The following is a 144,179-nucleotide window of genomic DNA, read 5'->3' as shown; positions in this document are numbered from 1 at the left end:
TTATTGCTGGAGCTGTATATATAGTGATTGCTGGGGGGATGTGTATACTTATTACTGGGGGCTGTATATAGTGGGTGCTGGGGGCTGTATATAATGATTACTGAGTGATGTATATACTGATTTCTGGGGGAGCTGTATATAGTAATTACTGGGAGCTGTATATATTTATTGCTGGAGCTGTATATAGTGATTGCTGGGGGGCTGTGTATACTTATTACTGGGGGCTGTATACAGTGATTGCTAGAGGGTTGTATATAGTGATTACTGTGGGCTGCATATAGTGGTTGCTGGGAGAGCTGTATATGGTGATTACTGGGGAGGCTGTATATAGTTATTGCTGGGGGCCTGTGTATACTGATTTATGTTCCCTGTCTGGACTACATTCAATGGGGTGTCCCCACCAACCTTTCAATCGTATTTTCATCTTGAAGATAACAATGAAAGGAAAATAAATGATCATTGTATCTTCCCACCAGGGTCCACTCAAACAGGTAGCATTATGGGGCAGGAGCCTTAATTATAATACAGCCCTGTCCACACCTCCTTGCTCCTCATGCAGTCCTAGGAAGAGTTAAAACAGCAATGAAGGTGGCGCAGGAGGACTGCTTGAGTCACACAACTTGTTTGGCAAACTCTTTGCGGGGGAGATAGCCTGTGTGCCCACAGAGATAGCTCTGAGTGGCACCTGTGGCACCTGTTTCATATGTATTTCATATGGCCGTAATCACTGCCATATACTATTGACTTCTAGTGGACTTTTATTACTTTGACAGTTTTTAAAGAAAAAAAGTAAGACAAATTGAAGACACATTCCCATAAATAGTATGTGAAGACATAAATGGTATAGACGATCTTGATGCCATAAGTTACAAAGTACGATTACATTTGTCTCATCAATAAAACCGGAAAAAAGGAAAGAAAAAGAAAAAACATAAAGCTTTTGTGAAAGACACAAATTAAACAAACAAGAGAAGGGAACAATTGGGTCAACACTAGGAAGGCCAGAAATTTAGAAGGTGGTGGAGCATCCAGAGATTATCACAGTCAGGCTGGGAGGGCAAGGGAGAAAATAAGCGCCATGAAACCCAAATCAGATGGAATTTATCCAAAACATTAGTCAAATAAGGATGTCTCCTTAATCCTACAAAGGAGATCCATTTTTGACTGAGGGGATCTGCTTAAATATAAAGCATAGTACTAGCCCACTGTCTCCTGGAACACATCCAATAAATAATACAATGGGTTCAGGGGAACCACATGCTCCAAAATATCAGAAGCCAGGTCCTGCAATTCCTAAAAGGGCAAAATAAGATGTCATTCCCAAAAAAGTTGGATTGAAGAACAAGCATCTCCGACACACTGAAGGATTACTACTGTTAAAGCACATCTACCACTAGGATTAGGGATTGTACACCAAGCTCAGGGCTGCTCATCATTTAGCTTCTTATGCCCTGGTTTTTACAAAAAGAGGATAAAAAAATCATGCAAACAAGCCTGAGGGGCTCCGAGCTCCATAGATGTTAATAGAGCCTGGAGCCCCTCAGGCTCATTTGAATAATTTTGTAGAGCCATTTTTTCTTAAAAACAAGTGCATAAGAAGCTAAAAGAAGAGCAGATGCTGCCGTGGAGAGTGGGCTTGATTTACAATCCTTCATCCTGGTGGTAGATGTCCTTTAAGAGTATGCAAAGATAGCTGTAGATAGGACCTTAGCATAAAGGCATTCCAGCTGCCCTGTCACTTGTCACAGACCAGGCAAGAATCTCCTCTTGTTTCATAAGTCTGTTGTACATAATATCACAAGATAAACTCAGTTTCTGCCAACCAGGAAAGTATGCAAATCCATTTTCTAAGGTGTTAAATGGAAAACAATGCTCCTCTTGTTACTTTGAAAGGCAGCCCCCTTAACACCAAGTATGACATAAAAGAAGTCTAAAAACATGATGTGGGATTAAGCCAAACCAATATATCTATTCCAGAAGGAATACCATGCCTCATGCCCCTGTGACCTAATTTATATAGGTCTGACAACGAGAGAGCTAAAGATAAGGGTCCGTGAACATGTACGGGATATTACAGCAGCAAAAAACCCGGAGTTCTGTACGGACGGACTTCCCGTTGCAAAACACTTTAGAGATAAACACGGATGTAATCCAAAATATCTCCGTGTTTGTGGCATTGACCACATCAAGAATAATATCAGGGGAGGTCCGGTAGCACAAAAATTGGCCCAATGTGAGACCAAATGGATCTGGACCCTCAAATCCCTAAGCCCATTAGGCCTGAATGAGACCCTGAGTTATGCACCCTTCCTCTGATTCCCGACCCGGTTCACCCTGGGTTTTTAAATTGTATATACATATTTTTAAAACTATATGTCTGATGAAATGTTATTAATTTGATTTTATTATCATTTTTTTCTACTAGCAGGTCCATTATATGATCATCTAATGAAACAGGAGCACTTGGACTCAAGAGAAACCAGCTATAGGACTACAAGCATAAGACCTCTTTTATCACCCAGGGATCAATTATTTTTTTGATCTGGGACTAACATGATATATTTTTCCCGGTCCACCTTAGGTTTTTTTCTTTTCTTTTGCTTCCTTTTTCCCTCCCCCTCTCCCCCTCCCCTCCCTCCCCTTTTATATATTTTTATATATATTTTTTTTTTTTTTGGGGCACTGCAGACAATAAATATACACACCATTGCATCACTACATTAGCCCCCTCAACCCCTTCTAGAAGCCCCCCTATTTACATGAACCAGTACCTGGGCATGCTAGAGACATAATCATGGATTCGGTTACCCAGGAAAGACACATACATATCGTCTTGGACCACTCTTGAATCCCAGGGATACTCAAATAGTCATCACAATTTTTTAGATATATTATGACCTGAGCCAATATGCAATATCACCTCACACATACATTTTTTACATTTTTTAGGTTTTTAGGTTGGCAGTTTTCCGTACACTTTTTTGCACATTGTTTTAATGTTTAGATATGTTTTTAAGCAGTATTACTGAATATCACTTGCTTTGAGCACTCCACTATAGATCTACAGTAATCTTATGATGGTTACCCCCAATAATTTTAATAATTCCCTTATCCATAATTCACTCGTTGCACTTTATATGTCACAATTCACTTTATGCACGGTAAAAGCGTTGTGCACATGCATATATTATTATGCATTCTAACAATGGTATGTGGAATGCACGAAAATGTTAGGTAGAATGCGCCTGAGTATTGTTCAAGGTAGAATGCACTTTAATATAGGTTTATATAAAATATATTTTTCTAAAATGATATACACAGTGATTTATTCACTTCTCATGCACTTTAAGAATAATGTCTTGCATATTTAGTTTGTAGTCACCTCTGGATTGAACCCCATGATATATGTGTCTTTTGTTCAAATACGCTGTAAGACTCCTTTTAAACTCTTTCCCTTTGTCCCTCCTCCTCTTCTTCTAATTTTATGTCTAAATAGATAAGTTTCTCATATATGACTCCTTATAGAAAGTGCTCCCATGACAACGGTTTCTAGTGCTCACTCTACCTGTCAGGTCCCGATCAGCAGCGCACACGCTCGGTGGGAGACACGCCCCCCGATCACCTGATCCATTACCCGCATCACGTGCCCCGGCGTGACGTCACCATCACGTGGTGGGTCACGTGTTCCGGGTTGGATACGGGTGAGGGAGTGTCACCCCCGGGGCGGCGTGCGCTCAATAGCGCTGACCGGAAATGATATTTACCACCTGACAGGTATAGAGAGGTTTTCCTCTCCACCATTGGCCACTGCTTATTTAAAAACCCAGGTGTCCTAGTCACACATTACCCCCAGACGAAGGCTAGCGCCGAAACGCGCGTCGGGGCTTCTGTGTCAGACGGCAGGCGAACTCACTACAATGGGTATGTGCAATATGATTACTCTACCGCTATCATGAAAAATATACTTGTTTACCTTTAGAATAGGACATATAGTAGAGCTGTCTTATTTGTCTCATGATAAGCTATAATGAAATGTGTGCTTTTAGATTAAGATATGCCCCCCATTGGGATGCACAGGCACTATGCACCTTAAACATTGTACATCGATTTTAGGACTATTCCCCCCTTTTGGATTTATAGCATATCTCCTCAGGCACACCTCCCTTTAGGAGGGTAGCACCCATCCCCATGTATCACCCTGCAAAATTTGTCTGATATTGTGTAGTGTCTCCGCTTTCCCTTCTATGTGACCAGCCTGTTCTTGTTGTTTTTAAAGTGTTTGTCATTTGGTTTGTAATAAAGATTAATTATACTTCATAATTTTTTGGTTGGAATGGCTTTTTTGTAGATAGGTTTTGTGTCTATTCCAGAAGGAATAGACTCCCAACTGTAGACAGCGCTGTTTTGACCTGGTTAGGTCACCTCAGTACAGCGTAGGGAACTCGTTTTACTGTGTGAGAGACTATTGACTAGGGTCAGAAGGTAAGAGTTCTCCTTATATAGGGTTTTCTATTTAAGGCCCCCTTTAGGTGTGCAGAGACTTAAAGCTATAGATTCTGTCTTTCTGGGAATTCAGGGAAGTATATAACACCTTGGAAAATATATTTGCATACTTCCCAGAATTCCCTAGTGGAGCATCTATGACTTTAAGTCTCCCCATGCCTATAAGGTGACCTTAATTGGCAAACTCTCCTCAGCAACTGGAATCTTGAAGTCAAAGAATGCAACAGTTGGAGACAGAAGTCTGGTTTCTCTTCAAAACGTAAAAATCTTTCGTCTTTTACTAAAGAAGACTGGAGGATTTCAGCAGATTAAGCCCAGTATAGTTCTTTTAAGAACACAGAGCTAGTACTCGCTTGGATCTCGATTCACCCGAAGAGAACCAGAGAAGCTTTTTCGAGGAGAACTCATCTGGGAAGATTTGCATAGCTCTGCCCCTTTTTGGAAGCTGAGCAAGCCTGCTTGGAATTTTTTACACCTCCGGAGGAAGCCTGAAAGAAGCCATGGCCTCTTCAAGCAAAGCCACCGGAACAAAGAAACAGAACAAGACCAAGCATGCCCTGGAAAAGAAGATGGAAGATGGAAGAGGAACCCCAGCCCCAGCAGCTGCTTCAACCCCAGAAGCCTCCTCCTCTGAGCAGCAGGGACCAGCGGCTACACAGACCAGCCCGGAGCCCCCCCAAGCTCCGACCCAACATGAGGGACACGGGGGCGCTGCCTCGGACATTTTCGGAATCCAGGCCATGGTGACCTGGCTCTTCTATGTGACATTCATCTCGGTGAGCGTCTGTAGAAAGCGGCGGCCCCGGACTCTCCATTCTCCATCTCAGGTATTCTGTCACCAGCCCCTAAGGCAATGATGGCAAACCTTTTAGAGACCGAGTGCCCAAACTATAACAAAGACCCAATTATATATCGCAAAGTGCCAACACAGAAATTTAATTTGTGATTTATACTCGCTTCACTGTCACAGTTTTCATTGATACCGGCACCCTGAGGACACCAATAAAGCATATAATAGTCCCAGGTACAGCTGACACTTTAAAATAGCTCTGTGCACATCAAATCGTGGGCTGTCTGGGACTGCAAGAAGATTCCTGGAGTCATCTCTGGTGATGGCCTGAGTGCCCACAGAAAGGGCTCTGTGTGCCACCTCTGGCACCCGTGCCATAGGTTAGCCCTAAGACAACTCTCCCACCCCAATCCATCCCCAACCCCTTCGGAGAGACGGCACTAATGACCTCCTCCCCCGCCGCCTCTCCCCGTGCCGTGACAGAGGCAAACTTCCCCTTCCTCTCCCACACCCCTCTCTCCGTTCTTTTCTCCCCGGAACCAAGGCAAAGGAAGAGGAATCAGAGGGACAGCCCCGTCAGCGACTCCACCAGCTAGAAACTGCTGGAGGAGGCAACAGATCTGTTCCCGGCAGCAGAAAAGGACGAAACTGAGGAGTTCTTTGAGGAGCTGGAAGCCGGTTTCATGGAACACGACCCCCTCTCCAGCTCCATCGACTTGACCGCAGAAGAACAGCAGCTGGACAAGGTGCTGGAAAACCTTAAAAAGCTTCTGGATGTAGCCAAAGACAAGCCGCTCGACTGTACAGGTAGCTAAAGTGGTATCATCCCAACCTAATCCTCTTTTTCTTCCCTCAAGATGGCTAACTTAACCGTTTTCTCCATCATTGTTAGAAGCATTAGAGATAAGTTTCGTTGTCAGACTGCACTAACTTACCTTGCCTCCCAGTCATGCGATGTGTACAAGTAACAGGAATGTGGTATCCCCTCCTCTAGGTCCTACAACCATCTGGCTAGGAGATGGAATCATGGTCCTTCCTACTGGTCTGGTAGGGGCGACTGCAGGTCTGCTGCCATCCTTCTCAGGGGGAGCACTTTCATGCCCGATTCTGTCCAGGAGCTCGTCTGCAGCCGACTTCTGGTCATAGACGGCTCCTGGGCGTGCGAACCCTTGCGGCTAATCACCGTGTACGCTTCCCCTGACAGGGGTGAGCGACTGGAGCTTTTCCAGAACCTCAGGCTGCAACTCGCCACTACGGCAGTGGTGTTGGCCGGCAACTGCATCATAGAGGAAGAGTGGCGCAAGCTGGATGCCACATCTGAACTGCTGGTGGAGATAGTGATGACCCTGAGGAACACCGTTGGGGCCGGGTCCGTGAATCACACCTGAGGCAACCCTGACGGCGCTTCCCTTTCTAGGATTGACTTTGTGTTTACCTCCAAGGCGATCAGGCAGTGCAGGTCCTACACGGCCCCCTGCTTCTTCTCTGACCACAGGGCTGTGCAGGTCCGTTGCGACCTGGGCCATGGTTTCCCATTGGGCCCAGGCTCCTGGAAGCTGAACTGCGCCCTGCTGGCGGATGAGGGAGTTCAGGCAGAGCTGAGAGACATCTACATGGTCCTGAGAAATGACAAATGTTTGTTTGAAACCATAAGCGAGTGGTGGGAATATGCTAAAGTCGAAATCTGTTCTTTCTTTCAGGACAAAGGTAGGCGGCAACACCACAGAGAGGCCTCAGAGACCTCCAGCGCTGCTGCTGGGAAGTCAGAGAGGAGCTGGAAGGACACTAAGAAGGGCCTGAAGAGGCACTCTTTCTTTTCAGGAAAGTCCGCGCCGACCACAAGCCACTTAAGGAACTGGGAGACGAAAGCAGATGCATGCAGAGGGGGAAGAGGGCCGTCATGGGAGTTGTCAGCAACTTCTACAGCCACCTCTACTCCCGGAAGCCCACGGACGACGAAGAGAGGTCCCTGTCAGGTATCACTAACACCCTTGATCCTGCAGGTGCCAAGGCGATGGACGCCCCTCTGATGGTGGCCGCGCTGCTCTCTATTGCTAGATCCTTCAGACCCGGTAGGACTCCAGGCAGTGACCGTCTCCCAGCCGAGCTCTACATAGCGCTGGGGGACCTCATCTGCCCGGACCTGCTGGAGCTCTACAAGGAGATGGTGGTGGAGGGCAGGATGATCACGGTCTTGTACAAACGGAAGGGAGAGAGGTGTGACCTGAAGAACTGGCGTCCCATCTCTGCTCAACATGGACTACAAGATCTTGGCCAAGGTGCTGGCCAACAGGCTGAAGGGAGTCATCGGTGGGATTGTCCACCTGGACCAGTCCTGTGGCGTCCTGGGGCGCAGGATCGCATACAACCTGGCCCTGGCAAGGGACAACCTGCAGTACGTCGGAATCCGCCGCGTCCATGCGTCTCTGGTCAGCCTGGACAAGGTGAAGGCCTTCTACCGTGTCTCACACCGCTTCATGAGCCAGGTCCTGCGTAGGTCCGGGTTGGTTAAGATGTTCTGCACATTTGTTGACCTAATGTACCTTGACATCAATAGCTCAGTGCTGGTGAACGGCTGGAAGACTGACCCCTTCCCAGTGCTATCTGGGGTCAGACAAGGCTGTCCTCTCTCACCTCTTCTTTTTGTTTGCATTATAGAGCTGTTCGTGGAGTCTATCCGGCAGAACGAAGAGATCAGAGGGATCACTGCACCAGGAACTGGACGCAACAATGTCAAGTGCTCACTGTACATGGAGGAAGTGAGGGTCTATTTCACGTGGAGCTCGGTGACGCCGCTGGTCCAGATCTGCAAGGAGTTTGGACAGGCTTCGGGGGCAAGAGTCAACTGCAAGAAGTCGGAGGCCATGCAGCTCACTTCTTCTGCCCTTTTCCCCTTCACCATTCAACAAGACTTCATGAAGGTTATGGGGATGTGGTTCGGGAAGGAAGGCGCATCCCTGAAGACCTGTCAAGAACGTTTGGCCAAAGTCAACACCAGAGTCACCTTGTGGAAATTCTTGTTCTGTGTAATGAGGTGCTGCCTGTACTCCAGTACGCAGCACAGGCGTGGCCACCCCCGGCCCTGTCTGCAAGGCTGTTCCCAGGACCGTTTTCCATTTTGTTTGGGACTCAAAGATGGACCGGGTCAAGCAAGCAGTCATGTTCAAGGAGTCAAGCAAGGGGCCAAAGGTGTCCCAGACATCTCCACTTTGCTCTGGATTTCTTTTGTTTGCGACTGTGTGCGCAGGACCCTGAGGAACTCTGCAAGATTGTGGCAAACACCGGAAAACACCCACTTTTCACATGATTTGGTCTTTTGCAGGGGATTGTGGGTTATGCAATCCTTGTGTGTCTGTAATTCAATAAGGCTTCAGGAAAGTGCTACCCCCACCCTCTCCCCCTTCACCCCACACCCTTTCCCAAATTTACACTTTGTCGTCCTCGTAATTGTAATGCAATGTGTGTTTAGTTAGGTTTATTGACTGAGCAGTGTGCCAGCGTAGTATTTTCATGCCATAGTTGAGGATTATACAGCTGGAGGAGGAACACACCTGACTCTTCCATTGCCAATCACAAGCTCAAGTCCTGAATCAGTATCTAATCAAAGAGGATCTGTCAGGGTGCATTGGGACACTAAACCACCCATAGGTCCTTAGGGACTGGTGGTTTAGTGTCCCAAATCACCCTTTAGGTAGTCCTTCTGTTCTAGCTATTACAAAAAAAACCCTTTAAAGATGTAACTTGCTAATAAATAACACTATGCCACAGAGTGTAAGAATTAGGAATGGCCTACGGCTGTTTTTGTGGAATTGTATCACTGTTGGATGCGACAACAGATGGTCTAAGGATTACAGTACTTCCAAATAACATGAGTATTCCATTGGGGTACTCTGGTACGCTTGATAAGCATAACACCTGTACTCCTATTTATCAGAAATGGTAATGTGGAAGGTTTCCTACAATGTGGTGTATTATTTAAATATTCCCATTTGACCATATATGAGTATGTGTCATATTACAGCTTTAGATTTACAAAGCTTTTTATGACATTTATGAATATACTGTATACAATCATTTTGGTTACTGCGGATCTATGACATATTGGGTATGAAGGACCGGGTACAAAGCCCCTTTCAGGGAAGTTTGGCAGTAAAACTAAAACTCAACTTCCCGTTCAGCTGCCTAAAAATTATTTTTCTTTTGTTTAAAAGATGTTTTTGTGAATATATAGGAGTTATTAAAACCAAACATTGATAACAATGTGCTTCCCTTTATTTCAGAATATCATTGTGAATTCCTCAATGTTCATTATGTAATGTGTGAACCCAGCAGCAGGTTTTGAATCAAAGTCTTTAGTCTAACAATTATTATGTGCAGATTGTCTTAGCTGATCTTCCAGTGGAAATTCCACAGCGTGATTCAGTAGCATTAATGTGAATTTTTATCTTTCAAAAGTAATGTAGACAATGCAGGATTTTTCCACATGGAAATTGCAATGATGATAATAAATGATCATGTTTCGTTTTTGCCACTGATTCTTGTGTGTGCATTTTTACATGGAGGTCTATAGGCTTGTGAAAATCTGCAAGAACTCTGCATGGAATCTGCAAACATCTTTGAATTGAGGCTTATTTCATGTGGATATTTGACAGGAACAACATTAGAACAGATGTGATTACAGAGATTAAATCTGCAGCAAAAACCCTCTACAGGAAGTACAAATCTGCATGAAGTACCCAAACTAGGCAGGGCTACAAGAGTACGGAAATAAAAATTAATACAACCTTTACTGATGTGGATTCAGTAACATTACATGATAGAAAACACATAATTTGATGCAAGGAACATACAAATGGTGCACAGAAAAAAGGCAATCATGCCCGGACATAAAATGGAGGTGTGTAGTAAAAATAATAAGCACAAGGACTGGTTATATAGTAAAACACAAAACACCTAAACCTCCTGGGTTATAGTTGATGCATAGCAATTCGCTTGCCATCAGGTACAGAGGTTGCCATTACAAGCTCCATAACACCACAAACAGCTGTGGGTCAGTTGGGGAACACCATCCTCCATCAATCAGCAATGGAGAAGAATCTACAGCTCCTGCAATCATCATCATGGACTCCACAGTGCCCCCAGCTGCCAAAGGCCAGAGAAGTGCCTGCCTCCCTTTATTGATGAGGAAGAAATGGCTTCTGTACCACCGGTAGCAGATGGCCCCCTGGCTGTCTCTGTCTTGCAAATTACACAGCATTTTGACATTTTTTCCAGATTCCTAATGCACTGAAAAATTGTACAATTTGTTATACAGAAAACATGTGGTTCTGTAAATGGAAAAATAAAAAGGTTCTAGCTAAGATTTTAGGGAGAGAAAAATAAAAAAAATAAATGAAAAGGTTAAAGGGGTTATTCACATGACTTCTCCTTAGGACAGATCATCAATACCTGAACAGAAGGGGGCCAACGGAAAGGTCTAACTTTGTGAACGAAAGGCAGATATTTGCTCATCTCTACTACCGATGATTCCATATCTGGTCAAAAGGGTAGAATGGCTAATTTTAATATGTAATGGATCAATAACCTGGTCAAACAAAACAAAGAATGTCAACAATGACTGCTGTGAGTAAAATATCATATCAGTCAGGACCATTTCACACTATTGTGGTCAGTGTTTTGCATCACTGCCAACAAGCTAAACAAAAAGTAGAACATACTGCGCTCTTTGTTTTATATCTCTGAAATGGTGTAAAAGAAAAAATACCCAAACCTAGAGCAACAATTCCAACATACAGTATGTGCACTGGAAAAACACCCCAATTTAGTGGCTTTTACAAAGTCATACGTCTTCATTTCTATTCCTGTGTGAATTCAGTCTTCAGTGAAATCACAGCCACATGTCTTGGTATTTTTGAAGTGATAAGTATTGTTCAAAGTAGCAAATTATAGTGTTAGTTTGTTGCAATGTATGATGTGAACTTATATTGTTGTGAACTCTACAAAAATGTCAAATTGAAGCAAGCTCATCACACCTGGAGAGCCAACGGGTACATAAATACTTTTTTGTACAATCCATGGATTGAGATGGTTGTTGCTATGGTGAATAAAACTAAATGGATGGAAATGAAGGTTTGCTTGAAGAGGGGTCTGATAACCCAAGATTCTGGCATTGCTTTGATGGAGGTACAGCATAGTTGGATGCGGAAGGGACCAGGGAGGCTATTGGAAGGAGTGAAGACTGATGATCAGGGGTGTTCTGAGAGGAGAAGGGGGGGGGGGGAGGTACAAGGGGATTTTTGGTAAATGCTTTGTAAATATATGTGGCATGCATTACCTTCTGTAAAAGTTTTATTGAGTTTTTGCTTTACTTACTTTTTTTTCTTTCCTAAATATTCCATAAAATACAAAACAGTTGGACACAGAGACAGAACAGAACGACCTATGAGTTCCAGTGAATAATGTTAATCATGGTCAGGCTATTCTATGAAATGTGTAGATTGTCTCTGTGTTCACCTGCATGTTTTGGAGTTTATGAAATAAGTAATAAAAGTTGGATTATACCGAACCCTGCTGGACACTACTACTGCACTGGTACAGTAAATGTAGACTATGGCATTTTGGGTTGTGACAATGCAGAGGTTATATTCCAGACCCTGCTTAATGTTCCAGACATGATTTTGTTTCAGTGGGCTCTACTTTGGTAGTGTGTGTCTTAGGTCACATTCCCACAATAGTATTTTGGAAATGGATTTAAAACAAGAAAAGACGTGCAATCTATCCATTATATTTTCTGTATTCCACTTCTGTTGTGGCTTTTAAATGCTGAATCCTTACCAGAATATCGCCACGTGAAAGTGGCCTTAGTTATATTTTGTTGAAAAGGCTTGTAATTCCAATAATAGTTCTATTTATTAGATTTATGATTTGTGTTTTGTATAATTTAAAAACTGATTTTGTTATGACACTGGGAATATTGTCATCCTTGTTCCATCTCATTAGATTGAGTTAGACATGAAAGGATTTCGGAGACATTGAAATATTCTTTTTTAGATATGCAAATCTGGAAATTTGTCAGAATGCATTAAAATATGCTTTTATTCAAATCGCTCAACACTGCATTAACGTCTGTTTCATTCTTAGGTCTTCATCATAGCCATTATTCAAATTTAAGAGATGTAAATGATGACAATATATTATATATAAATATACGTAACGCTATTTAAACTGAAGACTAGCCACATTTTTGACGTACATAAACCGCGTTATCGGTGAATAATTTATGCACTGCCATCATTTTTAATGACACAAACAATGTATTATTCAAAACAACACACACAACAATGTCAATGTAGGCATGGCTCCTGAGCACTGCTCTCACGAGGAAAGCTGTGGTGGGTCTTTACACTAGAGGGCTACCTGCACCAACATACAACCAAGAGGCCACAAACAGCATTACAGGAGGCCACAAACAGGAGGAGCTGTGGAGCTGCTCCATGGAAAGTGCCTGAAGCAATACACATGAAGGCCCAACCCCATTTTAGTTACTAGCCTGGCACCCTGAGGTCCTAAGTCTGTTTTAACAGCTGCCGTTTTATTAAAACCTCTGCCAAGTGTACATTTCACCTCCAGTCGCTGACCCTTACCTAGCTTTGTCAGTAGTCTTACATGCTTAAAACTGCTGACAGACTCCCTTTAAATCAATATTAAGTAGTTTATAATATGAATTCTGTGTTATATCGTGCATACATAATATCGTTATGAATATATATTGTCTACTTTAGGCCATCTGTCCACATTTTTATGGCAACATCTGCACCTTATATAAATCCCTCATTTTACCTATTAATTTTCACTCTGTTCAATTTCATGTGTAATTTCTCTTTTCCTAAGGAAAGTCCATTAGCTATTAGAAGAGAATGGATTCATGTGCTTATCAATTACATTATTGAAAGTTATATTACATGTGTTGTTTGGCAACTTCTCACATAGTCCAGAATGATAAAATGTTTATAGTGAAATTGGGTCATTCAAAATAAATATAAAAAGCATCTGAATTTTTCAATCCCTTTTTTAATAAAATGTGCATATAAAAAATGACCGCATGTTTCAAAGCATTTTATGAATGGTGTTTTAAAGTCTAACATTTTCCCCATGCTGTCGCTCCGGCATGCATGTCTACAAATAGGTTCCCACATTTAAATAGATTAGATGCAATGTATGCCAGTTTGGACCAAAGACCAAGTCTAAACTGGAGGAGATTTCTGCTGTAGTCTTCACCGGTTATCCAGCTAAGACAATAGCAGATATGAAACCCCCGACATGCCCCTGCACAAAGCCCAGACCCACCCAAAGTGGTATGCAGATGGGGGAAACTTGCGGGGATGGGGGGATTTATGTGCCTTCTGCACAGGAAGCTGGCAGAGACAGCATATTGAATCTCCCCCTTGACCTTAAAAATTTTGGTTACATAAAGAACAATCCTCTAGTTTAATTATACACATACTTTAAGTCCAGAGGATCCCCACACTCACCTCCTTATGTTCATATGGAGGAGCCGACATTCAGCTTCTGTTGTTCATAATAAGTAGCCTTGTACTTGTTACAGACAGCCCTGAATGCTGAGAAGATGTGTAACTAGTGAAAAGCTGGTACTGGACTCCAGGTAAATGGCCATTAACCCATTGCAAAGGTTACTTAGGTGTCCTGTCACAGATTCTCATAAGAAGAATGATTGCCAGGTATATTCCTATTCTCCTTCCATTCCAACTGGCTTGAGCATGGAGAAAAGCTGCCCAGCAGACTCTTCTCCACATGCCCACTGACTCTTCTCCATTTAGTAGTAATGAGGAGGATTGCTGTCAGTTGTAACGGTGCCTTGAATCTTTCAGAACCACATCATTTTCAGTTTTTGAGTTTTTGCACTTGTCACATTCCAAAAGCTATATCTTTTGTATTTTCCATTTACAGATGTACATGAGGCCTTGTTAACAGCAGAGCAAATTGGATTCCCCAGTCTCACCTTTTAATATTTTGTGATTTACACTTGGAAAATGGAAAAAATCCAAATAAATGGAAATGACAAATAAACACAGTTGCTCCATTTACTACACCAGGCCCTAAATGGCATAGAACTGCATATATAACATACACCTGAATGGGCAGAAAACTGGCTAGTTTAGAACAATGATGAGCCCAAGTTATAGCTTTGTTACAGTGGTAGAATAGTTATATAGCCCCTCTACCAACCCAGTACAATGTTGTGTCTCACAGGCACATACACGGAGTAAGGGGGTAGACACATTGGGGCAGATTTATCAAGCTGTCTGAAAGTCAGAATATTTCTAGTTGCCCATGGCAACCAATCACAACTCTCTTTTAAATATTCATGAGCATTGGTAAAATGAAAGCTGAGCTGTGATTGGTTGCCATGGGCAACTAGAAATATTCTGACTTTCAGACAGCTTGATAAATCTGCCCCATTATCCTGATATCTTTATAAAGTTTCACCTCAATAAAACATTAGTAGCTTTACTGGCTGCAGTCAGTAGGGAGCAGCAACACTCTCCAGCTCATTGGAATATAGGCAAGGAATTAAAAGAGGACAAATTTGGTGACATTTTGATTTTTTTTAATTGATTGAGCTAGATTAGGTTTTATTTTTTGCAAAATGAGTTGCAAAATCATTGTGGTGTAAATGTGACATTTTGAGCAGCTTTTTTGTTTGGATGGAAGCACAAAAATGTTTTTTTGGACTGTGCGCCTATTTTGGGGATTACACGGCTTAGAAGGGTTTTTAACAAGTGTCTGCACTGGGATTGTGTCGCACACAATAGTTTTTTGGCGTAGATGCACAGGCTTCCGTAAGACGAGGATTGGGGGCGTGCCATCGGACGATCCAACTGATTCGGATTGAGCGCGGGATTTAACTTGTCGCAAGCCCAAGCACTTACATTTAACCACTAAAAAGATGGTGTACTCTGTCGGATCGGAGCGGGGAAGCAACACATGCAGGATATCAGGCGCACAATCGCGGCACAGTGCATTATCGTCGGACAATGCACTTTCGGTGAACTCCAGTCTTTCGGTGGACAACTAAGCAAATGAGCCCCATAACCTGCAGTATTCACTATTCACAATGGCTTCTTAATTTTAAAATCAATTTTATTGTTCGTATGGTGAAAAGTTATACAATTTTCCAATATACGAGTTCTTTCTATTTCAACTTCTCATAGATATTTAGATCCCAATAGTTTAGTTAGTGGATAGAAATATTTTACACAGGTACAAAGCTCATTAGGCTGCATTTACACATTGCCCTTGACTTGCTGTCAGGATTCGGGATGTGTGAATCCTCTGGACCACTGCGGGTGGTGGTACTAGCCGACACCTGGGACCGGAGTCTAAGTGGCACCTGGTCTTCACCAGAGTCTGCCGCAAAGTGTGTTGGACTTGCTGCGACAGGGTACCACCAGGTCGTTCCACAGGTGCACGGCAACAGGAGCCGGAACAGGCTCCGGCAAGGACCACATGAAGGGGCAGGAACTTATGGCAGGCCAGCGCTAATTATTGGCTGCCACCGCTGGAGCCAAGGGAAGGTAAGTTCTGCCGGGATCTGGGGGCACACGCAGGGACATGGGTGCGCCCACAATCCGAGACAGGGATGGCGGGAGCACCCATGACACTTGCGTTTAAAAACGCATGGCAAACTCCTGTGGGCAGTTCTTGGCCCAACTGCATATTCATTTCCAAAGAAACATGTGATTGTTGTCGAACACCTGCTGTTTTGCATTTCTGAATGCAAGGCAAATGCCACTTGTGAACACAGCCTTAGGCTACCTGCACACAGTCGTTTTTCTATGTCCGCAATCTACAGCTGTAATGGTTGTATTTGTGGGTCATGTGTAATCTGTATTTTACCTGTGCCGCAGCTGTATGTCTGCAAAGATGGTCCGTGTAAAATCCATGTTTCCGTGATTGAGCTGGGGCAGCCCATAAGGTCATATGATTGTTGCCCAGCAACCAACCACAAAATCAGGCAGAAAACCTAGTACAAATCCATGCAATGTTTTTTTTTTTTTTACAGCCCAATGAGTTCTATGGGATTTTCTGAGCCACAAAGTCATGGATAAGAATAGGACATGCTCTGAGATTTTCCTCACGGGCACTAGGCTCAGAAACGGTGCTGAGGAGTCCTCAGTAGACAGCATGAGCCCATAGCAATTCATGGAGACAGCTGCAGAAAATTAGCCAAAGCACTTGAGGAAAAAACGATTGTGATCAAAGCTGTGTGTTAAGGTTTTCACACCTTCAGAGTTCTGCCTCTCTCATACCTGGAGTACCCCGATTTAAGCTCTCTGTGCACCATCTTTCTCTACGGATCAAATAGATTGTCTGATAGCTGTCTCTCTTTGTATATTACTTGTTTTTTGATATTGGCTACGTCCCTGATTATTCTCATGTCTTTTCGATTCTGTACTTTATATGCTACAGAGTTGTGACTTGGATTGTTGACCTCCCCTTTATGTTATTCGTTTTCAGGACAGGAACAACGCCCAGTTATTGGTCATTGTTTACGGTGGACACCTTAAACAGCAGGTGACAGTTTGGGGGCTCAGAATTAGGGTTCACTGTTTAGAAGAGAACATTATTATTTTTAAATCAGTCATTTATTTGGGAATCGATAAATGCAATGAAATATAAACTGATTTTCTGCTTCTTATAAATGAACATTACATTTGTAGTAAATTGTGTTTGGATGTAATATTTAGAAATACTAGCAAATATGTTTCCAATTAAATGTATATATTTTGTGATTAATAATAATAATAATCATCCATCTCACATAGGATTCATTATATATATTGTTTTACTGCTCAGTTTGGATTGTAGAGGTTACTTTCTATGTTTTTCTGGAGTTCACCAGCTGCATTTGTAGCATGATATCCTAGGTTTTTCATGCATATCAGGTATTCACATACACCTGCGCACTATTATCAAAGTGGCACCTCAGACAATGGAGGGTTAACACGTGTGTTATTCATCACAAGGCAGCTGCCCCCCTCCCTGAGCACCTACTATATAAAGTGACTGAGGGTAGGGAAGAGAAATCAGCACACACATCCTTCTGACTCGCACATCTCTACAGAACACAAAGCACAGACATGTCTGCAGTTACTCTCTCAAGAATCCTGCCCATCGGGTTTCTTGCTCACCTGCTCCTCTTCTCTTTTGTCTCATTTACTGTCTGCGTAGAGTTCGCTGAAGAAACTGGCAAACTGGGCAAAATCAACCTAGTTCAGAGAGGAGGCAATCAGTGGACAATAGGTAAGTAGAACTTTTTGAATTTATACATTGTCTGCTTCCAAATCTGAATCTTAGTTAGAGGGTTACACTTACTACCAATCTGCCTATTTTATTACGTTTTACAAACAACTATCTAATAGTAATAAAGCAAAATAAACAATATTTTATCTTAGACATATAGAGATCAAAATATAGTGACACAATTACCTTTTTATGGCAAATATAACGCATATATAATGCATTAATAAAAAGTCATTTTTTGTGTGCACACAAAGGGAAAGGTTGGCACTTGGAATTCAGAGGGGAAGTATTCAGTAGCATCAATGCATCTGAATAACAGGATAATTGGTAGAGTAAAAGGTCAATATCTTCCGAAAGGTGTTAGTGTCAAGTTTTTATAATAATGCAGTAACAAGAGTAAAATTACATGATATGGATAGAAATATAAGTAAAATTAATGTTCTGAGGGAATCCATTTCTATAAAGTCAATTTAGGATATGATATTTGGACATCTACATGTAATGAATTACACCTTATAATGCAAGTGATATTATACATGAATGTAAAATAATAAAAATATTTTATTTTCTGTAAATATGTACAGTATATCTAAATTTATAGACTAATTCAGTTTTGTCTTCTGTGAGCAGACAAGAAGTTGCTGAGGCATGAATTGAAGTTAGAATTAAGACAATGCCTTATAATTATTAATGCTGTGACTATAATGAATCATCATTTAAGATAATCAGTCATTAAGTAAATGGTAATGCAATTTCTGGTCATCTTGTGAGAAGACAAACAGATCTTGTTTCATAATCTTTCTTTGAAGCTAATAAGAACATCAGCCATTTAAAGGACATCTTCCACCAGGATCAAGGGTTGTAAACCAAGCACACTGACATGCAGGTGTGTGCCGTTTCTGGAAAGGTCTTCTTTTCTTTAAGCTTATTATTCCACTTCTTTTTAAGAAAGAAAAGATGTTAAGAATTATGCAAATGAGCCTGAGGGGCTCCAGGTTCCATTAACATCTAACATTAAAAAATGCTACCAAACCCATCCCTAGTAGTCAGAGGCATGCAAATATAAGTCACAGCACATTTATAAAACAATCAAGACATTAAATAATTCAGATTAACCGGAAATAACTATCTAGTCATGTGTCATCTATATTTAAATACTTTAGTTGCTTAAAATCCCTTATTTTACTACTAAAAAGCAGGATAGTATGGAAGGGAAGGAAGGGGGGCTACAAAGTAATGTTAGTCATGCAACTAGTCATGCTGAATATTGTAATACTAGAGTTAATTAAATACATTTCAATATGTAATTTATTTTTATTTACTTTGCATTTAACTTAACAAAGAACATTGAACCAGACATTCTAAGTTATTCCTGATTTACCAGACATATGTTTGATTGAAAGGTGTCCCAGTAGAGGGACCACAGCAATCATAGGATTGGGGGTCACTTATATTCCCAAATGAACGGAGAGGCTGGTTGCACAGAAGAGTGTGCAACCAGCCTCTCCATTCATTTGGGAATATAATAACACCAGAGAATAGTGCACAAGATTCTGAAGATTTTGATGTTTGTAGACTGTTATAGTATTTTCTTGAGGAAGTATTATATAAGATGTTAACTCTTATTTTATTAGTGCAGATTTTTCTTCAGGAATTCAAGCCTCAATATCATAAAAAATTAAGGCCACTTGATGGGGAGGGGGGGGGGGGTTTACTGATCATAGATTCTTATAGGGCAGTGTAGGGATATATGATCAAAATATAGGTTGCCTAAAGAACTAAGCCCTCACATAATGCAAATTATACTGTATATATTTAAAGCGGTTGTCCACTTTCAGCAAATAAATGATATTGTTTGTGTAAGGAAAACTTATACAATTTTCCAATATACTTTCTGTATCAATTCCTCTATGTTTTCTAGATCTAGGTTTGCTGTTCTTCTATAGAAAACTGTTATGCCTACTACCACTTGATAGAAATCTGTCCATGGTCTTGTGATGGACACACAAGTGCATGAGCTGTTAGGATCTCTGATTACTTTATTTTATAATAATAACGGCTTGTGTACCTGCGTGTCCATCACATGACCATGGACAGTGAAGCTTTCTATAGAAGGAACGCAAGCAGAGATCTAGAAAATCATTAAGAATTGATACATAGAGTATATTGGAAAACTGTATAACTTCTCACTACACAAACAATATCAATTATTTGCTAAAAGTGGACAACCCCCTTTAATGATTCCACAACTGTTCCAGCCTGTTGCCTCTTAGTTGCAGTGAACTTTCTTATTTTGCTTTTTTTATAATCAATACATAGCCTCGAGTTGTTGTGCTCATTTTGAAGCTTGCTTTGTCTAGCCTTTGAAATTCTTATGTATCTTATCTACCTTCCCCCATCATTCTACTCTGCCGCTTCAGAAACAGGAGACTAATTTTGACATCCCTTCTAGGAGGTATAGAAACTAGGTATATGCAGTCCCCAGGTTATTTACAAGATATATTCTTTAAGTTTATTCTTATGTTGAAATTGTCGGAACAGGTATATTTTATATTTGTAACTCCAGACAACTCCCAATGACAATTGGAGATTCGAAACTTTGTGCCATTATCAATAAAGCTTCATTACAGACACCTTACAGCTGATCATTGCAGTCTGGGACTATAGTAAAGCATCCAGAGAGCTTCACCAGCGGTCACAGTGGACAGAGAGGTCCGTAACTAGGGGTTGTCTGTAAGTCAGGTGTCCTTAAGTAGGGGACTGCCTGTACTTGCTCTCTTTCCTGATTTCTGCTGGTGATGACAGTTGCATTTTGGTACAGGGACCACTAAATTGAGGCAATACCAAGTCATCCATTAATCTCTAGGATGCTATAATTATCTTCATTAGTATCCTGTACTTACTCTCTCTGAACAGAAGTCTGCCAAATGGATGTTACTTTCTTATAGTAGGTCTTACAGAAGAAATTCCTAGACTCTGTAGACCCTTTTTGTTTTGCTGTGTATCTTAATTTGCTTACCTACCTACTTATGGGTACAAAGGAGATAGTCATGTGAAATTCATCCCTCTTTATGTTACAGTGAATACTCAGTTGATCCCAATTTTCCTCCCATTTCCTACAATGTGCTATATTTTCATATTGTCATATAAATTCCCCTTCTATTCTTGTGTTAGGTATTGCCAGCTATGTTGGGCATGGGGCACAAAGAAGAAACAGCCTGTATGCCGCAAAAAGAAAAAACACTTTAAATTGTCTATACTGCTCTCCAATATGTAGTATATTGTCAGCTCAATGGGGTTGTCCACTTTCAACAAATAATTAATATGGTTTGTGCAAGGAAAAGTTATACAATTTCCCAATATACTTTCTGTATCAATTCCTTAACATATTCAAGATTTCTCCTTGCTGTCCTTCTATAGAAAAATTCTATGTTTACATCTGGTGGATAGAAATCTGTCATTATCACAGAGACTAATGATACTAACAGCTCATGCACCTGCCTGTCCATCATGGACAGATTTCTATCCACTAGATCTAAACAGAGAAGCTTTCTATAGAAGGGCAGAAAGCAGATATCTTGAACACGGTGAGGAGTTGCTACAGAAAGTATATTGGAAAATTGTATAACCTTTCCTTACACAAACCATATGAATCATCTGCAAAAATTGGACATTCCCTTTAAATAAGAATGATGGCTTCAACAAATGTTGCATTAATCAATAGTACCAGTTAAAAAGAAATACCGGTATGTGTTTCTCCACATATCAGCCATTTTTGTGTGCTGTGCACCCTCCCTGGAGTCTATACAGGGGGTCTACAGAGTGGTGAGATGCAGATAATTAATCCAGTTTGAAGAACCTATGGTGAGGCAGAACACTGACCTATATTTCTAACAAATGCTTTAAACTGTACCAGTGTCCACAGGAGGTTAAAGTTTATAGGGACATTGTCACCAGATTTTACCCCATGTCAAATCACGTCAAAATGATCAGAGAAGAGAAGTATCTCTGATTCTGTAGCTCACAGATCCACAAGCCTGATGCAATCTGAAAGATGCAATTCTTATATATAATATGATACCGAAATTGTTTTTTAAGTACTACAAAACCAAAGCCTGGAGCCTCAAACCTTCACTCATTTCTGACAAATTTGCAATCTCAGGCATTTTCACATGACTTTAAAGGATTTTTTATAGGCAAAGGGGCAAGATTTCATATTAAAGAGTGGACTCTGGAACAGATATTTCTTATCCTACCTGAGAAAGGTAGTAATGTGCCTAATTACACTATATCCAGATTACAGATATTTATAAAGAACTATGCTAACATAACAATTTTAAAATATAACTTTTAATAATGCTTAGCTAAAAATATATAGTATCTGCTAACACTATATCCATAAGCACATCCATAGCACATGTCATTGCTGTTCATAATTGCCCCCTTTGTTGTTTTGTAGGGTTTAAGGGATAGTAGGGTTTAAAGGGATTCTGCAATGTCCTAAGGTCACTCATAACTCTGTTCAAAAAGACATCCACTGGTGAGACATCCATGTTAGGTGGAAGTTGTGTTCTCTAGTCTTATTCTTTTTTGTTTATTGGTGGAGTCAGAGACCTACTTCTCTGTTGCAGTTGATGAAACTTCTGTCTCAAAATTTTGTCTACCCGAGAGTATACTATAGGCTTTATTCTCTTTAAAGTCTTGCAAATTTTGTATGAATTGTTTATGATTACGTTCTTTTATATGATACTGAAACTTTTTAACGGTTGCCTGGAGGGAGCTCTCTTTGTTTTTGAATTAAGGCTCAGAAGAAAACTTTCTGGTTATTTTCGATCTGTTTCTGAATTTTCACTTAAAGACTATTCAGGGTTGTTTGTTCTTCATCCAATAGTAATTGCATTAAAGGACACCTGTCATCAGGTCTCTGTCACTATTTCTGTCACTTCTACCTGTTGGAGCAGCTCACAGCCTTTATCTAGTTATTTCATACATGAATCATTCTAAAATCATCTATTCTTTATGATATAAACGAGGCTGGTCACATGGTCAGAGGCAGTGATGTCACCCCTGTTACCCCTCCCCTCTCCCCCCCTGCTCATGTCTGTGTGTAATGTATAGTAAAGCATTGCTAGTGTGTGTGCTATTACCTGCTGACATGCTGCATCCTCCTAATACACCGACATCAGCTACATGAGTACTTGACATATTCTGCTGTAACATGGCTGCATCCTGGAGCTGTTGTGCCTTTCACATACACACACAGGCTGCAGGAGACTTGGCCACCAGCAAGCACATGGAGCAGCCATTACACCATTATACAGGCTGTCAGTCAAGCACTGGGGGTGTGGCTGTGCCTCCCACTCATGAATAAGCTGGACAGCTTGAATATGATAATGACTCATTGGACATTTCACAGGTCATTTGCATACAGATTTAGGACCTCATTGCCAAGGTTTACAGGCAGGTAGAGGGACAATGAAGGGATAGAGGCAATGCTTTCTAATGGCAGTTTATGAAAATATATTTAGATTACGGGGTTATTTTTCATGACGGGTTCTCTTTAAATGTAAAGAGCTATTGGTTGCTTCTCTTTCCCAGTTATACATGAGTGCCGTAGCAGGGAGCTAATGAAGTGGGGCATAGGATCTCTCCATTATATTTAGGGAAAGTGGCTGATAGGACTCGTGGCTGATAGAGGCCACGCCCCCCCCCCCCCCCCCCCGTTTCCGGACAGATACATCAGGAGGCTTTGGCCTCTTGATGCACCCGGGAAGCGACGAGGCCGGCAGGCAAAACTACGCCAGGTCTGACCTGGTGTAGTTTTGCATGAAAACCAGCGAAAATTGCTGGTTTCTGTAAAGAACGCAGTTATAGGGCAGGCACGCCCTGTGCCCCTCCCCTCCACAAGCTGCTGCGCCCCTCTACGCCCACATGATGTGGAGGTGGTGCATTCACAATTTTAATCACAACTACTCTACTGGCGTAGAAGCAGTGATAAATCTCCCCCATTAAGTGTATTATAACGGAGCTCCTTGGACCTTACTTGTTGATTCAGCTGCATACTGATGAGCCCTACCCTTTTCTTACTACACAGTTGCGTTTCCCAGCACATATATATATATATATGTGTGTGTATATATATATATATATATATATATATATATATATATATACATTGCCGTGATTATTGCTAGTATTGTAAATTGCCATATCCACAGTCAATCCGTCTCCTTTTTTGTCTGCGCGTGATGTAACGATGAGTAAAGGCAATTTTAAGGATACTTATGTATCTTGTACATTCTAGTACTTATGGATATACTGTAAGCAGATACTATATATCCTTATATAAATAAATATATATAAAGTTACCGTATATTTAAAAATTGTTATGTTAGCATCCTGCTTTATAACTTATCCTACCTGAGGGAGATAGTAGTTTAATGGGATAAAGTCCCTTTAAGTTTAAAGCTATGGTACAGAAAGGAAATATGGACTCCTGACTTTTCAGAGTGGAGCTGTGCATTAAGCAGTCACTCAGACATAACTTGACTTGGAACTCAGGAAATATCTATATCCAGCCCTGCAAATAAGACACCAGAGAATTTTCAGTCTCCATCTCACTTTCACTTGTAGCAAACCAATAATGAAATAATAAACAATAACATTTAATCAGATTTAAAATAAGATGAATCAGAAGTACCAGTAATCTAGTGTAGGTGATGTGTTATTAACACTCATAGCACCATGCACAACACCAAAAACGTAGTTTCTTGCAAAACACGACAAATGTGTCAGTACACCTAAATTATATTGGACATTTGTACTTCACAAAAATCATTTGTCATTATCACAATTATTGTTCAGTACAATAGAATTACAAATGTCAATACACTTTTTGGTAACTAGACACATTATTTAGTGAATTAAAAACCATTCAGAATGTGTTTATTTCACAAAATAAATCCAGAAAAACTATAACAAACCCCCCCATCTCAAAGCCACTGTCAGCACCCCTCTCCTGATCACATCTTTATCCATAGCAACTCTGGAGATACCAATCCTGGGTAATCCATCCGAATGCCCCTTACCTTTTTAACTTTTCAAGCTGTCCCATACATATTTGCAAATGTTCAACCAGAAATGGTCCTGTTGAAAGCAGCCACAATCTCCCCTGCATCCAGTGGATCCCTGATCAAACAATGACAAGCAAAGGTCTTTTGAGGATGATACAGAACAATGTCCCCAACCAAATCAAGTGCCATACACCCTCCTATTTAAAATATATTTTATATATATATATATATATATATATATATATATATATATATATGTATATATATATATATACCTCTCCCCACAGACTCAAAACATATGTAGCATATCTGCACAATCCTGCTTATACATGCTAAGTCCCATCCTCCAGAGGTTATGTGCTAAATGTATAGAAAACACGTAAAGAGATGCTTGCACCTGAAGCCATACCACCTTCGAAAAATGGCTTATGTCCGGTTACCGCTTTTCCATGTATATGAGCCAATAGAAATTAATTTGTCTATTTGATATCCAATGAATCAATAGATGGCAAATGGACAAAAGCAACATATGTTTGCATAAGGGCTAAAATAGTTTTTTCTAATCAGATTGTTTAAAAAATGGCAGTCCTAACCAGGCCTATTGGACAGGTACCAAGATACCAACAAGAAAAAAATAGAACCACCCGCCCCACCCACATTGATCCAGAGGCCATACTACAAGAGACATACATTTTGCACATCAGGGGATTGCATAATATTCTGAATACATACCGCCAAATTAGACATAGGCTACAGATCTGCATGTGCCAACGGGGCCTGACCACAATGTGGGGCCAGCTGCATTCCCTGGTACAAGAGTGGCTGGCTAGTAGTGTAACCTAGCACCAGAGTTATGTCATGAGTGGCTTGGTATAGGAGAACAGGCCTCATCCACACCCGTCAGGGCCAGCAAGTGGATGCAACAAGAGAGGGAGGCCGTAATATAGTAGGGGGTTACACCTGGGGTAATCCCGGTGTACAAAGCAGCAGGTAAAAGACTGTAAAGGTTCCTCCCTGCAGACGTCCACGAGGTAGTGGATTGGTTGGATCTGTTGCTTGGCTTGGGAGAGTACCTCTGCCATGGTCTGGTAGATAGGGGCTTGCTGGTAGCTTAGTCTGCTGCAGTCTCTGTGGAATTAGGCACACAGAGCCGCTACTCTGGCAATAGGGTATCCCTCTGAAGGGAGACCGCAGCTGCAGGCTGACTGTCTCAGCAGACTCATTAATGCAAAAAGATAGAAATACAGACTGGACCCAGCGCCTTGCAATAATCTTCAGTGTACAAACTTTTGTACATCTCACTGCAAGGCAGTCTAGGTTTACCAACCAATGACTGGCCTCGGGCTGCAGAAAAGAATTACATTTAATAGAAAGGTGTAAACAATAACCCTTCTAACACTCATGCATGCATATGGCAGATGTTTTACCACATAATGATACTAGGTGATAGTATAATATAAGAAATAAAGGAAGGTGTCCACTGGAAAGAGATACATTTCGTTGGATCATGGGTGTCAATTGAATCAATTGACTCAACTGATTCAATTGATTCAAATGCAGTTGGACCAGCCTGAAATTAAAAACAGTCTTTTATTTGTTTTGAGTATCATTCTAAATACAGACATCCATGGAATATTAATTCTGATTTTTATTCATCATTTTTATTGTTCTCAACACATTACACTATGTAATAAAAAAAAAGAATTGCAACTGGAATATTTAATTCATTTAGATCTAGGATGTTTAATTGTTTATATATCAGCCATTGTGTATAGGAGGAAAAGTGCAATATCTGACGTTGACAAAAGAAAGACCATGAAGCCAATGGTAGCAATAAGGGTGGTTGTAGATATCTGTCCAAAATGACAGTGTAGTAAACCTTGTCACAAATGTGGCTCAGCAATAGAATTTGAACCGAAGAACACAAAATGAACATTTAGAGCTAATGTAAGCATGTTGTTGTGTCAGGGAGAGTTTAGTCTCTGTATAAATATTAATTGGCAAGGGTTTAAAAGTTAGTGGAACACACTGGACTCCCTGAGTTGTCCAGGATCATTGAAACAAAAGTAGCAAAATGACCACTATAAATAGTTTTCTTTAAAAATATCTTTGCTTTATATATTTCTTTTCAAAAAATCAGTTACATAGTTACATCATATAGAAAAAACACTATTCTTGTTGATTCCTTCTGAGGATATACCTCTAGATAAAGTCCTTTGTTATTTAAGCAGGTTGTATAGATACAATTCCCTCACTGAGTTTCACTGTACCGTGGCTTGTAGAGATACTTCACAGGCAGTTTTTGGCAGAAAGTAGGTTTCGTGTCGTCAGTCACTTCTTTAGCAGAGACGGCGCTCACATGTTTTCTATGACGTTTCGGAGGTCACGTCTCCTTCCTCAGACATGCGCATCTCTGTCTCTCCTTCTCTTTTATACACAAATCGCCGGAAGTGTGACTGCATATGGGTATGTATACATTCCTTATTGGTCTATATATACAAAATCTCAATTACAAACAATTTTTTATATCATACATATTAAAACATTCATGTGTGAAAGAAGAGCGTCTTTTCTTTGTACGGAGGGAAGCTTCCCTATTAAATAAAGGATCTACTCCCGGGAATCAAATACATTTATTTTAATTCAAAGAAATACATTAACATTACATTCTTTGTTTATTCCATTAGGACTTAAAGTTTCAAATTTATAAATCCAATGGACATTTTTAAAGAAAACCATTTATAGTGGTCATTTTGTTTCTTTTGTATCAGGGAGGGTCTAGGTCCACTGATAATTCTGAAAGGCACCCTCAACCAATTTGGATATCTATCTAGATCCTTGCAGATCAAGTACACCTATACAGGTTGAGCTAATTGTATTTCCTGGGACATGGTAATGTGTGTTTGAGAATAACAAAGTAATGTCATCATATAAAGAACTAAGTGTACATTGTATTATACTTGAAGTAATGCAAGCATAATCCACCATAAATGTCTGATAGATGTGGGTCCTATCATGTGTATGGTCTGGGGATGTCCCATACGGCCTTAGCCATCTGACATTAGAGAAATGCCGGGGACTATTAAAATCCAAGTTTAACGGAATCAGTGAAGTAGCACTTATTAAGGGATGCAAAGTATTTGGGCTGAAGGTGGTAAAAAGGACTTTTTATTTGTGAAAAACACTAGTGCTATATGTTTCCTGTAATCTGTAAAGTGATACAGAATTTTATGGCGCTATAAAAAGATTGGTATTACTACTGCACTTTTTTTTCTTTATCAAAATGCATTTAATGCTCTATGCCATACCTTGTACTCCTTGTTCCAAAGTCATTGGGGCACATTTACTTATAACAGTGCAGTTTGCCTGTGTAGTGTGCAGAGGGTACCAGATTCAGGATTTGTGGCGCACGTTCTTCATGAATCTGGCACCAACTGCACCATTTTTTTTTGGTGCACCTTTAACATAGGGCGTGCAACACACTTCTGTTGGGCTTTGCATGATAAATGTGGCGCATGGTTCGACTGAGCACCAGAACACCATTTCAGTGTAGTATAGTGCAGTTTGCACGTAAAAGAATGACAGAAAACTGGGTGGGGGCTTAATAAATCTGGGAGATTCTGCATTGATTTGTGTCTATTATGGTACGGTATATAAAAACAATATATATAAAAATTCATTTTAAGGGGCGGATACCTGTTTTGTGAAAAACAAAAAGTAACTTTACTTGGATCACTGATAGACTATATTTAAAATGGACTCCACAAATATGTTAGAAAACAGTTTGTGGATATCTAGCCTAAGACCCTTTTCTAGTGATACTCGGCAGACTGATGTTTCAATCTCTAGCCCTTAACTCAGTTCATAAAAGCATTCATTATAGGCGATTCTCGTTTTTATCAGTAAGATTACAAAACACTATGCACAATATGAGAAATATAATTATAATAAATATAATATAATTATTTAAACTATTAGGAATGAGCAACAGATCTCTGAGCTGCACCCAATGCAATAATAATAATACAAGAGTTGAATCAGTTTTTTGGCTATGCAAACGTCCATTGACATGACTACCCCTGAATGAAATGCTGCCTTTAATATGTCTATTTACATTTATTTACATTTTACACATTTAAAATGAACCTTATACAGGCGGTCCCCTACTTAAGGACACTCGACTTACAGACAACCCATAGTTACAGACAGACACCTCTGGTGAAGCTTTCAGAATGCTTTACTATAGTCCCAGATTGTAATAATCAGCTGTAAGGTGTCTGTAATGAAGCTTTAATCCTTGGTACCATTACAGCAAAAAATGTTTAAACTCCAATTGTCACTGGGGCCAAAAATTTTTTTGTCTGGGTCTACAATTATAAAATATACAGTTTCGACTTACATACAAATTCAATTTAAGAACAAACCTCCAGACCCTATCTTGTACGTAACCCGGGGACTGCCTGTACTCAAAAAGGAACAACTGCACGCCACTAAGTGTCAACTAATGCCTAGTAATTACTGTTAGACATGATATTTCAACCAACTGTGAAAAAAAGTGGAAAAACTACTAATATTGAAAACCAAAAGGTGTATATATTTCACATTGTGTATGGTTAAAGCATTATACAAGCATTGGTAGTGAATCTCACATTCTTTCTTCTAATAGGACACTTCATGGGTAAGAAGAGCCTTGAAGATTCTTATAGATTGAGTGAACAAGATTTGGAGGAATCAGCTTTCTTCCCTCCACGCTCTATTGATAACATGAGAGCTACTCTCTTACAAGAGCAACGCAGAGCACTGTCACCCATTCAAGCTCAGGGAGCACAGGTATGTAAGACATACAGGGCCAGATTAAGGGTGACGGGGGGCTACTTCATTTCTTTTCTCAAATAAAATAATTACTTGCTAAAGTAAAAAAAGTAGTGCTACAGTCTTCACCAGAGAGTATAATAGTATTGCAGTTTTGGAAGCCAAAAGCAGGTGTGATTCATAATGGATGAGAACCAGGGCCGGATTAAAGGAGGGGCTCATGGGGCTCGAGCCCCAGGGCCCCCACCACTTTCACTTTTTAAGGGGCCCCCACCAGTTTCCAACAGTCAGCAACTCAGCTCAGCTGAGTCGCTGACTGTCTCTGTGTGCAATGCGCAGCGGCCCGTGGCCACCCGCAACACACATAGGGGTCTAGGATGACAGCTGTGTCAGTGAGACACAGCTGCCTTCGCTGGGGGAGATTGCCAAAGTCGCCATTTTCTACAGAGGACTGGCGGCTAAAGTTTACAGGGGGCTGGCAGGCTGCATACTACAGTGGGCTGGCAGGCTGCATACTACAGGGGGCTGGCAGGCTGCATACTACAGGGGGCTGGCAGGCTGCATACTACAGGGGGCTGGCAGGCTGCATACTACAGGGGGCTGGCAGGCTATATACCTCCAAAAACATTGTTGGAAGGGCCCCCACCAGTTTGCGCCCAGGGGCCCCCACCACCCTTAATCCAGCCCTGATGAGAACACCTCATCTGCTGCAGAAACTCATAATAAACCTTAGCTGCTGCATAACTTCATTATACACACCTTCTGCTGAATCACATAATCCACGCCTCAGATGCTGTAGAATCTCATAAAACACTCCCGCTGCCTCTGAACCGCATAATACACACCTCAGCTGCTGCTGAACCTTGTCATAAAGGCCTCAGCTGCTGCTGAACCTCGCCATACACACCTTCAGTTAATGCTGAACCTAACTATTACACATCATCCTTAAAGGGAACCTGTTAGGTGGATTTGGGACACTTAACCACCTACAGGTCCTTATGGACTTGTGATTTAGTTTTCCAAATCAGCCCCACATTTGCCCAAGGCTGCTTTAAAAAATAAATGCATTTTATACTCACCTCAGTCTGGACCTCTTGATGCCTGTGCAATGAAGCTGGGGTCTTATGCTGACTTCATTAAAGCATGGTGACAGGAGATGCTGGCTCTTAGTTATCCAGAGGCAAGTCTGATGTGCCTCCAGTGGTGTTATGAATCAAAATCCGAAAGCTTCACCCACGATCACAAGTTGAAGTTACATTGCGTTTCCATCGTGTTTAGTAAATGCAATTGAGGCGCAATGTTTCTTCAATACGTGGTTGTGGGTAAAGCCTTGGATTGGCTGTTCAAAATGCCATGAGGGAAGCAAATACATCACATCTTTGGTCACCTCCAAAACGCAGTGATATGTAACATGATTAATCTGCCTGCCAAACCTAGGCAAAATAAAAAATCACCCTCAAGAACATACCACTGTCTTTTCATACATGTAGCTTTATGCCTGTGCACTCCTGCTTACCTCACCTTACACTGCGGTTATATATTCAGTCGTGACTGTCCATAGTCCTTGGATTGCATCCTGGAAACCCCACATCTGTCCGTTGAGGTTTGGCCCACTCACCTAGGGTGCTAAGGTAGAGACCAGTAGCTAGGGAGTTTCAGATTACCTGTACTGCATAGGATCAACGGTATTATTGTCCCTAGGACTTCAATACTGGAGTCAGGGGAAGGGAAGTGGTGGGCATCCCCTCCTCCTGCTTACTGGTGGGGGCCCTAATCACATACTATAATAATAATTCCTTTATTTATATAGCGCACACAGATTACGCAGAGCTGCACAGAGCTTGCCAAATCAGTCCCTGTCCCCATGGGGCTCACAATCTAATCTAACCTTTCGGAGTGTGGGGGTAAACTGGAGGAAAACCACTCAAATATGGAGAGAACATACAAACTCTTCACAAATTTTGACCTGGATGGGACTTGAACCAAAGATCCCCGCGATGCAAGGCTGTAGTGCATAGTTTATCCTGTGGATTTATAAGTTGCACCTTCACAAATTAGTTGTACCCATTTTATTTGGGGGAGAGGGGCAATTACTAGCTGCTTTATTAGGTGTTTATACTGAATTTACATCAATTATTCAATGTATTGTGGAAGCTCATAAGACAGGTCAAATGTTATATTGTAAAGTAAAGCTGAACTTCTGTCAGCGCCAAATTTCATATTATCCAGCTAAAAGTTGTAAGCGATTCTTGCTAAATCTTTATCTCTTTAAGAATCTAGTAAAGATTCATTACTGTACTACATATTTCATATTCCTCCCAACATTGTTCAATTCTCTTCTTTTTACTTTTTTTTCCAGCGAATACTAAAGAGAATCCTGGAGCAGTATTCTAAAATGTCTGAAAAATAGAGAAGATATTTATTTTGTTGTACATAAAACATATATATATATATTTGTGCCTGAGATCCCAAACTTATTTCAGACATTCCAAAGGCTATTGTTTACAAATAAAGAGAAAATACAAATGAAAATTGGTGTCTTTTCATTCAAAACCTTTATGTTAAGTGATAACAAGTTTATTGCCAATCATATGTCTAGTATATTTTTTTGCCATTTTACACAGTGTTCTAAGCAAATCTATAAATAAAAGGCATTCTTTGCACACAAAGTAGAACATCATTTATGTCTGTACTGTGTGTAAGGATAAAGGGTGGATATAAGACAAATAATAAAACAATAATTATGCATTATATGTCACAACTGCCCATTTTATATCAATTAGATAGTTTTTAGTGTATAAAAAACTACTGAAATGTTTTCAGTACAAGGTCCATCCCAGTTTATTCTGGTTATTACAAGAATGGTACAGTTCTAGGCCAAAAGCAGGGAAGAACATGTCGCCTTTGCATTTATTCAGTTGCTGAATTGCTCACTTATGGCAAAACTGAATATTTCCTTTTCTCAAAAAAAATTTGGATTTAAACTTGGAAACTTTGTTGATGTTTTAGTTTTACAGTCTGCTTTAGGCTACATTCCCACAACCGTATGTGAGACGTATATACGGCCGACGTATATACTCCATATATACGTCCCCCCATAGGTGGCAATCGTCGCACGGCGCTGTACGGGAGCGGTACAGTGGCCCACACGTGCGGCACCGTACCGTAGCGGGTGGCGTAGCTGGGACATGTCCTATCTTTCCCTGGAATATGGCAATGTGTGCCATACGTTGCTAAGGAGAGGGGCGGGGGTGAGCACCACGTGTGCCCACCATGTTACGGTATGACGGGCTCAACTTCGTGTGAATGTAGCCTTAATCAGTGTTCTTTCAAAGTCTTCCAGGGTCTCTCATCTATGACATCTCTGTCAGGCAGTCAGGATTCCATAGACTAAGTCTAGTGATATGTGATATAAAGAGTCTCTACCAGCTGGTAAAAAGCAGCATCAAACTTTAAAAGTATAGTGCTACAATGTACAAGTATATTAGAGGGGTCCCAAGTCCCTTTTAATAATCCTATACCTGCTAAAGACCACCAGGGATTTAACTGTAAACTCCTTCCAAACCCAAGTTCACAAGAGCTCAATGGATGTTCCAGGAACCCTGCTTATTTAATCACGAGAAGATGTTGTTAGCAGTGATGCATACATGAATCTGTCAAAGCAAAAGACGAGAGATCTGCACTCTGCAGAGCGACACATTAAGGAATTTCCCCCATTATATGGTAATACTGAAACAACATTTCAAGACATTAGCCAAGAAGTTAAAGATTGACTGCAAAGGTGTCTTCCAAATGGACAATGCAGTATAATGCCAAAATGGTTGCAAATTGGCTTTAGAATAACACAGTTTTAGATTGGCCATCACAAAGCTCAGATCCCAAAAATATTGAAAATGTATGGACAAAGCTAAAAAGGCAGGTGTGAGCAAGGCAGGTACAAACATGACACAGTTACACCAGTTCTGTCAGAAAGTATGGGCCCAAATTCCTACCAACTATTGTGAGAAGCTTGTGGAAGGTTATCCAAAATGTGTGACCAGAGTCATACCGTTTAAGGGCAATGGTACCAAACACTAATAAACTGTATGTAAAGATTTTTTGCAGAAAGTAATAAAAACACCTTCAAAAAATTTCTCTCTATCTCATTATTCTGGCATTAAGTAAATATAAATAATTTTGGTAATCCTAATAGTAAAGGTTTATTCTGATTTAATATACTGGAGATGTGCACAACCTTTATCAATCTGCACATTAATACTGCTCAACTTCAAGAAGCCACACTAGAAACAAGCTCCGTAGATGCACCAACAGCCAAAGTACAGGACAAATTGCCACCCCAGAAACCAAATACTGCATCTGCACAATAACTGATAGACTTCAGAGCAGACTACAAATACAGTGCTCAACCTCACAATGATAATAATATAAATTGTCCAAAGTAGATAATAATAATGGAGACACCCTCCCCATAGAGTAGACTATAATACTAGAGACCCCCATAGCAGATAATAATTCTGGAAAACCAAGGAGAAGAGAAAATAATACTGTAGACCACCAAAACAGGTTAATAATAGTGGAGAACCCAAGAACAGACTATAATCGTAGTGTCCCCCCAGAGAAGATGTATAATACAGGAGATCCCGCCCAGAGCAGACTAGAATACAGGAGATTCCCCTTTTCCCCCAGAAGCATACTATTCAGGACTATTCTGTACTTTAATACAGGAGACCCTCCAGAGCTGACCATAATACAGGAAGACGGAGGAAGGGGGCGACACAGGACACAATAAAGCAGAAAGGGGCATAAGGAGACAAACCATGGGGGAGCATGGCTGCTCTATTCCCCTTCCAAGGTTTCCTCCAGAATTTCACAGGAGGTAGGGGGAGGCTCTGCAGCTGCAGCGGGCCCAGCACACAGGAAGTGTGGATGGGGCTGTTGGAGAAAGCAGCTTCCCTGAAGAGCCCATGCAGCAGGTAATAATTGTGAATAACTATGTGACTGCCAGTGATGGGCAGTCCGGCTCCTGAAGAGTTTCCTTATAAATATATTATATGAAGTCTCTGTTCAAGTGCTATAATCTATCCATACCGCTTTTTTTCAATTCAAGTGGTTTTATTAATCAGGTTACAACAATAAGCAGAGCAATGGCGTGACTGAATGGAATCATTGTCAGTGTGACCTTGTGCTGGAGAATCTCGTACCGTCTGTGGGGGACTGTGCGATGAGCTCCTCCATCCTGTGTGTGGAGGTAATTTCGCTAGCCATTGCGAGATGGTAGGGGGAGTCTAAGCGCCATTTCCTGGGGATAACTGTTTTGGCCGCCTGTAGGAGATGTCGAGTGAGGGATTTCTTGTACTTATGGGCTGGTACGTCAAACATAAATAGAAGGGTAGTTTCTGGGGTGTTCGGGATGATGGCACCGGTGATATTTTTAATGCAGGAGATGACTGTGGACCAGAAGGTTTGGAGTCGGGGGAAGGACCACCATAGATGGGTCATGGTGCCTCCTATTTCACCACATCGCCAACAGACATCAGGGACCTTGGGGTATCATTTATGCAGCAGTGCAGGGACTCTGTACCACTTGGAATGCATTTTGTAACTAGTCTCCTGATGTCTAGTGGCAATCCTGGACCTTTGGGAGAGTGAGAAGCATTTTTTCCACTCTGTTTGAGAGAAAGCCTTGCCCAACTCAGACTCCCAGGCCGTGCAGTATGAGGGAAGGGACGCTGACTTTGTAGAGACTAGCAATTTGTATATAAAGGAAATGGCATGCGTGTGGGAGAGGAGGCTAGGCCAGCCTGTTCGAAGGGGGAAGGAGCACGTGATAGGTCTTTGAGGTTCCTTATGGCATCATAGAAATGTTTAAGTTGATTGTATTGAAGATGGTGTGTTGATGTGGGTGCTTGGTTCTGTACCAGGACGTGTAAGGGTTGGATCGTAGAACCCGCTAGCACCTGGGGAAATCTAAGGGGATTACCACGGGAGCGAGTCAGGAAAGGGCCACTCGCCGTGCCTGGTGAAAATGCGGGATTGTCTATGATTCCATGCCACTTGGTATGGATTCCAATTTAGAGGCAAAGTCGGTAATAAAGGAGTGGGGTAAACTGAGTCATCAGCTCACTGCTGGGAGCCGACTCTCTTTGTGCTGGCTTGGTTGCACATGACCCATCACTACCAGCTGCATGCAGGAGCTCTGATAGACCCCAAACTACAGTGATATAACTGGGTCCTGGTCATATTTAGTTTCCAACAGACTATAACCAAATGGTTACTAGCTGGCATCTTATGGGAGACATCTTGAGTACTGTTCTCCACACACTAGTTCAGGGAGAAGGAAAATAGACCCTGTTGAAAAAAAGTCACACAATAGCCAGAAATCATTAATACATAGCATCTTGATTCTGAAAAATGTTCGGAAAGTTTTGAAACACTTGAAAATGAATACATAAAGAAAAATGTTAAAAAAATATATTTTTGATAAAATATTTTTAGTAATGCACAAACATAATAATCTGTTTTTAATTTTAATTAAATGAAAAAGAAAATGTTATATCCTGTTCGTTTGCTATACTTTGGGGAAAAACAGATGCCACATTAACACTTTTCTCTGACATTTGCTAAATAGCAAATGTTTTTAAATAGCTGCGGAAGACTTACTTTGAGCGAAAGCTTGCTGTGACTCACCTTTATTTTTCTTCTTTTTCACCATCTGTTTTTTCCCTGATTGAGACTTAAAAATGACTTGCAATTTTGACTGTACACCTTCAAGAGTAAAGTACCCTACCATTTGTACGGCTATACCTATTCACTTGTATTGGTCATTCTCCTACGTTTACTGCATACATACATTTGTAATCAAAAATTCACTAACTAATTCTCCCCCTAATAATAAACAACCCCAGAAGACCACACTATGTGACAATGTATCAGTGCCCCATCACTGAGTTCAGCACCAGATAAAGACAATGAAAGGGCTCTAAATTCTGCATAATTAAAGGAGCTCCTGGTGCTACAGTGGAATTATGAAGCCATTTTCATGTACAGTATGTATCAGTAAAAAATGCATTTGCATCAAACAGAGTAACAATGTGTGCAGGAATATGGGAGGGGAGGGGGGTGCAAACAAGTGTCCCATGGACCTATGTTTGCATCCTGTAAGTCATACACCTGTAAAATCCAATCAAGTTCTAATGACCATTGAATATAACTGCCCGGGATAACACAGTAATATAAAGGCACCAAATAATTGGAGGTGCAAATTATGACTAGACAGTCTTAAAATACAACACATTTATCAATCAGCATGAAACTTTAGTAAATATGGTGCATTTAACAAGTCTAAGAAAGCACTTCTAAAAAACTAAGAACGCTCATGTGTCCAGTGTTGTACCAGTTCTCACACAGGAGTGTACCCCCAATGCACCATATCCAGCGATAATTGTGAAACATAAATAGATTTTTCACAGTTCTGCTGCTACTGACAACATAGACAAAGGTATGGTTACACACACAGCACTGCAGAGCCAATACCTCACCCTGTCTACACCTTAGTATGGAAAACTGCTGGTAGAGTTGGTTATGGGCCTTTACCACTTTCACTAGCTGGAGTGGACATACCTTTATGTTGTATTTCCACATTCAGGAAATTTTTTCAATCCACTCCTGATTGGCTAGTGAAGTTACATAAAAAGAAATATTGGGGCTTATTTACTAAGGGTCGCAGATCGCACTTTCATCGGTTTGTTTGCTTATTTCGGGATTTGTGCAGCTTTGACAGGTATTTAACAGGGGATTGTGCTGGGATTGTGTTGCAGCTGCGCTGGCTTTCATGCGACAGAAATCGGGGGGCATGCCACAAGAACATACGACAAATTCAGATTGAGTGCAGGATTTAAGTTTCAAATTATGTCGCAAGACAATGCACTTACATACACCAGGTAGAAGAAGGTGAACTCCGTCGGACCTGAGCCGGGAAGCGACAGATGCAGGATATCGCATGCCAACGATCTTAGTGAATCGCAGCACAGTGCATTATCGTCTGACAATGCACTTTCGTTCACTCTGCGGGACCGGGTAAGTAAATGTGCCCCACTGTGTAACACACACTTAGGCCCCAAACACACAACCATGCTGTTTCCCAAAATTATTAACTGATCTACAAATATAGACAGGTGGATGTACCTGGAGACTGGAGGGGCAGAGACACAAACACGGCCAAGGACCTGCTCTCAGTTACACCAGTTGTGTGTATAAGAACAAAGTTTCAAATATTCATCTGAACTATTTATTTACAAAAATGTTGGAAAAACAGTTTAATAGTATGTAAATATTTACAAGCCAGATTTAAAGGGACATATAATTATAGCAATGTTCACAAATTGTGCACATTGAGAAACAAGAAATCATTCACCTCAGCAGCTTTTCTTAACATTAATATAAAAGTGCTGCAGGTTTCCATATTAAGTCGTTTTATTACATTATTATGTTCCGTGGCCTGAAATAAATGGTTCCAGGAAGAGAATATTTTAGAAGTCCTGTAAATGTTTGGTGTTTGCAGATGCCTTACTGCGAAGGTCAATGACATTTAATTGGAAGAAATTACAACAATCTAGCTAAAAAGCCATGATGATCAAAACACAGAATAACAGGTAGCTTTTATCACAGATTTTTACCAAAATTACATATACTGGTATGTAGGTTATTAGATTACTAATGTAGAATTATAGAGGAAAAATCTCTGTGCAGCGGGAAAAAAAGACAAATAATTCCCTGCACGATGTAGAAAAAAAGGTGTATAATACAAATTTTACCTACATACCTACATGAATAAGCTCTTGCATGCAGGTCCGTATTGTATGATTACAGCATAACTAAACTTTTGAAGCCATTTTTCTATCAATAGTGCAGGTGAAAATAGTTCCTTACACACTTGGAGAATATTTCACTTTATAATTCTGCTCTGTTAAGTGATAAGTCATTCAAGTTCTTGAAACTCTGTAAAAAGTTAAATCTATAGAAACTTTAACAGCTTCTCCCTATCTATCTGCTGTATCTGTTCATTTACATAAAGTGATAAGCGTGGGAAGAAAGGGGGAAACAAATGAGTCAAAGAGGCATTTTTCTCTAATAAGTATTTGAATTAAAAATATTATCTGATATTATGATCTGACGTTTAGTGAACAACAACAGTAATAACAACAGAAATAACAGTAATAACAAACAGGGATGCTGGCGCACACTTGTGCGTCCCTGTGCCCCCGGAGCATGACTGCACTCTAGCTTACCTTCCTTGGCTCCAGCAACAGTCTCCGCACTCCGGGGCGCTTGTCCCCGTTGCTTAGGGTGCGCTTGCTAAGATTTAAAAGGCCAGTGCTGGCCAGCCTCCAGCCCTGATAAATTCCCAGTCCCTTCCTGTGTCCCCTGCCGGATCTTTGTGCCTTGTTACTTTGAGAAAGCTTTGTTACTGATGTCCTGTGCTCGTGTTCTGAATTCCTGTTGTGACTCTTGTTCCGTTCATGAATACGCTCCTTTGCTGCCTGCCCTGACCTTCCGCTATGTCCCTGACTCTGATCCTGTGCTGTCTGTCCTGACCTCCTGCCTGTCTCCCCGACTACAATTCTGCTCAACATCTCTGTACCTAGCCTTGGCCGCCACCACAGACAAAGTCGCGCCTGTGGAATGACCTGGTGGTACCACACCGCAACAAGTCCATCCTGCTTTGCGGCAAGCTGTACTAAAAACTTGGGTACTGTGAAGGAAACCGCAACGTTCCGGACCCCTGGAGGGTACGTAAGGTCACTCAGTTATCCTTTTACAGACACTCCCAGAACGCACGGGTTCTGAGAGGCGCAGGAAGTGATTTAAAGTTGTCCACACAATTTCCGGATATGGCACAACCCTAAATCAAATCCCTGAATGGCTATAAGATCCCTCTCACTAGCCGGAGTGAGACAGAATATTATCAGCCTTATGCTGCCACCATTTCTCCTTTAATATAAGCCCGGTCCGTAACGGGATTATATAGGGTGAGGAACCAACCCGGTAGCATGTATATAAGCGAGAAACCCGGACGTAAGATTCGTGATCGAGATAAAAGAGCAACACAGATTAGATTTTATATTTAATTGCCTTAAGGGCACACTAGACAATACAGTACACACAATAGATATATACAGTAAACAGAGTACAAATTACACGGGTAGCACCACAAGTCTAAGCAGTTTAGTTAGTTAGTTAGTTACCTTTGTGTGTGGCCTAATGGGGATGGATAGTCCACACTTTTAGATCTTCCCTGCGCTTAGTTGATGTTAGTTTCCCCCAGGACAAAAGACCCCAGCCCCTTCAAGGGCGCCCGATTATATCAGGTGTGGACACACCTCTGTCCACCCTAAGGGGGGGTCAATGGTCCCTCCTACCTGATATTACATCCAGAGCCCTGGAGAAGCCACAGCTACCCCAGGGAAGGTCCTGGGGTCATGGTTCTGGTATCATTGGATTCGGTTGAATCCCAGGATCGCATTGATACCAAACCTGACCCATTAGCTATAGTCCTATCCAGAGATATTGATATCTCAGGATCTGAGTATCCTAGAGCAATGAACAATGGGTTGTTATGATTTACGGAGAATAACCAATCCAAAAATGTATTTGGTGTTCTGGTGAGACGGACCATAACTTCATAACTTCATCTTCAACCTGGTGATTTGAAAGTTTTAATGGCTCTTTGTTTGAGACTTGGGAGGCGAGGGGGGGGGGTTAGGCCTGGAGTCGGTTTGTCTGTATAGGTCTTTGAAGCCCGGTCACATGCTGGTTTTGTCAACAAACTGGCTCATTTAGGTTAATTTATGGTGGTGAATTACCATCAGGCCTCCCCTCCCCCTGGTCACATCATCACACCTCCCCCCTATAGAGGGCGCTAGGGGGCAACACCCTTCTGTGTTCCCCCGCATGCCCATCAGCTATCTCCCCTTGCCTGGAAAACCCATCTGCATTACTGTGTTCACGGCCCTTTTTGTGTCGAATGGCGAAGTTGTACTGTTGGAGTGAGAGGCTCCAGCGTAACAACCTCCCATTGGTACCGGATACCGTGTGTAACCAGCTGAGGGAATTGTGATCCGTCTCCACCGTGAAGTGGCGCCCGTACAAGTAGGGCTGCAGACGCTGCAGGGCCCAAACAATTGCCAGGCATTCCTTCTCCATGGTGGAGTAGGCTACCTCCCTCGGCAGGAGTTTCCGGCTCAGGTACATAACGGGGTGTTCATGGCCCGTTTGGTCTACCTGGCTGAGTACAGCACCGAGGCCAAACTCGCTGGCGTCGGTTTGTACTATAAATGGCCGGCTAAAGTCAGCTGCTTGTAGCACCGGGAAGGTAGACAAAGCAGTCTTCAGCGCTCGGAAAGCCATCTCGCATTCGTTTGACCAATCGACTGCGGAGGGCAACTTCTTCTTGGTGAGGTCCGTCAGGGGCTTAGCCAGCGTACTATAGTGTTGTACAAATCTCCTATAGTACCCGGCTGTGCCCAGGAAGGACATCACCTGTTTTTTAGTCCTGGGGGTGGGCCAGGACGCAATGGCATCCACTTTCCCTGGCTCTGGCTTCAGCACCCCCCCACCTACCCGGTGTCCCAGGTAGTGGACTTCACTCATGCCCATCTGGCACTTTCCCGGCTTAATGGTCAAGCCTGCCTGGCGGATCCGCCAAAGCACCTGCGTCAGGTGCTCTAGGTGATCCTGCCATGTGGGACTGAAGACGGCAATGTCGTCCAGATAGGCGACCGCATATCCTTCCAGCCCTTTTAGCAATGTGTTGACCATCCGCTGGAAAGTGGCAGGGGCATTCTTCATGCCAAAAGGCATCACGGTGGACTCGTAAAGTCCAAAAGGGGTGATAAAGGCAGAGCGTTCCCGGGCCTCATGAGTCAGAGGAATCTGCCAGTAACCCCGGCTCAGATCCATGATGGTCAGGTACTTTGCCCCGGCCAGCTGGTCGAGCAGGTCATCGATGCGGGGCATTGGGTACGCATCGGTGACCGTAACAGCGTTGAGCCCCCTGTAGTCCACACAGAACCGGGTGGTCCGGTCTTTCTTTGGAACGAGGACTACAGGGGAGACCCACGCGCTATTAGATGCCTGGATGACCCCTAGCTTCAGCATTTCGTCAATCTCCGATCGCATGTGCTGCTGCACCTCCGGGGAGACCCGATACGCTGAACGCCGGATTGGAGAATGATCCCCGGTGTCCACATGATGGACTGCCAACTCAGTCCTTCCCGGTTGGTTGCTAAATAACTCCTGGAAGGGTTGTAGGGTGGCCCACAGCTGGGTTCTCTGTTCCACCAGGAGTTCATGGCTTACCTCCACATCCGCAAGGGATCCCCCTGCCCGGACCTGAGCCAGCATATCTAGGAGGGTCTCTGCCTCCCCTTCCTCTGGCAAGTTACATACTGGGAGGGCGCATGCCTCCCGCTCATGATGTGCCTTCATCATGTTTACGTGATAGGCTTTCCGCCTTCCACGAACTGGGTCCAGGGTGACCAGGTACGTGACGGCGTTAAGCTGCTGATGCACGAGGTATGGGCCTTCCCAGGCGGCCTGAAGCTTGTTTTGTGGTACCGGGACCAGCACCCACACCTTTTGACCCACCTGGTAGGTCCTCTCCCGGGCATTCTGGTCATACCAACGCTTCTGGTCGGCCTGGGCCTGCGCCATATTGTCATGTACCAGCTGCGTTAAGGCTGTCATTTTGTCACGAAAGCGCATGACATACTCAACGACCGACACTTCAGGGGTAGCTAATTCTCCTTCCCAGGCCTCTTTCACCAGGGCCAGAGGTCCCCGTACCCGTCGCCCATACAGGAGCTCAAAGGGGGAGAACCCGGTTGAGGCCTGTGGAACCTCCCGGTAGGCAAATAGCAGGTGTGGGAGGTACCTTTCCCAGTCGCGCCCGTGGGCGTCAGCCAACATACGAAGCATTTGTTTTAAGGTGCCATTGAACCGTTCGCACAGGCCATTGGTCTGTGGGTGGTACGGGCTGGCCACCAAATGTTGCACCTGTATTTGTTTACAGAGGGACTCCATCAATACTGACATAAACTGGGTTCCTCTGTCAGTAAGCATTTCCTGGGGAAAACCCACCCGGAGCTACTGCGGACGGGCATCGGTCCCACTAAATCCACAGCCACCCTCCGGAAAGGTTTATCAATTATCGGCAGAGGCATCAGTGGGGCCTTAGGGCGCAGCCCAGCCTTCCCCACCCTCTGACAAGTGTTGCATGAACGGCAGTAGGCAGCCACATCGGCCCCCAATTTTGGCCAGTAAAAATGTGGGGCTAGTCTAGCCTTTGTTTTTGTAATCCCCAGGTGTCCGGCCATTGGAATCTCATGTGCTATCCGCAATAACTCACTCCTGAACGGATAGGGTACCACTAACTGTCGGTCCCTGGGCCATGCCTCCGGTGCACCCTGCCGGACCGTCACCCGGTACAGCCGTCATTGGTCCCAGACCACCCGCTCAGGGTCCGAGTCTGAAGGAGGCTGTGCCGCTTGCTCCTTAAGAGCTTTCAGGCTGGCGTCAGCTTCTAACGCTACCTGAAACTCCTGGCTGGACATGGCGAGAATAGAAGAGACTGCCATGTCTTGTACCATTTCCCCGGGGTCTGACTCCTGGCCTCCATCTGACCTGGTAGTCACTGGGTCAGAAGGGAGGAAGTCGTTTGGCCCCTGAGGGGTCTCAGCACTCCGACTGCGTGTGACAGCGGCAATGGTCGCTGCAACCGCAGGTAGTGCCCACTTCCTCTCCCCTTCTGATCCAGTTGCCAAGGCAGAGGGACTGGCCCTATCCGGAGACAGCCCAGCTGGGGTTAGATTCTGCACGGAATCCGCTCCTGCAAACCTTTCCCCCACAGCTGTTGGCCCCCTGTCTCTCCCTATACTAGGAGTCTCAGAGGACAACAGGTAACCAGAGGCGGACAGGCCACTCCCTATAGTAGCCTGACCCTCTGCTTGGATGTCCCCTCCCCCACGGGTAAAGTAGGACCCAGGACCCTACCCACCCCCACATTCCTGGCAGTAGGTAGGTCACATACATCAGTATTATCATTGACAATATCAACATCAGTGTCACAACAATCAATCTCAATACCAGCTAAAGCGGCAGGCTGCACATCGCTGGTTATGGGCTCAGTCCTTGCAGATGCTGGGGTCACATACTGTGACACAAGCCGGCCCAAGTCTGTTCCCAGCAGGACACTCACGGGAATATCGGAGGATACCTCCACCTCCCTTATGCCCCTCCCCGCACCCCAATCCAAATAGACCTTGGCAATGGGCAGTGCCGGTTCTGTTCCTCCAATTCCGGAGACAGTGAGGGTTTTCCCAGGTATCAAATCCTGTGGGGACACCAGTTCTGGTCGTACAAGGGTTAGCTCCGCCCCAGTGTCTCTCAGTCCCATGGCCACGGCCTGGCCTATGGTGACGGGCTGCAAGTTATCCTGGGACCTCCCACCACCCCCACCCACACATAAAACAGGGGACGGTTTTAGGGGTGGTACCGGGGCCCTGTGACGCTGGGGACAATTTGCTTTGAAGTGTCCCGGCTGTTTACACAGATGACATACTCGAGGTTCACCAACCGGCATGGAGAGGGAAGGATGGAAATATGCCCCCTTGGGCTTAGGGACAGGGGTAGCAGGGATGGTCTCCCTGACCGGGATGGTGTTGGTCTTACCCCCTCTCCAGCCAGCAGGTCTCCTGGTCTCCAGAGTCCGGTTGTTGCTGTATTCATCTGCCAGGCCAGCTGTTTCCAAAGCATCCTTGGGTTTCCGGTCACGAAGGTGCTGATGTAACTCCTCCGGGCAATTCCACAAAAACTGCTCAATGGCGATTAGCTCCTTCAGCTGCTGGAAGGTGGTAAGTCCCAGTCCTGAGGTCCACTGGTCCACTGCTCGGAGAAGAGCCCTCATGTGATCAGTCCAGCTGTCAGCAGACCCCCGCTGCAAACTCCGGAGCTTCTTCCGGTAATTCTCAGGGGTTAGGTTATACTGATGGACCAGAGCCTGCTTGATATCCTCATAAGTCAGGGTGGTCTCGCTAGACAAATAGCCGAATATTTCCAGGGCCTTCCCTCTGAGACGAGGGGTAAGGTACTGAACCCATTGGTCCACAGGCACATGGTACTGTTGGCAAGTTTTTTCAAAAGCCAGCAAAAAAGTGTCCAAGTCAGTACCCTTATCCAGCAGGGGAAAGTCCTCAGTCCGCAGCTTTGGGACATGGTTCTTCGGCAACACTGGACTAGCAGGAGCAGACTGTTGTAGCTGGAGCATCTGCAGCTGGTGTTCACGCTCCCGTTGCCTTTCTGCAGCTTGGGCTTGCTCTCGTCGCTCTGCCGCCTCTGCTTCCATTCGCTCTCGCCGCTCTGCAGCAGCCATGAGGGTCTCGTATGCAGCATGGTTCCCCGCCTGTAAACTGGACAAGGCAGCTTGAAAGATGGCCGCCGAGCCCATCAGACCATGTGGGTGGGGGGCGGGCAGTGGGCGGTCCAATATGGGACTGACCACTGGCGACTGGCTCCTTGGGGAGTCTGGGCAGAGCTCCCCCTCGCCTTGAACAATAGCGCCCCCCACCTCCTCCTGGTCCAACTGCGGTACTGCATCGTCCTCTGTAATGTCCACAGCACTGGCAGCATTCTTCCTGCCTTTGTTCCTACCGGCCATTATCACAGCTGTTGGTAACTAACAAAGAACTGCAACTTGATGTACCTCACACCTTACTGTAATTGCACTCTGCTTGTGTCTAGTGCTGAGTTGGTCTTAAGATCCCAACACAAACGCTGCTGTTGGCAATCTTTAGTATTTGAGAGTATGGATTACACAATCAAACACTATTATCTCGATTATCCCACCGCTTGCCACCAATGTGAAGGAAACCGCAACGTTCCGGACCCCTGGAGGGTACGTAAGGTCACTCAGTTATCCTTTTACAGACACTCCCAGAACGCACGGGTTCTGAGAGGCGCAGGAAGTGATTTAAAGTTGTCCACACAACTTCCGGATATGGCACAACCCTAAATCAAATCCCTGAATGGCTATAAGATCCCTCTCACTAGCCGGAGTGAGACAGAATATTATCAGCCTTATGCTGCCACCAGTTCTCCTTTAATATAAGCCCGGTCCGTAACGGGATTATATAGGGCAGTGATGGCTAACCTATGGCACTGGTGCCAGAGGTGGCACTTAGAGCCCTTTCTGTGGGCACTCAGGACATCACCATAGATGAGTCCAGGTATCTTCCTGCAGTCCCAGACAGCCCAGGACTTGCTGTGCACAGAGCTATTTTAAAGTGACAGCTCTACCTGGGACTATTTTCTGCTGTATTGGTATCCTCTGATGCTGGTATCAATGAAAACTGTGACAGAGAAGGAAGTATAAATCACAAATTAAATTTCTGTGTTGGCACTTTGCGATAAATAAGTGGGTCTTTGTTGTAGTTTGGGCACTCGGCCTCTAAAAGGTTCGCCATCACTGATATAGGGTGAGGAACCAACCAGGTAGCATGTATATAAGCGAGAAACCCGGACGTAAGATCCGTGATCGAGATAAAAGAGCAACACAGATTAGATTTTATATTTAATTGCCTTAAGGGCACACTAGACAATACAGTACACACAATAGATATATACAGTAAACAGAGTACAAATTACACGGGTAGCACCACAAGTCTAAGCAGTTTAGTTAGTTAGTTAGTTACCTTTGTGTGTGGCCTAATGGGGATGGATAGTCCACACTTTTAGATCTTCCCTGCGCTTAGTTGATGTTAGTTTCCCCCAGGACAAAAGACCCCAGCCCCTTCAAGGGCGCCCGATTATATCAGGTGTGGACACACCTCTGTCCACCCTAAGGGGGGGGGTCAATGGTCCCTCCTACCTGATATTACATCCAGAGCCCTGGAGAAGCCACAGCTACCCCAGGGAAGGTCCTGGGGTCATGGTTCTGGTATCATTGGATCCGGTTGAATCCCAGGATCGCATTGATACCAAACCTGACCCATTAGCTATAGTCCTATCCAGAGATATTGATATCTCAGGATCTGAGTATCCTAGAGCAATGAACAATGGGTTGTTATGATTTACAGAGAATAACCAATCCAAAAAATGTATTTGGTGTTCTGGTGAGACGGACCATAACTTCATAACTTCATCTTCAACCTGGTGATTTGAAAGTTTTAATGGCTCTTTGTTTGAGACTTGGGAGGCGAGGGGGGGGTTAGGCCTGGAGTCGGTTTGTCTGTATAGGTCTTTGAAGCCCGGTCACATGCTGGTTTTGTCAACAAACTGGCTCATTTAGGTTAATTTATGGTGGTGAATTACCATCAGGCCTCCCCTCCCCCTGGTCACATCATCACAGGTACCACTTAGATTCTGGTCCCAGGTGTCGGCTTAGGGGTGCTACCTTGATATGAGAACTAGCAAAAAAAGGAAGCACTCTTTTAAGTAGATGCTAGCAGGTTATTTTTATTCACGTGCCATGGCAAACATAATGGGGCACATTTACTAAGAACAGAGCAAACTAATTGCAGTTTGCCCTGTGTATAGTGCCAGGTGCGTCAGATTAATGATTTCTGGCGCCCGTTCTTCATGAAGCTGGCACTCCCTGCACTGCCCCAACAGAGTGCAACAACTTTTTTGTGCACCTTTAACATAGGGCCTGCGAAACAATTCTGTTGGACTTTGCATGATAAATCTGGTGCACGGTCTGACTAAGAGCCGAAACACCCCCTAATTTGTGTTGTATGATGCCTACTGCAGCTGCCATACAAAAGGGTTGTGTGCATGAAAAGGATTGTGGTGCATGCACTTTGTAAATACCTCTCCAAGCAGTTTGCCCCTCAAAGAATGTGCAAAGTACGCCAGAAAACTGGTGCACAGCCCTTAGTAAATGTTCCCCAATGAGATATTTTGTTACAGGAGCAAGATTTCACATAGATACAGGACCATAAACAGATTGAGACAGACAACTTTACACTTGCACCAGATTTACCAGTGTCTGATGCTGGATGATAAAGCTGATGTGGTATAACACAGTCTCCATGTAACTCCCCCTCATAGGAGAAGATAACAGAGTTACAGCACACTGGAGAGTTACAGCACACTGGAGATGCTGCAGAACTGTGAGCACATAGGTAATACCAGCACCTGCCTGCACCAGCACCTGCCGCATCTGCCATGAGGCGAGATCAGAATCTCGCCTCATACGGCAGATTCCTGAGCCCTGAGGGAGACGACAAAATTCTGCCCAAATTGCCCACATTAAAAATCAATTGCGCATGTATCTTTAAGATATAGGCGTGATTGACGTACAGAGCGGCACAGTCTGCTTTTGGACACAGAGCAGAAGACCCAGGAAGAGGGCGCAAACGGCTGCGTGGGAGTGAGGTGTGTAACTTCTTATTATTTCTAGAAATTAGCATATTATGTAATAAGGGGGGATGGCTGTGATAAAGGGGTGCTGGCTGTGATAAAAGGGGGCTGGCTGTAATAAAAAGGGTGGTGGCTGTGATAAAAGGGGGCTGGCTGTAATAAAGGGGGTGGTGGCTGTGATAAAACGGGGTTGACTGTAATAAAAGTGGTTCTGGCTGTGATTTGAGGTGGGCTGGCTGTGATATGAGGGGGGCAGCCTGTGTTTTGAGGAGGGCAGCCTGTGTTTCGAGGAGGGCAGCCTGTGTTTTGAGGGAGGCTGGCTGTGACCTGGCTATAATGTAATAATGGTCCGTTGTGTCATGAGAGGTGTATACTTGTTGTTTTATCAGTGAGAAATAAGCATTATTGTGGTAAAAATATGAAATATAGCCATAATTTATTGAGTGAAGCCTCCTCCAGCCTTTTAATTACATTTAGAACTTGGAGAGAGAAAAGGGGGATATTTATCAGGGCTTCTGCTCTTATAGCTAGCAATTTTTTACCCCTACCTGCCACCTTCACACCAGGGGAGTGTGGAAAGGCGTGAAGGATGGGCGCTGCTTGATGGGGGTTGGGCTTTCCTGTCCCCATGCCTGTGCACTTGATGCAGCTAGGACCTGGCGTATAGATAAGCTCAGGACTCCGCCAGATACATCATGAGGCTTTGGCCTCATGATGTATTTGGTTGGGGTATCATACACCAGCACACAAGATCAGCATATGATAAATAACCCCCAAGATGTCCGTAATCCATAGCAGGGGGGATCCACCATGCATCCCACATCAAAGAAACACAAGGTCAAGGAATCAGATAGATTTACACCTCACAAATAGTATACATAGATTCAACACTTGAGCAGGGCCAAATATCCCTCTACCCCCCTCTGTTTCCCTTCCCCCATGAATAGCAATAGCAAATGTTTATTTATGCAGACTTTCCGGCATCTTCCCATGTCCCTTAAAAGGGCTTCTTAAAATTATGTCAAAACTATTCTTCAAACCAGCCTTGTCATAATTCATAGATTTAAACTCCTTGGCATTGAGTCTATACCTTAGATAGCTTAGGTGTACCTTAGATACCTTTGGGGTGTCAAGCGGGCAGAGTTAGGAAGCCAGCAAAATAGAGAATTGACCCAACATTTCATAATGGTGTTTGGTATGGTTAGATTTGTAAATTCATGTTGGAAAATGTGCTGGGAACATTTTCTCCTTAGGTGACCCCTGCAAGAAGATATGGAAAAACTAGGAAATATGTCCATAAGAACACACCTTGGTACAGGTTTAGCCACGCTGCTCTCTCTCAGCATGTCACGGGTGCTCCTGCTCCGGATCCCCGGCGATCCACTCACCTTCCCATGATCCAGCAATGATTCTGGCGTGCCCTAGGAGGCGAGGCCGCGCACCGCAGCTTCAAGAAATTTAAAGGGCCAGGGCGCTGATAATTGGCGCTGGCCGGCCAGCCATTTGCTTAAATTTCTAGCCCCTTCCTGTGTCCCCTGCCAGATCTTTGTGCTTCACAGCCTTAGAAAAAGCTCCTTAGTGATTTTCCTGCGTTCCTGTGTGTTCCTGTGTCTCCAGCGGTCCTGTGTATCCTGCGTTCCTGCTCCTGAGTTCCCGTGTCCTGTCTCCCGTGTGCCTGTGTTCCCGTTCCTATCTGCCTGGACCTCCTGTTGCTGACTCCAGATTGGACTTGACCTTGCATCTCTGCCGCCTGCCCTGACCCTGTGCCTGGACCTGACACTGAGACCGTCTCCTGCAAGGGTACCTTAACCTCGGCTGCCACCGCGGGCTGGTCGAACCCGTGGAACGACCAGGTGCCACTTAGACTCCGGTCCAAGGTGTCAGCTAGTACCACCTCCCGCGGTGGTTGAGTGGTTTCACGCATCCTGAATGCTGACATAGCATAAAGGGGGCGGGATTAGGAAGAGATTTTAAAAAGAGCAAGCTAGCATCTACTCTTTTTCAGTCTTATTCAGAGGAAACCTTCCACTGGATAAGTGAAATTTCCGAAGTAAGGTTATTCATTTTGTATCCCTTTTATTTTTATAATTGTTTGTGTGTGTATATTGTTTTGTAACCTTTTTATCTGACAATTGTATGATTTTATGTATGCACTGTGTATTAATATTTAAAACTTAATAAGTCTCTATGTGTAGCCTTAAAGAACATAAGTTCTTTTTAAGATACATTTTTAAGTCAATGTACAGATAATTGTGTAATTTTTAATCCACAGATTTTATCCACATCTGTAACTGCTGTTTTCTATGCACAAATAAAAGATACAAGTTTTGATACAAGCAATCAAGAGTGCGAACCTCGTCTCTTACAATTTTCATTGTATCTGGGTGAGAAGAAAGAGGCGTTCCTGGAGGTTCACGCACCGGGAGTAGAGCAGGTCTGTGAATGTGTGATCATAGATCACTACCACTTGGACTTTATTGGGTTTACTAAATTTGTCAAATAAAACCCCAATGTGGGGAAAAATATATCATTTTTGCATTGCCGTCTTCCAATTAGCATAACATTTTTACTTTTTAGGCTACGGAGCTGGATGATTGCTTGTTTTTTTGCGGGACATGTTGTACTTTGCACCAGTATCATTCTGGAGTACATATGTTTTTTTGATCACTTTTTATTGCATTTTTTGTAAGATTGAATAGGTAAAAATGATAATTTTTGGTGGGTATTTAACAGGTTTTTTTAACGGCGTTCATCATACGGTTTCAATAATGATTTACTTTTATTCTACGGGTTGTTCCGGGCGCGGGGATACTGTGTATGTGGGGTTTTTGTTATGATTTTGAGGTGGGATTTTTTGGGGGTTATATGTCTCTTTATATGTTATTGGCTTATGGGCTTTTTATTGAAAAACATTTTTTTTTACCTTTTTTACTACTTCCACCATGAGAAATGAACAAGCAATCATCTGATTGCTTGTTCATGATAATACTCTGCAATACTGAAGTATTGCAGGGTATTAGCAGTGCACATGCATAGGCTGACACTCTGACTGTAAGATGACGTGCCTGCAGGCATCTCTGGGGTCCCGATGGGGGGGCGATCGTGGGGGAAATACCCCTCAGAGGCATGTTAGATGCTGCGGTTGCGCTGACCGCGGCATTTAACGGTTTGCACACCCGCGATCGGAGCCCACTCTGACCGCGGGTGTTACACTGGGGTGCCGGCTATATGTTAAAGTCGGCATTCCGTGTTAAAGAGCGGGAAGGCGTTAAAGAAATGCTCACAGCAGCCTCCTTAAAGGGGTTTTTTTTTACAAAAGAAAATTCTCAATCCCCCAGTGATGTTTACACAATAAAGATCATTTTAACCCCTTACTTTACAATGCTATTTCGTTTTATTGCTATTTTATCTCCTATCACTCCCTAGGCTGCTCAGTGTAAAATCCCAGAGTGTGGGCAGGAACTCTCTAAGCAGACACTTCATGATCCCTTTTGTCCTGTGAGCTGAAAATGTGGTCAGATTATCAGGGTACTGGTTTACATACACTTTCATTTACCTTCTGAACATTCACAAGTAACTGACACATAGAAAGAGAGATGAGACAGATCAGAGATGAGATCTATAACATGCATATTACACACTGTCAGCTCTATTACGTATCTCTTCTCACACTATGAGATTAGGAAGTCCCTTGCACTTACTACAGACGTAAAGTAAGACAGTTCAACTTCCCTCTAGTCATCGTCTGACAGATCAGGGATGTCAAACATCCAACATTCAAAAGCTTTATTAAAGGGTCTGGTCCTTTGTTCCTGCAGGAGAGTATATACCTGTGTGAGTGGTTTAGGGAAATCCGGAGCGCTCATTAAAGTCTCCAGTTTCGAAAATTCAGCTGACAGGCTGGAGGACCCAAACTGGGCCCTAAAGGCATGACCCAATTGCTTGTCGTGGAAGGTAGCAGTTGTAGGCACAACAATTCTTTCATGTATTAAGCAATTCTGAATTTGTAGACAAATGTTGACCAAGGAACTTCAGCCCACATTGTCTATCCTGGAAGGGTGAGGAAATGAGGGAGCCATGGATTAAGCCACAGTAGAGTCCTAGGAGAGAAAGAGGGAGAGCTGCTATCCGTAACCAGTAACTGTGCCGTGCGCCAGCACACTGCCACGATACGCATAGGGAGTGGAATAGTAGATGGGGATTTGTATCTATAGAGCAAGTTTGTAAGGTCTTCATAGGAACCAACCATGGCTCCCGCCAGCGCAGTAGCGGCATTGCCCCTGTTGATGTTAATCCACCATTGAACTTATACCATCTGGGCACCCAGAAAGTATAAATATAGGTCAGGAGCCGCTAATCCTCCCTGAGACTTAGGCGTTTGGAGCAGAGCCAGACTGAAACGTAGAGAACCTCCCTGCCAATAGAATGATCTAAGGATACTATCTATACGCTTGAAAAGGGTCTTAGGGAGTAGTCCTGGGCAGGCATGAAACAAGTATAGAAATTTGGGGAGGAAGATCAACCTACAAAAGGTTAATATGACCATATAAGGATAGGGGGAGTGTTGACCAGGATTTCAGGCGAGACTAAGTGGCTGAAACTAAGGGTTCAATATTTAACACTGTGTATGTCTTAATTTACGTGACACCTGGATCCCCAAGTATTTGAAGCATGACACTACTTGGACTGGAACTGGGAGGGTGAGAAAGCCAAGACCTTTGTCTGATAGAGGGAAGAGGACTGATTCATCCCAGTTGACTCTAAGGCCCGAGAAGACCCTGTAACAGTCGATTATGGATAATAGGGATACCAGAGAAGGGCCCACATCCCCGAGATATACCAGAGTGTCATCTGTATACATGGATACTTTCTCACTGAGAGCACCTCTGGGTATGCCTTTGATGGTATCGGATTGGCGAATTGCCACCGCAAGGGGTTCAATGGCAAGTGCAAATAGGAGAATGGAAAGCGGGCATCCCTGTCTAGTACCCCTGGCCAAAGGGAAGGGGGAGGAGATGTCAAGGTTGCTCCTAACTCTCGCCTTAGGTGAGCTGTGTAGAAGTTGAACTAGCGCAATGAAGCGAGGACCTATACCCAGTCTAGGCATGAGAGTCCACAGATAGGGCCATTCAAACGAATCAAAGGCCTTACAGTTATCCGGAGACAGTATGAACCCGGGGTCCATTGAGCCCTCTGCCTTTTTTTTAATAACAGTGAATTAGAGAATGTGTTATTTTGTTATCCTGAGTACATTTAAGAAACTTGTCAGCAGACACCCCTTAATGAATTGTCAGCAGACGCTCCCTTAATGAATTGTCACCAGAGGACCCTTAAATGAGATGTCCACAAAGGCCCCCTTAATGAAATGTCCGCAGAGGCTCCCTTAATGAATTGTCAGCAGAGGACCCTTAAATGAGATGTCCGCAAAGGCCCACTTAATGAAATGTCCGCAGAGGCCCCCTTAATGAAATGTCCGCAGAAGCCCCCTTAATAAAATGTCCGCAGAAGCCCCCTTAATAAAATGTCCGCAGAAGCCCCCTTAATAAAATGTCCGCAGAGGCCCCCTTAATGAGATGTCAACAGACGCCCCTTTAATGAAATGTCAGCAGGCTCCCCCTTAAAAAGGACATGTCACCCCCAAAAAGACACCCAACAAATATGCCCCCCAAAATCCTCTCCCCAGCCCCTTTCTATATCTGCCAATTTTTATTTTTTTGTTGGGGAAGTTGGTTGTAACCGTTCCGACCTCTTACCAAATAAGAGGTCGGATCCTTGTATCCCCTGGGCATGAAGTCGGCTTTATTCATGAAGAGGCAGGCCAACATACCCCCACCATGCCCCTGTCACCTGTAGGAGAAGCTGGTAACATTGCATATATTGCATAATCGCTGCCAGCTCTCCCCTGCTTATTGTAAATGCAAATGTTATACATATTCGGACGGCACGGCCGCATCCACTGACAGTGCAGCCTGTGCTGTGAAAAGGAGCCGCTGACGCAGAGAGCCGGCAGCAATTACGCAATATATGCGAAGCTGCCAGCTTCTCCTCCAGGTCCCCGCTGACAGGGGTGTGGTGGGGGATTGTCAGCCTTCATGAACAAAGCCGACTACAAGTACAGGGGATATGAGGATCCGACCTATTATTTGGTAAGAGGTCGGATCAGTTACAACCAACTTCCCCAACATAAATTTTTTTTAAAAAAATGGCAGATATAGAAATGGGCTGGGGAGAGTATTAAGGGGGTCATATTTGTTGGGGGTGACAGGTCCTCTTTAATGAAATGTCAGCAGTCACCCCCTTAATGAAATTTTAGCAGTCGCCGCATTAGCTAAACGAAAACAATAAACTCTGTATTCACCCAGTAATCCCATGGCTTCCTCTTCTCTCTTGCAGCAGTGTAGGCAGATGCACGTCCATCCGTGCACTGTAGCCGCACGCATTTATGACCGGGTCATCATCAGTGCCTGCCTGTGCGGCTATTGTAATCAATTGTATGTATATCTGACACGCAGACAACTGATTCTCTTCACCTCTGACAGGGCCGACAGACTGGCAGACCGCGGGCCAAGGTCCATCGCTTGGCCCGGTCACAGACACAACATGTGCATCATCATTACGCCACTGCTTCTCAAAATTTGTAAGGCAATAGGTATTTTGGGTCTATGTATGTACTGCCATGATTAAAAAGCATTGCAGAATACCTTGCTGCTATATTAATAAAGTTTGTGGTGTGGGTTTAAGGGACTCCCATCCTAAATATACAGTTGGCAGCCCAAAACCAGTTACACGGCATGGAATATTAAATATTATCACTAGAGATGAGCGAACATGCTCGTCCGAGCTTGATGCTCGGTCGAGCATTAGGGTACTCGAAACTGCTCGTTACTCGGACGAATACTTCGCCCGCTCGAGAAAATGGCAGCTCCCGCCGTTTTGCTTTTTGGCGGCCAGAAACAGAGCCAATCACAAGCCAGGAGACTCTGCACTCCACCCAGCATGACGTGGTACCCTTACACGTCGATAGCAGTGGTTGGCTGGCCAGATCAGGTGACCCTGGGATAGACTAGCCGCTGGCCGCGCTGCTCGGATCATTCTGTCTCTGGATGCCGCTAGGGAGAGAGCTGCTGCTGGTCAGGGAAAGCGTTAGGGTGTTCTATTAGCTTACTGTTAGGCAGGAGTGATTCTCAAAGAACCCAACAGCCCTTCTTAGGGCTACAATAACGTTCTACTTTTTTTATTTTAATTTGCATCTTTTACCATTTTGTGAGGAATTAGCAGGGGGACTTGCTACCGTTGTGTTTAGCTCTTAGTGGCACACATATCCATAGCAAAGACCGAAGTGGGAAAATTCAGTAGGGGTTGGATTTCTATTAGGCAATAACTCAGTGTCATCTCATCTGGCATAGTAGTGTGCTTCCTTTGATACTTGGCTAGAAAATAGCCATAGGAGAATACAAACAGCTTCTTGAAGCCTACAGTAGCGTTCTATATATTTGATTTCTGGTTGATCTGCTGGTGGCTGTAGTTTCTGCAGTGCATGTACTTGCCAATTCTGAGCAATTTGTAGTGAGACTTGCGACCGCTGTGTTCTGCGCTTAGTGGCGCACATATCCATAGCAAAGGCCGAAGTGGCAAAATTCAGTAGGGGTTGGATTTCTATTAGGCAATAACTCAGTGTCATCTCATCTGGCATAGTAGTGTGCTTCCTTTGATACTTGGCTAGAAAATAGCCATAGGAGAATACAAACAGCTTCTTGAAGCCTACAGTAGCGTTCTATATATTTGATTTCTGGTTGATCTGCTGGTGGCTGTAGTTTCTGCAGTGCATGTACTTGCCAATTCTGAGCAATTTGTAGTGAGACTTGCGACCGCTGTGTTCTGCGCTTAGTGGCGCACATATCCATAGCAAAGGCCGAAGTGGCAAAATTCAGTAGGGGTTGGATTTCTATTAGGCAATAACTCAGTGTCATCTCATCTGGCATAGTAGTGTGCTTCCTTTGATACTTGGCTAGAAAATAGCCATAGGAGAATACAAACAGCTTCTTGAAGCCTACAGTAGCGTTCTATATATTTGATTTCTGGTTGATCTGCTGGTGGCTGTAGTTTCTGCAGTGCATGTACTTGCCAATTCTGAGCAATTTGTAGTGAGACTTGCGACCGCTGTGTTCTGCGCTTAGTGGCGCACATATCCATAGCAAAGGCCGAAGTGGCAAAATTCAGTAGGGGTTGGATTTCTATTAGGCAATAACTCAGTGTCATCTCATCTGGCATAGTAGTGTGCTTCCTTTGATACTTGGCTAGAAAATAGCCATAGGAGAATACAAACAGCTTCTTGAAGCCTACAGTAGCGTTCTATATATTTGATTTCTGGTTGATCTGCTGGTGGCTGTAGTTTCTGCAGTGCATGTACTTGCCAATTCTGAGCAATTTGTAGTGAGACTTGCGACCGCTGTGTTCTGCGCTTAGTGGCGCACATATCCATAGCAAAGGCCGAAGTGGCAAAATTCAGTAGGGGTTGGATTTCTATTAGGCAATAACTCAGTGTCATCTCATCTGGCATAGTAGTGTGCTTCCTTTGATACTTGGCTAGAAAATAGCCATAGGAGAATACAAACAGCTTCTTGAAGCCTACAGTAGCGTTCTATATATTTGATTTCTGGTTGATCTGCTGGTGGCTGTAGTTTCTGCAGTGCATGTACTTGCCAATTCTGAGCAATTTGTAGTGAGACTTGCGACCGCTGTGTTCTGCGCTTAGTGGCGCACATATCCATAGCAAAGGCCGAAGTGGCAAAATTCAGTAGGGGTTGGATTTCTATTAGGCAATAACTCAGTGTCATCTCATCTGGCATAGTAGTGTGCTTCCTTTGATACTTGGCTAGAAAATAGCCATAGGAGAATACAAACAGCTTCTTGAAGCCTACAGTAGCGTTCTATATATTTGATTTCTGGTTGATCTGCTGGTGGCTGTAGTTTCTGCAGTGCATGTACTTGCCAATTCTGAGCAATTTGTAGTGAGACTTGCGACCGCTGTGTTCTGCGCTTAGTGGCGCACATATCCATAGCAAAGGCCGAAGTGGCAAAATTCAGTAGGGGTTGGATTTCTATTAGGCAATAACTCAGTGTCATCTCATCTGGCATAGTAGTGTGCTTCCTTTGATACTTGGCTAGAAAATAGCCATAGCAATAGGATAGGATTGTTTGGTTTTAAAAACTCAAAAAAAAAACAAAAAACACAAAAAAAAAAAAAAACACACAAAAAAACACCAAAAAAAACAAAAAGAAGTAAAAAAAAAAAAAAAGTTATAACTCTCATTTTAAAAATGTTTAACCCGAGGGCTAGGGGTAGAGGACGAGGGCGGGGACGTGGGCGTCCAACTACTGCAGGGGTCAGAGGCCGTGGTCCTGGGCGGGGTGAGACACCACCTGCTGATGAGGGAGCAGGGGAACGCCGCAGAGCTACACTCCCTAGGTTCATGTCTGAAGTTACTGGGACTCGTGGTAGAGCACTGTTGAGGCCAGAACAGTGCGAACAGGTGATGTCGTGGATTGCTGACAATGCTTCGAGCAATTTGTCCACCACCAGTCAGTCTTCCACGCAGTCCACCCATGTCACCGAAATCCCCACTCCTCCAGCTCCTGCACCTCAGCCTCCTCCCCCCCAGTCTGCCCCCTCCCAGGAAAATTTGGCATTTGAACCGGCATACTCTGAGGAACTGTTTTCTGGACCCTTCCCACAGTCACAAACCACTTGTCCGGTTGCTGCTGAGCAATTTTCCGATGCCCAGGTTTTCCACCAGTCACAGTCTGTGGGTGATGATGACCTTCTTGACGTAGTGGAAGTGTGTAAAGAGGTGTCCGACGATGAGGAGACACGGTTGTCAGACAGTGGGGAAGTTGTTGTCAGGGCAGGAAGTCCGAGGGGGGAGCAGACTGAGGGATCGGAGGATGATGAGGTGACAGACCCAAGCTGGGTTGAGAGGCCGGGTGAACACAGTGCTTCTGAGACGGAGGAGAGTCCTCGACCTGAACAGGTTGGAAGAGGCAGTGGTGGGGCCAGACGGAGAGGCAGGGCCAGAGCTGGTGCATCAGCGCCACTGTCAACTAGTGAAGCTCCCGTGGTGAGGGCTCTTGCGGCGAGGGCTAGATCTTCAGAAGTGTGGAGGTTCTTTAAGGAAACACCGGATGACCGACGGACTGTGGTGTGCAACATTTGCCAAACCAGGCTCAGCAGGGGTTCCACCACTACTAGCTTAACTACCACCAGTATGCGCAGGCATATGAATGCTAAGCACCCCACTCAGTGGCAACAAGCCCGTTCACCTCCGGCCGTGCACACCACTGCTCCTTCCCCTGTGTCAGCTGCTAGTCAGCCCCCTGCCCAGGACCCTGGCACAAAAACCCCATCGTCGCCTCCACGATCCTCCACAGCATCCACCAGCGTTCAGCTCTCCATACCCCAGACGCTGGAGCGGAAACGCAAATATAGTGCAACCCACCCGCACGCCCAAGCCCTTAATGTGCACATCTCCAGATTGCTTAGCCTGGAGATGCTGCCCTATAGGCTAGTAGAGACCGAGGCCTTTCGCAACCTCATGGCGGCGGCCGCCCCTCGGTATTCGGTCCCCAGCCGCCACTACTTTTCCCGATGTGCCGTCCCAGCCCTGCACCAGCACGTGTCAGACAACATCATCCGTGCCCTGACCAACGCCGTTTCTGACAAGGTCCACCTGACCACGGACACGTGGACGAGTGCTGCCGGGCAGGGCCACTATATATCGCTGACGGCACATTGGGTTAACTTGGTGGAGGCTGGGACCGAGTCTGACCCTGGGGCTGCTCATATACTGCCGACGCCGAGGATTGCGGGGCCTACCTCGGTCCAGGTGTTTCAGGCCTACTATGCCTCCTCCTCCTCCCACCCCTCCTCCACCTCCTCCTCCGAACTACCATCCGTGGGCACGGCGCCATCAGTCGGTAGCTCTAGGCACAGCAGCAGTGCCGTCGCTAAGCGACAGCAGGCGGTGCTCAAACTGCTGAGCCTAGGCGACAAAAGGCACACCGCCCAAGAGCTATTACAGGGCATCACGGCGCAGACTGATCTGTGGCTGGCACCGCTGAACCTCAAGCCGGGAATGGTTGTGTGTGACAACGGCCGTAACCTGGTGGCGGCTCTGCAACTCGGCAGACTGACACATGTGCCATGCCTGGCCCATGTGTTAAATCTGATAGTGCAGCGTTGCCTCAAGACATACCCCAATCTGTCTGATTTGCTCACGAAGGTGCGCCGCATCTGTGCGCATTTCAGGAAGTCCAGCCCAGATGCTGCCACTCTCAGGGCAGCGCAGCGCCGCCTCCAACTGCCCGCTCACCGACTGTTGTGCGACGTGTCCACGAGGTGGAATTCAACACTGACCATGTTATCCAGAGTTTACCAGCAGCGCAGAGCGATTGTAGACTGCCAGATGTCAACTTCCACCAGAACTGGTAGTCAGGTCAGTCAGCTTCCTCAAGTCTACAATGAGGAGTGGACGTGGATGTCTGATATCTGTCAGGTGCTGAGTAACTTTGAGGAGTCAACACAGATGGTCAGTGGCGATGCCGCCATCATCAGCCTCACCATCCCGCTGCTTGGCCTGTTGAAAAACTCTCTGGTCAGCATGAAGTCGGAAGCTTTGCGCTCGTCACAAGAGACGGGGGAAGAATATTCCCTTGTTGATAGCCAAAGCACCCTGAGGTCTGTTTCTCAGCGCATATCGGAGGAGGTGGAGGTGGAGGAGGATGAGGAGGAAGAGGAGGAGAATGTTGGCGAGACACAAGAGGGGACCATTGTTGAGTCCTTCACTGTTCAGCGTGTATGGGCAGAAGAAGAGGAGTTGGAGGAGTTGGAGGAGGAGGAAATGGACAGTCAGGCCAGTGAGGGGAGTGAATTCTTACGCGTTGGTACTCTGGCGCATATGGCAGATTTCATGCTAGGCTGCCTATCCCGTGACCCTCGCGTTCAAAGAATTTATTCCAGCACCGATTACTGGGTGTTCACTCTCCTGGACCCACGGTACAAGCAAAATCTTCCCACTCTCATCCCTGGAGAGGAAAGGAGTGTGAGAATGCATGAATACCAGCAGGCCCTGGTGCACAAGCTGAAACAGTATTTCCCTTCTGACAGCGCTAGCGGCAGAGTGCGTAGTTCTGCGGGACAAGTAGCGAGGGAGAGTAGGCGAGCAGGCAGCTTGTCCAGCACTGGCAAGGGTACGCTTTACAAGGCTTTTGCCAGCTTTATGTCACCCCAGCAAGACACTGTCACCTGTCCCCAGTCTCGGCAGAGTAGGGCTGATCTTTACAGAAAGATGGTGAGGGAGTACGTAGCTGACCATACCATCGTCCTAAATGATCACACAGCTCCCTACAACTACTGGGTTTCAAAGCTGGACATGTGGCACGAACTGGCGCTGTACGCCTTGGAGGTTCTTGCCTGCCCTGCCGCTAGCGTCTTGTCCGAGCGGGTTTTCAGTGCAGCTGGTGGCATCATCACCGATAAGCGTACACGCCTGTCGACTGACAGCGCTGACAGGCTGACGCTTATTAAAATGAATAAAGGCTGGATTTCTCAGAATTTCCAATCTCCACCAGGTGAAGGAAGCTCAACCTGAATAATTGATCCACTCCTCCTCCTCCTCCTCATTTTCCTCCTTCTCCTCCTCTTTGTACAGTAAAGCAGAGGAAAATGGCTATTTTTTGACAGGGCCCACTGGCTCTTGCTATAGTACTTCATGCATTTAATTTTTCTGGAGGGCCACCTACCCGGTCCTCTGTTTGAAACAATTTTTGTGAGTGCCACATACAGGCACTCAATCTATTCCATTTTTCTGGAGGGCCACCTACCCGGTCCTCTGTTTTAAAAAATTTTTGGGACTGCCACATACAGGCACTCAATCTATTCCATTTTACTGGAGGGCCACCTACCTGCTCCTCTGGTTTGAAACATTTTTGGGACTGCCACATACAGGCACTCAATCTATTCCATTTTACTGCAGGGCCACCTACCTGCTCCTCTGGTTTGAACAATTTTTGGGACTGCCACATACAGGCACTCAATCTATTCCATTTTACTGGAGGGCCACCTACCTGCTCCTCTGGTTTGAAACATTTTTGGGACTGCCACATACAGGCACTCAATCTATTCCATTTTACTGCAGGGCCACCTACCTGCTCCTCTGGTTTGAACAATTTTTGGGACTGCCACATACAGGCACTCAATCTATTCCATTTTACTGCAGGGCCACCTACCTGCTCCTCTGGTTTGAACAATTTTTGGGACTGCCACATACAGGCACTCAATCTATTCCATTTTACTGGAGGGCCACCTACCTGCTCCTCTGGTTTGAAACATTTTTGGGACTGCCACATACCGGCACTCAATCTATCCCATTTTACTGGAGGGCCACCTACCTGCTCCTCTGGTTTGAAAAATGTTTGGGACTGCCACATACAGGCACTATCCAAATTAAATTGTCTCCATAGCAGCCTCCACACGTTGTCTCCATTGCTACCTCCAAAAGTCGTCCATATAGCTGCCTCCATACATCGTCCCTTTATCAAACGAGGTGTGTCAGGCAGAAATTTGGGTTGTTTTCATGGATTCCACATCAAAGTTGTTAACTTTGTCGCCACCCTGCTGTGTTATCCACAAAATATACTGGCAAACTTTTACCATTTAGGGATATTATTTCAGCGCTTCTTGCGCATCTGTTTACATTCCCCTCACCCGGCATATCCTAAACTTATAAGAACGCTACTACACTTGATCTTATACAAAAGGTTCTTAGAAGTGCTGTTTGGGGAGTAGCCTAGAGACAGGGGCTTGGATTGGCGAAAGCTCGCCTGGCAGCGGAACGCCAGCTCCATGCGCATCATGCGCTTCTTGCGCATCTGTTTACATTCCCCTCACCCGCCATATCCCAAACTTATAAGAACGCTACTACACTTAACTTGGTGCAGGCTGGGACCGAGTCTGACCCTGGGGCTGGTCATATACTGCCGACGCAGAGAATTGCGGGGCCTACCTCGGTCCAGGTCTCAAAGGCCTACTATACCTCCTCCCACCCCTCCTCCACCTCCGAATTACCATCCGTGGGCATGGCGCCATCAGTCGGTAGCTCTAGGCACAGCAGCAGTGCCGTCGCTAAGCGACAGCAGGCGGTGCTGAAACTGCTGAGCCTAGGCGATAAAAGGCACACCGCCCAAGAGCTATTACAGGGCATTCCACATCAAAGTTGTTAACTTTGTCGCCACCCTGCTGTGTAATCCCCAAAATATACTTGCAAACTTTTACCATTTAGGGATATTATTTCAGCGCTTCTTGCGCATCTGTTTACATTCCCCTCACCCGCCATATCCTAAACTTATAAGAACGCTACTACACTTGATCTTATACAAAAGGTTCTTAGAAGTGCTGTTTGGGGAGTAGCCTATAGACAGGGGCTTGGATTGGCGAAAGCTCGCCTGGCAGCGGAGCGCCAGCTCCATGCCAAGATCCAACTAACATAGTTTTAACTGCAGCACCTTTAATCTACTACTAGTTCACTGCCTCCATACATGGTCCCCTTATCAAACGAGCTGTGTCAGGCAGAATTTTGGGTTGTTTTCATGGCTTCCATGTTAACTTTGTCGCCACCCTGCTGTGTAATCCACAAAATATACTGGCAAACTTTTATCATGTACCGATATTATTTGAGCGCTTCTTGCTCACCTCCTTTGGTTCCTCTCTGCCACCCATTGGTTTGAAGCCTGAGTCCATTTAGGGTATGTCGCCATGCCACTCTCTAGCCTGCCGCTGCTGCCGCTGCCTCTGCATGCCGTCCCCTATAGTGTCAGGGTCAATTATTGGATGTTTTAGATGCTATCTAGCTTCATTCTGTCACTCTGTCATGGCCATGCTGTTGGCCATAATTTTGGCATAATGGTGCGATTATGCAGCCTCAGAGGCATCCATGCATGCTGCCCCTGCTGTTTCCTGTCCATTTCCGTGGTGTTTCCATCCTTTTCTGAGGTTCCCAGGTGTTTGGCCAAGCTTCCCTGTGCAGAGCCTTGGTCCCCTTGAAAAATGCTCGAGTCTCCCATTGACTTCAATGGGGTTCGTTATTCGAGACGAGCACTCGAGCATCGGGAAAAGTTCGTCTCGAATAACGAGTACCCGAGCATTTTAGTGTTCGCTCATCTCTAATTATCACTATGAAGTGCAATGTGTTATGCAGAAAACAAGCCATCTCACAGCTCTGTATGTGGAAAAATAAAAAAGTTGCAGATTTTTAAAGGTGACGAAAAATGGAAAAGCAAAAACGAAAACAGGCTTGGTCGTTAAGGGATTAACACTGTCAGGAAGGGCTGGAAAAAACACCATGACAATGTTTTTTTTTATGATAACTATTATCCATTTTTTTACATTCATTTTTCAGCAAGGTTTAAGAGCTAGAATTACTGCAGTGAATGGAGGTGAATGGGATTTTCACATTTCATAGCTCCTCTTAGTCCTCCATGATTCTTGGAGAGCTCCTTGAAGAACTAAAAAAAAATAAGAAAAACTTTAGCAAATAAAACTAAGTCCCCTTTCACACTTGTGAGTGTGATGCGCTGATCTCACACGCACACTGCAAACCGGAACTGGCGTTCGGGCCAGGAGATGCCGGGACTCGCAGGTGTGGGAGGGGCCTAAGTTCGCACACGAAGCCTCCACTAGTTCCCAGTGTGAGGAAGAACCTCGTCTGTCGGTGTTACCAGAGGTTACACGGTGCGTCTCCCCACGTGACCGGAAGCAGGCGCTTGCCGGGAACTGAGCATGGCGCTGCCCTAGTGTGTACGGGTTTCATCGTGTCCAGCGCTGTGAGCAGGTATTATGTTACTAGCGTATCCAATGGGGTTTATAACTGTGCGTAGAGACACATAACAAGATGGCAGCTTACAGTCTCAGCGCCCACTGGCAGTAAATGCAGCTTGTCTATTTTAGGTGTTGTACGTGTTCTGCTCATTTAATAGGACCTTCTGTTTCCTATAGCAATAGTGGCGTTGTTATCCCGATCTTTCTATACTCCAATGAAAACAAGGTCTCTCTTCATAAATGGTGATTATTAAAGAAGAACAGTCAGGTCGATTTGAGACCCTAAAAAAAACTACTGGTCTTTATGGACATATGGCTTAGGGTCCCAGATCGACTGGTTTGAAGACTTTACGTGAAGAAAAGGAAAAAAGAAAACTTTTATACAAGATGCGAGTCTAAAGACGCACATGGGCCTCACATCCGAAGAGGAGTGCCTCCTCTCGCCATGCGTGGAGTAAAACCGGCATAATGGGCCGGCTTTATTGCACATGCGCTGTACCTGCAGTGCTATAGTGCAGCCAGGATGTTTTCTTTTTTTTTTTTTTTTATATGATAGCTTAAAGGGAACCTACCTTATGCGGCTACTACCTTATGCGGCTACTGGGGCGTGGAGTAGCCGGCTACTCCACGCCCCGGTAGCCACATTACTCCTCCTACCCTGTTGTGTCCTCGTCCGATATGATGCGCAGAACGCCGGCTGAGCAGTCCCAGCTCCGAGGCCGGAGCTACTGCGCATGCGCAGTAGCCGGCTTGTCAGACGAGGGCGCGCAGCTACGAGGAGCTGCGCGCCGCACACAACAGGGTAGGAGGAGTAATGTGGCTACCGGGGCGTGGAGTAGCCGCGCTGTGTAACCTCGTGCCGGCTACTCCACGCCCCAGTAGCCGCATAACTAAATTTACATATTAGGTTAATAAAGTTTCCCAAAAGTTAGCAGGGACGTGAGGATTAGCTCTAAAAAGAGCTCTCCTCACGTCCCATACATCCACCTACCACCCGATCTACCTTTATAGGTAGATTCGTGGTGGTAGGTTCTCTTTAAAGGAAACCAACCACTTAAAAACAAAGAAAAAACTATTTATAGTCATCTCTGCTTCACGTTTGAGTTACACGTGTTTCTTGATTTTCGATAAGATGGAAAAAGAGCAGTATTGTTCGGTAATTCGCTTTTTGTTTTTGGATGGGAAAAAATGTGAGGAGATGAAAGCAAAGTTGGATGCCGTTTATGGGGACACTTCGCCATCTATGGCCACAGTTAGATATTGATTCAACGAATTTAAACGTGGTGCGTGAAGTAGCAGAGGCCGTAGGTGAGTTAATATTAATATTTTACATGATAAGTTGGCGATGAAAAAATTGTCGGCCCCATGGGTGCTGCAATTGCTCACAGTGAACAACAAGCGGATGCGGCTTTTAACTTTGAAGCAGTGTTTGGAGCAGTTTAAGCAAGATCCGAAGGAGTTTTTGCGTTGAGTTGTCACCGTAGATGAAACCTGGATTCATCATTAAACACCAGAAACTAAGCAACAATCAAAACAATGGATTTCTCCCAGTGAATATTTTTTGGGATGTGAACGTTGTCATTCTCATGGATTTTTTAGAAAACGGAAGAACGATCATTGGACAATATTAAAGTGAGTTATTGGACCGCTTCGACAAAAAATTTAATGAGACACTACCGCATTTGCAAAAAAAGAAGGTGCTGCTTCATCACGATAATGCACCAGCACATTCATCCGGAGTTGTTGCTGCCAAACTGCATGGATTGCTTTATGAATTGCTGCCGCAATCCCCATTTTCACCCGATCTGACTCCCTGTGACTTTTTCTTGTTCCCTAACATGAAGAAATGGCTCGCGGGAAAAGAATTTTGGCTCAAACGAGGATGTCACCGCTGAGACAGAGTCGTGTTTTGGAGAGTTCGACAAATCCTATTTTTTGGAGGGGTTAAAAAAAATGCCAGGAACGTTGGGAGAAGTGTATCTTTCTAAAAGGGGACTATGTTGAAAAACATAAAAAAAAAAATGTTTGAAAAAAATGGTGTCTTCATTTCTACTCATTGAACTGCCCTCGTGTTGCTAATCTTGACACACCAAGATCACCTAAAAAAGAAAGTTTTATAATTAGCAGCCCAGTGCTCCTGAATTATGCATGCCTCTGCAACCCCCTCTCCAATTTGTGACATCCTGTGAGAGGCATGAATTTACATCTCTTGCGTGATGTCACGTCCCTCTCCCAGCATAGGAGAGGTAGGCGGGGTTGTGCATAATTATATTCAAAATATTTTTATTTATTTATTTTTGATTATAACAACTTAGAAAACATATACAATTATACAGAGGAAAGTAGTCAGCATGTAAAAAAGAAAAAACATAACCCTGAGGCAGGGGTCACGCAGGACCACACAGTATATAGACATTGGAGACATATCCTATTTCGGGCCCGAAGGTCCGTTCTGAGATGTTTGTGGATAATATAATTGTAAATATGAGGTCAAGCAGGACTTCCGACCCAAAGATTAACAAGAGTTTATGAAACATGCCATAGTAGGGAAATAATGTTGTTGTCTAAATTGTGGGTAGCAGCGGAGGAAGCCACATGTAAAATTGTCATAAGGCCCCAGTCATTATGCTGCTCTCTGATATCACCCCATATGGCTTTGATAAGCCAACAAATGTGTAAGAACTATGATAACACAATAAGAACGACTTTGGAAAAGAAAAAAAAAAAAGGGGGAAAGAAGAAAGAGAAGGATAAAGGAGAGGTTTGGGAAAAGGGGAGAAAGAGTGGAGAGGAGGAGGGGGGCAGGGACACACATCCAGGGCTGAGGGTTGACACAGACAAATACCCAGGCGACATAGACTACGAAATGACCCAGTCGTTAAACAAATTATTATACTCCGGGGTATCCTTGAAAATGGGTCGTGCATAATTAGCAGCCAGGAGAGCTGGATATCTTATCCCTGCGCTCGGTGCTGCTTATAATAATTTTTTTTTTCTAGGTGATTCTTCCATTTCTGGTGCAGTAAGATAGCACTTTGTGCCCACAATACAGCCTCTGGCTGCCGCCTGTAGTAAGTGCATGCTGTCATAGTGACAGGTGGCAAAGCATTGTATTGGACTAGTGGGGAGGGGTTAGTGTCAGTCATTTGTGTTCACACTTGGCGTTTGCATTGCGTTTTGAAATGCGATTCAAAGGCTTTAGCCACCATCACATATTGAGTTAACATTGCGTTTCCATTATGTTTAGTAAATGTGCCAAAAGCGCAATTTGTTAATTCTGTTTGATCATGGCTGGAGTCTTTGAATTCTGTTTCTAAATGCATTATAAATGCCACTTGTGAATGCAACCTAAATGACCCCTCATTGGTAAAAGGAGCTGTGTGTAGGGCACTTTATAGGATTTGCGTTTCTTTTTACCATCACAGATGGTAATGTTTTTTTATCGCTATAGTTTTTTTCTGTTTGGTACTGGGCCAGAGGTGCACGAGCAGGTGACAGAAAATAGGAAAAGTCTAAAGTTCGCTACACAATGGCTCCAGGAGCAGGACTGCTACCACCTCCTTTGTGCAAGGAGTAGCAGTGTCAATGCCCACAAAATGACCTCCAGCTGGCCGCTGACTGTCAGAAACAGACTTTATGAGGGTGGTATGAGGGTCCAAAGTTCTTGGTGGTGGGCTGGAGGGTGATTGGCATTTGCTATAGAATTGCTACTGGAATATTTAACTCCTTGAGCTCTAGGATGTGGTATTATAGTGCTCCCTTTAGTTTTTAGGCAGTGTACTTGGCCCAAATCAACTTCCTGTAATGACCTTAGCCAAAGATCCCACTTTTGAAAAATTGTTCTGGGATTCCATCACTGTATGCCATTATTTTTTCTAATATACAGTTGGTATTTACCCTTCTAGACAGTTCATAAAATGTAGGAATATCAGTTTATTTCCATAGGGAAGCTATGAGTGTTAGAGCCATTGTGGAAATGTGAAAGATTATAGTTCTCTCATTAGGGTGGAATTCCAATTCCCAATTACACCAGCTCTGGAGACAGGGGATCGCCCAGGGGTCCTGACAGCATTAACTGAATTTGTTTCCAAAACCCAGAGACATAAGGACATGACCAAAAGAACGTGGGTTATTGTACCTTTTTTCTTTGTGACACATTTGGATAGATTTTGGATAATCTCGAAGGTGTATACTACCACCTATAGAGTATTTTCCTTCTGGTCTCCATATGTGAAGCGCACCTAGAGATTGTCTTCTTAGTTCTGAACCCTGCTTCCCAAGAGTCCTACACTATGGACACTCCTGGACCAGTCTCCCATTTCTGTAGATATGTAGTGATAGGATTTGAGCTCAATGAGATCATGGCTTTGTAGGCCAAGCTGATGCCTTTGGGCAGTTTTGTAGGGTGAAAGAAGGCCATACTGAAGAAAGATTTGCTATCTTCTGTTCTTTGTGGCAGTGCTGAGCTAAAGTGCCTTATGTATAAAAATGATGTTTTGGCACCGAATACTTTGAGCATATTTCAGAGAATTTTCCAATGGAGGAGAGGGTTATCATTAGTAAAACCCCTCCATTTACTCAAACCTGCTTGTACTGTCAACAGTTGATTGTGTGGAAATGATAGACCTCGGGCTATTGTCCATATTTGTACTGCCATGGGAGTTTGTCCCTGGGCTCCATTTTTTATTTGTATCCAGTGTTTAGGGTGAGTATGTTATAAACACTCGCCTGTCTTACCTGTTCTAATAGAGCTGCATCATAATTATTGTTCAGGTATGGTAGACCTAAGCCCCCTTCCAGCTATGGACGATAAAAGATTTTGGCTTCTACCCGTGGCCTACCTTGGAGCCATACGTATTTATTTATCAGTTTTGTCGTTCCTGCAGCAAATTTTTCATAACTTGGATGGGAACATTCCGAAAAATGTACGTAATTTTTGGTAGTACCATCATTTTAATTACTGCTACTCTTCCTACCCAAGAAATATGTGCTGTTGCGTTTAGCTTTAGCTCCTGCTCCACATGGTTTAGAAGAGGAGGGTAATTAAGCTGTAAAAGTTTATATAATGAACATGTGTAACAAATGAAGGTCAGTCAGTCTGAAAAATTGGGGAAAACTTTGAAAGTGTCCCCAAGACCAGATGCAAAAACCATCAAGCGCTCCAAAGAAACTGGCTCACATGAGAACACCTGCAGCGGAGGATAAGTTTATCAGAGTCACCAGCCTCAGAAATCGCAAGTTAAAAGCAGCTCAGATTGGAGACAAGGTCAGAGGACAGAGTTCTGGCAGCAGACACATCTCTACAACAACTATTAAGAAGAGACTGTGTGCAGCAGCCTTCAAGGTAAAATAGCTGCTAGGAAACCACTGCTAAGGACAGGCAACAAGTAGAAGACACTTGTTTGAGCTAAAGAACACAAGGAATGGACATTTTACCAGAAACCTGTGCTTTGGTCTGATGAGCCCAAATCTTTGGTTCCAACCACCGTGTCTTTGTGCAATGCAGAAAAGGTGAACGAATGGACTGTCTTAAGACCATTTCAGGTGACTACCTCTTAAAGTTCAGCAAGAGAATGGCAAGAGGGGGCAAAGCAGTAATCAAAGCAAAAGGTGGCTAGAACATAAAACATACTTTCAGTTGTTTCACACTTTTTTGTTAAGTATATAATTCCACATGTTTTAATTCATAGTTTTGAGGCCCTCAGTGTGAATCTACAATTTTTATGGTCATAAAAATACAGAAAACTCTTTGAATGAGAGTGAAAATGATTAATTCAATAAGTTAAAGGCAACCCATATGAACACCATGAAGAAGTACAACTTGTCTGTCAGAAAACATACTCTCAACAGTAATATATTAACCGTGGAAAAATCTAAAAGTTGCAGCTTTCACAAAATGAAATATCCCTGTGTAACAAAGGCCAAAACTGTCTTCCTCCACCAGGAGGTGGTAAAAAGTTTGAAATAATTTGTCTTGGTTTGATCGTATAACAGGGGTGTTTGGATTGTTTATATTTACTGTGTGTGTATATATATATATATATATCTCACACATTAGTAACCTGTATGGCCTAAATGTTATGTTAAGAGTTTTTGTATTGTCTTTGCTCTGATAGTTTGATGTGTTTATTCCAGCAGGCTGACTCCACAATGCCACTGGTTGTGATGTGTGGATTCCCTTGCAGCGGAAAGAGTCGTAGAGCATTAGAGCTGAAGGAACACCTGGAGCAGAAGGGAAGAAACGTCTATATTGTTGAAGACCATGTTTTAGGAGTGGATAGGAATTCTGTCTATACTGGTAAGCAGAATCTTACAGGTAATCCTTCAGCAAAAATTAACCTAATTAATCACTCCCAGTACCCCATCAAACAGATAAACACCTTCAAGAACATGTTTCTGTGATGGTTCAGCTTGTAGCATCATCCAGAAAATTAACTTGTACAAATTAATTGCATAAAGACAATTTAAAAGTCAAGCCTTAAAGGAACACTCCAGTCAAAGCTTCAAGTATATCAATCACAGAATACGAAGCTGGGAGAGATTGACTTCAACACTGAATTCAATCAATGAACTTCTCTGTGACTTTACTTTTTTGCGTATCGCTTTAACACACAGGAAAAAACATGCTGTGGAAAATTATTCTGCCTCAGAAGGTATTGGTAGTGTGGTTTATTGAGTTCCCTTTAAACATTACAAATAATACCCCTTAGTGCCACCGTATCAACTTTATACAGCGGTCATTAAAGGGAGGAAGGAACTTTATACAGCGGTCATTAAAGAAGGGAAGGAACTTTATACAGGGGTCATTAAAGGAGGGAAGGAACTTTATACAGGGGCCATTAAAGGAGGGAAGGAACTTTATACAGGGGTCATTAAAGGAGGGAAGAAGGAAATTTATACAGGGGTCATTAAAAGAGGGAAGAAGGAACTTTATACAGCGGTCATTAAAGGAGGGAAGAAGGAACTTTATACAGGGGTCATTAAAGGAGGGAAGAAGGAACTTTATACAGGGGTCATTAAAGGAGGGAAGAAGGAACTTTATACAGGGGTCATTAAAGGAGGGAAGAAGGAACTTTATACAGGGGTCATTAAAGGAGGGAAGAAGGAACTTTATACAGGGGTCATTAAAGGAGGGAAGAAGGAACTTTATACAGGGGTCATTAAAGGAGGGAAGAAGGAACTTTATACAGGGGTCATTAAAGGAGGGAAGAAGGAACTTTATACAGGGGTCATTAAAGGAGGGAAGAAGGAACTTTATACAGGGGTCATTAAAGGAGGGAAGAAGGAACTTTATACAGGGGTCATTAAAGGAGGGAAGAAGGAACTTTATACAGGGGTCATTAAAGGAGGGAAGAAGGAACTTTATACAGGGGTCATTAAAGGAGGGAAGAAGGAACTTTATACAGGGGTCATTAAAGGAGGGAAGAAGGAACTTTATACAGGGGTCATTAAAGGAGGGAAGAAGGAACTTTATACAGGGGTCATTAAAGGAGGGAAGAATGAACTTTATACAGCGGTCATTAAAGGAGGGAAGGAACTTTATACAGCGGTCATTAAAGGAGGGAAGAAGGAACTTTATACAGGGGTCATTAAAGGAGGGAAGAAGGAACTTTATACAGGGGTCATTAAAGGAGGGAAGAAGGAACTTTATACAGGGGTCATTAAAGGAGGGAAGAAGGAACTTTATACAGGGGTCATTAAAGGGAGGAAAGAAGGAACTTTATACAGCGGTCATTAAAGGAAAGAAGGATGCAGAGGGAACACACTCCTTTTGTCAACCATCGGCACCGTACAGCAACGATTGCGCAATGCTGATGGTGTTCCACGGCAGCCCACCATCCATTGAAGGACCCCAAGGCTGCTTGGGACAGCTATTTATCAGGCCAGACTGGAGGCCATGAGGTAAAAAGTAATCTAAGAAATGTAAAAAAAAAAAATTAAGTTTTTAAAAAATTATTTAAAAACTCTGCCCATTAATTGTTTGCCCATTAAAAAATAAAGTCGCACACATATTATGACTCCACACCTAAGGCAACCTAGGCTAAAAACTCTAATAGTATTCCTTATGTAAAACAAAAATGCCTAAATTTACATTTTTAATCTTCCATCACACACACAATTATTTTAATTGTAATCAAAAAACATAATGGACCCCAAGGGTGTGCAAATACAAAGACCCCATACAGCTTTAGTGACAGAACATTATAGCTTGTAGAAGGCATTGACAGAGAAATGGCCTGGGCATAAACGTGGAAAACAAGTGTGTAGAAAAGGGGTTAAAGAGTGCCTTTTACCTCATCCATCAACTCCAGCTGTTTGTGTCCTTTAATATGTGCCTATACACTACTGCATGCTTCAGCCAGGACCAGGGACGGACTGGGGTACCTGGGGCCCACCAGTGAAATTGATTTTGGGGGCCCACCTACTACTACATAGAAATATTCTGGGATGAGAGAATTTCTAAGCACAAGCGGGGGCAGTGAAGTAAAGGATAAGCTAATCCCTTTCTCCCTCCCTCTATAGTGCTAGTGCTCAGCTCTTGGTTTGTGTACAGGGGCTGCAGGGGTGACGTTATCTCTGGGCATTAATGCTAGGGATAGTATAAGAGTTACCCCTGGTGTCCCGGGCTTTCTGCTGGTGACTGGGCTGTGGTAAGGGATGTAAGTGTTCGCACTGCACCAACCTTCCAATAAGGAAATGCTGAAAACCTTTACAAGAACTGATGACAATACCCCTACTCTGGCGTCACACCTGGCTCTCTGACCCTATAGATATAACAGTACATAAGCTGAGCGCTGTTTAAGGCTGCATTCACACTGCCGTTGCTCGGGGAGAGGAGGAGGAGGAGGAGGTGAGCGCCGCTCACTCCCACCCCTCTCCATAGGAACATATGGCGGACATGTCCTATCTTTATCCGGGGTACGGAGCGGTGTGGTGCTGCACCGTAACGCTCCCGTTGGGCGTCGTCTATGGGGGACGTATATCGACCGTAAATACGTCCCCCATACAGTAGTGTGAATGTAGCCTTAGAAGGTAAAACTTACAATACAGATGTGTCACAGGAAGAAGTAGCATCTTGTACCTCACAAGTGTTCTCCTTCACGTCCAGAATCGTCGTAAAATCTGGTTGCAGAATTTTCTGGCAGATGTGTTCAGCTCTGAGAAGCAGAACCCCCGCACTGTGCCCCTAGAAATACCACAGTTACTTACAGTATAATGTCACCTGGATAAAACAATGTCATACACCTTGCCCCCCTGCAGATTTTAATATGCCCCCCAATACACACTGCCATCCCCCTCTATATTTTATTAAGGCTCCCAATGAACACTGCCATTCCACGCCCTCCATATTTTATTAAGGACCCCCCTCCATATTTTATTAAGGACCCCCCTCCCCTCCATATTTTATTAAGGGACCCCCCTCCCCTCCATATTTTATTAAGGGACCCCCCTCCCCTCCATAATTTATTAAGGAACCCCCTCACTCCATATTTTATTAAGGCACCCCCACCCCTCCATGTTTAATTAAGGAACCCCCTCCCCTCTATAATTTTTTAAGGGTCTCCCCCCCCCCCCCTCAACTCCATAGTTTATTAAGGGCGCCTCCTCACCTCCATATTTTATTAAGGTGCCCCCCCCCTCCCCTCCATATTTTATTAAGGGTCCCCCCTCCCCTCCATAATATATTGAGGCTTGCCCCCACCCTCCATAATTTATTAAGGCACCCCCTCCCCTCCATATTTTATTAAGGGTCCCCCTCCCCTCCATATTTTATTAAGGGTCCCCCTCCCCTCCATATTTTATTAAGGGTCCCCCTCCCCTCCATATTTTATTAAGGGTCCCCCTCCCCTCCATATTTTATTAAGGGTCCCCCTCCCCTCCATAATTTATTAAGGGCGCCCCTCCCCTCCATAATTTATTAAGGGCGCCCCCTCCCCTCCATAATTTATTAAGTGCTCCCCCTCCCCTCCATATTTAATTAAGGGCCCCCCTCCCGTCCTTCATTTATTAAGGCAAAAAAAAAAAATCACCTCACCTGATCCTGCGGCTCCAGTCCCTGGTGCTGCTGTGAGAGATGAGCGGCCATCTAGGGTCATCTAGGGCCTGAGTGCGGCGTGCGCCGGAAAGTACCCGGCGACGTTCGCACTCAGTGTTTCGACTACAGTCAGTGATAGTACTCGATGCGGCCGTTTCGAGTACTATTGCAGCCACTGGCAGGGGCCTCCGTTGCATCCGATCGGAGGCCCCTGCCATAGTGACAGGAGTCAGGGCCCACGGGCCAGACCGACCCTGGTGACAGGAGTCAGGGCCCACCCCCTTTGATAATCTGCTGTCAGATGTGTGGGTGGTGTTGGTCTGGAGCAGACGGTGCACATCCCCCACAGCTAGTGGGACAGTAGAAAGCGGAAAATGGTGTGGACAAAGGAAAAGGCTCCAGGTAAGCCTAAATAAGAGCACCTATTAAAGAATTATTGATGGCAGTGAAAGGTTCACTGTCAAGGGTATTTATGACCCTAAACCACCCAAAGGCTCTTATTGACCTGTGGTTTAGTGTCCTAAATAGCTCTTTACTATTTCTGCCCAGGTTCTTGCATCAGTTCAGTTCTGCTACTGCCAATGTCTGTGCAGATCAATGACTCCGCATATCGTGGGCATTGGGCACTTGCAGAGTGAAGCCAATGTATATTTTTTTTATTATTATCAAAAGCAATAGACCAGAATTGTAGAGCAGAGAATTCAATTATGACTGTTTGGGACAGCAAACCATCCATTGATGAATATGTGGCTAGTTTAGTCTATCAGGTGCATTCCCATCTTATAAGCTTACAAAATATCAATATGGCATGCCACCACTTATCGGCAGGGTGCTTACATCTGACTAGATGATGAAAATATCTATATATTTTGCTGCGGGGGAGTCATGATTCCAGATAAAAGGAAAGCTTGTATAGATGCTTGCATATTACATCTTACAGCACGTTCCTAGCCCCTTCTACTAAAAGTGGTAAGAGTCGACAACGTTTGCAAATTATATCTCAAGTATGGCATGCGCCATTATATGTTCCTTTTTGTGCACCATAAGTTTTCTATTTTTCCATAATTTCTCTGTTGATCCTAATATAATTTTCTTTCTTTGAACTTGTAATGGAGCATTTTGTATACAACTCTTGAGTTTCGACTTATTATTATTATTATTATTATTATTATTATTATTATTATTATTATTATTATTATTTTTGTGCTGTACTTGCTGGAGGTGGGATTCTGTTGTAGTTAGACTCCCCAATGGCAGATCTAGATATATTTTAGGAATAGAGCTGTCAAGTCAATTCAGGTTCATTGCTCTGTTCATTGGTTCATGTTGCTGGCTGTGATGTCACCAGGGGCTCAGATTTGACAGATAAGTCAGGTTGTTAAGCTCTGCAGCACTATGGAGATCTTGGGACAAGTTGAAGGAACTCCAGGAGACTTCTACTAGTCTGTTCTATGATAATAATCATCTGCTACATCTCTACATTAAAGGGATATTCCCATGAAGACAAGTTTCTTATATGTACTGAGGATAACAAACTAACACATTCTCTAATTCACTGTTATTAACAAGAATACAGCATTTCACAGATATAAGTCCAACCATTCTATGTCAGTTTTCCCTAGACTCCACCCTGTAACTTCTGACTTTAGGGTTGGGCCACCATTTTGGATTTTGCCGTGCTTGCTGAGTTTCTATTTCTCCCTGCTCTGTGCCTGTAGCCACGCCCCCCTGCAGTCCAGCACGGAGCTTACAGACACTCATCACTTACTGCCAGCACATGGTGAGCAAAGAGGAGATAAGTGATCCGTGGGAAGGGAGAGGCAGGCACATATCTGTGAGATGTAGCAGTGCTGATAGTGTGTAATTGCCATCTCATGGATCCCATGCATCTCTGATCTGTCTCTATATGTCGATGTGTTAGCACAATGTCAGAAGCCAGATGAAAGTGTATATACACCTGTACCCTGATAATGTAACCACATTTTCACCCAACAGAACTAGATGGATTATAATGTGTCCCTGCCCACACCCTGGGATTTTGCACTGAGCAGCCTAGGGAGTGATAGGAGCTAAAACAGCAATGAAATGAAGTAACATTGTAATGTGAGGGGTTAAAATGATGTTTTTGTTATTGTGTTAACATCACTAAGGGATTGAAATGTGAGAATTTAATTTCCCCCCCCCTCCCCCTTTAAAGAAGCACTCCATTATTTTCTTTTCCATCTCAGCACCCTTTAGCTGATGCCACATCACAGCATTACACAGAAAGCTAAAAACTATACCATTTCTGCCTGCTGAGAGGATAGTATGTTTATGCTTCTCCCTTAAAATCAAAGAGACCATAAATACTCTTACGCCCTGAAGCAACCAAAACAATGTTTATTATGAGATCACGTGGCAACATGAGAATGATCCCAGATACTGTAGAAGAAGGAATACATATTCTTTAAGTCACTTTTACCTATTGGTATCTAGTATGTATAGATGGATGGATAGATACATTCATTCATTCATCCATTCATTCAAACTTTTCTGTGCTTTGTGTATTTTTAGTTTTTTTTTTTAAATGGAAACATTTTGTAGCGAAAATAATTGACAAAAGGAGCAGTAAAACAAAAGGCAAGAGCTACAGTCTGTGTATGGGATATACTGATACCTTGTATACTGAACCCTTGCTAACTGTATAGGTGCCAGAGCGGACATTGGGTAGCTATAGTTGCTAGGAAACCTGGTGAGTGTGAAATGTTATTAATGCAGGTGAAAAGCTTGGCATGAAAACCTGTCCCCAAACTGCTGTCTGTACAATTACTAATTGCTGCTCCCAGGATGGATTCATTGTGTAAGTGTGGTGTGAATGTACTTTCTATAATAAAATTGAAAGCTTCTGCAGGACTTGCATCAATCTCTAAAATATTACATCAACTAGACAATGACATTAGATTGAAAAACATTTATTAACTGTGTGTTACCTTACTGTGATATTTGCAAATACTTACTTTACATGCAATATTTGATTGGATAATTTGATGGTAAAACATCTTTCCATTACAGATTCCAGAAAAGAGAAGGATCTACGTGGAGCTTTAAGGGCTGAAGTTGAAAGGTTATATATTTATTTAATTTGTGGATTATGTTTGTTATAGTAATTAATTGGGGGTAATTTATCATAAGATGGAATATCTCACAAAAGGGTATGATGTTCCCCTTGCCCCTCCACTGTGCCGGATACATCAGGAGGCTCTGGTCTCCAGTTGTATCCAGTGGGCGTCTGTTTTGGTATACCATGCAATTGTACTATTACCTGTAAGCTATAGCTAGTGTGCAGGTGCGGAGCTAGAACGCTGGTTCACGCAGCTAGCCAGTACACCCTTGGTCTGGGTTAAGAAGGAAATCATTGCAATTCCTTGGGTCATTAGAAGTTGTGATTATTTCAGGGTGTACAAGCCCTGATAAATGTCTCCCATTGTTTCTATTTGTTATCAGCCATTTTTCGATTTGCTTATTTGCCAACGGATGAAACATTTAATTTCATAGTTTATACTACTGTCTTGGCTTCTGTTCTAATAAGATAACTGGCTGATATCAAATGTCAGAAATTGTCAAAAAGGTACAGTAGTAGTAGGTACAGTTTAGTTGCAACACCACTAAAAAGTAGATAACATACAGGTAGATGGACCAGGTAGATGCATAGCAGATTGATAGTTGTGGCAAAAGTTAGAAACCCACCCATATTTACGTTCTGTCCTAACTTTAGTATGCACACCTCTAGTTTGGAAACCTTATGCTTGCAGCCCTACCGATGAACATAAGATACCAACTGAGTCCCTATTTACAAAATGAAATTACACTCTGAAACACACTGCAGGAGGGAGAGGTGTGCTCAGTGGCTCTCCTTAGGCTTCCCCTTTCCACGACCAGCCTCTCTCTATACTGAACCTGTAATATATCTGGGTGAGAATAGGCCAAAGGGGAGGCAACCCAGAGGTCTGTTGGGGATATGTTTAATTAACTGGTTACTCCTGTTTGGGCAAGTGTTTATGGACATTGTAGGTACCTGTTTATCAGAGGTACATAGTTGAGCTAAAGCCAGGGATTTTTTGTGTGTTTAATAGAGATGAGACTATCTGTACTTGGGGTGGATTGATTGTAAATGTGTGGACCCCTGTACTGAAATATATCATGTTTTTTCTGCTATTTTAGGAAACTAAATAAAGATGATGTTGTCATCCTGGATTCGCTTAACTACATTAAAGGTGACTGCTTATTGTCTTTTATATGGGTAACTGAAGCGGTGTTTGATGTTACTGACCCATTAACCAAGTGACAGGTGGTTGGTCTATCCATTTCATCTTGTATAGTCCTGCTTGGGAAATAAACGCTTATCGTATGTCCAAATGTAGTATACCTGCCGCTGATGTTAGGGGAACAGACTGTTAGAAGCTGTCTCTGTTCTACGTTTGTCAGGTGATTTTGAGTATTTCACACTTCTGGTAGGGAGGGAAATTTTTGACATAAACAAATACCACCATTTGCAACATCGACAAGGAATTGCACTTCAAGAAAGTAGTTCTAATCTACTATTTGAATTATTACTACGTCCCTAGCAAAATTCTATTTCCTCGGAGAACACCCATCATAAAACATATAAAAATACGACTGAATAATTACTCTTAATGTCATGTGACATCTTTTCACATCACAGTGTTATTAAGCCTGTAAGTGCACGGTTTTCACACTGAGCTCTCTCCATACAGGGCAGGTTTTTGCTTCAGTCACTGCTGTTATCCTTTTAAGTCTCGCGGTCAAAGCTGAACACCGTCTCCTATGACATGATCAGGGGTGATGTTTATATGTTGCCATGACAGCTGAGGTTTGTCATTCTAAATCCCCTTTGCACCTTCTTTTACCCATTCTTCACTCAGAAAATGCTTGACCTATTGAAATCTAAAATTATCTCAAATTATGAATTTCCTTCATTCTGATACCATATAAATTCGAGCGCAAAGTGAGTGTCTCAAGATGGTTTAATAAATATATCAGCTTCTCTCACACAAATTGACACTTCACACGCCACTGTACACCAAAGTATAAAAGTGACATGTATCAGAATATGATGATAAAAATAAGGGGTTTTTTTTTGTTTTTTACAGAATACAAAGTGTGCTCTGACCCACAGAAAAAGGTCAAATATGCAAATATGTGTCCTATGATGGGATAAGGAATTGCCTCTTTTGGCTAACTTGTAAGGCAGCCCCCTTAACATCAAGCATGACTTTCAAGAAGTCTGCTGACATGATGCCAAAAGATAACCAAAAAAGGCAATGTTTTCCTTATCCTATCATCGAAATCTTATTTGCATGTTTTACAGAATGTCCCAGAACGTCCATGGCTGAACGTCTCCACGTGCCTGCAAGGCCTCCTTAATTGGCATAAGGAAAGGTCTTACTTCCTGACCCTATTCAATAGCTTCTCCCTATGCTGTACTGATGAGATGTAAAGTCAGCAAAACAGTTGTGTCTACAGTTAAGAATGTTTTTGTTTTTTTTGTTTTTGTTTTTTTTCTTTAAAGTAATGTTTGGTGTTAAAGGGGCTGTCTTACAAGGTAGACAAAAGAGGAAATGTTTTATCCCATCTGGGAAAATAAATTTGCGTATTTCAAAGGAGAGCTCCAGACACACACTCTAAACGTGTCCCTAAACTGCTACTGACAGTTTGGGGCCTTCTTTTTTTGCCTCAGTCTGCTCAGTATACCTAACATCTAGTAGGAAATAATGGATTATTAAGAGCAGTAGACTGCACTTAATAATCCTGTTTCCTGCTGGATAGAGCAGTATATTCTTAGTGGAGGCCATTAAAGCCTATGGTGGACGGATGCCATTGTATGACCTCCATCCCTGGCCTCCACTAAGCGTACACTCTCGGAGGTCCGTATACTGATAGAAGAAAAGAAAAAAAATCTAAACAACAGCATACCACTCCATCATGTTCACACCCCTGGTGAAAGGAGACCAGAAGCCTTACGGGGATAAAGTCCTCATGATATATCCTTATTTCGTACTCCTGTTAAGCTAAAAAAATTTAGTGCAACCTCTGCTTAACACAGAATCCTCAGCATATCATGTACTGCCTTTAAGACTCCATACACCTGTGAAGGTGGCGTGTTAAGGAAATCTGCGTAAGGCTTCATGCACAAGCATGAACTTTTTGTCAATGTGCTATCTAGTAATTCAACGGATAGCATGTGGATAAATGCTTTATATGGTTTTCATGCCCCAGTGTGTGCAGAGTGCCCCGGCAGCCAATTTTAGAGCAGGTCCACTCTGATTTTGCGATGCTGTTGACTTGCCACTGCAAACATCGGACCACAATCATGTGCAAATAGGATAGTAATTCATTCATTTTTGACCCATGACCATAGCCTTCCATCTAGCCAACCCAGCTACCTTTACTCCAGGTTTAGCTGTTATATCACACAAGTCATAAGACTTCCTGAATGTCAAGCATTGGTGTGTAGAGAGCACAAGAGACAAGAGTTTCTTTTCCCTTTTCCCACCATTGAAAAGCTTTCCTTATTCCTTTTCCCTCCTCTGTGACACATTTCATAATCTAATCAGTAAATGGTAAGCAGCATATGCTATCAGCAAATGGAGCCAAGCTAAAGATAATATGACAGACAACAGATGGTAACTACATATTCAAGTGTCCAGCTTTAAACAGCCTCTTACAAAAAACATTCTGCCTAAAGTATGTAGAAATGACCTTTGCTCTGGTAAGTGGCTAAGTGATAATGTAATAATCTAATTATTACAGAAGGTTGGGCTATGGATTTTCCTTATCAAGTCCACCTGATCTGTGATCTGTGTCATGATCAGTGACGTTCATATGATAATTACTCTCTTCTAATATGCCAAAATGCTACACCAGTAAGGTAAATGATTTAGAAAGCATAGATTATTTGATTAGATTTTTTGAATATAAAAAAAAAGTTTTCTACTTTTCTTGTTTTTACTTTAAAACGAAATGTTTGAGGCAGACACCACATGTGGCCATGATATTCAATTTCCATTTCACACTAACAAGAGACCACTTTTCTCAGATGGTGGGGGATAATACAAGATGGCAGCCTAATTGTTATGAAGGAGGCCATTCATTCAGCAACCATGGAGTGAACAATCATCTGGTTTAATAGTTGCTACCTATACGTTGTAGTCCATTTTGGCCAATACAACCCTTAATGCTGGCTATTCAATACCAGGTAAAAGATCTACCTGGCACTGTTTTTGGAGTGTTCTTTTTATTAAGGATCATTTGTAAACTAAATATCTTTGCTGAGATAAGCCATGAATACTTGGTACATGAATTAGCTATCCGATGTCTTGGAGCTGGCAGCAGTTGGTTCCACGTCTCTGGTATCAGGCAAAAGCTGTAATAACAGCCGAAGCTCCTAATCACTCTCAGCCGGTCAACTCCTTCAACAGGGTTATCGATTGGTGATGGTTATTCATTACATTTTTTACTGGATAAATATTTACTGAATTCATTCATTTTCGTTAACTCTACTCTGATGTGCATGGACACTTTAATAATAATGACACTGCTCTTTGTATGTAATGGTTAACAAAGCTACCCAGTGTGAGAACCCGCAGAAAGAACCCCAAATCTCAACTTCTGGACCTGTGAATGTAGTACATAGCGTTTGTAGAATTTGGAGTTAAACTGCATATTGAGTTAGAACTCTATGGCATTATATAAAATGGCTATTTTGTCACAAGAAATGTCAGAATAAATCATACATAGACCATTGGTTTTTCTGGCAGCCTGAAGCCAGGAGTTAAATAATTAAAGTGCTACACTGTCATACATGATGATTCTTAGGGAGTTTTGTAAGGATTCTGTAAAATAATGATGTAGCTGAGATCAGTATAGATAAACTTATTCCTGGCTTAACTGTCTGTTCAGAGAATAGAAATAGAAAATCTGATGTGCAGAGACGCCTGTTGTACCCTTCCATGTAATAGAAAATCCAAATAACAGGTAAAGGAAATAAGGGCAAGTTCTAATTTCCAGCTATGACCATAAGGGCTGGAGTGCAAATTGAACACAGTTTGCTAGTAAAAATCAAATAAGCATCATCCTGTCTAATCACAATCTGCAGGTTCATTTCCAATCCATCTATTATTTATGCAGCCACTAGCAGGTCCTGAGATTGATTCCTGTAAGACAAGTGTGTAACATAGTAATTAAAGTGTCTAATGCTAGATTGATAGACACAGTCATGGAATATCTCACTAGTATCTGTAATACCTTCATCTAACAGGAAGGAAATAAAAAGTTTTCCCTTCACCGATGGCTACATAATCACCTTATAGAAAAATTAGCATTTCCATACAGTACGTGCCTTGTGTTCACATTTTGCCCTTGTAAATGTATTCATCTCTATTGGCCTTCTAAGAAGAAGAAAAAGATTAGTGTTTTGCGATCTGGCTTACATTAACGTAAGTGGTGGGACTAATAATGACCTGACCCGAGGTATGATGTTTAAACCGTGATTATGTAATCTTATGTTAAAAAAAGGGAACGCAACAAAAACTATTTTATTTTTTTTCCAGGCTATAGGTATGAATTGTTTTGTCTTATAAAACATGCCCAGACCCCGCACTGCCTGGTAAGACCTAATGCTAATGTTTCTTTGCACATGGCTATACACTAGAGATCAAAATTAGAGAACAATGTTTGATCCCTAGATTTTTTCACAAATAATGTAATCTACACTGATCAACGTTTTATGTCTTTTTTTTTTTTTGGAAAAGATACATCATGCCACCAAAAGTGTTTTACAGAATAACCAAAGTATATCAACATAAAACCTTTATTTAGCAAAAAATATGATAATAATAATAATTGTAGAACTGCAATGAATGGAGCACAGAGAAAGATTATAATTACAACATGTTACAAGAGGTAGGAAGTGTACAGTCTGTTACTTCAGTACATCTGTGGCCACAGGACAATATTAGCCGTCTGACTTCTTATACTAATCAGAGGTTTGGTCACTACTGGGTGGGCTTTCAGTCCATATGCTCTTAATTGGGTCGTCCGAGACTGTAAAAAAAAAAAAAAAAAACATTGACCGGGGGGGGGGGGGGGGGGGGGGGCTTTAAAAAATTAACATGTAGGGCAGCTTTCACGGGGACTGTGGAGGAAAGAACCCAGAGCCCTTCTGGCACATTAGCATAATTTTGAAAGTTACTTTTAAACGGAAGGAGGCCATGTATAACATATGTAAGATTACCACAGTCGGAGCACGTGGATCTATATATAACTGCCCTGGTTTATCGTGCTTGACTTTGATGGTAGATTTACTTTAAGGCAATTGGCGCACCAGGTGCCAGATTAACACCAATAGAAAGGCAGAGAACAAGAAGATGGAACGCTTATAGAGTAGTATTGTTAGTAAAAATGGCATTAAGTAGTCAAGGGCTAGTGGAGAGAGGCTCACCGAGTATGGTAGTGCAAGGCTTATATCTAGCGCACACCAGTGTTCACAGAAGAGTATAAGGATATGGAATCTAACAAATTAGAACATCCCAGAGTCCTAGCTTACTCAAGTGTACCAGACTTAGTTTTGATAAATGGAGACGCAGAGCAACTTGGTAACTTGCAGGTATCTGAAAGTGTTCTCTAATTTTGATTAGTGTTCTTTTGCAATGATCTCATTTACATTGTTATTCTGTCCTTTAGAACATATACAATTTATGAACTAATCTTAAAATACTTCTATTTTACTTATGTAGTCCTGTGTGACTGTATCATTTGTAACATAATGACCTTGACATTAAGGAAATGTTGTGTTCTCCCATTTTGAGCTCCAGTGTCTTTACATTCTCTGTGCATATCACACAATAATGCAACGTGTATGATGCTGTAATCTAAACATGAAAAGTATGAAAAGTACATGAAAAGTATGTAGGTAGTAGGTGTAGGGGAGCCAGACATTTTATTTATACCTCTTCATACCCTTTACGGCTGTCATACAGCTACAGTATATTCATTGTATTTGCACATGCAGATAGCAAATTTATACACATCGAGACCGTTTGCACAGTCATAACTCCTGAACCGTGGCAACACAATACTGGTGTCCTATTTAAAGAGGAGAATCTCCATTTTATCAGGATAGTGTTTTTTTTAGGTGACACAGAACTGGAGATATCCTCGTTAATTGGACAATAGAATTGACCGTTTGAAGTGAGCTCCCCTCCAGTCATCAGCAGTATTTTAGTTAATTGTCTTCTCAAAAAAAAAAAAGTTAGTAATAAAATGATTATCAAGTTAAAGTTTTACATGTCATGAAACAAAATGATATGTAAAGTGGTTCCAAAGAAGAGCAGAACTGCAAAAACTGACCTGGATAATCGGGCACCAATGACTCCCAGTCACGAAGGGGTTACATATTTGAAGTAACTATTAAGTAAGGATCGGGGTGGGAAACTCATTTGAAGCTTGTTCCTGATGGTGTGTGAAAGGACTGACCGTATTACTCCTGTGGTTGTTAATATAATGGATATTCTCACCTGTGGCTTCTATATGCTTGTGTTCTGACATGTCACCTTGTCTTGGTATAGATTCTAGTCCTAATGAGGTTTGCCTCTATGTGTTTCCTAGTCTTAGAGAACCACAATGTGCAATAATGAAATAATGTGCGAGACCAATACTCTTGTGTTCTTTCAGATCCATTGTCTGACCTCTCCAGACATCAGCTCCAGTTGGAACCAGGACAGACTGCAGGATGACCAATACACACAGGCAGTGTAAGTTCTAGAAGCCTAGACTATACCACTTTGTTATGCAGGCCGTCCCCTGAAACCACCTGCAGTCAAAAATGTTCCTACTTTCTCAAGATTATTGGCAGAGAGACAGTATAGTGAGACTGTATATTTACCAGAAGTTATGAAATAGTTCAGAGCTATCCCCATTTCGTTCGCTAGTTCGGACTGCTTTATCTGTTTGTATTTTCAAGATCGATAAAAGAAAAAAAAAATCATAATTTTGCCTTGAAGGCAAACAGAGAATAATTCATTAGAAGCGAGTATAAAATGCGTGTACCGTAAGCTCCTCTCTGGGGGGTTGTACAGATTTCTGAATTGGTTAGTTCAAAGCGGCCATCAGCGGCTGCTGGAAGTCTTGTACGTCTTTTATATCAACATGGAACTCTTTGAATTGCAGATGAGGGAGAAAGATTTTCAGTTGTTCAGGGATTAGTTTGAGGGATTGAGAATATCAAGTTCTTTTCAATTTCAAGCAGCTTGTTCTAAAAACAATTATATCACTTTTCTTTCTTGTTAATATTTAATACATTTATGGTAAGTGCTTTATAACAAGCAGCTGTGTAGAAAACAAGCTAAAAGACATCATTGACTTTATGGTTACAATAATAAACCCAAATTTCTGTTATGACTCTTCTCCATAGATTTTAAGTTGGCATGAAGCCCATTATTTTTTTACTTTGTTTCCAAAAGATGTCTGAGTGCTTAAACAGACATTACATGCAAAGAGCTGCGTCCACTTATCATGGAATTGATTAGTATTTCTGACTCTTCCAGATTGCAGGGGAATGTAATTAACTTTACCCTATGGGACTGTCCTTCCAATAAGTGCAAAGTCCCAAATAATGACAGAAAAACTCATTAAATGTATTATTTCCCCCCATTTACACAAGAATTGATTTTGTGCGCTCTTTGAGGCTTTTGTCAACAGCTTGACTTTCGTCAGAGGATTTTTCATTTGGTTTTGGTAGTCTTATATATGTATGGCCTTAAATCTATTTTGTATGTTACAACTATTGCCATGTATATCATTATATATACACAATAAAAAGCAAAATCTCTAGCATCTTCTTGATTTTCTATTTGCTTCTTTTGATTTTGGTAATATGTTAGCTGATGCTTGTCATCAGGTTTTGACATATTAACTATTAACTTAAAGTCAAGTTATTGTAGCCTACTACACAGATTTGAAACCTGGTTTTCTCAAAGTCATCTGTGCCATTTTGTTCTAAAACAATGTTTGAATATACATATATATACATATATTCCTTGCCAGAGAAGCAACCCAAATCATGGGGGTTGTTCATAGCCCTCTTAGTCATCCTCCTCTTATTTTCTTTCTCACCCCCTCCCTTTTAGAAATGTAGTTTGGTTGCTGTTGAAATCTTGCACATCCGTGATTGAGGTCAGTCTCCTCGTGGCACTTGTGTGTTTAGACAGGGAAGCCGAATTGAAGACACCATTGTTCAATGCTCCTGTACTCCAGGCCTTGGACATTTGCGCTGAGAACTGGAGTCTTTACTTCGGCTTCACTATGTCTTTGCTGCCAGAAGGGGATCGACCTTATGTGTGCATATGCCAGATTTCAGCAATCCACCCAACAATGTGTCTATATGGGAAGGAGCAAGAAAGGAGATAGGTGGATGAGTTTATGACTCTGATGGCTCTAGGAACTTGCCTTCATGACTCTGGGGGTCTTCTCTGGCAAGGATCCAGGTATATTTTCAAACCTTGTTTTAGACTTTTTTTTTTTTTAAAGAAAAGCGTAGATTGCCTGACTCGAAGCGGTAGTGGTTGTTCTCCCCGCGGTCGCGGTCACACGTGCCTCTAGCTTTGTGTTTCATAATGCAATGCTAGCGCATGGGTGGGCTTCGGACACATCACATATGCGTTTCCAGTGAAATGCATGCAATTGTTAACAGGCCCCGGTTACTTGCATTTAAACAATACAAGACAACGGGGTCTGCTGTGACCAGGTAAAGATCTGCTATTGGTGAATTCATATAGGCCTCTTTCTCTTTTCACAGTAGAAATTGCTGGCCACCCAACTCTCTTCTGTTATAACATCTATTATCCACTTGGATCAGGCAGGTTTTATGCCCAATATGTCCACAGCAATAAATATCAGGCATCTTTTCTTTAACTCATTTGGACATTTCTGAACATCCTGTTGGAGTAGGAGTGTATGAAGAGGGCTCACAGGCAGAGTCCTCTTAATTCCCACGTGGTGTTTGAGGTAAAGTCCCAGACCTGTCTCTGGGCATGATTTTGTCTGTGAGTAATATATCAATAGAGATGTACTGCAATACAGTAATTTTGCAGTATACAGTGGGACTGATCAGACCTCTAGAGTTCAAGTCCCCTAGGGATCTAAATATACAGAAAACATTTTTTTGTTAAATTACAAAACAAAATATACAAGTTCAAATGACCCCCTTTCCATAGAAATGTTATAAAACAAGCAAAACATAAACTTGTTGGGTATCAAAATATGAAAACCGTTTTTCCCAGAGATGAACCACCAAACATAATGCCCAAATATCCGAATCTTCACTTTTTTGCCATTTGAATCACATAAAATTTTTAATAAAGCGTAATCAAAAAAATTGTACAGGCCAGGCTCACTTACTGCAGCAATGGCTATTATTGAATCCTTTGGTATGTTTTATTTTTGCTTATCCATGAACAGAGCTAGATCTGTAATCCTCCCACTGTCACCACAAGCTTGTCTGCTGGCGAAGAAAACTGTTTGTCCTTAGTTCCTCCCTTCAAATATCTGTATCTTTGGGGTCTTTGTTGTTATATGTGTATTTTATTGTCTTTATTAAAAACTCAAATAAAAATTATTTGATTAAAAAATAAAACATTGCCGGTGGTTTCAGTGGTTAGTAAGCTACAGGAACCTTTCAGCTGGTTCATATATCAAAACCTGATGGCATTGCACATATACAGCAAGTGACTTATACAGCCCTAGTAACTGACATCCTTCTCTTCGCTAAAAATTTGTACTTACATTCCCATAAATCACATTTTATCTTGTATTACCTGGCAACAAAGGGTGTGTGTCCTTCTCATCCAGCCCTTCCCATCTATTCCTCCCCATGACTTATTCCTCCTTACTTATCCAGCAGTTCATGCCATGCGATAAGGGTGACATCATCTTGGGTGCTTTAGTCTCTTAACAATAGAAAACTGTACCCTATGTATGTATGTGATCACATGAAATCACAGCCATGTTGTTCAGTTTGATATTGTTAGATGGCTAAAGGACCTGTGATAATGTCACTCTGGTCACATAACATGAATGATGAAATTGACACAATATTTCCCATAAGTAAATAGAGGTTTATATGTCTGTAGTAGAATATTAGCAAACACTGCTCTTCCCCCTTGTATTTTGGGACGTTCTTCACTGCAAGCCTGATAAAGAGAAGAGTCAGAGCCAGCAGTCAGGAAAGCTACCATATATACTCGAGTATAAGCCTAGTTTTTCAGCACAAAAAAATGTGCTGAAAACCCAAACTCTGCTTATACTCGAGTATAAAAATATAGGTTTTACCAGGTTTTTGTGATAAAATCAGGGGCCTCAGCATATATCTGGGTCGGCTTATACTCGAGTATATAAGGTAATTTGCATATCAGAAAGACTACGGAAATTGAGGTACAGTATCTCACTGGAAGCTGATCTTGGTTGATATGGGGAGAACTTGTAACTCTTTATAAGAAAGCATTGTTAGTCAGGGTGGTCAAAATCTGGTGACTTCTTTAAATGCGTCTGACTCGTAATGTAAGCTCTCATGACTTGACTACTTAAATTACATTATCTTTGACAGGTTTGATGCTTTGGTGCAGAGGTTTGAGGCTCCAGATTCTCGAAATCGCTGGGATAGCCCTCTTTTTACTATACAAAAGGATGATGTGCTGCCTTTGGACCAGATTAGCAATGCAATCTTTCACAGGAAAGCACCACCACCCAACCAGTCTACACAAACGGTGTGTACCAAAATTGCTTATTTTATTTTGTACGTTGATCATTCAACCACTTGTTTGGTCAGTTCCATCAGTCATAAATAATGATTTGGACCTTCTTAAACGCTATGGGAAGTCATGCAACTTTTTAAATAGTATTATTTACTACTATTTTAATATTGTTGATTATGTTCAAATCCTTTACTTACTTGATTGATAATTTTTTATGTGCAAATTGTGTTCTTTATTTTGCGTTATTATGAGTTCCACCACTTTTCCATTATAGATTTTATTCATTTATTCATCCATTTATTTATTGATCTATTTAAGCTAGCAATAACATTCTTATACATGAAGCAAAGAATTTTCAAATTGTGTTTGATCAACATGGTCAGTTTAAGAAATGCACTCAGTACCGATTTTACATCCATATTTTTGTTTTTATTTTGTTTTATACCTTTTAGTCTCATTTCACTTGATAAAGGAGTTGTGAACTTCAAAACGCCTTGTGAACCGAGATATCAAATAAACATTTCATCCATACTTTATGACGTGACCTGTGTGTGCCTCTTCTGACAGTCTCCAATTTACTCCCACATCCTTTTTTGTAGCTGGCTCTACTGCTGCTCATGACATCGATCCACCACATAGAACAAAGCTATGTTCATGGCTTTTGTCTACATTACTCTACTACAATAGGAGTGAATATACAAGAAAAACAAGGGACTAATATGACAAGCTCTGGGTAACGCTGCGTAATCTGTGTGCTCTATATAAATAAAGGAATTACTATTATTAAGCCATACAATTTTTGAGAGGAAGGTAGCACCCAGAATCTACAAGAAGATCTCTAATTTCACGTGCTGACAACCTCACACTACTTATATTTATGTGATCAAATTGGGGTGTCAGCTGTGTTATACAGCTGTCACCCGCTGTGTATGGAGAGAGCTCAGCTTGTGAGCTCTCTCCATACACCCTCCGCAGCACGAGGACGATATAGTTCGCCCTCGGTCGCAAAGGTGTATGGGAAGAGAGATCTGTCTGTACAGAATAAAGTATTCCTTTACCATAACATAAGATTAGTTTTATCCAGTCATAACTTGGTTAAGAAAAAAAAAGTTGCTAATCACTGCCAACCTTGGCACACGTGTTAAGCTCATAAATGATTTAAGAAAATACCAATTATTTACATGTCTCTATGATCCTGGCACACACTGCTTATTTTATGCAGTGTTTGTTTACATGCTGTGACCACAATTCCCATAAAGGCTTGCATAGCCGGCTGTGTGTTGACACCTCCTCCTCACTCTCAGCTGTTAGCATCTTCCTCCTCTCCTGTTTGCAAATTGAGCATACTCTTCCATATGTGAAGACCATTGTGTAAAAAGGCTGGTACCCTTTTGAGCACATTTATCATAACTATAAGAGCTCGAAGGGAAATAATACCAGATGTGTTATGGGAAGTAACATGGGCCATATGGATTACACGCGGCATGAAAAGGCTCTAATCAAGTGACTGGGCATTTTTAGTGAATATTCGTGAGCAGCAGTTTAATTTTTTTTTTTTTTTGCAGTCTACCCTAAAAATTTTTGCTGTGTCTTTTCGAGACACATAGAGCTAGTTAAAATGTAATAAAAGTTTACACATTTATTTTTGTTTGGCATTAAAAGTGGAAAGTCTTTGTTTTGTAACTTATGATACATATATATTTTTTTAAGTTTTCAATTTAGCTCAAAGTGAACATTATTAATGAATTCTCTATTTTGTTTCGGTCGTTTTGATATATTTTATGTATAGTCTCGAGCAAACGGGGCGGCTATTTTTTAGTGTAGTGGGGGAATTATTTTATTATATGGGGAAATGTCATTGTATTTTTATAAATATTTGTTAATATTTTGTGTGTGTGTGTTTTTACTTTATATGTGCCCTATGAGGTCATAAAAGTTTCCTTGTGGACATTTTTTATTTTACTTTTATTTTTCTTTTAGAAGTTTTCCCCTGTGACTGTGGCATCTATAAGAGCCCCAGATACAGAGGGAAACCACCACCTGTCACGGGATATGCTGATCGGAGCTCTACTGGGTCTAATTAGACCCAGCAGCTCTGATTAACGCTTTAGACCCGGTGGTCAGGTGACCGCCGAGTCAGTAGAAACGACAGCAGCGCCGGCTCTGCTCCTCTATGCATCAGGCTACTTCAGTGCGATGCTGAGCGGAGAACCGATAAGCGACAATAAATAGGTAGAGTGGGAGCAGTAAAAAACTACAGTGATGTCTAAATACATTACTCCGGAACTGTGTCAGATGACGTCTAAAGTCAGCGGGCGGTCCAAGAACAGTTAAGAGCTCATTCAGATCTGCATCTTTTTTTTTTTTTATGTCCGTATGCTATCCATTTTTTTGTGGATACCATATGGATCCATTGATTTTATATAGGTCTGTTCACATGGTTTTTTTTCACAGATGTGTGGACTGTGATAAAAAAAACACATGCACTGAATTTTTTCTCACATACTTCCCATGAACCTCCATAAAAGTCAATGAACAAAGAGCATGCTGATGACATCTGTATTCGGTTCATTATTCTCAAAAATTCCTAGGAAACCAACTGGACAGTGCAGGAAGTATATTTTTTTGCGGATGTGAAAAAAAAAAACCAGATGGATATGCACGGTCTGCACATGGACTGTACACAGATGTCACATGTCTGCATTTCTTGCAGACACTCCCGTCTGAATGAAAGCCAATTCCGGAGACATACAGACCTTCTAGGGACCTTTATAAAACCCTTTTAATATAAAGTGCCATAATCTAATTTGTAAATAAGGTACCTTTTTATTCATTTATAATGATTGTTCTAATGTTCTTACATTCTTTTTCTTTATTTTCAAACAGCAACCGTTGTCCTCTGCAAACTTTCTACATGAGCTGGACAAGGTGACTCAGGAAGTTGTGACTGTGAGTGTTGTCCTCTATTGTAGTCACTGTTGATGGGAAAGATGGAGCATATATCATAAAATTTTAGATTTTTGTAGTTCTGATTGTAACTTTAAGAGTGAATATCTCCGGTTCTGTGAAGCATCCATACACAATCCAGAGATATATCCCATATTAAAGTGGATTCTTCTGTTTAGCCAGAATTGTGTTTTTAGCCAGGGTGCAGGAAATAAAGGTGGTTGAAATGTGCCCCCCTCCAGCCGGCAGGAAAGAATTAGCTTACAGTTTGCATAATTGTAGAAGTACATGCAGCCTCTGCATCTGTAGCTGAACTAAGAGAAAGTGTGCTGGAATAACGCTGTACATATTTATAGCATATTTTTGTAAAAATGTATTCTGTTTTACTACTTATTAAAAAAAAACTTATTAATAGGGAAAAACCGCAAAAAAAAGCTTATTCTTTGACATTTGTAGTCATTTATCGGCTAATTTTATAAAGAATAAAATATGTAATTAGTAAAACTAAGTAAAAATTGTTATGATATCTAAATCTTTTCCAGAGATATCGTCATTTAAAGAAGCGCATAACAGAACTGCAAAAATTGATCTGATCAAAATCAATGACCCTCAGTCACGAAGGGTTTAGGAAAAAATGATATGAAGTATATGTTTTTTTTCCTCACAGGCTATTTTAAGTGCCCAGAAGACCAGTGTTCCTGGAGACGTTATTATGGTGCCGGGGGCTACAGAGAAAATATCCTTTTAAAGAAGTGTATATGTGGAAAGGCTTACTTTCTATTATGCTGCATACTGTCCATAATTTAATGGGGTTGCGAAAACCTAGGAAAGACATTAAGGCTCCTGCTTAACCCAGCCACACACAGCCTTTCCTGCTTTAGGGAATTTGCTCAGCATTTGTTGGAAGTCCTGCTCTAAATCATATAAACCTAAATACAGAGTTCATTTTCTGCAGTCTTCTATTTTACAGTGTCCCTAGGAAAACTTCACATGACCTTTTATCCTGTAAATGGAAATCTGGTGAATACCATTATAGTGAATGGGGTCTTTTGGGATCCCTTGGAGAACATCATTTAAACCATCCAGAATTTCCTATAACAAAGCAGAACAAAAAGAAGGTGTGAAAATTACATAATTGCATATTTTTTGGGATGCAAGACTCTATGCTGACATCTAGTGTCCACACTTAAAATTACTTTGCATTATTATTTGAATTTTATTTGGCTAGACAGGGAAATCTTACATGTAAATCATAAGTGGCCTGATTAACCAAGTGAACCATAGGGGCCTGATTACCACGGTATGTTGTAAATTTGCTGGATTTGCCGACAGCAGGCTCCTTCTATGTCTGTCCTAGCAACCGGCCGACACCCACCGATGACGTAACTGAGGGTGCTGGCCGGATACCAGATGGCGGCACTTAAAGGGTTAACAGACGTGTGTGCTTGCTGCATCTTGCAGCTAAGGAACACTGTATATGGAGCAGGCGCAGCCTGTGAGACCTCTTCTTACAGGTTTAACCAACATATGATGTACAGTTGCGTCACATGTTGTTAAGTTGTTAAATAGCCACTATTTAGAAATGTTTGCTATTCACAATAATACAAATAGAAGAAATGTATGTGAAAAAACAGATTCGGCTTATACTTGAGTCTATGAAAAAAACCTCTGTACTCTCCTTTCCGACACCATCAACCCACCCCGCCCCACCTGACCCCCACCCCGCCCCGCCCCGCCGGTCCTCTGCTGAAGCCCAGTCTTCAGGTCCCTGTGCACTGCCGACATCATGGTGTGTACGCCGTCATCGACACATACTATGATGCCATGTGCGGGGACCCAGAGCCCGGAGGTTCAGAAGAGGACCTGTAAGGGGCGTCGGAGGTTTATTTTTTTTTTTAAATATATAAGGGGGTAGGGGCTGCCTATTATACTAGTGGGCAGGGGCTTACTATTATACTAGCGGGCTGTTGGTTTTATACTGGGGGGCAGGGGCTGGCAGGCTATATGCTGGGGGGCAGGGGCTGGCAGGCTATATGCTGGGGGGCAGGGGCTGGCAGGCTATATGCTGGTGGGCAGGGGCTGGCAGGCTATATGCTGGTGGGCAGGGTCTGGCAGGCTATATGCTGGTGGGCAGGGTCTGGCAGGCTATATGCTGGTGGGCAGGGGCTGGCAGGCTATATGCTGGGGGGCAGGGGCTGGCAGGCTATATGCTGGGGGGCAGGGGCTGGCAGGCTATATGCTGGGGGGCAGGGGCTGGCAGGCTATATGCTGGGGGGCAGGGGCTGGCAGGCTATATGCTGGGGGGCAGGGGCTGGCAGGCTATATGCTGGGTGGAGTCTGATACTCGAGTCAATAGGTTTCCCAGGTTTTTTATGTTAAAATTAGGTGCCCTGGCTTATACAGTAATATGTTTCATCATAGAGAAATGCTTCTTCCTTTCCTGAACAGAAATTCAGAGTACTTAAAATCAGATGTTTGAAAAGTATGAGATGTGAAGGGGGTGAGAAGCACACCCCATGGCATGGACATCTTGTGGCTTCTAATAGTTATGTGCCTTTAACAGAAATTAGGGAAAGAAGTATGCAAATATTTTTTTCCAGGGTGGAATAAGGAAAACTTTGCCTTTTGACCACCTTGTGAGTCAGCCCCCTTTAGAATCAAGCATGCCTTCTCCATGAAGTCTAGTAACATGATATGGGATAATAGCCAAATCGGTATATGTATTCCATAAGGAACAGATTCCAACTATTTACAGTTGCGTTTTAAAGTATTTGCATTTTGTCAGCATATAGTAGCAAACTTGTTTGACTGGATGAGAGGCTGTAGATGCAGCTCAGGGAAGAAAGTCATTTAGACTGACATTTTATACTATTAGACATACAAAAGTAGTGTGTCTTATAGTTCCAGTGCTTGAAGCTGCCTGTGTCAGGAGTACAGAGTGGCAGAGTGAAAGGTCCTGGCAGTGAAGTTACTCAACAGCAATGAACCATGTTGAGTGCACTGTACATATATTATGGGTCCTCTGCTCACTGAGGAGTCACACATTACTCTCAGGTTTGTGTATAGCATGGCTTTCAGTGCGCCAATGATAATGATCAGTATATCTTTGCAGGATATGAGTGCTGCCATGACGTAGCTCTGCCCCATGCATCCAAGATTTTGTCTATACATGATGCTGTGCCAGCCAGCTCAGTACACAGCCTTCAGTCCCGTACTCTCTTCATGAGGGTTAGAGACTTTATGGCAGCTGTTCTCTGCCCACCAGCACCAAGACAAATAAGAATTTAATTTGGAGCCTGCAGATGAATAGTGCAGAATACAAGTAATATAATTGTTAGATAATGTTATTTGGCATGTGCAGACACATGGGAGCTTGTCCTTAAAAGTGATCAGACGGGTTAGGTATGCTCTGTGTGACTGTCTTTATTCCTACTAATAATTTTTACTCCCTTTAATTTAAAGTATGAATAATCTGCTTCCAGTGATAGTACAGACCTAGGCTACAAGTCAAAGAGCCTTGCTTTTACCACTGTATTTTATTAATTTTTTTTACATGTCAAGCCTATTAGGGTTTCATATTTCCAGTGTCTTCCTTAATGATCCCACGTGCAGTTACCACGTATACTGAATATGTCAGAGCTGCGGAGGCTTCGTCAGCAGTTCATCAGTTATACCAAACTTCATCCAAATGAGAACATCTCACAGCTTGCAAATATGTTTGTACAGTACTTGAATCAAAGTATCCGCTAAGGAGAGCCAATCAGGTGCTGCTCATCTCCCACAATCTGCAATTATTTCAGCCTTGAGCGCTTTGGGGCTGTGGACAAATCTAATTGACAAATATGACTTTATATGCTTTTAACAACGCATGGGTGCACATGTGTGTTTCTACAATAAAAATGGCAACTTTTATTTATGAGTACCAAAATCTGGTAGTTTGATTATTTTTGAACATGTATACTGGAGCTGAAAATTAGAGAATAACGTATGATCACTTTTTTTTTTTTTTTTTTTTTTTAGAAATAATGTTATTTTCCTTGATCAACATTTGATGTTTTCTTTGTAAGGGATTCACTATGTCACTGGAACAGTGTTTTATCAAAGTATATTACAAAAAACTCTTATTTTGCAAAAAATGTGGTGATCATAAATTGGGAATAGCAATAGATTATATTTGAAGGTGATCTATCAGTAGAAAGTGTACAGCACATCTACAGCCATGGGACATCACTAGTCTCTCACACTGCTCTGGTGGGTTCACCACAACTCTTTGACTGTTGTTGGTTTCTTTTCTTGCCCGTAACTTTGTCATCAATGATGTTCTAAAGATTTTTTATTGGGTTTAATTCAAGACACTGGGATGGCCATTTTATTGTTTCAATGTTTTCTTTTTGAAGGAACTGCGTTACCTGTTTTGCGGTGTGACAGAGGGCATTGTCCTGCGTGGAAAGTGCTAGCTGATTGAGTGATGAACGCAAAGAAGGAACCACATGTTGTTTTTTAAGAAGGTTCTGATACACATTTGCATTCACTGTGCCATGCATGAGAGAACCAACTCCTGCTGCAGAAAATATTCCTCGACCCATGACACTTCCTCCACCACCTTTCACTGACTTCTTTACACACTTAAGGCACATCATCAAGCTGGGGAAAGACTGAACCCAGTGTTTTCCACTGTATTAAACTGTCTTCATAATTCACCTAGGTCCACCTAGGCTTTTGATTCTTTCTGCCAATGGTAGGTTTGGTCACTGCAGACTCCAAATGCTTTTAAACATTGAGACACTGTAGGGCGAGCAATTCCAGCTGCAGTGTTGAAACAATTACTTGTGGAGATTCTCAGCAGTATCCTGTCCTCTCTTTCATTTGTAGTTTGAGGGTATTAAAACTGACAGCCTGTGCAATAACATAGGCTGATACAGTGCCTGTATGGTCCTGTCTGTGACAGGTGGCAGCTACAGAGACTGAAGAGGAGAGAAGAGTTGTTGGGGAGGTGGTGAGTATTAAATGTTAATTAGTTTTTAATTACACTGCTGAGAGGGTGGATGAGCGGGGGTATTGACATGTTTTTAGCCATGTTAAAACAGAAGGAAAGCATTAGGTTTCTATGCACTGGCATAAGCTCCCCTCCCCTATCGCTTATATCAGCTAGTACCAGTTTTAGACCTTCTGATGTATTCCACTTGGCGTGCAATCATACGTTCAGTTTTTCAAATGCAGTTTTCAGTAGCAAAACCAGGTGTGGAGTGAAAAATAGAGGACCCTTAATGATCCACACCTGCTTTTGGCTTCAAAAACTGCATCTGAAAACTGAACATGTTAACGCACCTCAGCCTGAATGTTCACAGATTATCTGAAGAGCGGCCCACTCTGCCTACGACCACACCCCTGTGTGTCTGCACTGTGTTTAACCCCTTAATGACCGCCCTATCGGGATTCTATGGCAGTCATTAAGGGTACTTCTTCTGACGAAACGCCTTTCTACGGCCGTGTGTCAAAATAAGATTGCTGGACATCGGGTCTCACTGGTGCCACTGTCGGGATGTCACAGCCCAGACCCGGCACTAACACCCGGGATCGGAAAAACTCAGATCCTGGGTTGTGTAAGTATTTCCCCCCGGTGAGCTTACCAGGGGATCCGATCCCACCTGCTGCAGCCCCAGGGTCCGGCGTGTGCCCCGAGGCTGCCGACTCCTCTTCACGCCGGGTTCCACCTCCTGGTAGGACACGGCTGTCAGAAACTACTTACAATGTACACTGCAATACAAGTAAAACGACGAGAAAAAAAAAAAAACTTCCCCTAATATAAAATTTTCATCAGACATACCGTATATACTCGAGTATAAGCCGACCCCAGTATGTATACACCCAACCAACAAAACATTAAATATACAACTTTCAGAATAGTTTTTTCCTGTAAGAATAAGGTGATGAAAAATCAGAGTGGAAGGTTCCAGTTAAAAAAAAAATTAAAAAATAAAATAGTATACAGCTTGCCCCCAGTAGTATACAGCACTGCCCCTAGTAGTATACAGCACTGCCCCCAGTAGTATACAGCCATCCCAGCACGAAGTTAGTGAAGACAGAAGACGGGCGCCGAAGCTAGAAGAGTACCCGCGCGGACATCGGGGGAGCAGCGCTGCAGGTCGGGGCCACCGGAGGGTGAGTATATAAGTTTATTATTTTTTAAAGACTTTTTATGACTGTATGACTCGTGTATAAGCCGAGGGGACGTTTTTCAGCACATTTTTTTGTGCTGAAAAACTCGGCTTATATACGAGTATATACGGTAATCACAAAAATGATCAAAAAAGTGAGAAGAACAACAACTTTTGGCCCTGAAAAGTTGTCGATAGTAAAAGCAATGCGATTTTCTCCAATATCGGTTTTGCTCAGAAAAATTGAGCAAAGATAAGAAAAACGATATAAATGTGATATCACCGTTATCATAGTAAACCAGAGAATAAAGATAAAATATTATTTTTACGTTATGGGAGGGGGGGGGGGCTAAAAATGCCCCCAAAAATTGATGATTTTGTTTGTGCCCCCCTTGAAATAAAATGTCATAAATAAGCTATAGGACCCCAAAATGAACTATCTACACATTGTATCTCATCCCGCAAATAAGCCCTCATGTTCGCATTACCAAGAAAATTTAAATTTATAGCTTGTACAATGTGACAATACAAATCTGCTGTGAATGGCGTTGCTTTCATTCTATGCCCGGCCGTGTGCCCATACAGCAGTTTACTACCACATATGGGGTGTGGCTACACTCGGGAGAAATTAGGCATCAAACTTTGCAGAGCATTTCATAATTTTTTTCATTATGAAACGGTCAGTTTTAGTCTAAATGAATATTTTCTAAAAAAAAATCAAAAGTTTCTAAATCGCAGGTCCATTTTGTTTTAACCCATGTGAAACACTTAAAGGGTTAATAGACTTAAAGGGGTATTCTGGGAATATGAACGTCTGACACAAAAACTCATGATGATCTAAATAAATGAATACAACAATGAATACAACACTCTGTCATTAGTCACAAAACGGAGCTTAGATAGTTTGATTTTATGATTTACAAAATTTATGGCCTCTTTAAAGTCGGTGGAGTTATCACCAAGATGGCCGCCACTGGAAATTACAAGTTCCATGATCCTTTAGTTCTCAGTAACTCCTCCTCTCTCTTATGCTCTGCTCCCAGTGATGATGTAACAGACTTTCTTGCTCTGTTACTATAGTAATGATGTGTAACTGCCATCCCTGCACATCACCACCACACTAGTCACACTGGATGCACTGCAACCAACTGACTACAGCCAAACATAGTGGTGATCACATAACCTGCCCAAGCAGGTGCAGGACATGTGACCAGCGGCCATCTTCTGTTCTGTGTCTGCTCCACAATGGACCGCGCGGAGGAAATTAACGGACTGATTAAAGGGCCAGCAGCATTTTAATTCTTCCTTACAGTCTATGTCACCAGCATTTTCTTCTAAGGGGAGCAAAATTTTAAATAACAACTAATTACATATTAGCTTATATTTTGAGTATCCATTTGTATATGAATTATGCAGATTCCTGGGATACCCCTTTAATAGTTGTTTTACATACGTTGAGGGGTGAAGTTTCTATAGTGGGGTAATTTATAGGGTTTTACTATTATTTAGGCCTTTCAAAGTCACTTGAAAGCTGAGTTCTCCCTCCAAATGTGAGTTCGGGCAATTTTCATGAAAATGAGAAAAATCGCACCTAAAGTTCTGCGCCTCATAACATCCTAGAAAAATGACCGGAAGCATAAAATATCATCCCAACATAAAGCAGACATCCCGTGAATGTTAATTATGAATTGGGTAGTTTTACTTCCTGTCTAGAAAGCAGAACATTTCAAACTTTGAAAATATAGAATTTTCACAAACTTTTGCCAAACTTTCATTTTTTTTCAGAACAAAACGCAAAAGTTATCACTTAAATTTTACAAATAACATGAAGTACAATCTCAAAATCACCTGGATTTCTTAAAACGTTCCAAAGTTATAATCAATTATCGTGAGACATGTCTGATTCAAAGAATCAAGTCTGGTCATTAAAGGGCACCTACCACCACAAATCTACCTATAAAGGTAGATCGGGTGGTAGGTGGATCAATAGGACGTGAGGATAGCCCTTTTAAGGGCTAATCCTCACGTCCCCGCAATGATTTGAAAACTTTTATTGCACCAATATTAAAATTTTCTTATGTGGCTACTGGGGCGTGGAGTAGCCGCATCTGAGGTTACACGAGGCGGCTACTCCACGCCCCGGTAGCCTCTTTTCTCCTCCTACCAAAAATCTTCGGCGCGCAGCTACGAGGAACTGCGCGCCCTCGTCCGGCACATCTGTTGTCTGCGCATGCGCAGAACAGCAGGCCCGCACCTGCGCGGTCACTGCTACGGAGTCGGAGCTGCACAGGCGCGGGCCTGCTGTTCTGCGCATGCGCAGACAGCAGATGTGCCGGACAAGGGCGCGCAGCTCCTCGTAGCTGCGCGCCGAAGATTTTTGGTAGGAGAAAAGAGGCTACCGTGGCGTGGAGTAGCCGCCTCGTGTAACCTCAGATGCGGCTACTCCACGCCCCAGTAGCTGCATAAGAAAATTTTAATATTGGGGCAATAAAAGTTTTCAAATCATTGCGGGGACGTGAGGATTAGCCCTTAAAAGGGCTATCCTCACGTCCTATTGATCCACCTACCACCCGATCTACCTTTATAGGTAGTTTCGTTGTGGTAGGTTCCCTTTAAGCTTAAAACTTGTGTCGGTGATAAGGGGTTAAAAAGCATTGAAAAAAAAAACAGAACTCAAACACATCTGTATTTTTACCATCATTAACCTGTTATTGCTCTGCGTCCGATATATTAGACGCTGAGCACAGTGACTTAGCTCTCAGTGTCCGATATATTGGACGCAGAGCTGATGCTGGTTCGAGCCAAACCAGCCAAACTTAGATTTGAGCCAAACTGGCATCGGGATACACGGGGTGCTGGTTGTAACTAACAGTGGACACCCCAGTGTAACACCCGCGGTCGAAGCCGCCGGTGTTTAACCGGTTGAATGCGGTGGTCTTTCCCCCAAAATCCCCCCCCCCCCCGCACCGTCTTCAGGGGGTGCCGATCGTTGCTATGGCAGTCCTGACACAGCTATTACCCTGCAGTGTATTATCATGAACAAGCAATCAGATGATTGCTTGTTCATGTCCCATGGTGGAAGTGATAAAAAGGTGTAAAAAAAAAAGGTTGTTCAATAAAAATAAATTAATAAATCAATAAAAATGCCCTTAAGCCTATAACATACAAAGAGACGTATAACGCAAAAAAAAGTCTAAATCATAACACAAACCCCACATATATAGTATCACCACATCCGTAACAACCCGCACAATAACAGCGTATAATTATTTAACTGGTACGATGAATGCCGTAAAAAAAACTGTTAAAAACCCGCCAGAAATTATGATTTTACCTATTTAATCCCACAAAAAATGCAATAAAAAGTGATCAAAATGATACAGAATGATACTATTGCAAAGTACAACGAGTCCCACAAAAAGACAAGTCATCAACCAGCTCCGTAGCCAAAAAAGTTATACTACTTGGAAGACGGCGATGCAAAAATGATAGATTTTTCCACATCAGGGTTTCATTTGGCAAATTTAGTAAAGTAAAAAATCTAGTAACGAATTGATGTTTGTCTACTCCTGCCTTCAAAACAAAGTTCATAAATGTTCAACAATAGGAGATACCAACCCCATATGGTAACACTGAAAAAAGCATCTGATCCCGCAAAAAAATGCAGTCACATGGCCTGTGAGAGATATATTTCACTACAGCCGCCATTTGGCCGGGGGTTATGCTGACCACTGTCAGCCATTCAAACTTCATTTTGTATGAACTGTTTAGAAATTACTGTGTCTTTATGTCACGGGTGACCCCTGCGATTCATGTTGCGGATCGCTGGTGCACCCGAGCTCCGCTGTGTGCTGCCGCTGTCCCCGCTCCCGCAGGTCGATACTTACATCTCCCCGTTCCTGGCTCCGGTCCCTGGCTCTGGCCTGTCTGGCAGCGCCCTTGCTGTCGGACGAGCTTGCGCGTGTCCCCGCTCACTATGGCGCACGTGCCCGACTCTCCAAGAATTTAAATTTAAGTTCTTTAAATTTAAAGAACTTATTGGCGCTGGCATTCCCCGCTCTGCTATATAGCCTGGCGACTCCCAGCACCCCCTGCTGGATCTTCAGGTCATTCTGCTGAAGAGAAAGCCACCTGAGCGTTTCCAGAGGCCTCCGTGTTCTTGAGCGTTTCCAGACGGCTCCGAGTTTCCTGAGCATTTCCAGATACCTCCGAAGACCAGGAGTCCACTTAGACTCCTCTCCCGGGTTGCAGCTAGCATCGTTATCCCCCGCGGTGGTCTAGGGAGTCCACAGTCTCTGCCCATAGACTCTCAGATGGTTCGTCCCCACGAACCGTGACACTTCACTGTTGCTACCTTATCTTTCTGAAGTTTCTCTGCTTGAAGGCCATGTTTGGAAGAAACGGTACATAGTTCATCAACATTTTGGAAGAATGTCTTAAAGGGGATGTACTGATATATTAAATATGGCCTATAGCATTGCAGTATTTTATCACCTTTTCACACCCCAATGCAGATGATTTTCTGTGTTTTATATATGTTATATATATTATTATATTGTATATTAATAAATTGTGAGTCTGCATTTTCTAAGAGACTGGTGTGTCTTGGTTCCTTCTCTCCTCTCGGTACCAGTCTAAAAAGAGTTACAGTATTTTTCTGACTATAAGGCGCACCGGAGTATAAGGCGCACCATCAATAAATGCCTGCTAAAACATCTAGGTTCATATATAAGGCTCACTGGACTAAAAGGCGCACCTGATTATAAGGATGAATGACCAGCAGGTGGCAGACCTGTGCACAGTTCAAGGCAGCTGTTGTCTGTAAGTATGGTTCATATATAAGGCGCACTGGACCATAAGGCGCACCTTTGATTTCTGAGAAAATCAAAGGATTTTTTGTGCGCCTTACAGTCCGAAAAATACGGTAATTTGAAAGTCATCTTACAACTGATAAGGACTGTTTTGAGTCCTAGGCAAAAATCCTGGCAGCTGCAGTTTGCTCCTTCCCTCCTCCACCTTGCTGTGCGCCCATTAAACAAGTAATGGCCAAGTGTGGGGGGTCTCTGTACTCAGGAGAAATTGCAGAACAAATTGTAAGATTGGTTTTCTCTTTTTATCTTTTGTAAATGTGTAAATTGTAGGGCTAAATGAACATATAACTGACAAAATTTTATCATTCTAAAATTCACCTCCATTTTGATTTAATTATTATAAAGATCTAAAGGGCTTAACAATCTTCCTAAAAGCTGTTTCTGATAGTTTAAGGGGTGCACATTTGCAAATGGTTTGATTATATAGGGTTTTTTTTAATGCTAAATATTTGAAATTTAATTCAAAACGGTAACTATCCCCGAAATAGTCAATTCTGAAAATACAGAAAATCGATATTTGATTTGTAAGCCACGTGACATCAAAATAAATTATTCAGACATTTTAAAAATGATGAAAATGTAAAGTAGACATTTAGGAAATGTTATTCAGCAACTTATTTAGGTTAAATTTGAAAACGCAATGATTTAGAATTTAAAAAATGGCAAATTTTTCAAAAAATTTATAATTTTTTCTCTTTTTTTTTTGTAAATAAAAGCAAAACTTATTACCTAAAATTTACCACTAAAATTAAGTACAACATGTGGGGAAAAAACAATCTCAGAATCGTTTTGATAAGTAACAGTGTTCAAAAGTTATAACCATATAAAGCGACACAAGTCAGAATCCAAAAAATGGGTGTGAGCCTTAACCCCTTTAGAACGCAGGGGTTTTTTTCGCTCATTTCTCGCTCTCCACCTTCAAAAATCCATAATTTTTTCATTTTTTCTGTGTACAGAGCTCTGTGAGGGCTTATTTTGTGCGTAACAAATTTTACTTTCCCGTGATGTTATTTATTATTCCATGCCATATACTGGGAAGCAGGAAAAAAATTCCAATGGTGGAAAAATTGAAAAAAATGCATGTGCGTAACATTCTTGTGGGCTCAGTTTTTATGACTTTCACTCTGCGCTCCAAATAACACCTCTACGTTATTCTTTGGTTCGGTACGATCGAGGTGTTTATTATATTTTATAAAGGTCCAACCGTTCCTACCATATACTGCAATGCAGTATATGGCGTTTTTGTCTGACGAAGACCCGAGGCTGTTATGGCAATCGATCGCTGCCCCCGATGACGTTCGGGGTAGCGACGATCGGACAAAACATGGCACATGTTTTAAGTTCCCTTTGCCGGCGTCAGAGAAAAGGTTAACACCCGCAATCGGTACTAGCACCGACCGTGGGTGATTGTGGTGGGTTTTTGCTGCAATATGCAACAAAGCCCATCTCTGTATGAAGAGGGCTCAACCTTGGACTCTTTCACACTAGCGTTTTTCACGCAAGAGTTCTGTGTGTTTTTGACAGGAAGAACTGGCATTGCACTTGACTTTGATCCATTATATTCAACAGTTTTTGAAAGACTTACATTTTTTTCACACACATTTTGTTTTTGTAACACGCATGAAAATCTCAGTATGCTCCACTTTTGCGAGTCACACATGTAAAAAACGCCCCCAAAAAAAGCTATGGAGACACATAAAAAATGTGTTGCAATTTTGAAAGGCGTGGAATGCTTTTTTTCACCTATCAATTGCCATAGAAAAGATACCCATAGTCATCAGTCTTTTTTACGTTTTTTTTTTTTTTAAGGCAACACACTAATGAATCAAAACAGATCAAAAACTAATGAAAATCGTGGGCAAAAAAAAAATCCTTTTTTATGTGTAGCACACGGACATGATATGCAACGCAAGTGTGAAAGAGGGCAGCCCGGTCAGACAGTTTCTTCCCTACTATTATTGCCTATTAATAGGTATAAATCTATAATTGGGTATAAGGAGGTCTTCCTGCCTCTTTATTAGTGGCTGTAAGGGCTTCCTGCATGACTGTGTATTAATGGATGTGAGCAGTCTTCCTGCCTCTGTACAGTAGAGTTTTATAGCCGGTGATTACCGCGCAGCTCCTGCCACACACGGAACCATCGGAGTCTGCGCGCACAAGTGCGGAAGTTAATTCCGAAGGACAAGCTCGTATAGGGGGACTAGTTTGCTATCCGGACCAGCCTGCAGGTGGGTGGCCGCAGCTTCTTGTAGCTGCGGACTAGATGAACAAGTGTCTGTCAGCAGCCCAGTCACACAGTGTTTGTCAGAGACGTCAGCTTCCTGCGGGTGGCTCGTTCATTGATGTGTAAATTAGAGGGCCTCATGCAGCCATGAGCTCGTGCTTCGCACTTATATTATATGTATATTATTATAAGTATGTTATTATAAGCATGTGGTGCGGGCTCTGTTACTGCAGTGCTATGGTGCATCTCGTGTATGAGCAGCCAGGATGTTGCCCCGCATTACCAGTGTATATTTATCTCACCTGGCTGCACTTTACGAGACTGTATTTTACTATTCGTAAAATACTGAGCATATATAGTGTGCACAAAATTGGATTATAATGCAGTTCCAGGTAGCTTCATAGGAGTGGTCACCAATAGTTGATGGATGACACCCCCAGCAGTGCCGGAGCATAACTACTCTCTGGGCTGAGCAGGGAGCTGATCACTCTGTCATTATTCTTTTCTAGATGGACCATGTCTACAGTTCTAGCTTACATTTGCTTTCTGTTGCAGCTGGAAACTGATCCAACATGGAAGCAGCTATTACATTTGAGCTACTTTTTTTTTTTTTTTTTAAACTACATTGCAAACAAGCATCTAGCACTTACATTGCGATAGAGTAGTCAAATTTACCAAAATGTAGTTTAAATAAAAAATATAAGCAAAATCAAAGCTACTCTATCTGTACATTGACCATAAAATAAAATAAAAGTTTTTAATACATATCTGCATATAGTTTCCGCAGCGTTTATGGGATTTTCATAAATCTCATACATTACATTGTTACTGTATTTGCTTGCATATAACATCCACAGTGTAAAATATGCTTTGTGTGCAGACGTACTATGTGTTTGTTGTCAATTTTATGGTAGCGACATGAAAAATAAAAGTAAAATGTTATTTAGGCCACATAGTGAATGACTAACTACAGAATATTTATCGCCTATACACTGGATGTCAGTTTGTTTGGGTCCACAAAATTTGGGGCTGGAATTCCCCCTTTGAATGGAGAACCAGTGCCCATGTATGGCCAGCGCTGCACTCGCTTACACAGGGCCACAAAAGATCATCATCTGACAGCCCCACAGAAGGGAATAGGCTGCAGGTCACACATGCACATGCATAGGACATACATTTATTTTGTGGGGCAACCCCTTCACCATTCATTCTTTGCAGTTAGTTGTACTATCATTACATCTATGGCCACCAGCATAGCAGATTTTTTTGCCATGTTTGAAGATCACAATAATGGTTTAATTTTGTATGATTCACTTTAGGTTGTTTTTGTTCTGCCTTCTTCTTTATTACAATGGCTGAAGTTGAAGTGCAAAGTACAGAGCTCCCTGCTGTCCTACAAGAGGTCACTGCTGAAGGTAATGCTGTGACTCAGCAGCCTCGCTTATGCAGGTTTTACTCTCAGGGGCGTTACTGCCAGTTTGGAAGGAGATGCCGGTTTTTACACCAAAGAACAGATGGCAAACGCCCTGAAAAAAGTAATAATTCAGTCTTACCAAATGTTACTGTTACTGAGCAGCTTGAAGTTACAGAACCAATGGTTTCTCAAAGTAAAGTAAAGGTTAACCCTGTCCTATCTGAGCCCCCACACAAGCAGTATCATAACAGGAAGCTATGCCGCTACTTTGCTTCAGGATACTGCTCCATGGATCAATACTGCAGGTTTTGGCATCCTCAAAAGCTTCCACCAGTCCATGATAACATCTCTGGAAATAGGAAACCACCTTGTAGACCTAAGATGGAGAGACCCTCGGTTATTCCGGAAGATATAAGGACTACAAATCTCACTGCAGAGTTGTCTGCCAAGCTTAGAAACACAGAAATTTCTCAACTTTGTAAGCGATTTCCTAAAGATAAACTTATCATTCAAGAGAGAGAAGATGGAAAAGTTACATATTATAGGGTAACTGTGGAGCCTACAGATCCAGACTGGGTGAGTTCCATAAAAGTCCTGTTTATGAGAAACTGATAATATTTTGTCTTATCATTAAAGGGTTTTTAATTAACTCTCCCAGACCAGAAGTGCTGAGGTTCCTGTGACTTCCATCGGTAATGGCCTCAGTTTTCAGGTCATTGGAGTATGAATAGTGGCATTTATTCTTACCCCGTGCCAGTGATTGTCACTTCTGTTCCAGAAGCGTAAACGGACAAACCATGGTTCAAATTCGTTTTTTCACCAATTTTACTCAGTTTAGAATTTTTTTCCCGCTAGCCAGTACACGGCATGGTAAATACCGTCACCATGAAGTGCAATTTGTTACACACAAAACAAGCCCTAAGGCCATATTCACACTGCCGTTGCCCACTGTACCGTAGTACGGCGGGCACACAGTGACGCCGGGGAGAGGAGGAGGGGGTGAACGCCGGTAACCGCCGCCCTTCACCATAGGAATATATGGGGCCATTGCCATGTATGGGGGACGTATATATGTCCCCCATACGTTCATTTGAATATAGCCTTATACAGCTCTTTACATTTGTGAATGTGCGGAGTGAAAAATAAAAAGGCAAAATCAATTTGCATTAAGGGGTTAAAAGTCCTGCACTGCTTTCTTGATATGTAAAGTGAAGCTTCCTGTCTTTTTTGTACATGAACAATCGCTCTGCCATGACCTTATGATAGTATTTATGAATATAAGATCAAGGTTCTGGCAGGGTGATTGTTCGTGGACAGTTAGATATCACATGAGCCTCCATCTGCAGTCATTTTATGTCTGGCTGATGAAAAAAGACAGGAGGCTTTAATTTACATGTATATAGTTAACCATCCCCTTGCCCTCTAGTATATAGCTAGCCAGCCCCTGCCCTCTAGTATATAGCTAGCCAGCCCCTGCCCTCTAGTATATAGCTATCCAGCCCATGCCCTCTAGTATATAGCTATCCAGCCCATGCCCTCTAGTATATAGCTAGCCAGCCCCTGCCCTCTAGTATATAGCTAGCCAGCCCCTGCCCTCTAGTATATAGCTAGCCAGCCCATACCGCCCCAGTATATTGCCAGCAGACCCTGCCCACTAGTATATTGCCAGCATCACATGTCCCCTAGTATATAGCCAGCTAGCAACTAGGCTTATACTGGAGTACATACAGTATCTTTTTGTTTTTCATCTTGAGTTGGCCTGAAATCTGGTCCACATGGAGACACACTGGGACGTTATGCCATCTGCATTCTTCATCCTTACAATCCTTACAATTAGTGAATACTTATGCATTTATGTATGTCTTCCACAGCCATTTGACCTAAAGGAAATCGAGTTGTTGCTGGAGTTCCCAGAAGACTATCCCATGCAGGTATTTGCCGAGGACTGAACCAGTGAAAATGCACTTTTTTTTAACCATGTCACATTCATGTAAAAAGAATGCACTTTAAAGGGTATTTTTGATCTGCTTTAATTCTCTTATTGAGCTGATTTTTTTTTCAGTTTTTTTCTGCCCATGACTATGAGCTCTAGTAACAGTATTTAGTGATATACTTTTCAGCAGCCTTATGGCTATAGACTGCATTAATCTGGAGCCAATTTAGAGTATTGAGGTCTATGGAGGGACACTGTGTGCAGATACACTGGGGATGTCTTCTTTTTAAACTCTTGTGGTTGGGAGCTTTATTTCACCTGTTAGGGGGTTAAACACTCAGAGCCTGACATGAATTCTCCTATCTTGGGAAGGCATCATGATTGTCTGTATTGCGCTTTCATCTTTCTCACACAGAGAACTGGGATCATCCTAACAACTTTTCTTCAGTGCAATTAATTCCACCTCCCTCCACTCTGGGTTTTTTTTTAACAAGATTACATTTCAGAGATTAAAGCTGTCCCAACACTGTCTCCCAAAGAGGATTAAATAAGATCTTTGCTGGCTTTGAGATGACGTTTGATGCATTTTTATCATTTTGTGCGTCTCGGCAGCCGTCTTTGTTGAATTATAAAAACGCAATGATTGACAGTAGATCGGTCTATTTGGTATCACCTTCTCATTGCCCCTTCCCTTATGAAACCTACAAGCCATGTTCCTGTCCTACTCGATATTATTAAGTAGTCTTAGATGTTCATGAATATCATAGTTGTCCCATAGTCCTTTCTGCACATTAAAGGACATCTAGTATCAGATTCCCTGATGGTATATGATTACTACTCACCTCCCCATCCCGTACCCCTCCGCAGTAATCCTTTTTAGGTTTAGATTGGAACGGCTGCATTTAGTAGAAAAAGAGATTTTACAATATTCAAATGTGCCTTCAAATGAGTTGCTTTGCAGAGTACCTCTGGCCTCCGCTGTGATGTAATTTATTAATGCCCCTGGCCTTACTGGCGCCACCTACAGAGCGTTCAGTGAGCTTCTGCAAATCTTGCACAGAAATCTTGCGGCAGCACAGAAAATGTAATGGTGGCCCATGCACTCTGTAGGTGGTGCTGGGGGTGTGAATAAATAAAAATAAATTACACACTCACGGCACACTGCACGGTCACCGAACACTCACTGCACACTGCACGCACTCTACACACTCCCTGCCCACTCGCGGCGCGCGCTCTGCCCACTCGCGGCGCGCGCTCTGCCCGCGCGCGGCGCGCGCTCTGCCCGCTCGCGGCGCGCGCTCTGCCCGCTCGCGGCGCGCGCTCTGCCCACTCGCGGCACACGGCACACTTTTCAGTTGTTTCATACTTATTTGTTAAGTATATAATTCCACATGTGTTTGATGCCTCAGTGTGAATCTACAATTTTTATAGTCATGAAAATACAGAAAACTCTTTGAATGAGAAGGCGTGTCCAAACATTTGGTCTGTACTGTATGTACGGCCGCAAGCTTGCAGCCGTACATACGTCCCCCATGCGGTCATGTGAATTCAGTGTTTTGGTAAGGGAAAGGCTCAATTTCATGGTTTCTGTCTCTTCATGAATTCATTATGCGGTGTCAGATCATTTGTAAAACCAATCTTAGTGTTGACTTACTGACTCCATTGATGTATAATAAGCTCTCCCCAGGCTCCATTAATTATTTAAAGCGCAAAACTAAAATTTTCAGGACCACCAATGAAAGGTGCAAGGTCCTGGTGCAAGTGCATAAAACAGTAACCAGGAGCATGCAGTCCAGTTCTTGATATCGTATCATCTTGCTTGTCATTGTTTTTACATTTATTTTACTGAAAATTGAAGGGTAATTTTGTGTAAGTCAAAGACTGTTATGGGTCTCCATGGCGTCTCCAGAATCTGTCACATGCTTTAAATGTGAACACGCTCTCATCTGTAAAGAGCATAGGGTGCCAATGTCGAATTTACCTATCTTTGTGTTCTCTGCCAAATCCCAACCACCCTGCACATGTGGACTTTGGGTCCTCACACCACCTTGTAAACTGTTCCTGACAGTTTGAGCAGGCACATTAATATTAGTGGCCTGCTGGAAAGCTCCAGGACGTCTCCACCTGTTCCTCTTTTCACGAAGGAGGAAGGAACAGTCTTAATGCTGTAATGGCCTCCAACAACCCTCTTGTATACTGGCCTGTCACCTGGTAGCTCCTTCATGCTCTGGACATTGTGCAGACAGACACCGCTAACTTTTCTTCCACAGCTCGCACTGATGTGCCATCCTGGATGAGCTGTTTTACCTGAGCAGCTCCTGTGGGTTGTAGACCACCCGGATTAGAACCCGGAGTGAGAGGCTTTTATTTAGGGTTGGGGAGAGCTATCCTTGCAGAAACGTTGCCAATTAACCCCTAGGCGCACATGGACGTTATAGTACATCCCCGTTGGTAGATACTTCCCGCATGGGGACGTGCTATAACGTCCTGTATCTGGCACCGGGTTACGAATGGAGCCGGCACTAGAAGCAGCGGCTGTCATTTGTTTATCACAGCTGACACCGCTCACCAACACCCGCGATCGGAGCTGACTCAGATCATGCTTGTTAACACCTTACACTCCACGGTCAAGCATGACCGCGGCGTGTAAGGGTCTTCCCCCTATGGATCGAATCCGATCCTCTTCTGGGCAGCCCCGAGGTCTGCAAAGTGCCCTGGAGCTGCCCGATCCCCAACATAAAGCAGACATTTGGAAAAATGTAAGTTATAAATTTATTTGGGTGCAATGACTATCTGCTTCAAAAGTAGAGAATTTAGAAAAATGTAGTTTTTTTTCATAACTAAACACAAAAGGTATCATCCAAATTTTTTAACTAATTTGAAGTACAATGTGTCACGAGCAACACTCTCAAAATCCCCTGGATATCTCATAGTGTTCCAAAGCTATAAGCACTTATAAGCACAGGGCAGATCTGAAAAATGGGACCGCGTCCTAAAGGCCAATATAGGTTGAGTCCCGCAGGGTCCTGAAAGCCACGCTTAGTGTTAAAGGGGTATTCCCATCTGGGCATTTACATTTAATTTTATTCATTTGCCATATGTAAACATTTCTTCAATTGGATGTTATTAAAAAAAAATTTCCTGTGTGAAGATAATTTCTCATAAATGTAGACATACTGTCCCTTAGAAACGAGATAGCTTCCTCAGAAACGACCACCTCACATTTTGGCAGAGGAGGCCAAACATGCGCTATTGAGCCCTGCCTGACCACCATTAAAATTAAATGCAAATACCAAGATGGGAATACCCCTTTAAGAGGGATCTGTTTTACAAGGTAGCAATAGAAGCATGGTTTTTGTTTTCCCATCCTGGAAAACTTATTTGCATATTTTTCCAGAATCCCCCAGTGGAACATCTATGGCTATAAGTTTCTACCGACAGAAAACATCAGCCAAAAATATGAGAACAGAGAAATGGTTTGTGGTCACCACCTACAGAACAGTTATTTTTATAGAGGTTGTCTTGCTAATTGCTAATCTTTTTTACCTGTTGTCTGTTCCATTAACGCAACAGCAGGAGAAATTGATTCACAATCTGTGTTTTATTCATAACTGGACAAGATGATTCACCAATTAAGGGGATATTTCTCTACCCATATTCCCGTTTGCATCATTTACCATTACTTATTAGACATTTTTGTCTTTATACCACTAATTACTTATAGGTTTTGGGGTGTCTGCAGGGGCTTATGTTTTCCGTGGCTGCCCCATTTACCATCAGGGGCCACTTGTTTCCCCTTATTGTCTTTCCCTATTATGTGATAGAATTTCTTTTTGTATATTGTGCATTATTTTCATAATAAAATTCATTATTTATTTTACTTTTGATGATTCTTGTGGCTCTCCTTTTTGGGTCAATGATTTCAGAGAAGTCTGATTGACATGAAGTTACATTGTGTTGTGTTGCTTTTATTTTCTTGATTGGCGTATTATACTTTTTTTTAAAAGTTTTTAAGGAATACCTGTTATATTATTTGTAGGTTTTCACAGTTCAGATTCCTGAAGATCAAGATTTACCCTCCGTTATGGGCAGGTAATGTCAAACCGCTTTTACGGAATATTTATCATGTTTGGCATATTGTGGGCTACAATGAACACGTTACAAGTAATAGGAGGTACGGACACCATGTAAACAGATTGTTCCCAAAATCAATTAGCACCACATATAAAGGGAGACAAAACCAAAATGTAGAAAGCATAAAATAACACTTTATTAGATCAATAAAACAAATCCAATTAAAAAGAAAACATATACAGAAAACTGACTTTTTTTTTAAATTGATTTGTTTTAATTCATCTAATAAAGTGTTATTTTATGCTTTGTTTTTGTTTCCCTTTTTGTGGTGCTATTGTGGGTTAGATAAGAAACCTCCCAGAGATGGAGATACTTAGATGAACATACAGGGCAGGAGAGTATAAGATAAAAAGCAAAGGGAGTTCTACAAAACTATAGATTTTACACTTGTAATATTTATGCCCATAGCCCTAGTATAGAAAGACACAACTGGGTGTATCAAGTGAATAGCAATTCCTGTACCAATAAATGTTTTTTGAAATGTTTCACAGAGGACCCATTTTTTTCAAACCATGAACAATCATAATAAATGCACAATTTATTTATTATGGAGTTCTTTTTAGGTCTCTTGCAGGGTTTCTGTATACTTGGAAGCAAAAGCGTGGGGAATGATGCAGAGCCTAAACCTATGGATAATATATATATATATTTTTTTTTTACAGACATGTATGTGACGTCTCAAAGGCATGGCTGGAAGCAAAGCATGCAACCAATCAGTTGGTTGGAAAAGTGGAGCTGCTGTTCAGGCCCTTTTTACACTGGTTAGATCGGAACTTGGAGCGCCTATTTACAGAAGGAGCACGTCTGGTAACATGCCTTATTTTTCACAAGTTTATGTAAAAGGTGTATCACATAAAATATAACTTTTATTTAATCCTTTTTTAAAATAACCAAGACTCGTGTGCGTCTATAAAAATCATGAGGTGCTAGTGTGGCACGGCGAACCACACTCAATGTCACAGAGGCTATATACTGTAAGCCTGGGACAGTAGTGCAAGAGGAAGTCCCCTTTGTTAGACCAGTCCTCTTGTAATATGGTATCACATCCTCTTAATAATTTTATAAGGGGATTAGAGGAGACAGTGATGTGTCATTTATATGATTCAGCGGCAGGTACCAGTATTCTGCATGTCGCTAAAGAGCACAGTGATCTTGCGTATAGATCGAGATACAGTAGAGCACTGTATCAGATTCCTGGCTGGGATCAATGCCCCGCGCCGAGGAGTTATCAGCAGCTGGTATACTAACACTGTCCCTCGATTAGATGTCCCTATCCTGTGATCATTGATTGTGAGTTAGTGTCCCGACATGTGTTTCGCCGGGTCACCACGGCTTCTTCTAGGGGCCTTAAAAAATCATTTCAAAAAAGGATTTAAAAAAAGTTATATTTTATGTGATACACTCACAACTTTTCCCTCTTCCCCAAACTTCCCTTTACATAAACTTAAACCTTTTTTGGTGGTGTACATCGTGGGTGTTTGCTCTGTATAGTGTGAACGGGCTCCTACTCATTGCTTATTTTTCAAAAGGACACATGCTTATCAGGGCTTATCATTTAAATTGGCGTGCTTTGCTGAACAGTATGTGGAGGAGTAAAAATCAGTACTGAGATAATTCCTGCCCCATTTAGCTGTTGTGATCATTGGCAGAACATCCTTATTTCCGCAGGGTTATGTGCAACCAATAATCTTTTATTCTGTAAATGCTTGTATGTCAGCTGATTCTCAATTCAATCCCATAAGACCGTTAGGAATGAGCGTTGCTATGAACACTTGTCCATGTAATAGTCCTTGATCTATAAAATGTGAATAGATATGGCTTTATATGTTCACAGTTATTTTGTATTTATTGCTTGTTCAATAGTTAAAGAGAGACATTGAAGCTGAAAAGGCTGGATTAGAGTTTGTTCCATACCAGCAGTTGCAAGCAGCAATCACAATTACATCAAGCAAGGAAGATAATGCAGAGGATGGACAACACAAGAGTGACCAAGAAAATTTTGAGGATGATGACTCGGACAGCTGGATAAGCTGTAATGAAGATGATGAAGATGACCTAGAGCCTGGTACAGGAGATGCCATCAATGATGGATTGAAAAGCGTGGAAGGCGGAACTGCAGAGGGCCCAAGAAAGGGCACAGAAATACGGTTCCTTGGATTAAAATTGGGAGGTGGCGTGGGAACTTTAACTGCACAGTACATTGTAGTGTCCTCAGAGTGCAGCAGGTGAGAAATAGGAGTTGCCTAGGACTTATCCTAGTGGGATAATCTACCATAGAATGACATGACTAAGATCATAGTATTGTCATTCTGCACATGGATCTCAAAGCACTATTGTAATTTTTATATCGGTCATTCAAAGTCTTTTTTTTTTTTTTGAGACCGTCCATGAAGACTTTCTCCTGATATTAATAATGTACAAATACTGTAAAATAATATATCTAACACTTTGAGTATGGACTGATGAAAGTTGTTAAGCCCCCACATTTCCCCACACATAATAGCTAAGAATTGTGTGAAGCACTTTAGCAACTTTTTCACTTAGGATATATCTGTTTTTACTTTACTGTGCTTAGTGTACCAGGAGCATGACTGCACTTTGTGGGATAACTATTTTCTTCTCCACCTTCTTTTCCAATGTCCATGATTCTGTGAAGAGGAAGAGCTGGGTGCTGCTGGGCAGTTAAGAAAGTAGTCTTTTCATGAGCCAGAGCGCTACAATTAGATGCTTCTGTATATAAATATAAAAATTATATTTCCTCTAACAAATAGCAAAAATGAAGTGTATTTCTGGAAAGCTTATAAAGTGTCCCACACAATTGTATACTTGTGGCTGTATCTGGCTGTATATGCCCAGTGGTGAATTTGTCTTTGGCAAAGACAAATGAAGCTCTTCATTCCAGAGTGAAAGAAAACCTGACACTGTGAAAATGCAGTTTCATCTACATGCATCATGTTATAGAGCAGGAGGAGCTGAGCAGTTTTATATTCAATTTTCATTTAATATCTGTTATTATTCACTTGAATTCATGGAAGTCCTCCTTAGCCCACAGTAGTACATTGGTTTACTTTTCTGTAACAAATTGATCCTTATATAAGGGTGAATAATGCAGCCCCTCCAACTTATTGTAGTTGTCACTAAAGGCCTTTTCTATTTCCACTATTGTAGCAACTGAATAGTTTCTTTGTTCTGATTTAGTTTTGTTCCTTCAGGTGTAAAGTGACAGCAGACTTGTCAATGACTGGGAAGCAATCGTGTACAGCACAGTGTGAAAAATGTAACAGTCGTATTACTGGCACCTTCTACCCAAGTGTCATGCACCAATACTCAGCGGTGCTGGGTTATGTGGATATACAAGGAGCATCTGCCAGAGACCTTGTATTGCTGGAGTGTATGTTCATTATCAGCTGCTTGAATTGTTCTCATGAAGAACCAGTAAAGGTATGGAAAATTCAGAACTGAAGTTATAATAAAAACATCAGATATGTCTTTTTTACTTTAAATGTTTTCGGTCATCTCTTAATCTCTTTTTGTCCCGCAGAGTCTCTCATATGGCACCACTAAAGACTTGAATTGTGTTGAGTGCCACAGCAAACTCAGCATTTTTATTGAAGCCACCAGATTTCAAAAGATTCAACGTTACCCTGGGAAAAATAGTGGTATGATACAGATTTTTTGTCCTTCTTTTATTAATCAAAGGTAATTAATAGTTAATAAATTGGGAACTAAAGTATGATGAAACATCAGTCCTGGAACAGTGTTTTATATTCTAGCGGTGTTCACACTGCAACTTTTCACTATATCAATAAAGGCATTTTCATGCTTCCGCCAAAGTGCTTTGCTTGATTGAATAATTTAGTAATTAAATAAAAGGAGATGTTTTGAGCAATATACTTTTCAGAAATAAAACAGGCTGCAAATATCCCCCCTATTAACATAGTAATAAAGTATTGGCGAGGACTTAAATGGCTTAGGTTTGCCCAACAGAAATATATTTTGGCATGCAAGTGTACAGTCATTTTACATTTATAAGTACTGTTAATTCTGTTACAGGTATCAAAGATCTTAGTTCTCTCAGAAAAAAAGCAATCAGGGATCCATCTATACAACCTGGAAAACCTCTCCCAGACCGAGGCACCTGCAGGCATTATAGGAAGAGCTGCCGTTGGCTAAGGTGAGCTTTATTACCATATGTTTGGACTATAAGACGCACCCTAGATTTAGTACAGGCGGTCCCCTACTTAAGAACACTCGACTTACATACGACCCCTAGTTACAAACGGACCTCTGGATGTTGGTAATTTATTCTACTTTAGTCCTAGGCTACAATAAACAGCTATAACAGTTATCAAATGTGTCTGTAATGAAGCTTTAGTGTTAATATTGATTCTTATGACAATCCAACATTTTTAAATTCCAATTGTTACAGAGACCAAAAAAGTTCTGTCTGGGATTACAATGATAAAATATACAGTTCTGACTTACATACAAATTCAACTTAAGAACAAACCTACAGACCCTATCTTGTATGTAACCCGGGGACTGCCTGTAGTCCGAAATGAGGAAAATATATATTTTACACCAATTAAAAATTCTGTCGGTCACACACAAGCACTATTCAATCAGTTCTGCTACATCCATTTACACACATCTCTGCTACATCTATTTACTCAATCAGGTCTGCTACTTACATTCACTACTTATATAACACTCATCACTGTTATACAAATAAACAAACACACATATAGCAACACACCCAGCACTGCTATACGCACACTCAGCAACACACCCAGCACTGCTATACGCACACTCAGTAAACACACCCAGCACTGCTATACGCACACTCAGCAACACACCCAGCACTGCTATACGCACACTCAGTAAACACACCCAGCACTGCTATGCGCACACTCAGCAACACACCCAGCACTGCTATACGCACACTCAGCAATACACCCAGCACTGCTATACGCACACTCATCAACACACCCAGCACTGCTATACGCACACTCAGCAACACATCCAGCACTGCTATACGCACACTCAGCAACACACCCAGCACTGCTATACGCACACTCAGCAACACACCCAGCACTGCTATACGCACACTCAGCAACACACCCAGCACTGCTATACGCACACTCAGCAACACACCCAGCACTGCTATACGCACACTCAGCAACACACCCAGCACTGCTATACGCACACTCAGCAACACACCCAGCACTGCTATACGCACACTCAGCAACACACCCAGCACTGCTATACGCACACTCAGCAACACACCCAGCACTGCTATAAGCACACTCAGCAACACACCCAGCACTGCTATACGCACACTCAGCAACACACCCAGCACTGCTATACGCACACTCAGCAACACACCCAGCACTGCTATACGCACACTCAGCAACACACCCAGCACTGCTATACGCACACTCAGCAACACATCCAGCACTGCTATACGCACACTCAGCAACACACCCAGCACTGCTATACGCACACTCAGCAACACACCCAGCACTGCTATACGCACACTCAGCAACACACCCAGCACTGCTATACGCACACTCAGCAACACACCCAGCACTGCTATACGCACACTCAGCAACACACCCAGCACTGCTATACGCACACTCAGCAACACACCCAGCACTGCTATACGCACACTCAGCAACACACCCAGCACTGCTATACGCACACTCAGCAACACACCCAGCACTGCTATACGCACACTCAGCAACACACCCGGCACTGCTATACGCACACTCAGCAACACACCCGGCACTGCTATACGCACACAGCTACGTACCCTCAGCAACACACCCAGCACTGTTAAATGCACACACAGCAACACACCCAGCACTGTTAAATGCACACACAGCAACACGCCCAGCACTGTTAAATGCACACACAGCAACACACCAGGCACACCACACACTTTTTAGCCAGTCCCGGCAGCAATAATGATGCAAGAAGTGTGTGATAAGTCACATGCTTCTTCTCAAGGTTCTACAGAAACCTGGGAATGAAGGGAAAGGAGAGCAGTGCTCTCTGGGAGATCAGGTGAAATTCTTCATCAGCGCTTTACCCAATCTTCTTTAAAGTGGTCAGGAGAGTATGGCAGTGGGGGTTCTTCCTGACCCTTAGACTATAAGTGCTAAAAAGTATGTCTTGTAATACGAAAAATATGGTTTATCTATTATAAAATCTGATCAGTACCTTTAATACCGCGGTTTGTCAGTTTTCTAGGTCTGCCTTGAGGGGCTCCAGTATTTCTAGGTCTGCCCTGGCGGGCTCCAGTATTTCTAGGTCTGCCCTTGCGGGCTCCAGTATTTCTAGGTCTGCCCTGGGGGGCTTCAGTATTTCTAGATCTGCCCTGGGGGGCTCTAGTATTTCTAGGTCTGTCCTGGGGGGCTTCAGTATTTCTAGATCTTCCCTGGGGGGCTCCAGTATTTTCAGGTCTGCCCTGGGGGCTACGGTATTTTTAGGTCTGCCCTTGGGGGGCTCCGGTATTTTTAGGTCTGCCCTGGGGGGCTCCAGTATTTTTGCTCTGGGAGGATGAGGGGGGGGGGTCTAAATTATTATTATTATTATTATTGTCTGGTTTAAGCACTGTATTGTAGTCTGCTCTGGGGTCTGTGTTAGTTATTGTACCAATGTAATATAATGCAGTACAGGCGGTCCCCTACTTAAGAACACTCGACTTACATACGACCCCTAGACCCCTTACAAACGGACCTCTGGATTTTGGTATTTTGCTGTACTGTAGTCCTAGGCTACAATAAACAGCTGTAACAGTTATCAGAGGTGTCTGTAATGAAGCTTTATTGTTAATCCTAATTCTTATGACAACCTAACATTTTTAAAATCCAATTGTCACAGAGACCAAAAAAGTTCTGGCTGGGATTACAATTATAAAATATACAGTTCCGACTTACATACAAATTGTATATATGGTTTCTGGGTGTCATTTGTTCCTTACTGTATTTGTTGGTGCATCTAGGGTGCTGGTTACTAGTGCGGCTCCTTGAAGTTCAGTGGTATGACAATGCAGCACAGTATCTTTGACCAGAACTGTTGTAGTTGCCCATGGCAACCGATCAGAGCTCAGCATCCATTATTAAACAGCTGTTTATAAAATAAAAGCTGAGCTCTGATTGGTTGCCATGGACAACTAGAACAGTTCTGCCAATTTAGACACTTCTGCTCCGGACCGTTTTTCCTTGATCTGGGATGTGTGGGTGACTGCTCAGACAGCTTCAGGAGGGGTAGCTCTGTGTGTGTGAGGTGTGAATGGAAGAGTGAATGAGTTTCCCCGCCTTGGGGAGTGCAATGCATTCTGCGAGGCAATATACGGGTTTGGTATTGCATTACTGACCGATGTATTTGTCCAATATTGATTTCTTTGTACTGCTAACCCTATCTTTATGATTGTGCCTTATACTTCCCTGAGGCGGATGTTTTGTTGCCTTTTGTGCATTGTTGTAATTTTGAAAAATGAAAAATAAAATCTTAAAAAAAAAATTTAGAGACTTCTGATAAATATCCTCCAGGACGCTTATGTGTGAGTTATCTGAAGGTGTTTAGATGATAGCAGGAGTTTTTCCTTGTCCCCCCAGGCTACTCTCCTTTTGTCATGCTTTCTGGTAACCATGGGAAACCATATAGGATGGCAGGAGAAGAGAGGAGGCTTGTTGGGAGGGGCTTTAAGAGATGAGTGCAAGCAAATGGGACCTGGAGTGCTGTCCGGATTCACATAAATGTCCTGAGCGCTCTGGATTTAGTGCGCTGAGCTGATTTCGCAGCCAGGAAGTGCCACTTCAGGAATAGCTTAATATGATTTTATAAGAAGGGATGATAGATATATGAAGCTATATCTTGGGATAGTAAGAAGACAGCAGCATGATACAGGTATCGTTTGAATTGTTATCAAAGCTCCTATTTAGCTTTGCTGTTTTTTTTGTCAGTAACTTTACAGATACGCTTTAAGGGTATAGTCACACGCGGCACTTACATTGCATTTAGAAATGCAATGAAAGCGCACTAGGACGCGCCTCAGCCTTATCGCGTTTTCATGGAAACACATTTGATTGGTAATAAGCACCCGCTATCCTACAATGCAAACGCCGCTTATGGAACGGAAATACTGGAGAAAATAGGACATGCTGTATATTTCAATCACACTCAAAGTACAGTACGATACGGTGGACAATATGGCCATTTACATGGATGGATGAAAACAGTATGGTACGGGTAGCATACAGCCGTGTGCATACGTTTGTGTGAAAGAGGCGCCGATTTTCCCTGAATTGCCCTGGGATTTTGGCGCACGCGATCGGATTGTGGCGCATCGGCGCCGGCATGCATGCGACGGAAATTGGGGTGCGTGGCCGTCGGAAAACCCGTCTGATTCAGAGAAACCGCCGTATTTTAAAAAAAAAAAGTGTCGCTTGACACGCGCTTACCTGCACCCGGCCTGGCTTGGTGAACTCAGACAGAATTCAGCGCAGCAGCGACACCTAGTGGACATCGGGGGAACTACCTTAGTGAATCACCGGAAGACACGAATCGGCGTCGGAGAACCCGCGGCTGGATCGCGAATGGACCGGGTAAGTAAATCTGCCCCAATCTGTCCATTGTGAAGTGATGGACACGGAGGTACAGGAACAGTTATTATCACAGAGAGTAATCAGAGATGTGTGATATCGGCTTGTGCACCTCCATCACATCACATGGACAGATGTCTATCATGTCTTAGAGACATTGGATATCTCTGGTTCTGTTTCACCTAGAAACACAATCCTGATATTATACTAAAGGCATTCTTCCCTTTAATATGAAACCAAATGTGTGTTTTTAGGTGCAATGGTTTGGGAGATATGACCATTTAAATTTTGTCACTCATAACAATTATATACATGATGTTTGCACAGGGCATGTGGAAATAGGACGTACATAGCCATATGGCTGTCCTGAAGGTGTAAAGCAGCGAGACGGCATGTTTGGAGATCACTGTCCTTATGATAGGAACATCACCTAATGTCCATATCGCAGATCAATTTTTTACCTTTAAAATTGCTATGTCTATAAATGGAGTATGTGTGATTTTTTTTTTTTATAGTACATTAGAAATGATCACATTCTTCCTACTTTTCTCTCATTGGAAGGTTTCCATGCTGTGGGAAAGCTTATCCATGTGACACTTGTCATGATGAAAAAGAAAACCATGAAATGGAACTGGCTTCACGCATGTTATGTGGTTATTGTGCTAAAGAACAGGTGAGCTTTTGCATACTGTAGGTTCTATTCATTTATGTTTGATCCTTTTAGCCCTTGCAGATGTGTAATAATAATAATCTTATTTAGCACCATCAAATTCCGTAGCTCTTTACAGGGTCTGGGGAACGTATACAATTAAAATAAGACATTACAGAGTAATAACATGGAACAATAGGAATGAGGGCCCTGCTCGCGAGAGCTTACTGTCTATGAGGATGACGGGGTGATACAAGAGATATAAGAGCTTGTATAACGTGTAGTAATAGCACAGTGTAAATAATATAACGTAGTGTATGTAAGGGTGTATTGAGAGCGTTCAGGAGCTTAGTCCTATCTAAATGCAGCATGGATCTGCTTTATCATACAGCACCAGCTTCTTGCTAAGGAATGACGATAAAAACTCAATCTGGAATTTTTATGCATAATGTTAGTGATTTATACAGTTTGGTGCTGCTGCCTGAGATAGAAGGCACGTAGAGTACTCGGTTCCATCTCCAACCTTAGTCTAAAACCATTTACTGATGTGGATGCTTAGTGTCTAATACTACTTGTTAACTATAGATGACTAATGCTATGGATAGGTGCTTTATAGTTCATTAATAATAACAGTAGATACATAGTAAAATGATATATAATAAAATAATGCTTCCATAAAGATAAAAGTAAATGCTCGAGTCCTCCTTTAACTCTTCATTTATCTGTTTTGTGCAGCCATATAGTAATGTGAAGCCTTGCCTTTCATGTGGGAACATGATGAATAAGAACATCCACTCAATACACTGGGAAGGAGGAAAGGGCTGCAGAAATAAAGTAAAGATGTCCAGGTTTGTTTTATTAACAAGATCTCATGTTGGCCAACATATTGAACAAAGTGTATACTAGAGCTAGGGTGACATGACAGCCCCATAATCATGGACAAAAAATAAAAGTAAAAAATCTGAATATAGGTTTACTTTCTGATTTGTAATGGCGATCAACCAATATTTTTTTAGATAAAATACATAGACACAATCTAAATGATTTTTTTTAATCGCCCTGCATCTTTTTTTTAAATCTTTTTATACATTGCATTTTTTTGTGGTTTCTTTGTGGACCTAGAGATCTTTTCTCGGTTCTCGTTCACCGAGTCAATCCTAGTATTGAAGAATCTGGGAATTTATATCAAAGACATCTACAATCAGATATATTGATGGTAGACTGCTCTAACTTCCCTGCTTGTTTACTATTCTAGTGGATGGAACCATTTTTACCCTCTCTTGGAACCCTGACATTCTTGAAATAAAATGCAAAGGTGCCGGAGGTGCTCATGCTTACATCACCTGAGCACCTCCTGGCTCTGGCCGTTGTAATTCATGCATGTTAATTGTAGCTGGGTCCAGTCTGTGTATCAGGCTGCTAGTGATGTCAGCCCGACAGTTTGCAAATCTCACACATGCGTGCAGGGACTTTGCTTGAGCAGTGTTTCCTGCACAGTATTTTCAGACTGCTGGCTGACACCATGGGTGACGGGATATAAATTAGCAGCAGCCGTAGCCGGGAGGTACATGTATTCTTGAGCTCCTCCATCTCCTTTGCATAATTTTTATAAGTCTTTGTTTCAAGAATGCTGGCGGTTTCATCCCGTAGAATAGAATGCTCGTATTTTGGAGCAGTCTGTCAGCTGTATATCTGATGGTAGATGTACTTTTAATTTCCATAATCTGTTTTATTATCACAGATTCAGGTTTTCTGATATTATGAGGTACATGAAGGTAAAAGTTCCGGGATGATGTTAAAGGCTGCACTGCAGCCCTTATACTCCATTATATGATTTTGTGTTTTTTTTTTTCATGTGCCATTTTTCTAAACTTTGTACTGCATTTTACCGGCAGAAAGGATAAACAGAAATATGCAAACACCGCAAAGACTTTGTCCCGGAAGAGCGTAACTAAGAAGTAGTTTCCATTCACCACAAATGGTAGGTATGTCCATCAAGCTTATTTTTCTGTTTTTAATTCGAGTTTTTTCTTACTCACCTTCTTGCTGGGTGTCAGAGATGGTGTATGAATATTATCTGTGTTATAATATTCAAGAGTTTTTCGTCTCATGAGGAGAAAAATTAAGAATGTTGATGGTTATGGATAGTACATTAGTAAAATTAATTAGTAAATTCAATCTTTATACCTCACTAGCTGTAGATTACATCTATGAGGGACAGACAGACAGATTTGAGGGATGCATAGATTATACAGATATAAAACCTATATGTATTGAAAGTGAAAATAATTGTCTATCACTGTCATCCGTTATGTTCAGTTGAATTACCGTTAATTTACCATCCGTTATCTTTTTGTAACAGAGGTAAATAAATGCAAATCCTGATGGTAGTGTGAACTTAGCCTTATTTATATTTGTCAAATGCCAGAATAATGAGAGAGAGAGAGAGAGAGAGAGAAAATTGTTTATGGTATTTTTATTACCGTATATACTCGAGTATAAGCTGACCTGAGTAAAAGCCGAGGCCCCTAATTTTACCACAAGACAACCAGCAAAGCTTAATCACTGTTGCTATAGGGAAAAGGGGTAACGGGTATCCCTGCACAGTGATGCTATACCTCACCACAAAACATAAATCATGTCAGAAAGCATAGGTGAACAAATATACATATAAAACATAACTTTTACTTAAATATGACTAAAATATGATGTCAGCATGTACACCATAAGGTCTACAAAACATGACATGAATTGGCCTTCAGACAACACCATATAGTGGGACCTTTTCACAGCAGTCTTTAGAAACAGTCTACCAGATATTGGGGTGTCTAAAACGTAGGGTTAGCAGGGCTGTGAATCTGACCGATTCTGATAAATCAAGAGAATAAAACAGGAGTTATCTCACCCAATCAGTGGTCTCAGGTGCGGGGTACAGCATCCATAGGTTATTCGGTCCTTGGGCTGAAATCATTCGTCCAGATGCCAGGAGGGAACTATAAGGCTGCTCTATATTGCCCTATCAGATGGCAGCTGACCCTGATCGACCCCAAATGCTCCTGTCCTCACAAGGACAGTCCACAGCTGTTCCTGTAATCACTGACCCCACAGTATACAAATAGTAAACAAATTAGCCCCTAATTTGCCCCTAATTTGTTTACTATTTGTATACTGTAGGGTCAGTGATTACAGGAACAGCTGTGGACTGTCCTTGTGAGGACAGGAGCATTTGGGGTCGATCAGGGTCAGCTGCCATCTGATAGGGCAATATAGAGCAGCCTTATAGTTCCCTCCTGGCATCTGGACGAATGATTTCAGCCCAAGGACCGAATAACCTATGGATGCTGTACCCCGCACCTGAGACCACTGATTGGGTGAGATAACTCCTGTTTTATTCTCTTGATTTATCAGTATCGGTCAGATTCACAGCCCTGCTGACCCTACGTTTTAGACACCCCAATATCTGGTAGACTGTTTCTAAAGACTGCTGTGGGACCACAGCAGTTGCCCCAGAAAAGGTAGAGAACCCAGGAGCAGCACAGTACAGCTGGCAAGTATTTACCGCTCCTGGATCCTCTCCTGGGCTGCAGTGCTCTGGGTCCTTGCCGCAATGCCTACAACCAGCCGGGACACAGAGTAGTGCGCCAGTAGAGGACCAGAGAGCAGTGAGGACTCTTAATGGGCCTCCTGTCATCGAGTACTGCCAGATGTGGAAGCGCTCATTGGACTCATGTTGTGCACCCCTCTTCTCTGAAGTAAAGCTCCTCCATTCTAGATCAGAGGAGAAAGGCATTAGGAGGGAATACCTGCACTCATCTCAGAACTGCTAGAGTGACCAGGTAAACAGAACTGTGGTGTCGGAGATGGTGACCATTTTGGTGGAGCTGGAGCCCGAGACAAAGTTCGGTAAATTAAGGAGTCGGAAGATTGGTTTACCGACTCTACAGCCCTGGCATTCTACCTTTCTGTTTATTTTTTAGCATATATTTTTGGGGGGTTTCTTGGTGAATCCACCGGCTAAGGAGCTTAGTCCCCCTTCTGCAAAGACAGTTGTCATTGTTGATGTGGATTGCTGTTTAACTCCATAGTTGCCATGGCTAGTACTGTATGCGATTTCCAAGAACCAAAATTGGCTTGTCACTTATGTAGCTTGATCCAGGGATGCTGAAGCATTGCAATGACAGCCAGGGGAATAATGTAGTCTGCCATAGTTAGTCTCCTTGAAGGCTGACTGTCAGAATAACATAAATGTTGCAGTGTATTTATATGAGCATTGTGATATGTGAATATATATGTGATTATAGAAATATATATAAAATATCAAATAAAAACCCTAATATTAAAAACATTACAAGTTTGTTATACAGGTGGTTAAAACTCCTCTTTTATCACGTAGTGAAAATTAGGTATCCATATCTTCTCTATAGACCAGGTAAGATATCCAGTATAATAGTATATGGCCGTGTATAGAGTAACGCTTGTTCTCTACTGCAGCACCCACATTAAAGGTCCCCAGCTTTCACTGGGCACCAAGAATAAACACTGGATGTGGTGGTCACCATCACTGTAGCTCTTAGCATGGCAGGCTTGTTAATTTCTTTAATCGCTTGATGGACAGTTCCTGCTCTTCTAGTATGTGCTGTTATTTAGAAGGTGTCTTGCCTTTTATTACACATTTTATTATGTCTCTTATTTATATTTTGTTTTATCCTCAGTGTCTTATGAAGCCTCTCTTCCATTTCTCATGCGGAGTAAAATCATACCAGAGGAATCAAGATGACCGCATATATACCAAAAACACTGACTACTTTTGCAGTATACATTGCTTCTATAACGCTCTTCTAAAATGTTTAATTAAAAAAGGCTGCTTATTTATATAATAAACACAAAATAATATGTTTTGCTTAGAATCATATGATGGTAGCATATGCTTTCTAGAAATGACCTTGCCTTGCTGATATAAAGATTGTTGATTGATTTTTGAGAGAAGGCCCCAAAAAGGACGGAAGGTGCAGACATAGAAGCCAAGTAAAAAAAAAAATATTGATTGTAATTGAATAAGTCAGAACATATTGTGGTAGTTCTCTAGCAAATCCCTCTTCCAATCAGTCCTGCTCTCTCTCTACCATGAGTGTAACCATCTGCTGCCATAATGCCCAGAACACACGTGTTGTACATGCATGTTGCTTGTGGCCAAGTTTCTCTGAATCTGGCTGCCAATGTACATGGGCTACGTTCACAAGTGTCTGCCTGCTACACCACCAGTGTTTTGTAACAAACCATGACTTCACAGAGCCTGAGGTTTATATGACAGTGCGCCGCATTTATTACCATAAATCGTCAGAATTGTGTTGCATGCTATATGTGCATCAAAAAAAGTTGCGAGTGCAGTAGCAATGCAGGGGATGCCAGATTCATGAAGACTGTGCACCAGTATTTGTGATTCTGCCCACACAAATGTGGGCATTTGTGTACCGTTTCAACAGATGTGTCCTTATAAATATATTACAAAGTCCAGCTCACCAGTATTTCAGGGGCAGTTTCAATCTGTTATTTTAATGTGTCCTTATAATAGTTGATAAAGTATTTGTTATTGATGGGAATTGATTAAGCAGAAAGGACTTTCCATATTAAAGGCCCATAATAAGTGACAGATGTGCTGTAAATACAGATCCATCTATGGTACTCATGGATTGTGTCGTTTTCTTTACATTCACATTATAGGAGAGTTCTAGTATACCAAGTGTTGACATGAATGATAAAAGGAAATTTAATAGCAAATCACCAAACTTTTCATTATTAAAGCACATGGGTATTCAGGATAACACATTTTCACCTAATGACAATTTCCCATTGCCTTTTTACAACTAATTCCCAATCTGCTTTTATAATAAATGTTACTGCTTCCATTTTAAAAAGTAAGAAAAAAAATGAGTTATATCTTTACCTACATCTCCACTTCCTCCCCTTACCCCATACAGATGTGAGCTGAGGAAGATTTGCTTACAGCATGGGGTCAGCTCATGTCTGCATATAGGAGCTGACAGGGTGCCAGGAATACTTTTATCAAATTTTAACAGTGAGTAGAATCAGTAATTTTTACAAAGGTAGATTGGGAATTAGTATTAAAAGTTCTATGAAACTCTAAATCCTGATGACGGGTTCTCTTTAAGTTTCGAAATAATCGGATATCATGGTTTGGATATAATTTCTCCTCAAAATATTTATTTTTTGCTGAGGATTTGGACAATTAAAGAAAATAATGCTGTGTGTTCCTTCATCCTGAGGAGCTAACATGTTATATTAGGAAGACATCTTTTATTTTAGCATTCATCACAATCTAATAGCATATATTCTGACATAGCAAGTAGGCTGCATTGCTCTCCATTTGTATCGTACAAGTCGATTTATTGTTGACAAGTTAAATAATTACTTTGCCTATGAACTTGTTAATTCAGGATTGGTAATAAATAAAGTAAAAAGCCTCTTGGTTTTAATTATTGTGTTAACAGCTGTCATTCTTTTTTTTTTTTAATCAGGACTATAGAAGCAATGTTATTTAGAAAGAACCTATACATGCAGTCCCCAGGTTACGTACAAGATAGGGTCCGGAGGTTTGTTCTTAAATTGAATTTGTATGTAAGTCGAAACTGTATATTTTATAATTGTAGATCCAGACAAAAAATTTTTTTGGCCCCAGTGACAATTGGAGTTTAAACTTTTTTCTGTAATGGGACCAAGGATTATCAATAAAGCTTCATTACGGACACCTTACAGCTGATTATTGCAATATGGAACTATAGTAAAGCATCCAGAGAGCTTCACCAAAGGTCAGAGGGGTCTGTCTGTAACTATGGGTTGTCTGTAAGTCGGGTGTCCTGCCTGTACAGGATTTTATATGCATTATAACGGTTTTAACTTTTCTATGGTAATTGCATGTGTTAATTAGCTATGTGGCTGCAGCAATTACTTTTAATGGATGAGTGACCACCGACTTTATTGTAACGGACTGTGAAACCAAATAAAGTTTTCAATGTTTTTTATGGATCACTCATAGACTATGGTTTCTTAGAATCTGTGAAAAACGAATGCCAAATTAATACACAGTGTGGGAGATTTGGGGGGCGTGGCCTGATGCCGACCTAGGAGGACGTGCACCGCGGAGCTCCCGGGACCTGGCACCCTATCACCCTTCCCAGGCAGCCATCCTTACCTGTACCCCCTCCAGTCTGCTCCCCGGTGCCGCGGGTACTTGCCCCCATACTCCGGTGGCGGTATCGCGGCGGTCACCGGCTCCGTGCGGTCCCCTCCAGCACTTCAGCTCCTGCGGCCTCCCACGTGTCCCGCGCGGCGGCGGGACCATAGCCGCCCGACATCGCGGCTGCACACCGGAGCGGTGTTGAATACCGGGGGAGGGAACCCCCCCCCGTGCTGTGCCGCCGACCCGCTGTGCTGCTGACCTGCCCTGTCAGGGGATCGTTGCAGCGCTCCAGCCAGCCCTGTATCCGGCCGGAGGCGCCATCTTGCTGGACTCCCCTGCGCTGCCTGAGGCCTAGGCGCGCAGGGTTAACCCTGTCACTGCCGGACTGCAGCCAGGAATAAGGTAGGGAAGTAATTCCCCTGCTGCTGCCCTCCTCTCACCTGGGGACCCCAAGCTGTGCAGCCCACCATACTCCCAGTGATCCCCTGCTCCTGGGTTTTGTTCTATATTAACCCTTGCAGTGCCGCTGTAATACTCCACGTGGGATTAGACTGTATCTCTGCTAATTACTGGACGCTAGGCTCCTCGATTGTTTATCACTGGCCCCCCTGTCCAGACGCCATGGGTAACCGGAGGAGGACGGCTAAATTGCAAAAAGCAGCGTCCGGGGTGTCTGCGCCTCCATCGGATGATGAATCCGTCCATGAAGATCCTCCATTCCAGTCCCTGGAACCCCTGGATGCGCAGGAATGCTCCACATCACAAGCTGTCCTTGCACAGATTCAGTCAAACGCTGCCAAAAAGTTGGGGAGATTCTCCCGCACACAGCCCTGCTCTCCTCAGGGGTCCCCAAACTCTTCTCCCTCCCTCTTTGAAGGCTCCCAGAGCCCGCCGCAGCTTGTAAGTTATGAAGAGGGCGCTGATCCGCCTGACGTGGCCACTGAACTGGACCGCAAATTTGCAGAGGTGCTGGCGGCCATTAATGGGTGCCAATCCAAACTGGTTACCAAGGTGGATGAGCTGCGACAGGACTTTGTTCTTTTAAGACACGATGTTCACAAAGCCAAAGAGCGAATAACAGAAACTGAACGCAGAATATCTGAAGTGGAGGATGTCCAGAGGCCTATGCCGACACAGATAAGAGAGCTTCAGCGCCAAATGTCTGCATCCATCGACAGAGCGGACGACCTTGAAAACCGCCTGCGACGGAACAACGTCAGAGTGGTTGGTCTCCCCGAAAAAGTGGAGGGGACTGATCCGGTATCCTTTTTTGAAAATTGGCTCAAAAATATGCTTCCTGCAGATACCTTCTCCCCGTTCTTCACAGTGGAAAGGGCCCATCGTGTGCCATCCCGCCCTGGCCCCCCAGGGGGCAATCCGAGACCCTTCCTGGCCCGGCTGCTGCACTTTAGGGACAGGGACTCTATCCTCAGGGCTGTCCGTACCAAGGGAGAAATTCTCTATGCCAACAGCAGAGTGTCCTTCTACCCTGATTTCTCTGCATCCGTCAGGAAACAGCGAGCACAATTCACCGAGGTCCGTGCCCGTCTCCGTGACAAGGGGTTTAAATACTCCATGATGTACCCTGCCAAGCTCCGAATAGTGGATGGTCTGAAGACTCGATTCTTCACTTGCCCAACCGAAGCACTTCACTGGGCCGATGCAGCTCCACGGGCTCCAGCTGCAAGGCCCGCACCTCCTGAGTGACTGGACTCACATATCCTTTTATCTGATATGCAATGACAGTGCTGGACTTAGTCCTGAATAGTTATCCAGGGGTCCCAAATCACTGTTACAGTTTTCTAATATTTGTTTACACTTTACGTGCCTCACAAATGTACCCTGTGATTGATTTGTGATTTCTTCTTGGTCATCTTGACCGTGCGCCATTTATGGCACTCCATTCTCTCCCTCCCTCCCCCCCCCCCCCTTCCCACCTCCCCCCCCTTCCCACCTCCCCCTACCATTACCTCCCCCTACCATTACCTCCTTGCGTCTTCCTCCTTCCCCCCCCCCCTCCCCTATTTCCTCTTGGTTCTCTCTAAATATGGCTGCCTAATAACCTCCTGATCATCTATTCATTAAGGGTTGAAGGTCCCGGGACAAATGGTGTAGGTTTGTCTTGAGTTAGGGACCACTGTTCTACTACTTGACTGTTAGTGGGTATAGGTCTACACTACTGCTGTTAGGGTGTTAGACAGGGGGTTTGTATTCTTGGGATTGTTAGTTCAGTTCTGTTATATTTGTTATGCTCACTGTTGTCTGTCTGTCTATGTCTTTTTGGTATGAAAGGATGAATGCTTGGTTGCTCACGTCTCCTTCCCCACACCCCTTTCCCTTCCGCTAAGATGTCTTCACTTAAGGTAATGAGCTGGAATGTGAGGGGACTTAACTCCAAATTCAAGAGGGCTCTGATGTTAGATGTCATTAAGCGTCAGGCCCCCCATATTGTATGTATCCAAGAGACACACCTTACGGGTCAGAAGGTCCTCTCCCTGAAGCGGGCCTGGGTGGCTAGAGGTTACCATTCCTCCTACTCTGTCTATGCTAGGGGAGTATCCATACTCATATCCAAAGCGCTTCCCATAGAGGTCATACAGGTAGCACCGGATCACTTTGGCCGTTATGTAGTCATACATTGTGCCTTGTGGGGCTTTACCTTTACTATAGCGTCTATTTATGTCCCACCTCCCTTTGATCCAGCAGTATTGCACCTAATATCCAGTAAGCTGGCTGCTATGCCTCCAAGCCCGTTACTCTGTATTGGTGACTTCAATGCAGTCCCTAACCCCTCCTTGGATCGTACAAGTGGTCTTGACACAGGCTCGGTCCGTCTGAACGAGTGGCTCACCTCTCTAGACCTCGCCGATGTTTGGCGTAGTAAACACCCTCAAGAGAGAGAATATTCATTTTATTCCTCTGTTCATAAGAGCTTCTCTCGGATTGATCTGGCCTTTGTCTCCCCTGATATGATGCAGCACGTTGACCAGATATCCTATTGCCCGCGCAGTGCGTCAGACCACTCCGCCTTGTTCATTAGTCTCCTTATAGGCCCCCCCAGCGACTCCCGCTTATGGCGCCTGCACCCGGCTTGGCTCCTGTCCCCAGCGGTCCAGAGTACTGTTAGGGCTGCGCACAGCGAGTTCTGGGATGTACACTCAACCCATCCTGATCCTCTTCTAGTCTGGGACTCGTACAAGTCCTCGGTGCGGGGGGCATTCATGTCGGGGGTAGCTGGCCATAGGAAGTCCTTAAATGCCCAGGAGGAAAGGCTGACGGCTGTACTGGTGACTGCAGAAAAGGATTATCTAGAGAAACCTACTCCGGGGAATAAAAAGACTTGGGCTCAGGCGCAGAGGAACCATCTAGCTGTAGTGAAGGAGCGCACCAGCAAACGCCTGCTAGCCAGGGAAGCGTCCATCTTTGAATTTGGAGATAAAAACGGGAAGCTGCTTGCGTATTTATCGCGGACTGAACGCCCCTGTGCTTCCGTCCCCTCTATTATTGATGGTAACGGAGCATTGATCACAGAGCCCCGGGCCATTAACATGGTATTTCATGAATACTATTCTTCTCTTTACAGCTCCAGATTGTCCGCCTCTTCCGTCGAGATCTCCGGATTCCTTGACAGTCTTCCACTTTGGAGGCTCACACAGGCACAGTCATCGGAGCTTGATGCTCCGCTCTCGGCAGAGGAGGTGGAACTGGCCATCCAATCGTTGCCCCCCGGTAAGACACCTGGACTTGATGGGCTGGGAGGTGAGTGGTATAGGGATAACTGTGAGACTCTGGTCCCCCTTCTCCTCAGCCTGTACTCCGATGCGCTTGATAGTGGTTCCCTCCCCGACTCCATGCGAGAGGCCCTTATTGTAGTTCTTCCTAAGCCTGGCAAGGATCCCCTGCTTCCTGACTCATACCGCCCAATTTCCCTCCTAAACTCAGATGTTAAAATACTAGCAAAAATTCTGGCAACAAGGCTTAATAAAGTAATATTATCATTGGTTCACCCAGACCAGACAGGCTTTATGCCTGGGAGGGGAACTGACATAAATATACAAAGACTACACCTGAACATTGCAGAGGCAGAGCGGTCTCCAGACCCTGGGTTTATATTATCCTTAGACAATTGTAAGGCGTTTGATTCTGTGGAGTGGCCCTATTTGTGGACCCTTTTGCCTAGAATGGGTTTTGGCCCTCGATTTACAGCATTGGTTAAGCTACTGTATAACGATCCCAAGGCTAGGGTGCGGACTAATCTTAACATCTCACCTACTCTCCCTATGGCTAGGGGCACTAGACAGGGTTGCCCACTATCTCCCCTCCTCTTTGCACTCGCCATTGAGCCCCTTGCTGTGGCGATCCGCCACTCTGAGGGCATTAAGGGCATAACTAGAGGTACTATTATTGAGAAGGTATCTCTCTATGCTGATGATACACTTGTATATCTTGGGGATGTGGGCCCCTCTCTGGAATCCCTTCTGTCCCTGATAGAACGTTATGGGGGGTTCTCAGGTCTTCGGGTTAACTGGGACAAATCGGCCCTCTTTCCCTTATCTGATGTAGGGGTACACTCCCTCCCCGTCCCAGTTCGGGTGGTGTCCACCTTTAAATATCTGGGAGTCCAGGTGTCACGCAAGGTCCAGGCATTTACGGAGTTAAACATTACACCCCTGATAGCTGCAACGGAATCGCGCCTAAAAGCCTGGTCCACTCTCCCCTTGTCCCTATACGGGCGTATTAATATATTCAAAATGATTTTTCTCCCTAAGTTTCTGTACCTTTTCCATGCCTGCCCTATACTACTTCCTAAGAGCCTGTTTAAACGCTTAGACGGCATTCTCAGGTCCTTCTACTGGCAGAGTAGCGCCCCGCGATTCAGTCTAGCGCTGCTTCAGGCTCCCAAGTCTAGGGGTGGACTGGCTGCCCCGGATCTGTATCTTTATTACCTGGCTTCCCAGCTAGTATATGCCCAGTGGTGGATAGATATAGACATGGGTAATGCAGCTACTGCACTGGCTGGTGCCCTGGTGGGTTCCTACGAGGCCCTTACAAACCTGCTGTACAGATACAAGTCCCCATCTGATACCCCACTTCCCCTACGTACGGTAGCGGTGTGCTGGCGTAGGGCACAAACCCTGGTAGAACCGAGCAGCTCTCCCCCTCTCTCGCCTAGGACTCCATTGTGGCTCAATCCGTGGCTTTCTCACTTCCTCTCCCTCCCGGGCTGGACAATGTGGGGGGCAGCGGGGGTGAAATTTGTAGGCCAGCTCTTATCCCCGGAAACAGAATTACTCAGCTTTAACGAGATAAGGGAGAGACATACTGTACCCAATACGGCCAGCTTCCATTACACGCAACTGCGACACGCATTCAAAGCCCAATTCGGCTCCTTCAGCCTGACAGTGAAATTCTCCAAACTAGAGACTCTGATGAGTACCCCGGACCTCCCTAAGCCACTCACTCAGTGCTATGCTCTCCTACAAGAGCAAAAGTCCAGACCGTTTGATAGAGCCTGTGAACGCTGGAGACAGGATATCCCTGACCTGTCAGATGATGACTGGAGGGAGGTCGAACTGTCCTACTTCACATCTGTAGTGAGTGCGAGGGACTTCCTGATCCAATCTAAATTCCTCCATAGAGTATATTTCACCCCTGCTAGACTATTCCGCATGGGAGCAATGCCCAATGATCTTTGCTTTCGCTGTCAGGCTGAAGTCGGATCCTTCCTGCATTGTGTCTGGTCCTGCCCTAGGGTCCATGTCTTCTGGTCCGAAGTGCTGGAGTTCCTTAATTTATACTTTGATTTCCCACGCTTACTATCTCCCTCTGTGTGTCTCCTCGGCATCATAAACGAAGTTGTCAATGGCCACTATGACAAAATTTTCTTTAGGTTTGTCCTATACTACGCCCGAAAAGTGGTGGTGATGACCTGGAAGGACCAGGAGCCCCCTCCATTAAAAAGATGGATACTACTCATTAATAGTGTCATTCCCCACTACCGGTCCCTGTATACCAACAGGAAGTGTCCCCAGAAGTTTGACCGCATCTGGTCCAGATGGTGCGCGACTCCCCATACAGCCTTATAATCACATGTGATATATACTCCTCTCCATGATGAAGGAGACTGAGCGTGCTGGTGTGTGTGTGTGTGTGACTGATTGTCCCTGTGTCAATAGTTGTTTGTGTTGTAACAAGATGTCTGGCTGCAGTATCCTGCTGTTATCTACTGTGTAATATCCCTCAGGTAGTTTTGAAACGCAGTAAGATCCTGACTGTTATCATGGCTGTTATATAATAATCCTGTATTGGGGGGAAGGAAATATGTGACAGACAATCTTGATTTCTGGTTTTGTTTATTATGTTTGTATAAAAATTCAAAAACTGCAAAAATAAATACTTTTAAAAAAAAACAGTGTGGGAGATTTGGCCCAGTAGAGACCGTGGTAGTGGGGTGCTGTGATGCAGTTCACGACAGTGACACCAAAGTACAGTCCAAAACAGGTCTAGCCTGTGTTTATTTCAGCAGGAACAAAATAAAACAGCCTTAACATTCAGGCATCAAAACAAAATAATATCCTACCAGTCAGGGTGCTAACTAAACAATGGTTCTCTGACTCACCACTAACAAAAACACTTTTGCTGCTCCAGGCACAGAGGTCAAGGCTGCGTGCTCTCCAGCCTCCTTCCAGAGAGACAACACTTTCAGCTCTGCTCAGCAAATTTATGCAGACTGATTGGGCTGTTCCCACCACCTGTGTCCAAGGTGCTGGACACAAACCTCAGCACTAAGGCCTTGCATAATAGCAAAACCTAGGGGAAACATACCGCCCATCCACAGTTAACCCCTTCAGTGTCTCACATACCCTCCCCCTCTGTTTGACCCTGTGGGGGCGAACACTTTTGGCCATCAGACAGTGGGTACGGTGCATCGGCATTCCCATGCAGCTTTCCTGCTCGATGTTCCACCGTGAATTTGAAATTCTGCAACATTAGGAACCACCTTGTGACCCTGGCGTTCCTCTCTTTGGCCTGACTCATCCAGGTGAGGGGAGAGTGATCGGTCACTAGTGTAAACTCTCGCCCTATCAAGTAATACCTCAGGGATTCCAGAGCCCATTTTATCGCCAAGCACTCCCTCTCAACTATGCTATAGTTCTTTTCAGGAGGCGTGAGCTTGCGGCTCAGGAATGTCACAGGATGTTCCTCACCCTCCACTACTTGGGACAGGACAGCCCCTAAGCCCACGTCAGAAGCGTCTGCACAATAAAGGTCTTGGTGAAGTTAGGGGTGATCAGTACCGGTCCCTCGCACAAAACCGTCTTAAGTCGCTGAAACGATACCTCAGCCTCTTCACTCCATTTTACCATCAAAGCCCTGCTACCCTTGGTCAGGTCAGTCAGGGGTGCCGCTATGGTAGCAAAATCTGGGATAAATCGTCGATAATAGCCCACTATGCCTAGGAAAGCCCTCACTTGCTTCTTGCTCATAGGTCGTGGCCACTGCTGGATCGCCTCTACTTTACTTACTTGGGGTTTGATGACACCTCGCCCAATACGGTACCCCAGGTAACGGGCCTCTTCCAGACCCAGTGAACATTTTTGGGGGTTCGCTGTCAACCCTGCTGCCCTTAGGGAGTCTACCACTGCTTGCACCTTGGCCAGGTGACTCTCCCAATCGGTACTATAAACTATGATGTCATCCAGGTAGGCCGAGGCATATCTCCGGTGAGGTTTTAGCACGAGATCCATTAACCTCTGGAATGTGGCGGGAGCCCCATGTAGCCCAAAGGGGAGTACCACATACTGAAAAAGCCCATCAGGAGTAACAAAAGCAGTCTTCTCTTTGGCCCTGTCAGTAAGGGGTACCTGCCAATACCCTTTCGTCAGGTCAAGGGTGGAGAAGAACCTAGCCTGTCCAAGTCGTTCTATCAACTCGTCAACCCTGGGCATGGGATAAGAATCAAATTTGGACACCTCGTTCAACTTCCTAAAATCATTGCAGAACCGTAGGGAACCATCAGGTTTGGGAATCAACACAATAGGACTCGACCAGTCACTTTTAGACTCCTCGATAACCCCCAGGTCTAACATCTGCCTGACTTCTTCGGATATGGCAAGCCGGCGCGCTTCGGGGACCCGGTAGGGTTTTTGGTGTACCCGGATGTGGGGTTCGGTTATGATGTCATGCTTGATGACTGAAGTACGTCCCGGTAACTTAGAGAACACATCCACATTTCGGAGCACAAACTCCTTCGCTTCCTGAATCTGGGCCCTGGAGAGGGACTCTGAGATCCGTACTTCAGGCACCTTGGCATCGGGTACACGTACCTCCGGTGTCCCCTTCTTGGGGACAGACGCTTTTTCTACTCCCACGGCCATCAGGGACTCTCTTTCCCTCCATGGCTTTAGGAGGTTCACGTGGTATATCTGTTCGGGTTTCCTCCTCCCCGGCTGAGATACCTTGTAGGTTACCTCCCCCACTTTCTCCATGACCTCATATGGTCCTTGCCATTTTGCCAAGAACTTGCTCTCAACGGTGGGCACCAGAACTAGCACTCTGTTGCCTGGTTTAATGGTTCTGAGTCTGGCTGACCTATTGTAGACCCTAGACTGGGCCTCTTGTGCCCTTGTCATGTGCTCCTTTACAAGGGGCATTACCGCCGCTATGCGGTCCTGCATAAGGGAGACGTGTTCTATCACACTGCGGTGGGGGGTCCTCTCCTGTTCCCAGGTCTCCTTGGCTGCATCCAAAAGCCCACGTGGGGAACGGCCATATAACAGCTCAAAGGGTGAGAAACCCGTGGAGGACTGGGGAACTTCACGTATGGCAAACATCAAATAGGGCAATAAACAATCCCAGTCCTTCCCATCTTTGCTGACCACCCTCTTTAGCATCCCCTTCAAGGTCTTGTTAAACCTCTCGACCAGGCCATCTGTCTGAGGATGATACACAGAGGTGCGGAGCTGTTTAACCTGCAGTAACTTACACATTTCCTTCATTACCCTAGACTTGAATGGGGTACCCTGGTCAGTCAAGATTTCCTTGGGGAGCCCTGTGCAGGAGAATACCTGGAACAGCTCCCTAGCAATGTTTTTGGAGGAGGTGTTCCTTAATGGAAACGCCTCTGGATACCGCGTAGCGTAGTCCAGGATAACCAGGATGTATTGGTGCCCCCTTGAGGATTTGACTATGGGGCCAACCAGATCCATTGCAATCCGTTCAAATGGCACCTCTATGATTGGTAGCGGGACCAAAGGACTCCTGAAGTGGGAGACCGGGGCAGTAAGTTGACACTCAGGGCAGGAGCTACAATACCGGTTTACCTCCTCCCACACCCCGGGCCAGAAAAATCGTTGCAGGATCCTCTCTCGGGTCTTCTCAGCACCTAAGTGCCCTCCCAGCACATGTTTGTGTGCCAACTCTAGCACCAGCCTACGGTGAGATTGGGGTACTACAAGTTGCTCAACCTCCTAACCCCGTATCTGGTCGACCCTGTACAACAGTTCCCCAACAATCACCATTCGGGGGTATATTTTGTCAGCCCCATTTATCACCTTAACATTCTCCCGTGCTTTAAACAAGGTAGGGTCCTGTAGCTGTGCAGCCCCAAAATTTTCACGGGAAATCTTAAGGTCCGGCATGTCGGCCACCTCCTCGGGGCCCTCGACCTCCCCAGCTAGGACCTCTAGGGGAGAGAATTCATCACATGGGGTTACCCCTACTGCTGGTGTGGGTACATCGGCCTCAAAGGGTTCAGGGGCCAAGGCCGGACATACCTGATGTCCATTATCTGCAACAGCACCTGAGGTGGGTCTTCGTCTCCAGAGGTCCCAAAACACCGGTAAGTCTCTGCCGATAATAGCCTCATGAAACAGGGTCCCCACCACCCCCACTTCATGGGCAATAGTACCACAAGGGGTATGTAGATTGATGACAGCAGTGGGATATTCGTGAGTGTCCCCATGTATACACAACACTCCCACTCTCCGCCCACTGTATAGTCCAGGATCAACGAAAGTTCCCCGCACCAGGGTGACCAGACTCCCTGAGTCTAGCAAGGCTTCCACTGTGTGACCACCGATTGTGACCATGCACACTTGGGGTTCTGCATCCGTGACTGACTCGGCCGCCAGAACTGGCCGGGCAAACAGTGACACTCGCCGGGTCTGGTTGCAGTCCATTGGCTCCACTGACAGTGGACAGTTGGCGGCAATATGGCCCATTTCATGGCACTGCCAGCACTGGGTTTCTGGGTATCCATGCCCCCCAATGAACCCCCTCCCAACCTGACATGTCTCCCCTTTTCCGCAGTAGCAGCCTTACCAGCTGGTTTGGTGACCCTGTCACTGGCACTGCTTTGTGTGCGAGAGGTAAGTAGAAGGTCCTCCGTAGCCCGATACCTCTCTACTAGGGACACGAGTTCCACAGCTTTTGTGGGACCGGCCTGTCCAACCCACCGCTGGAGCCGAGAGGGCAGAGAACGGGTGAATTTGTCGAGAACCACTCTCTCTACCATCTGTGCTGGGGTGCAGTCCTCTGGTTGTAGCCACTTCCGGACAAGATGGATCAGGTCATGCATTTGGGAGCGTGGGGGTAGTTTTTCTGAGTAAGCCCACTGGTGGACCCGGCTGGACCCACTCTGGACTGGATTGATGGGGGCCTCATCAAATAAAGCACCATCTTTCATACACTTAATTCTTCATACTACTACATCTATGAAAACATTTTTGGGTCAAAATTGATATCTCACATTAGTCCGTTTTATAGACCAAATAATAAAAAGTTACCCATTGCTGGAACAAAGGCATAAAGCATTTAAAATGATTTTCTGACCTGTAGGTATAGTGCTTCGGATAAGAAGTCATCTCATTGATGTTTTTCCTGTTTTGATTCATTACAAATAAGGTTTTATGCTCAAAATAGTAGAAACTGTTTCAAAGGAATGGAAAAAAAAACTTTCAACCAATTTACTTCAGATTGTGTGAGATCTTTTATGTTTTTCATTATCAAAACAAAAAAATGTAATTGACCACTCTGTAGTCAGTTCCTCACATGGCATTCATGAGGTGTTTCAATATATCAATCCATATTCTAGTTCTACAATATACAATAATGCATAGTGCCCTATTGCTCTATTCTCCAGACCCAACCCCAGCACTGGTATAAGTATTCTGTATATCAGAATTCCTCTATCTGACTTTGCCTAAAATAATGTTTAGTGCAGTTACTCAGTTTTTGAATCCTCAAATGTTTTAATACTTCATCCTTCCACTTTTTCTTTATACCTTTACCAATCTAAAAATTTAAATAATCCAATTTTGCCAATTTACAACTTGATTTTGTCTGTAGTTGGATAACTTGTGAACTACTTTCCATTCCCACCATTTTTCCAGATGTTTAACAAACTTTATACTTTTTAACAACCTAATATTGGGATCAATATGTAATGGTCCAATTCGATTCGCTTGGGCCAAAATTTATATCCCCAGATGCTTTAACCCCTTTTAACCGATGCTCATTGGTGCCTGAATGTCCAGGTCAATTTTTCTTCTTTTTTGTCATTTATCCAATAAAAGTTTTTTAGATAAGTGGTAACTTTTACCAAAATATGTTATAAATATATACAGCATTATTTCATCACCCTTTCCCGGGTTATTATCTATATTCTGCCTTCAGCTGACAGGCTGGAATGAGGCTCACTTCAAACGCCTCTAACCTCTGAACCCTTGCATCTCGAAACACAATTTTTACTGTCATATTAAAAAGGAAAGTGCTTAGGAGAACCGGAGATATCCATTCTTAAAGTTACAATCAGGAATAGGAAGCTGTACATAAAAATCTTTTTTTTTTTTTTGTACAACCTACCATTTGATTTCATGCATTAAGAAGCAAACATACCTTGAGAATGCTGTAGCTACACTGATGCAGAATCATATTTTGGTTAATCCCTGAGCTGAGTGGTTTTGCTGATAAAACAATTATAAAATTATGATAATGAAGCTTGGCCCAGCTTTCTCCCAGCACATTAGTTATTAACTGCACCAGAGGATGATGTAATCCCTGGCTTGTCCTGAAAGCAGTATAATCAATTGCTGCACCATCCCCCAGCTGCTGTGTAGGAGTGATCCAGCTCAGGTTGATTAGTCATGTCTTGAGTAATCTCCATGTGTAATGTGTTTTAGGCAGCCAGCCTCACCCAGCTTTCCCAAGGTCCTGATTGTTATAATTGTTTTTTCTGCAAAACCACTCAACTCAGGGATCAACCAAGATATGTATCCTGCATCAGTGTAGTTACAGCATTCTCAAGGTTTGGTTCATAAATGCATCAAATCAAACGGTACGTTTCCTTTAAGAGTGAATATCTCCGGTTCTGTTAAGCATCCATACACAATCCATGCATCATATTAAAAGGGAGACTCTTCTGTTTAAAATGACATAAAAATGTGTGAGAGTTCAGGAAATATGGACGATTGAAGTTGGTCACTGGTCAAGATGTTTATAAGAGTCCTTTCTGCACAGGGCATGTGCAAATAGGACGTGTATATAGCCGTATGGCAGTCGTGAAGGGGTTTAAAGTGGTAACCTTATTGTTTAAAATGGTTCAGTTAACCACCTATAGTAGATTTTTCCCAAACCAGGAAAACACTCAAATTTTGGAATAGGGTTCATTGCCACAAAATTTATCAAGATATAATAAGATATCATCAGCATTACTCCACGTTTTCTATTCTGTACTGCAGCTTAACATTTCTTGCCAATTGGTTCTATTGTAATTGCAAACTGGAGCAGGCAACCTTTCTTAGTCCCTGTTGATAATGAGAATTGTTCTGATCATATCGTATCATCGTATCATTCACTTAGACTTCCAGGTTCCAATATAACAATTTAACTCAATTGATATTGTTTCCTCCAAAACCCATTTTACCTGCACCACCACAAATATTTCCACTCAATTCTTTTGAATGCTTTAGTTGCATTGAAGGCTAATATAGATTACTAACATTTGTGTAGTTTTGGTTCTACAATATTTTATATATGTCTAATATTAGACATATAAAATATAATAAAAATATTTTGATCTTAATTGGGGCTTGTAGGACTACAAGCTCAGAATGGAGTCTTTTTTTTTTTCTTTATGATTTAAAATTATTACTACCTATGGCATTACCTTCATGATATTGAAATTTTTTCAATGACACAAAGGGGTATTTTTAAAAAAATTAAATGTTAAATGACTGTATTTTCTCATTTTTAGTATTTTGGGGTTCAAAGTTAGAAAAAGTGGTGAAAAACATTGTTTTTTGTAACGTATAGTACTGGATATACTCGAATATAAGCCAACTCGAGTATAAGCAGAGGTACCTAATTTTAACTAAAAAAACCCGGCAAAACCTATTGACTCGAGTTTAAGCCTAGGGCGGGAAATGCATTTGTCACAGCCTCCAGCCAGCATATAGCCCCCTGTTCGCAGTATACAGCCAGCTAGCCCTTGTTCCCTAGTATTTAGCCTGACAACCCCTTCCCCCTAGTATATAGCCAGCAGCCCCTGCACCCAAGTATGTAGCCATTCAGCCCCAGTATATGGCCTGCAGCTCCTGCCCCCACTATATAGCCATTCAGCCCCAGTATATAGCCTGCTTACCCTCCCCCAAGTATATAGCCATTCAGACCCGGTATATAGCCTGCAGCCCCTGCCCCCACTATATAGCCATTCAGCCCCAGTATATAGCAAGCGTCTGCGGCTCGCGAATGGACACGAAGACAGAGCATCGCCAGAGAAAGAAGACCTGTGGGGGAGGGGGCGTCTGAAAGACGAGTACAGTGTTTGTTTTTGTTTATTGACTTCAGTATAAGCAGAATTAGGGTTTTTCAGCACATTTTTTGTGCTCAGAAACTTGGCTTATACTCAAGTATATATGGTATATATTTTTAAAATTTTCAAAAGGACCTTTTTTAGTTAATTCACTGGTGTGTGATGGTCGTTTTGATATATAATATGTATCGTCTTGGTCAAACGGGGAGAGTTAGAGAGGGGTTTAATAATATTGTGTGTGGTTTTTTTCACTTATGTCCTCCATGAGATCATTAAAAAAATGCTCACATTTTTCCTTATACTGTACTGTAAATGGGGCATTTATAAGGGCCCAATTTACAGTGAAAACGACCCCTGTGGGCCAGACCTTTTTGGGGCTGAACAGAACCAGCAGCTCTGCTTAACCCTTGCATACTCGGCGATCACATGACAGCCAGATCTATAGAACTCTGCTATTCAATGCAAAGTTCAACTCCAGCCCTATGCGGTGGAGGAGCCAGAAGGGGTTACTAAACCACTTCCTCCTTCTCTTTTGGGACTCTGACTGTGTCCGACAGTTCCTGCAATAAGCATGGGTGAAAGTTCTTTAAGGAAAAATGTCATCATAGTGTGTATATGTATATATATATACAGTCATATGAAAAAGTTTGGCCACCCCTATTAATCTTAATCATTTTTAGTAATCAAAATTTGGGTTTTTGCAACAGCTATTTCAGTTTGATATATCTAATAATTTGATGGACACCGTAATAATTCAGGATTGAAATGAGGTTTATTTATTATGTCACAGAAAATGTGCAATATGCATTAAACCAAAATTTGACAGGTGCAAAAGTATGGGCACCTCAACAGAATAGTGACAATATTTAGTAGATCCTCCTTTTCCAAAAACGTTGCTTCCTGTAGCTTTTCCTGGATCCTGGATGAAGGTATTTTTGACCATTGCTCTTTACAAAACAGTTAAAGGACACCTGTCATCAGGTCTGTGTCACTATTCCTCTCACTACTACCTGTTGGAGCAGCTCACAAGGATCCCATCCCAGCCTTTATCTAGTTATTTCATACATTAATAATTGTAAAATCATCTATTCTTTATTATGTAAATGCGGCTGGTCACATGGTCAGAGGCAGTGATGTCACCCCTGTTACCCCTCCCCTCTCCTCCCCCTGCTCATGTCTGTGTGTAATGTATAGTAAAGCATGGCTAGTGTGTGTGCTGCATCTGCTGACATGCTGCATCCTCCTAATATACAGGTGAGAGACACAGACATCAGCTACACATGAATCTGACATGTTCTGCTGTAACATGGCTGCCTGGAGCTGCTGTATCTCTCCTATACACACACACACATGCACACACAGGCTGCAGGGAGCGTGGCCACCAGCACATCATTATACAGCCTCACATCATTATACAGGCTGTCAGTCATGCACTGGGGGTGTGTCTGTGCCTCCCACTCATGAATAGAGTGGACAGCTTGAATATGCTAATGCTTCATTGGACATTTCACAGGTCATTTGCATACAGCTTTAGGACCTCATTGCTTAGGTTTACAGGCATGTAGAGGGACAATGAAGGGATAGAGGCAATGCTCTCTAA

General features: G+C 43.0%; 3 protein-coding genes across 5 annotated transcripts; all 3 read left to right on the top strand.

Annotated features, from left to right (window-relative positions):
• Positions 1 to 17,387: 17,387 nt before the first annotated feature.
• LOC140127254 (bombesin-like) lies at positions 17,388 to 33,588 on the top strand. The gene is made up of 3 exons (XM_072147697.1): positions 17,388 to 17,617; positions 29,357 to 29,520; positions 31,862 to 33,588. The coding sequence occupies exons 1-3, from the start codon at positions 17,455 to 17,457 to the stop codon at positions 31,910 to 31,912; spliced, it is 378 nt and encodes a 125-aa protein (XP_072003798.1). The 5' UTR covers positions 17,388 to 17,454; the 3' UTR covers positions 31,913 to 33,588.
• A 30,029-nt stretch (positions 33,589 to 63,617) lies between these two features.
• Positions 63,618 to 95,492, top strand: KTI12 (KTI12 chromatin associated homolog). 2 transcript variants are annotated; one of them, XM_072147696.1, is made up of 10 exons: positions 63,618 to 63,800; positions 69,926 to 70,085; positions 76,875 to 76,926; positions 78,024 to 78,076; positions 82,433 to 82,488; positions 84,555 to 84,634; positions 88,483 to 88,642; positions 91,517 to 91,579; positions 92,244 to 92,312; positions 95,183 to 95,492. In XM_072147696.1, exons 2-10 carry the CDS (start codon positions 69,938 to 69,940, stop codon positions 95,324 to 95,326), a joined length of 825 nt encoding a protein of 274 aa, XP_072003797.1. In that variant the 5' UTR covers positions 63,618 to 63,800; positions 69,926 to 69,937; the 3' UTR covers positions 95,327 to 95,492. The 2 variants fall into 2 exon arrangements, with proteins under 2 accessions (XP_072003797.1, XP_072003796.1); XM_072147695.1 differs by having other exon boundaries at positions 63,623 to 63,800; positions 69,923 to 70,085.
• Positions 95,493 to 104,686: 9,194 nt separating this feature from the next.
• LOC140127252 (uncharacterized) lies at positions 104,687 to 128,051 on the top strand. Of its 2 annotated transcripts, none has more exons than XM_072147693.1 (13): positions 104,687 to 104,833; positions 106,149 to 106,819; positions 108,115 to 108,174; positions 112,216 to 112,268; positions 112,973 to 113,117; positions 114,174 to 114,535; positions 115,523 to 115,751; positions 115,852 to 115,969; positions 116,364 to 116,484; positions 121,481 to 121,592; positions 122,304 to 122,416; positions 123,464 to 123,549; positions 126,281 to 128,051. In XM_072147693.1, exons 2-12 carry the CDS (start codon positions 106,181 to 106,183, stop codon positions 123,528 to 123,530), a joined length of 2,019 nt encoding a protein of 672 aa, XP_072003794.1. In that variant the 5' UTR covers positions 104,687 to 104,833; positions 106,149 to 106,180; the 3' UTR covers positions 123,531 to 123,549; positions 126,281 to 128,051. The 2 variants fall into 2 exon arrangements, with proteins under 2 accessions (XP_072003794.1, XP_072003795.1); XM_072147694.1 differs by having other exon boundaries at positions 123,464 to 123,553.
• Positions 128,052 to 144,179: the final 16,128 nt, after the last annotated feature.

The sequence above is a fragment of the Engystomops pustulosus genome, chromosome 4 (assembly GCF_040894005.1).
Source record: "Engystomops pustulosus chromosome 4, aEngPut4.maternal, whole genome shotgun sequence".
Lineage (NCBI taxonomy): Eukaryota > Metazoa > Chordata > Amphibia > Anura > Leptodactylidae > Engystomops > Engystomops pustulosus.
Note: the sequence above shows the minus strand (reverse complement) of the source record. Positions and strands in the feature narration are given on the sequence as shown.

Coding starts and splice junctions, on each gene's coding strand:
- LOC140127254 (XM_072147697.1), top strand. CDS start 17,455: ATGTCTGCAGTTACTCTCTCAAGAATCCTGCCCATCGGGTTTCTTGCT. Junction 17,618..29,356: donor AGGCAATCAGTGGACAATAG/GTAAGTAGAACT, acceptor TTCTTCTAATAG/GACACTTCATGGGTAAGAAG. Junction 29,521..31,861: donor TTCAAGCTCAGGGAGCACAG/GTATGTAAGACA, acceptor TTTTTTTTCCAG/CGAATACTAAAGAGAATCCT.
- KTI12 (XM_072147696.1), top strand. CDS start 69,938: ATGCCACTGGTTGTGATGTGTGGATTCCCTTGCAGCGGAAAGAGTCGT. Junction 76,927..78,023: donor TTAAGGGCTGAAGTTGAAAG/GTTATATATTTA, acceptor CTGCTATTTTAG/GAAACTAAATAAAGATGATG. Junction 92,313..95,182: donor TGCCGGGGGCTACAGAGAAA/ATATCCTTTTAA, acceptor TAATGATCCCAC/GTGCAGTTACCACGTATACT.
- LOC140127252 (XM_072147693.1), top strand. CDS start 106,181: ATGGCTGAAGTTGAAGTGCAAAGTACAGAGCTCCCTGCTGTCCTACAA. Junction 116,485..121,480: donor AAGAGCTGCCGTTGGCTAAG/GTGAGCTTTATT, acceptor TCTCATTGGAAG/GTTTCCATGCTGTGGGAAAG. Junction 122,417..123,463: donor AATAAAGTAAAGATGTCCAG/GTTTGTTTTATT, acceptor TTTTACCGGCAG/AAAGGATAAACAGAAATATG.